Source organism: Bombina bombina, chromosome 5 (assembly GCF_027579735.1).
Source record: "Bombina bombina isolate aBomBom1 chromosome 5, aBomBom1.pri, whole genome shotgun sequence".
Classification (NCBI taxonomy): domain Eukaryota; kingdom Metazoa; phylum Chordata; class Amphibia; order Anura; family Bombinatoridae; genus Bombina; species Bombina bombina.
Genome location: NC_069503.1, coordinates 771,467,603 through 771,611,781, shown reverse-complemented (window position 1 = coordinate 771,611,781; position 144,179 = coordinate 771,467,603).

The window sequence follows — 144,179 nt, the reverse complement described above, 5'->3', positions numbered from 1 at the left end:
GGAGGGGGGAAGAGGGAGGGCAGAGTTCCTAATGTAGCTTCTAATCAGACCCTGAGATATAATATGAATAGGGAGGATACTTTGTTTATTTTTAGGAAAGAGATATGAACCCTAGGGAAGATGAGAGGAGGGTTGCGGTAGGGCCGACTATATGCAGGGAATGGGAGTTTAATAGTGGATATTTGTGAGGGAGCTTGGGGTATTAGTAGGTATGTCTAATAGGATGATGGGAGAGAACACTGTTAAGAGTCGAAATGTGGGCATCAGAGGAGGAGTAAGAGGATATCTCTACCAGTTATGCCGAAGGTCAGTGGGATGACAGGAGGGTGTGTGGGGCTATAAGAACTATATACTAGAGGGTGTAATTGCCTAATCACAGGTGAGGGTTGTTCTCTATAATGAGAGGGCAAATGGGAAAGCAACCTTATATGGTGAATGAGGTGGGAATTGAGGTCTTGGCTTTATTAGCTAAAGAAGTGCATGTGTAATGGGTCCTAGTTCTATGTCTTGAGTGGAATGGCACTGTTGTTGTCGGTGGAAAATAGCTTATGCTTTCCTACCGTTTATGCTGGAGGTTGGCCGTATATTTGAGGGAGCAATGGGTCCATTTGTGATTGAGGGCTATGAAATCTGCATGTAACAAATGGGCAATAGGGTAACAACCATGTGTGAATAGGGAAGTTAGGGCTGGGGTATGTAAAAGGATAAATAAGCTAGAGCCTAGTCAATAAACTGTAGTTCCATGTCTTGCATCAAACGAGGATAATCTGAACTTACTTTGTGGAGTGAATGCCTGCTGTAGGGATCTATGCAGAAGTATAAGAAAATGTTCAGGTATGTGGAGAGCCAACTTGGAATGTCTCTAACTACATAGAATCATAAACATACAGTCCCACATCAGAAGAGCATACTAGGAGGAACTTGCTTTGAAATATGTATGAGAAAGACTTTCAGCGCCAGATACTATAAATAGAGATACACAGTAAAGAAGTCAGCATTAAGGTATGTCAGGTCATTCATTCGTCACAAATAATGGCATACTGGTTCTAAGCATTGTGTCTACATGTTTACAATAGCTCAATTATTTTTATGAGTTGGTGTAAATGTTCCTAAGGACCCGTTCCTCAGCATACATTATGACCAGTACAACACTTAGACCCTGTCATGACGTGGTATTAGCTAGCCCAAGACTCTACTTAACGTCAGGGATGGTATACAGTTAACCTGTGAATAAGAACATATCACTTTTCCAAGAATGTGGTGTTAGATCGTAGAGCAGGCCAAGATTACATTAATAATAGTGGATTAAAGGCAAACTCAGCACTCCTGGTGATTGAGGACACAGTACATGAAATGTAATTTCATAATAAACAGATACTGGTATATTGCCTATATGACTAATTGGGAAAGGGTATTCAATAATTTCTTACTGTAACTCTGTATTACCATGGACATGAGTATAACTGTGATCTATAGATAACTGTGCAGTAAATACATAGCAAAGGCCTAAGTAACAATGAAGGGAGTGTAATAAAGTGTGCAGTAGAATGTGTAAGAGCTCAACCTGCTATTTCATAGAACTGCAATATGTATTCTATCTAACTTCTGATTTTGAACATTGAACTTAGGACAATTTATGGCTTATGACATATAAAGATAAAATTAGACAAAAAACTCCCAACCAGGGTTTAACTGAGAACAGTGGTGGTATAAACTAACAGTCATGATGACCCCATCAAGAAGGTATAATATCACACTGGGGTATCCTAACAGGGGCAAGGATATATTTCAACCGATACCATATCTGTTCTCATGCGGCACCTTGTATTCTAAAGCCCAAAAGTTGTTGTTTACAGAACTGGTCTTTTGATCTGAAGAGGTGAATACACTCCTTGTGAGTGAGAAGAGAAAAGTCACCAAGTCTTTGCCTCTTGCAACCGGCATTGCCGGAACCATAAGGGGAGGGGAATGTAAGAACTCTGGCATTCTGACATGAGGGCCAGCTGCTTTCTCCTGATGAAAGATCGGGGTCTGTCTTGGAATTGTCATCTCTCCAGGATCCAAGATTCCCTGCAGCGACTGGAAGGAGGTGCGATTGTCTGCAGTGTCAGGTAAGATGTCGGCTAAGTCTATTGTCCTGAACAGTCCCTGTAAATCCTGAGGAAGTGAGGCCTCTTTGATTAGGGATTGCTTTGGCTCCAATGCTTCACTCTGCACAAAAGACATATGCCCAGCTGAGCCCAGCGTCACAGTCTTCTGCAAGGAGTAGACCTCATGTTCCGGTATGACCGATTGGAACAGAGCCAAAAGATCCAGATGTGGAGGTAAGGCCTTCAGTATTGTGTCGCTGGGTATATGCAGAGTATAGGTATATGCAGAGTATCAGATTACGGTGGCACTTCAGCTTCCATCTCTGCGGGCATAGTTATCGGAGGACAGTGATCTAAAGTTCGCCCTAGCTTGTCGCCCTCTTGTCTCAGCATGAATCTGTAAGAGGAGATCCCTGGGGTTTCCTGTGTCCTGAGTGCTGATGTAGCGTAGTTCCCGTTGCGCTGTACTAGGCCAGATCTCTCGGCTGCGTGATTCACAGCTTTTTTAGTCTTTTAATAATAATAACACGAGTTGAAAGTAAAATATACCCGACTCGCACAAAAAGCCAAAGTTCTAATTTCGCGATTGCGTTAATGTATTCTCCCATAGACTTCAATAAAGCATGAAAAGAGGAACAAACATCCAACAAGTCGTGCAAACATTTCACCAAGTGCTCTAATCTGACATAAAATATTATAATTCACATTCAAATGTTCTTCACATAGAAGAATAAGTTCTATGTATTCATAAATACATATATATATATATATATATATATATATATATATATGATTTTTTTTGTTAAAATATATATCTATACCTATATATATATTTTTGTTTTATTTTCTGCAGTGTAAGATTCTCTCCTTACCCTCCCACCTCCCTGATCCCCCCTAACAGCTTTCTAACCCTCTACCCTCTAACAAGTATCTGCCATCTTAGGTATTTGCAGCTGTTTGCCAGTACCCAGTTCATGTACCATTGTCCCCTTTATTTATTTATTTTTTTAATAAAAATATTCTGTAGTGTAGCACCTCCACCTTCCTCCTCCAATATAATGTTCCATAGGGCCCCCTGCTCCCAAAACATTTTCTGTAGTTAGTGGAACCCTCCCTCTGTCTAGCTGTGAAAATTATTTTCTGCAGTGTAGTGGTCCTATCCCCCTCCAGCAATGGGCCGCCCCCCCCCCTCTCACCTGACCCTCCCACACCACCAACATATGGCACCATCGCAATCCAATATTCTGCACTGCTTTTTCTGCACTGCCCCACTCGTGAGACATGCAGAAAAAGTATGATCTGGCTGGTGTCAGCGAGATCGCCACAGAAAGAGCCCATTAAAGGGACAGTCAACACTAAAATTTATGTTGTTTAAAAAAATAGATAATACCTTTACTACCCATTCCCCAGCTTTGCACAACCAACATTGTTATATTAATATACTTTATAACATTTAAATGTCTGCCTGTTTCTAATCCACTACAAACAGCCTCTTAATCGCATGCCATTTATTTGCTTTTCACACCAGGAGACTGCTAGTTCATGTGGGCCATAAAGATAACATTGTGTTTACGCCCGTTGAGTTATTTAAGAGTCAGCAAAACATAGCACTAATTGGCTAAAATGCAAATAAATAGATAATAAATAAAAAGCCATGTGATCAGGGGGCTGTCAGAAGATGCTTAGATACAAGGTAATCACAGAGGTAAAAAGTATATTAATATAACTGTGTTGGTTATGCAAAACTGGGGAATGGGTAATAAAGGGATTATCTATATAATAAAACAATACAATTCTATTGTAGACTGTCCCTTTAAGGGGGTAAAGTCCTTTGCAGTCCTTTTTTTCTAACACCTGAACCTCATATCTTTAAGCCTTTATATTTTTTATTGCAGTGTTATTATTAGTGTAATTGTACTTTTAAATGTATTTTTAATGTGTTGTGAGCAACTTTTTATTCGAGTATAACAGTTAACCAGAGCTCTGAAGTCGCACTAACCTGATGCAAGTTAAATTCAATTGCGCTCAGGTGGACGCACAACTTGTAATATGTGCACTATTTGCGATGCGTGCAAACACCGGCAATAAACCTGTTATCGCTCACATGCAACTATTAGCACACCACTCACAATCTAGCCCTTAGCTAGTAAAAAAATATTTATTTTCATTCCTACAATTTTTTTAACTTTTTCCTTTGACGACATATAAAAAATGTTTTTCCTGCACAAGTATATGTAAGCATGTAATTCCCTGTATGTTATGTTGGCCTGTTTGTGCTTAATATGGGTAAATATGATACAGCAAAAGAACTTAAGTACAAACAAAATAACCTTCAGTGCACTCTCATTTAAAAACTCAAAGAAACTGCCAAGCCCTGACATGCACCTCACACCTGCAACATCTTAAAACCAATTTAATATTATTACTACATTGCATGGTCAGCCTTGCACATTTAGCTTTTTATTGTTCTTATTATGGACTAGATTACAAACACCATCAAAAGTAAACTATTACCTAACCCGCACGTATTACAAGTTGAAAGTAAAATGTTTGTGTGCGAGTGAAAGCAGACGCACTCTAACTTAAGTACTTTGGATATTTATGCGCTTACCCGTCACCGCATTAGACCTACAGTGCTTGAACTTTCCATTGGTCCTGGACGACTTAGAAATTGCAGCAGACGACTTAGAAATTTGGCTTTTTCCTATCTTTAACATTGAGTGGACTACTAAGTTTTCCCTCAGGGCTAGTACCTTTAAAACCCCAGACTAGTAAACTACAGTGATATTTCCCCCCTCTGTATATATAGTATCCCACAAAAGTGAGTACACCCCTCACATTTTTGTAAATATTATATCTTTTCATGTGACATCACTGAAGAAATTACACTTTGCTACAATGTAAAGTAGTGAGTGTACAGCCTGTATACCAGTGTAAAGTTGCTGTCCCCTCAAAATAACCTTTCTAAACCGTTGGCAACAAAAGTGAGTACACCCCTAAGTAGAAATATCCAAATTGGGCCCGATTAGCCATTTTCCCTCCCCGGTGTCATGTGACTCGTTAGTATTACAAGGTCTCAGGTGTGAATGGGGAGCAGGTGTGTTAAATTTGGTGTTATCGCTCTCACAATCTCTCATATTGGTCACTGGAAGTTCAACATGGCACCTCATGGCAAAGAACCCTCTGAGGATCTGAAAAAAAGAATTGTTGCTCTACATAAAGATGTCCTAGACTGGGGCGTGTCCAAGTAGCGACTGCAGATAGTCGCATCTTCTTAGAGCTCCTGCCGATCACCTAACAACCCGCCGGTGTAGGGTACTCTTTACAGATTTTTCAGAATTCAAATGATCAGCACTACTGGTATAGTGGATTGGTAGATAAGAACCGGATTATTCACTGTATATTTGATGCTGGGGCATAAGAGCGGACAATAAAGGCCTGGAGCGGCGGCTCAGGACAGGCAGCGCTACCCCCCTCGGATCCCCAAGGGTAATTGTCAGGACTGGACATAATAATAAAGATAACTATCTCACATCTTGTTATCATTTTGGAACAGCAGGGATTTTCCCAATACAAGTAAACCTGTAACTATCAAGAACTTTATCACTGCACAACAAATATGGCCGCCGTGAAGGAAGTTAACTTTCTGACCCATTTTGATGACTTCTTGGAGAAATTGGAACATCGCTTACTGGGTCTTATGCAAAGGGCTCCTTGGGACTTTTTTGATGCAAACGCACAAGACATACTTCAGCTCAGAGAGCAGCATGAAAGGCAGAGAGATGACAACTGGGGAGGACGGAGCCGTGGTTAAGGGCGCTGCCGCGGCTCCCCCTCCTAAAAGCAAAAGAGAATCCAAAGTTGGCTCAGGGTCATCCTTGCGGGTATTAGCTCGGAAAAAGCTTTCCCGGCAAATCAATCAGCCTCAAGTGACTGATAAGCATCAGAGGAGCCTGGTCCGCAATGCACCTTTCAGAGATGAACCACCATTTAAAAACAACTGCGGTGACAGAGTGAGTTGCGATGCAGTCCCTAATCAGATCAAGAAGCAAACTGCCCCGTGGCTAAACAGACAGGATTCAGAAGCACCTCTTGATCGGGGATATAGTGATGGATCCGGGTTTGATATTGACATCAATTACATGTCACCCTTCATGGAAATAACTTTACCTTGGCAGATGGACATACCTTTTCATTCCGGTGGAGAAGACCCTAATAGACAGTATATAATGCAGTATTGGGACAAACTAAAACCAGCCTGAAAAATTATGGGTATTTACAACTACTGTTGCATATTGTTAGTTTAAAACTGTTTTAACCCTGTTTATCTATGTTTAGATTATAGTGTCTGCACTGGCTGTTGCCTTTCTAGGATTTATTTTAGATGGCCATAAGAATATTTTTGCTGGAGCATGGTATAAGTAAGCCTTAGAACTACCTATGATTTTAGGTCATGATAGATGCATAGGGAATACATACACACCCTTTATAATCTCTGTGTGTCCCCTGTGGGGTTTAGGGGGGGCCCTGGGGTGACATAACATACAACTAAAGAAGGGTTTAATGATGTAAGCGCTGCCTCAGTCCAAAGCAAGAAGAAAAAAAATAGAGGATAGCAATATCAATGTCCCTCCCGCGGGCTGCGGCCGGGTCCGCTGTGGGGCGCTTAACTATCAACTATTACTATCAACATGAACTATACCTTAAAAGAAAGCTATATGAGCCATATCATGTATAACTGATATTAGCCTAGGGCTTGACACTCAACAACCTGCTGAAAGCGCATGTATATAAATACCAAGGCTCCATGATGTGAATTATTCAACGTTAGGAAATGGGCTTTGTGAAGGTGTGCCTCTTATTATATTGTTCTGAAGTTCTATATTAAGACCATAAAATTAGTTATTTTTCTTTGTGAGTTATGTGTTAATATTACATACAGTCCTGACCGAAGCACCTGTATAAATACTTATCAGAAATGTGTTGTCTCACAATGTCTTTAAATATGGTGCTTGGTGCTATATGTAAATGTTTTATATTTAATAATCTCCCCGGATGTTATTTAAGCGTAAGAACAGGCCCAAGAGCGGCCTATATCTTAGTTATAGGGGGCTAATGAAAGAGCACTGTGGATACTGATGATTAACCATAGTCAAATTTGCTATAAATGTTTTATGGGTTTGTACATTACATTTAAGATATACGACTGCATAAATGTATGTTTGAGTCATTACAATTTGTAACATTCAACAATCTATTTTATGTACAACAACTATATGATATGTAATCTCTTTTGACTTTAATAAAGCTCTTTTGAAAACTACAAAAAAAAAAAAAAAAAAAAGATGGCCTAGACTATAAGAAGATTACCAAAACTATAAAACTGAGCTGCAACATGGTGGGCAAGACCATAAAGCTGTTTCACAGGACAGGTTCCACTCAGAACAGGCCTCGCCATGATCGACCAAAGAAGTTGAGTGCACATGCTCAGCGTCATATCCAAAGGTTGTTTTTGGAAAATAGACTTATGAGTGCTGCCAGCATTGCTGCAGAGGTTGAAGGGGTGGGGCGTCAGCCTGTCAGTGCTCAGACCATACGCCACACACTGCATCAAATTGGTCTGCATGGCTGTCGTCTCAGAAGGAAGCCTCTTCTAAAGATGATGCACAAGAAAACCCGCAAACAGTTTGCTGAAGACAAGCAGACTAAGGACATGGATTACTGGAACCATGTCCTTTGGTCCGATGAGACCAAGATAAATTTATTTGGTTCAGATGGTGTCAAGCGTGTGTGGCGGCAACCAGGTGAGGAGTACAAAGACAAGTGTGTCTTGCCTACAGTCAAGCATGGTGGTGAGAGTGTCATGGTCTGGGCCTGCATTAGTGCTGCCGGCACTGGGGAGCTACATTTCATTGAGGTAACAATGAATGCCAACATGTACTGTGACATACTGAAGCAGAGCATGATCCCCTCCCTTTGGAGACTGGGCCGCAGGGCAGTATTCCAACATGATAACCACCCCAAACATACCTCCAAGACGACCACTGCCTTGCTAAAGAAGCTGAGGGTAAAGGTGATGAACTGGCCAAGCATGTCTCCAGACCTAAACCCTATTGAGCATCTGTAGGGCATCCTCAAATGGTAGGTGGGGGAGCGCAAGGTCTCTAACATCCAGCAGCTTCTGTGATGTCATCATGGAGGAGTGGAAGAGGCAACCTGTGAAGCTCTGGTGAACTCTATGCCCAAGAGGGTTAAGGCAGTGCTGGAAAATAATGGTGGCCACACAAAATATTGACACTTTGAGCCCAATTTGGACATTTCCAGTTAGGGGTGTACTCACTTTTGTTGCCAATGGTTTAGACATTAATGGCTGTGTGTTATTTTGAGGAGACAACAAATTTACACTGTTATACAGGCTGTACACTCACTACTTTACATTGTAGCAAAGTGTAATTTCTTCAGTGTTGTCACATGAAAAGATATAATAAAATATTTACAGAAATGTGAGGGGGGAACTCACTTTTGTGGGATACTGTATGTATGTGTATATTGTAGCCCTTTCCATTCAAATACCTAGTCATATACCATATACCTTTTAACAAAATGTGTCATTATTGCAATATACATCTATTATTTATTTTGCTGCTATTTGCTGTAAAATACATCTAAAAATTGTGCTTGTTTCACTTTCTCCTAGGGAGGTTTGGGTTAATATGTTTAGGCAATTTATGTAAGCTTTTGTTAACTTCCCTCTCTCCCCTAAGATTCTCAACAGTCACATGTTTGTAAAATGTGGATTAGCAGCTTTGTATCAACAATCATGATAGGAGAAGCATTATTTGCAATAGTAACTAAGTTGAATCAGTGCTAAGCCACCTTAAGGGAAGAGACAAGGGCAGGCTTCCCCAGTCTCTCTCAATTGCACACGTGCAACCAGAATTTGTGCTATATCTGAATATTAGTTAGTGATGTTAATCCCTTTTTCTGTACATACTCATGTGTGTCACTTGCTTTCTGATCCCAAGATAGACCCAAGCCTTCTGATTGGGAGTTTGGTTTTGGTTCGAGTGCAAACCCTCTAGTAAACCATAAATTGTAGCATATTCTCTTATACATGTGCGTAAGACAGCGCTCCCGCGAAGGAAATACTGAGTCCAGAACAGGTTAGTGACTGTGGTTAGTGCGGCCATCACTGCATCAGATGAATCTACTGATGTCAGGGTTAGTGAGACCAATGATTGACTGCTTATCTGCATTAGCATAGCCATGCCAGGCCCCCATACAAGCTATCAACAGTCATAAAATAGCACTGACACTATTAGGCCAGATTTATGTTTAAATCATTTTATTTGAATAGTTTTCACTTTCTTTAAAAAAAAAAAATGACAGAGATAACAGTAACAGTAGCAATTACAATAAGTATACAATTTATAATATTGTGAATATATTATGATCCTTCACTTCTCTCTCCCCAAGTTTCTGACCGAATGACTGTCTCTGGGATATGGGGTAGTATGAGATCATAAATAATTAAACTGTCCAACTCCAAAAAACCTTTGTCTCCCGTTATCCTTAATCCCTCTATTCAAAATCTTGATATAACTTGGAGTGGTAAATACAACTGGCATTGTATATAACAGTAATAAAGCAAAAACAAAAAGACAAATAAGTAAAAGGGAAAATAAAAACCAGTAAAACCTGAACCTATTAACCTCCTTGATGAATGAAGCTAAAAAAACTTGTTCTAAACTTCTAGATACTTTCTATATAAAAGAAGTTACATAATATAAGGGGAGAAATATCTGTAGAAAATATGGTAACATCAATTATTAGGGTTTTTCTCCAATCGATAGTTGTTAATCTGTCATAAAAAGAGTCTAATCCAGTTCACAAAGCTGTTTGAGTTTAATTTTACACTCACCAATCTAGGGTTGTGGAAAGCCATTTTCAGCTTCAATTTAAGTCTAGATAATGTATGCATAGTTCACTCTGAACCCATTAATGGTGTTCAGTTTGTTATATGAAGCTGTTAAAGGGCTTCTTTTTGGCAGCTTTTCCTAGGCACAAAGACTTAAAATGCCCTTTACAACTGGTATTTCTAACTAGTAGTTTTTATTTAAAAGCTGGAACCAGTAATGCAGGAGATATACTGCAGGCCAGTGACAGGAACAGTCAATATTCATAGGTGACACTAGGTAGCTGGAGCTAGTTGACTGGTATAGCAGAGTAGTCTGAGTTCATGCAAAGTCAGGAGCCAGGAAAGCAAGAAGAAACAAGATGTCTGAGTCAGGGGAGCAAACAAAAGGACAGTTCAATAAACAGTTCCAGGAGTTAGTAGCGAGGTAATTAGTCAAAGCAGTCAACAAAATGATGGATAGGCAGGTAGCAAAAGCCAGATCGCAAGCTGAGGTCAAACTGGGACAAGTAGGACAGGAACAAGAACACTAGTACAAAATAGACAAGCACAGAATGGTGCCTTCAAATGCCTTTTAAAACCTCCTATGCAATTTTCTGCGCTAAACCTGCTGAAGAACAACTTTCAATGTCAGCATATCCTTTACTCGGATCACACAGACAGGGCCATAGTTAACATCAAAAAGGGCATCCACTGCTTTAACCTCAGCGCACTTAATATTAACAACCATGCTATATCCAATATGAAACTCCTTCTTTGACACCGGGCAGCACACAATGCACCCCAGGACTCCAGCCACCCTATTCTTAGCTTGGGTTGAACAACTTATGGTAAGTGCATCAGACCTGACAATTTCAAAATGTGAAAAACTTAAAATTTGTAAAACATACACTTATTCATTATATAAATATATATATTTTATTTATAAAAGGTACCTATAACTATTAACTCCTTCACCCAATGCAATGTAAAGTTAGGAAACCCAAACTGTTTGTGGGCTTGAAGCATCTGCCTTCATATTACATTAGAAATACTATTGCAAATAAATCGATTTAACATTTTTGAATTAGAGTATTGTAGAAATCAAATATTACATTTAAAGAAAGCTTTAGAAATACTATTTCATTAAAGTGACATGAAATCCATTTTTTTCTTTCATGAATCAGATAGTGCATGCAATTTTAAACAACTTTCTAATGTACTTCTATTGTCTAATTTGCTTGATTCTCTTGATATGCTTTTTTGAAAAGCATTTTTAAATAGGTCCAAGAGCTACACATAGAAGTATTTTGCTATTGGCTCACTCATGTGCATTGCTATTTCCTCATCAAAAGGATACATAAAGAATGAAGCAAATTAGATAATAAAAGTAAATTGCAATGTTGTTTAAAATTGTTTAAGAGTTCCCTATCTGAAACATGAATGAAATATTTTGGGTTTCATGTCCCTTTAAACAAATTTTAGAATGATGTGTAAACATTCTAAATTTGAAATAAACGAACAAATGTGTTAAAATTCTTTCATTTTTTTGAATGTTGCTAAACATTCGCCCATCCCTGAGCAGTGACATATGTTTTTTCGCAGCCAGTGAGGATTAAAGGGACACTGTACCCAAAAAAATTATTTCGTGATTCAGATAGAGCATGAAATTTTAAGCAACTTTCTAATTTACTCCTATTATCAAATTTTCTTCATTCTCTTGGTATCTTTATTTGAAATGCAAGAATGTAAGTTTAGATGCCGGCCCATTTTTGGTGAACAACCTGGGTTGTCCTTGCTGATTGGTGGATAAATTCATCCACCAATAAAAAAGTGCCGTCCAGAGTACTGAAACCAAAAAAAAGCTTAGATGCATTCTTTTTCAAATAATGATAGCAAGAGAACGAAGAAAAATTGATAATAGGAGTAAATTAGAAAGTTGCTAAAAATTGCATGCTCTTTCTGAATTACAAAAGAAAAAATTTGGGTTCAGTGTCCCTTTAATAGAAAGCACAAACCCATAATTGCATTATTTAATTACATTTAAATAGCTTTAATAAAACATAAAAGCGAAAAATTATTTTAGAAATATTTAAATGCTGCTTTTTTATATGTATGATAGACAGAGTACAATGTTCATTCAAGCCAAGAATGTCCAAATTGTTTTGTGAAGGCCATAACCTTTTGTGGTCTCTATCTGACTCAGTTAATCTGGCCTTGTCACCTTGGACATGTGTCCGTTACCTAGAAAAGAAACCACCAAGAGCCAGGTTAGGATACCTCTGCTATAAACTTACATAGAGACTTTGTGGTTTCTTTAATTACATAGATTTAATGTGTGTTATTTTCTTCCTTTTTGCATTTAATTCCACCAGCTCTGTTTTTGTAATTACTCCGAGCTCTGGTAAATGTACAGTGCAACTGTAGTTAAGTTCTGTATATAGTATCTTAGACATGCAAGAGTCAATTAGAATTCCTATAAAGCATGCCATGTTTTGTTACGGCAGAAAAAAATATTTTTCAAGCAGACAGCAAAATAAAAAATAAGCCTTTCCTTTTCTACAATAACCAAGGTTTTTACTGAACACTTAGGATTTTGAGGAAAAGATTTGACTAGGGGATGGTATTGAAAGGGATCACATAGTATAGCCTTAAGGTGATTCACTTGATTGATATTCTAGTATTTTCAGGGTTAGCTTGAAAGTTTAAATACACTAGAGGCAATACAGATTATACTTTTAATTTACATGAAAGGTTCTGCATTGTGAACATTTAGAATTTTGGACAGATGAAAATAAATACAAAAAAATATATATTTTAATTCAGCCATATTCCTATTCTGTGCAGTAATGAAAACAAGTAGATGTATGATGGGCTATAATCAGGGTCAGTTCAAATAAATAAACAAAACAGCTTTAAAATCATAAGTGCTAATTTATGCTACTGAGATAATTTTTTTCTGTCGGCATTAGGGGGATATATAGACATCCAGCTCTTTGTAGTGTCTCTGAGCATTTCAGAAAGCTGACATAGTCTCTTCAGTTTATAGGAAAATTGACATAATTTTGCAAAAAAAACGAAATCATTTGTAAACTGGATTTTGCATAATGGGATTAATTTGGTTGACTGTCACATTTACTCTGCTGCTGCATGCAAAGTATCATTTTTATCTTATTCATGGAAATAAAGGATTTTTTTTTCGTGTGACTTCATTTATTTGAATATGTGCAATATATCTCAAGCAAGCTCTTGACAGGTGAGTTTACTGTTACATTTTTACTATGAAATTTGTATACACATTTGTGCTTCAATGTAAAAAACAAACCCATAAACATAAGGTGTAATGACCAACAATTTCATATCTCATAACCGCACTGGAATCTAATTTCTCTGTAAGGTGATCAACCATGTTAAATACTATTAAGTGTCAATGTTTTATTGATTGAGAAAAGCAATGTATTTGGTGTACGCAACAAGAAACATTTTTAATAGTGATGAATCTATCCATAACAAATAGGTCAACAAACTAAAAAAAAATAAAAAATACAGAAAGACAAATATGAAAGTTGTGTTTTACTATGTGAAATAACAAATGTGAAAAGTATGTTAAATAAATAAGTGCAATACATTTTCACATTTTTAACCTCTCCTGGTTACCCCCCGAAACATGCTGTTTTTTTTCTTAAATGTTGTGGGAATTGTATGTTGCATGTTTTTTGGGTTACATGTGCTTTTAATAAATTCTCTTGTAATGTAACAATTAGGTCCCTGAGTAAACAAAGTGTCACAAATGTCAGCAGTACTAGGAACACCTTCAAAAACTAGATTATAAATAGAAACACTTCCTTGAGCAAGAAACCCCATAAGTGTTATGTTTCTAATAGTAAGTATTGGGGATAGGTTTTCTAAAGAGGCCATCAGAAACACAAGACCCATTGATTGCTAGTGATGTTTTAAGGTGATGAATCAAAAAACTGCCCTGGATTCTGATTACCCATCTGGTGTGTAGGCTTACAGTATTTTAAAAGCTGCATACGCACAAAACAGTTCCAAGGCTATATTAAACATATTTTTTTGTATAGAACAAATTAATAATATTGTTAGGTTAATGTCATGATTTTGATGTCTGAACTGTAAAATAAATGTTCCTGTTGGCATTCATTTTATCATTTGAATATTTCTATAAAACCAATATAGATAGATTAGATGGTTTTTACAGTATCTGTAATTATTATTATGGATACTGTAATATACCGTATATATATATATATATATATATATATATATATATATATATATATATATATATATATAAATATATTATATATATTACAGTATTTGTAAAAATTATTAATTATAGATACTATAAAATATTTATATTAGATGGATTATTTAGAATAGTTTAGTACATCTATAATAATTGTTTACATTAATTATTAATATTTTTTAAAATGGTATATTTCATAAATACATAATGCACCATAGGATAACTCATGCCGGGTTAGCGAAGATGAAGAATTAGTGTACTCCTGTTGGGTTTATGTGCACTTACCCCCAATCCCCATGTGGCATCAAACTGAATGTCTTGGAACGCAGTCTTGCGTTCTACTGTAGGGTAAAACCGGAAGTGCAACAAATACATCACTTCCGGTTGTATGGTGCATACAAATCATGATAAATATTAGGTGACTTATTTCAAAAGTGTAATCACTGCAACATATAGGTCATCGGTGTCAAAGTTAATTATGTTAGGGTCCACAAAAGATGTGCATTTTACCAACAAAGAACTCATAATGTCGCCAACCTGTGATTAGCCATTCGTTCTCTGAGAGTGCCTTTAGTTTTTCGAGCATAATATTTTGCACATGTGCAAATTAAGACATAAATCACGTGTAGTGTTACACGTAAGGGAAAAGCGTACTTTGTATACTTTGTTGCTGTGAGGGTGATGGAAACTGTTTGTAGCAATAAGGTCATTGCATGTTATGAATCCATCCGTACAGATATAGCTAGTAGCCACATACACACTTACTCAATTCTAGAACAAGGAGTGATTATAATTCTGTCTACTGTGAACTTTTATCTGTTTAAACATATTTAGAGCTGCAGAATCTGTTGGCACTCTACAAATAACCGATAATAATAATAATAATGTATTAATGTATGGCTAAGCACAGTTCTGTATAAACAAAATATACGGATTGCAATATATATATGCAGTACACATTCTGATGCATAGAAGCATACAGGATGGGCGAATGTATAATGCAACATTGTATATAAATATTTAGGACAGAAATATGTTAAAGTGAGACACGTGTGATATGTTTGAAGGTTTCCATGACAATGATGTGCACAAAACACCACGCTGTGAATAGCGGAGTGATGCAGTACACATAGACATCACAAGTTCCGTGTTGGTTAAATGCACATCTTTGATGGACCCTAACACGATTAACTTTGACACTGATAACCTATATGTTGCAGTGATTACACTTTTGAAATAAGTCACGTAATATGTATCATGATTTGTATGCACAATACAACCGGAAGTGATGTATTTGTTGGACTTCCAGTTTTACACTATGGTGGAACGCAAGCCTGCATTTGAAGACATTCAGTTTGGTGCCACTTGGGGATGGGAGGTAATGAATTGTTTAATTGAGCACACTATTTAAATGTGTTGTTTGGCACTTGTTAATTTGTTCTTAAAACGGGGACAGAGTTTCCCTGAAACGTCAGTAAAGATTTGACACCACTTTTGTCCAAAACTCCTGTGAGTGCATCGTTTTCATTGGAATATTCGTTTCACGCTTGCATCCAGGTAGCTGTCTCCAGGAGGGTGGATCTGTTTCTTGGATTATATATATATATATATATATATATATATATATATACATATATATACCTATATGAATATATATAGCTATATAAAAATAAAAATTTCCCTGTATGTGAAAAACATTTGAATGTGAAATATTAATATCTCCTGTCGGGTTAACGCACATGCCCTAATTGTTAGTTTTTTTTCTTCTGTGCTCTCCATTGAAGTCTATGGTGAGAATAAGCTAACACGGTCACAAAAAGATTACTTCTGGCGATGTTAATGCTCATTTGAAAGCAATAAATAGCATTACACTTGTAATCGAGCCCTAATTGTTAACATGCAAATGTTCCATACTTTGTAAGTATATATGATAGTTATTTTTGCTTTAGATAAACAAAGAACATTTTTTTTGTTTTTTTTTACTTAAGACATGGATGTCGGTAAAAATGTATCTATTATTTTTAATTGTAGCTAAAACTTATGACCTTCCATAAAATGGCATCATTATAATTAAAAGGTTTTTAGGTTAATATGTGATAATAAACACAACACAGAGAGAGCCTAAACCATGCAACTTTGTAAACTAATAAAAGAGGAATTTTTTTATTTTATATACTGTAATCTCTGTTTCTCAATATAGTAAAAGCATTTACTACTTATATTAGATAATCGAGGGGAACATGGCAATGCTTTTTGCAAGATTTATATGATCACACTGACCTTACCTACAGGATTCCTGAGTTTGAAGTAGTTTGAAGGGAACGATAACACACCAACAGGGAGAGTTTTGTGAATATTTCTAATGTACTAAATGAAGAAAAAACTGAAGACATTTCAGATAAGAAGTCTTGTACATACACATAGTAGAAACCACTTTACTGGTTGCCTGTCTACATGAAACTGGAATGATATGCTTGACAATAAAGCTATCTTACAGATGTATAAAGCAAAATCATAAACATCTGGCAAGCAGGAAGAGAAAACTAGGCAATCACCCATGAAAACCAGCTTACCTGAAGCTGAAAAAGCTTACGAAGTACAAACTAACTAATTAAAACTGGCTTTACTGAAAGCTTCTCAAAGATTATATAAAAAGAACACTGCAAAAATGGCTCATACATTTAGACCTCTCATGAAACCAATGTCTAAATGTTAATGTCTAGGCAACTAGAAGAAAAGGAAATGGTCACACTCTTGTGTTAGGGTTTTACAGCACTCCAACTAACTGACCCCACATTATCTGATACTCTTATCTGATCTGTCTGTAGAATACCCCAATACAACGTGCGTCCAAAAAATAAGTATTAGTAACAAATGCTATAAAACAGCTCTTAAAATGTATTAAAAAAACAAAACAAAAAGAGCTACACATATCTCACCCACAGAAGTTTTTTTTTCATATGTATTTTCATGGATTGCTAGGACCATATAATACTTAGATAAGGAAGCTTTGTTTACTCATTATAGTGTCCTCTTTTATCACCTTAAGTGGTTATATATATATAATGTATGAATAACTTTGGAAATAATTATTGGAACTGCTATCATAAACTCAAATCTGATAAAACAATTATGAGAATCTTCCTGCTAAGCCCAAATCAAATGGCACATACAAGACTATCCATAGAGGGGTTTATTTAACAGTTTCTTTAACAGAAAAGACAAGGTAAATATTGGTTTAATAGAGGCACAAGACTCCCTGGGGGTTTTCCAATGCAAGAAAATAATAATACTAACAAATAAGTAAGAAATTATTCTTCATGTTCTGAAATAAGTTACAGTTTCAAAACCAAACTAAAAATAGCTCACAAACATCCAAATATATAAACACAAAGGTTTAAAGAAACAGCAAGGGACATTAAAAATGTCTGGAATATGCATACAATTTCCCTAAGAATTAATTTGTCTTATACTTAATATAGAATTATGGGTAGAGTAGACAGGTCATAAGGTTTTTTTCTGCAATCAAAACCCATGTTTCTTAAGAAAATGCTCCTATACATCGCAACTTAATATTATATTTTGAAGCTTTAATAACTTTCATAGAAGTTAAAAAACTCAACCTGTAACAGATTTATTTAGCCCATGTCACTAGGCTTTTTAACTTGTTATGGTTGTTTGCTTTTGGCCAGAAAAGGAGGCTTGGTCCTAAAAAATAAAACCCCATATTGTGGTAGAAGAATATATGGATTTACTCTTGAAGCTTCTAAATAACATGTGTTCGTGAGGAAGGTGTTGCCACAATGAAACACATAAACCCATTATATGAACCTTTGTATTTCATATCTAGCTAGATAGAAGCTACTGTGTATTTTTAATAACATGTGTGGTTCTGATACACGAGTTCTTTATTTTCTACATGGGTGGACGACTTTATACCTGAAAACGCTGATGCTGGAAGATTCATAATACCAGTTGATGATTAAATATAACCTTGGAATCTGTGAGTGCATATATCATTGTGACTTATTGTTGTTATGATATACTATACCAAGCTATATAACTGGAGTTGAAAGTATAAGGGGAGAAAAAGACAGCTGGCAAAAAAGACATGATGGAATTTTTTCAAGAATGGTAGAAAAAAGAATGATGCGTGAGAAACTGTAATAGTATTAAAATAAGAGAATGACAGAAAGTGAGGGAAAAAACATAGGAAGAAACAAGGAAAGAGGCAATGAAGTTATATATGAATGACATGTACAGGAGAGAGAATTTCAAAATATTTATTCAAAATTATTTTTAATAATATATACAGCAAAGTGTTCACAATTGTGAATAGTTGCCAGTAATTGGCAGGTGTTAAAAGATAATAATATTGATTTGCAATATTGCTTTAGCTTTTGTTTTTAAAAAAAAAAGTTACGCACTTTTGAATTATATTTTACCAGCTTGCGAAAACGTCAACTGGTGATAACACAAAATGTGCCTTTCCAACATGTTTGTATCTAGTCATCACTGTTGTATAGTGCTTCGTTATTGGGCGATACAGAAATTTACATATCCATACATATTAATAAGTTATATGTCATACCACAAACTATATCTGACATAGCAGAAATCATGGCTACAATATCTTGAAATGACTTAGCAATCCCGTTCTTAAAATGATTTATTGTATTGCATACTCACAGTTTTGTAATTTACAGAACTTTCATCTTTATAAAGGGATTTTTTTCAGAAATCTTGTAATCATGAACGTGAGTTAACCTATTACCATTCTATCTTGTTTGTTAGTGACAAATATTTAGCAAAAAGGTTATTTAAAAAAAGCTCCAATAATTGTATTTTGAATAAGCACAATTTAAAATATCTAGAAGAAAGTGCCGCTATCAGCAGCCTCGCTCTGTACAGTGATGTTTGAACTTTTGGTGATTTTATAAACCTCATAATTTAGCAGTTTCACAATTTACAGTATACGGACTGTTAAAATCCTATTATAGAAAGTAATATCAGTTGTAGCTACTTTCTTCTTATAAAAAATTATTTCCTCACTGTACTCCATTTCGGATGAAAATTAAGCCAAATCAGAAAAAGGTGATTTTCATTGAATAAAAAAACATAATTTTAAAATATTAACATAGTAAATGAGGTTGAAAGAATACACAAGTCTATTGAGCTCTGGTAAACTGTTACGTTGAAAAAAAGTATCACAAAAAAACATCAAAAATACATTTAAAAGTACATTTACACTCACAATAACAATATCTAATATATATTATTTTAAAAAAATATGCAATCAAAAGTTATTAGGGCTCAAAGATATGAGGCACTCAAAGGGCTTTAACATAGAGATACATACATATAAAAGTCTAATATGTATATGTATGTATGTATATATGCATGTACATATATCTTTATGTATTTTACTGTTAATTTACTGTTCATATTTAACATTCAAATGTTCTTCACATACAGGATAATGTCCTTTTTATTCTTAAATACATATTTTTATATATGTCTGCATTTATCTATACCTGTATATCTATTAATATAGAAGTTATATCGATATAAATATGTATTTTACATGAACAATATAATATATATATATAATTAAATAATTTATATAATTCATAATATAAAGTCCATTATTGTCATTCACCTAGATTACGAGTTTTGCGTTACAGTAACGCAACTATTGCGAGTCGTGTCGGTATAGCTGTAACGCAAGCATTTTAGCCTGTAACGCAACATCCATTCCGCACTCAAAAAAATGACGTTTTTGCGTGGGATTTTCATAGCGCCGGTATTACAAGTTGTGCGGTGAGGCTAAAAAGCTTGCATTACAGACTATACCAAAAAAGAATTAATTACACTGATTGCAGAAAACTGCAACCAGGTAATTGACCACTGCTGCGCTCTCTCAACGGATAGCTAAATGAGTGCAGCAACCAAAAAGTGAAGGGGTTGTCTTTAAAAATATTTAATTGCTTATATTAATCCCTATAGGTAAAAATCACACATAATAATTTAAAATGTAGTACATAAACATATACAATAAAATCACAACAATACAACAAACATTACAATTGGTAAAAGAGGGAGAGCAAATGCACAGTCTCTTTAATAGAAATAGTCCGTTGGTTAAAAGTCTTTTGGTATGCCAGTTGGACTGTGACTGTGACTGTGACTGTGCATTTGCTCTCCCTCTTTTACCAATTGTAATGTTTGTTGTATTGTTGTGATTTTATTGTATATGTTTATGTACTACATTTTAAATTATTATGTGTGATTTTTACCTATAGGGATTAATATAAGCAATTAAATATTTTTAAAGACAACCCCTTCACTTTTTGGTTGCTGCACTCATTTAGCTATCCGTTGAGAGAGCGCAGCAGTGGTCAATTACCTGGTTGCAGTTTTCTGCAATCAGTGTAATTAATTCTTTTATAGCATCTGGTAGTAAGGAATAAGGGAATCCTTAATTTTCACGGCAGCTTTGAGTTGTTTTTTCCAGCGCTAAGGTTACACTCTTATCTTTTATTACAGACTATACCGACACAATCCATACTGCGATCTGAGAGCAGTAGCTATGAGTTTTGTGTAACAAAAATGTTTCACAAAACTCATAACTAAAGTGTTAAAAAGTACACTAACACCCATAAACTACCTATTAAACCCTAAACTGCCGCCCTCCCACATCGCAAACACTATACTAAAACTATAAACCCCTAATCTGCCATACAACTTACCCACCCACCGAAATCGCGACTATTAAATAAATTTATTAACTCCTAATCTGCCACTCCCGACATCGGCGACACTAATACAAATTATTAATCCCTATTCCACCGCTCCCCGACATCACCGCCACTATAATAAAGCTATTAACCCCTATTCCGCCGCTTCCCCACAATCGCCGACACTATAATAAAGCTATTAACCCCTATTCCCCTGCTCCCCAAAATCGCAGACACTATAATAAAGTTATTAACCCCTAAAACTCCGGCTTCCCACATCTCCGGCACTAAATAAACCTATTAACCCCTAAACCTCCGGCCTCCCACATCTCTGCCACTAAATAAACCTATTAACCCCTAAACCGCTGGCCCCCCACAACGCAAAACACTGAATTAAACTATTAACCCCCTAAACCTAACACCCCCCTAACTTTAAATTAAAATTACAATATAACTATATTTAAATAAATAAAAACTTACCTGTGAAATAAAAATAAACCTAACATTAAACTATAAATTACCCGAACCTTACAATTCTAATAAAATTAAAAAAAAAATACCAATTAAAAAATCTAAATTACAAATTTAAAAAACCTAACACTACGAGAAAAATTTAAAAAATCTAAAATTACAAAAAATAATAAACACTAAATTACGAAAAATAAAAAACACTAAGCTTACAAAAAATAAACGAAATTATCAAAAATAAAAACAATTACACCTGATCTAATAGCCCTATAAAAATAAAAAAGCCCCCCAAAATATAAACACCCTCTAGCCTACAATATACTACCAATAGCCCTTTAAAGGGACTTTGTAGGGCACTGCCCTAAGTTAGACAACTCTTTTACCTGTAACAAAATACAAAGTCCCCCAACAGTAAAACCCACCACCCAACAAACCCCCCAAAATAAAAAACCTAACTCTAAAAAAAAACCTAAGCTACCCATTTGTATGGGCATTACCCTTAAAAGAGCATTCAGCCCCTATCCATTGCCCTTAAAAGGGCATTTAGCTCTTTTTCAAAAGCCCAAACCCTAATCTGAAAAAACACCCCAAAAAATTAAAAAATACCTAACACTAACCCCAGAATATCTACTCACGGTTGCTGAAGTCCGGACATCCAGGCGGCAAGAGTCTTTATCCAGGCAGCGACATCTTCATCCATCGCAGGGACGTCTTCTATCTTCATCCTGGTGGAGCGGCGAAGACATCCAGTGTGGAGCGTCCTCTTCATACGGTCCCCTAGCTCTCATCCTATTGGCTGTTTTGAACAGCCTATAGGATTTTAGAAGCTCTCATCCTATTGGCTGATTTGAATTTGAAGAATCAAATCAGCCAATAGGAATGCAAGGTACGCCATTTTGAAACGGCTACCTTGCATTGAAGCTTCAGTGTACGACCGTATGAAGAGGACGCTCCACGCTGGATGTCTTTTCCGCTCTACTCCGCCGGGATGGAGATAGAAGACGCCTCCTTGATGGATAAAGATGTCGCCGCCTGGATGAAGACTTCTCGCCTCCTGGATGTCCGGACTTCAGGAACCGTGAGTAGATATTCTGGAGTTAGTATTTTTAATTTTTGGGGGTGGTTTTTTTCAGATTAGGATTTGGGCTTTCGAAAAAGATCTAAATGTCCTTTTAAGGACAGTAAAAGAGCTGAATGCACTTTTAAGGGCAATGCCCATACAAATGCGCCATTAGGGGCAATGGGTAGCTTGTTTTTTTTTTAGAGTTAGTTTTATTTATTTTGGGGGGTTGGTTGGGTGGAGGGCTTTACTGTTGGGGGGACTTTGTATTTTTTCTACAGGTAAAAGAGTTGATTAACTTAGGGCAATGCCCTACAAAAGGCCGTTTTAAGGGCTATTGGTAGTTTATTGTAGGCTAGGGGGTGTTTTTATTTTGGGGGGCGTTTTTATATTTATAGGGATATTAGATTAGGTGTAATTGTTTTTATTTTTGATAATTTCATTTATTATTTTTTGTAAGCTTAGTGTTTTTTTATTTTTCGTAATTTAGTGTTTACTATTTTTTGTAATTTTAGATTTTTTAATTTTTCTTGTAGTGTTAGTTTTTTTTAAATTTGTAATTTAGATTTTTTAATTGGTAGTATTTTTTATTTTATTAGAATAGTAATGTTAGGCTAATTTATAGTTTAATGTTAGGTATATTTTTATTTCACAGGTAAGTTTTTATTTATTTAAATATAGTTATATTGTAATTTTAATTTATTGAACAATAGTTTTTCAGTTCCATCTCACAGTAGTTTTCAGAATGCAATAGATACATATACATTTACGAGAAAGAACTATTATATTGAAAACAAGAAATACATTTCCAAAGTCTTCAGATTTTGCAACCTCGTACAACCAAAAAAGATAAGACTGAATAAAATTGGAAGAAGAGAGATAAAAAAAGAAGGTAATCTGAAGAAAAAGAAAACAATAAGTAAACAAAATAAATAAGGTTCCACACTGAATCCTTGTATATCTAAGTGACAGACTCTCTCGCATATAAATCTGGGTCTCAAACCCCTCTACTATCCTTGTTTCTCTAAGATAGCTTCTGCTTATCATGCCCTACAAGCTCATCTGAGTTGGCCCATTCCCATCACCTTCCTCCTGCTGATCTAAATCCATAGCAGGCGTGTCTGATATGTTCTAGTCCCACTTCCCACCTTCTGCCTTGCTATTTATGATCCAATATGTCCATACCTTTTCAAATGCTTCTCTAGTGTTCAGAGTCCATGAGGCTCGCCAGAAACACGGGGCATCAAGCTCCATTCGGAGCTTGATAGATAGGCCCCTATATGTAGTCTAACTTATTCCCTATTTCCCTCCATGAAGGGGTCCCTTCTTTCCAGTGGTAAGCTATACACTCCCTGATTACTGTGCAGAAAATTCTAATAAATGTGTTAATATATTTATTGCACTTCACTTTGTGGACATTTAACAGTGCCTGTGCCATTGTGAGGAGTATCTCCTCCTCTAGAACATCACTTAGCAAAGCAGACAGGGAGCCCCATATTTGTTTGATCCCTGCACACTCCCACCACATGTGCTTAAAGGTGCCCTTCTCCCGACATCCTCTGTAACAGAGATTTGAATGTGAACGCGACAGATGGGAAGTCCCCACTGGAGTCAGATACCACCTGTGACTGTCTTTACAGAATTTTTCCTTAGGTCAGCACTAAGCAGTCCTTTAGTGACCCTTCCAAGTATTTCCTCCCATGTTTGTTTCTCAAATGTAACCCCTATGTCTTTTTCCCACTTAAGTAGCTTTGTAGTAATCTAGCAAGTTGGGAATGCCTATTCCCCTAAGGTCCAATGTCGTGCTAGTGTTAATGACGGTATTTTTGTCTTTTTTGTCCCTCTGACATATGCTACTATTTCCTTCTGTAGTGTCATAAGATCTAAGATGGGTATTTTTAGGGGAAGGGTTCGAAAGAGGTATAGTAGTCAGGGGAAAACTTTCCTTTTAATTGCAGAGATGCGTCCATACAAGGAAAAGGTATATTTCTTCAATTTTTGGAGGTCTCGTCTTATAGTATATAGGGGTACATAATTGTATTTATACAATTGCTGAAACTGAGGTGTCAGGTATATACTTAAATATTTAAAAGAATGCTTTGCCCATTTGAATTCAAAGCTGAGTTCAATGGTTATTTGATTTTGGTAAGGTAAGGCTATTGGGAGAGACTCACATTTCTCTAGATTGATCTTATTGTCAGGGTTTTTTCCCTGTTTTGTTTGCCATATGCTGCTGGCAGCCATTTTACTCACCTCTCTTGCTGACTATGGTGCATTGTGGGGGATGCTGCTCATTTCCTGCACTTCCTTTTATGGCCAGACTGGTGTGCATCATCCGTGTGACACAGGATGCAGTCTCAGAATTGTGATGTCATCACTTATTACTTAAAGGGCCTCTGTTCAGTATGCTTTGCCTTTGTGTTGTCTCAGACCTGTTTGTGAGAGTTCCTGTGTATTACCTGGTTGTCTGTTGTCCTTCCTGGTTCCTGATTTCTGTCTTGTTCCTGACTCTACTGTTTTCCTTGTTTCTGATTCCGGCTCGTCTGACTACTCGCTTTGGCTCCTGATTTGGCTCGTCTGACTACCAGCTCTGGTTTTGACTCCTGGCTTGTTATTTGACTTGTGGACTTTTTATTATTTTTTGCTATTAATAAAGGTGTGATTATTTTTGCACTTCTCGTCTCAGTCTGATTCCTGGCACCCTGATATTACACAAAGGCCATGAATCCTGATTGTGCTAATAATCCACCTTTACCTGCCATCATATCCAGGATGGATGAACAGTATCACCGCTTGGATCAATTTGCACTAGCCCTGCAAACACTGCTGACTCGCACTGCACATTTGGATCAAAGTGCCCTGCAAGTTATGGCTGCTCCTGTTTCCACTGCTGCACCTTGTCCTACCAGGAGCATGTCAGGTTCTGCACCTCTACCTCAGCGATATGGAGGCGATCCTATTCAGTGCAGAGGGTTTTTGAACCAGGTGGGCATTTACTTTGAGATGTTACCTCAGGCGTTTCCCTCTGACAGAGAGTAGGATTTCTCATCTCGTTACTCTCGGACACAGCTCTTGCCTGGGCTAATCCCTTGTGGGAAACTAATAAACCTGTGATTTCAAATTACTCTGAATTTGTGGCCTCCTTTCGAAGGGTATTTGATGTTCCGGTTCATTCCTCCTCTGCTGCTAAACGACTCATGTCCATTCAGCAAGGTACAAGATCTGTTGCTCAGTATGCTATTGAGTTCCATATGCTTGCCGCAGAGGTAGGTTGGAACAATGAAGCCCTTGTTGCCGCCTTCTTTCATGGGCTCTCTGATGCGATTAAAGACGAAGTTGCTGCCAGAGATTTACCAGAGGATCTCGAGGCATTGGTGTCTTTTTTTATCCTAATTGACATCAGACTCAGAGAGAGGCCCTCTTTCAAGGAGCGCTTGCGGAAGCCTCCTGTTCCATTGTCTCCTACCTGTTCATTCCCACCCATGCCTCCCTATCCTACCATGCCTCCTGGTTCCGAGTCACCAGGTACTGCTGAGCCAATGAAGTTGGGATTCACGTGTCTCTCGATGACGGAGAGGGCCTTTTGGAGGAGGGAGGGGCTCTGCCTCTATTGTGGGTTACAGGGTCACCTTTTGAAGTCTTGTCCTACACGGCCGGGAAACGCTCACACCTAAGGTCCTGTCAGGGGCAGACCTTGGGTGGCTTATCCTCATCTCCGGAACCGCTTAAGGAGAAACCTTTGGTCACGGTTGTCCTTTCCTGGGTGGACTCCTCCATAGTCACCCAGGCTCTTGTTGACTCTGGTGCTGCGGGCTATTTCATTGACAGTGCTTTTGTATCAAAGCACTCCATTCCTGTTTTGCCTCGGGCCGTTACACTTGCTATTGAGGCCACTGATGGCAGGCCCCTTCATCCTGCACTCGTTACTCACGAAACTGCTCCGTTGTCCATGGCTGTTGGCGCTCTCCATTTTGAAACCCTCCAGTTCCAGGTGATAAACTCTCCGCATTTTCCAGTTGTTCTGGGTTATCCCTCTCTCCAAAAGCACAATCCCAGTCTCGACTGGCACAGGTCTGAAATTTTGTCGTGGTCTCCGCAATGTATTTCCACTTGTCTTCGGAAACCAGTTAAAGTCTTGTGCACTTCTTCGGTATCTCAATTGCCAGAGGAGTACCGAGAGTTCCTAGACGTTTTTGACAAGGTGCATGCCGGTATGTTGCCTCCTCACCGGTCTTACGATTGTCCCATAGACCTGCAACCCGGAGCCATTCCTCCTCTGGGCCGGGTTTGCCCTCTGTCTGTTGCAGAGAATTGTGCTATGCAGAAGTATGTTGCCAATGCTCTTTCGCAGGGGATCATCCGCAAATCCTGCTCTCCTGCAGGGGCTCGATTCTTCTTTATGAAGAAAAAGGGTGGCGAGTTAAGACCATGCATTGATTATAGGGGTCTTAATCGTCTTACCATTAAGAATGCTTACCCTATTCCGCTCATTATGGAACTCTTTGAACACCTCAAGGGAGCTACAGTCTTTACTAAACTTGATTTGAGAGGAGCGTACAATCTCGTTAGGATCAAGGAGGGCCATGAATGGAAAACAGCGTTTAACACCAGGAGCGGGCATTATGAGTATCTTGTAATGCCCTTTGGCCTATGTAATGCTCCTGATGTTTTCCAATGATATCCTACGAGATATGTTGCAACAGTGTGTTGTGGTGTACTTGAACGGCATCCTCATACACTCACCCACACTTGAGGCTCATCGTTCTGATGTTACACGGGTTCTTCAGAGACTAAGTGAGAACGGCCTGTTTTGTAAACTCAAGAAATGTGAGTTCCATCAGACTCAAGTAACCTTGCTAGGTTATGTTATCTCTGTTGCAGGGTTCTCCATGGATCCTGACAAGTTATCTGCAGTTCTGCAGTGGCCTCGCCCAGTTGGTCTTCGGTCTATTAAATGTTTTTTGGGGTTCGCCAATTACTATAGAAAGTTTATTAAAAACATAAAAGCATAAATCGCTTTCACGAATTGATTTACTTTTACTGGATGAACGTTTATGTAAACGGAAAGTTTTTGCTCAAATTTCACCTATAGTCATTTCAGATCATGCTCCTATTTCCCTTGAGTTTCAAATAGACGCCTCCCATTTAAGGAATAATCGATTTTTTTTTCCTACATACCTGGCATCAGATGTTAAGTTCAAAAATTGGTTGGAAATAAAATTCAGGGAATACATAACATTTAACTCGGAAGCTCTAAATCGCCCTGACTTATTTTGGGAAACCGCAAAAGCGGTCTTAAGGGGAGAAATTCTGGCATACACCATCACACGAAGCAAAAAACTTAAAAAAAGGGAGAATGAGCTTTTACGTGCAGTGACAAATGCGTATAATTCTTATTTAATTGAAAGCACACAGCTAAACTGGGCTAAGTATATCGCAGCATTAGGAGAAAGGGACTCAATGCTGTTGTTTAAATCAACACAAAAGGATATCAGATTTTCTGCAAAATTACATAGGCATGGGAATAAATCAGGTAAACTGCTGGCAAAACTTCTTAAACAGGAAAAGGGCTCTCAGATGATAGACGCATTAAATGTTAATGGTCAAAAAGTTAGGTCTTCTGAAGACCTTATCAGAACCTTTTTTAACTATTATACTGATTTATATAACTCTGAACCTCCGAATATCACACAAAGAGATGATTTTTGGAAAAAGATTTTGCATCCCTTAATACCTTCGGATGCACTAGAACAGCTGTATTCTCCTATAACTAACTTAGAAGTGGCCAACACAATTAAAAATTTACCCTCTAATAAATCTCCTGGTCCAGATGCACTCCCTAACGAATTTTACAAAATAACTTCACAAAGTATAACACCCTATGTAACTGCTCTATTTAATTACATATACGTGCAGGGCAATGAGCCTACGGCAAATTTTTCAGCATCCTACACGACGTTGCTTCTAAAAAAAGGGAAAGACCCAGTATTAAAGGAATCTTATAGACCTATTGCTCTCATGAATTCAGATTACAAACTTTTAACTTCTATTTTAGCCCAACGGCTGCAATTAGTTCTACCTCTCATTATTAACTCTGATCAAGCTGGGTTTATAAAGAATAGGAACTCGTCCGCTAAAATCAGAGAACTCATGCTTATTATTGATTATCTCAGAACAAATGATGGCTCAGATTCACTAGGGGAGGGGTCTAACATGGATCAGGCAATTCTAGCCATAGATGCCGAGAAGGCTTTTGACTCGGTTCAGCACGACCACCTTCTATTTTCACTAGGGCAATTTGGGCTGAAAGGGAATTTTCTTAAGTTTGTCACAAATCTGTGCCGTAAAGCATCTACAAGGATGATAGTTAACGGGTCTCTCTCACAGGATATTCTCCTGCGGCGAGGGACTCGGCAAGGCTGCCCCCTGTCCCCCCTCCTTTTTGATATTGCTATCGAACCTCTTGCCATATCAATAAGACGGCAATTAGAGGGAATTAAAATAGGTAGTCATGAATCAAAAATTGCACTTTATGCAGATGACATTCTGATATATATGACTAACACCAAAACAAATATACCCAGACTTCTTCTAATTTTACAACAATTCGGATCTTTTTCCGGATACAAGGTGAATGTCAAAAAATCAGAATTTCTCTGGATTAAACAGACTAAGGAATCATGCATAAATATACCTTTTTCCATAGTCCAGGATTCATTTAGATATCTAGGAATTATGATATCTCCGAACCCTGATAAATGGTACACCCTAAATATTATACCAATTATAAATAAAATTAAAGATACTCTTAAAAACTGGCATAATTTACCGCTGTCCCTTTCGGGACGAATAGCTGCTTACAAGATGATTTTACTTCCAAAAATACTCTACATTCTTCAAAACACTCCTGTAATTCTTAGAAAAAAAGACCTGACATCCTTTGACTCAGCCTTGCGGTCATTTATATGGCAAAACAAGAGGTCTAGAATTTCCCTGCAGAAGCTCTATCTCCCCATTAAATATGGGGGTCTAGCTTTACCTGATCTTAAGGCCTATAATTAAGTCTCTCTGGCCCGCATAGTAACAGATTGGATATTTTCAAAAGATTACATTACTAATAACAATCTTGAAAAAAATATAACAAATCCCGTTTCTCTTGTTGCACTTATTCACGCTAATGTTGGTTTCATACCTCTTGCACTAAAGAAATTGAGATCCATATAAAATCCAATTTTGGCATGGAAAAAGATGTGTAACAGGCTAGTTATAGAATACCGAGTCTCAAGATATCTTCCACTTCTGGGGAATCCTCAATTCCCAGCAGGTCTAAATTCAGTACTCTTTTCAAAATGGAAGCAGGAGGGTCTTGCTAATGTAATACAAATAATAGATTGGAAAGACAATGTATTAAAACATTTGATTCCCTTAGGCATGAATTTAATCTCCCGCAAAGAAATTTCTTTGCTTATCTTCAAGCGAGACATTATGCTCAAAAACTGATAACTGATCATGGCTGGAATTGGTCACTGGGAAATATCGAAAATTGGTTGGTATTAGTTAAAAATGGATGCATGTCAATTACTCCAGGGTATAATGCTCTAGTCTCAGACCGGGGAACATTGAACCTGGCTAAGCTGTGTATTAAGTGGGCTGCACTATTAACAACTCTTTCCTCAACCTGGAGGGAGTCCCATTTGAAAGTAATTCACATGTCATATTTCACTCCAGAAAAAGGGTTTAAATGTGGAAATGTTAATTTTGCTAGTTGTCCTAAATGCTCTTTTCCTTCCGCAAACCTTCTGCACATGACATGGACCTGTCCAAAAGTTAGAAACATCTGGCTGAAAGTCCAATTTTGGCTTCGCAAAATACTGAATAACCCCACTCTGACAATATCTGCAGTAGATATGGTTTTCCTTTTTTCGGAGAGTAAGCAAAGTAACACTAAAATTACTAATTTGACTATACTGGCCGCTAGATATCTCATTTTTAAAAAATGGAAATTACGAACAGTCCCTAGCATACCAGAAATTAAAAATTGCCTAAAGAAGCAATGTCTTCTTGAGCAAATTGATACTAATACAGCTAATAACTATGAAGTTCCCAGGTTTTTTCTTAAATAAAGTCCAGGAAGGGAACAGCACATGGGAGTGAAGAATGTGCACGGTAGACCTAGGGCGCTGCCAAGCCCTAATACATATGAACAAAGATGAGCAGGGTCTCCAGCACTTTATCAAACAAACTTTATTTGAACACAAATAGCGATGTTTCGGTGTCACAGCACCTTATTCATGCTTGGACATGCATGAATAAGGTGCTGTGACACCGAAACGTCGCTATTTGTGTTCAAATAAAGTTTGTTTGATAAAGTGCTGGAGACCCTGCTCATCTTTGTTTTTTCTTAAATGGTCAATGTTTATAAAAGCACTCCCGCCAAATGAAATTGAATATTTAATATACCCTTTTCGGGATTCCGACCTGGTGTTGTTGGGGATATGGTAATTTAACTCCCTTTTCCCTTTATCCCCCTTTTTTTTTTTTTTTTGTGTTGTATAGCCTTGTCTCGCTCTATTTTTTTTTTGTTTTTTGTTTTTTGTCTTCTTTTCTCTTTTTCCTTCTTCCTTCTTTTTTCTTCGATTGTTAAATATAAAATCTCAACAATGTACACCTAAAACTGAACAGAAATCTAATTTTTGTGTTAATAGAATTAGTTTATCACATGTGTTATGTATTTCACTATCATGCCCTTTGTGTGGCTCTAAATTATGTTGGAACATTGTATACATTGTTGATTGTAAATAAAGAAATTTAAAAAAAAAAAACTTTTCTTCCTTGGTCAAACCTATCACAGACATGACTCATAAAGAGAATGATCCACTCCAATTATGAAATTGGCGACAGCGAATTACTGGCCATATTTTGGCACTCAAGGAATGGAGGCATCTTCTCGAGGGTACTAGCGTGCCAGTGCTCATTCTTACTGACCACAAGAATTTAACTTATATATCTGAAGCAAAATGTTTGTCGCCCGACAGGCCAGATGGGCGCTATTTTTGTCTCGGTTTAATTATGTGGTCTCCTACCTGCCTGGTAGTAAGAATGTTAGGGCTGATGCCCTCTCTCGACAATTTTCACCTCTGTCCAAGGAGGAGTCTGTACCTACTCCTGTTTTACATCCTGACCATATTTTGGCTACCTAACATACTAATTTGACTTCTCCCTTGGGGGAGGAGATCCTGGCTGCACAAACCAATGCACCTCCTGAGAAACCTAGTGGTAAGTGTTTTGTTCCTGAGAATCTTCAAACTAAACTTTTGCACACTTACCACTATCCTAAAGCTGCAGGTCACCCAGGCAAGAACCAAATGATTTGGTCTGCCACTCAACAATTCTTGTGGCCAGGTCTTCGTTCTGATGTTGCTGTGTATGTTGTCTCCTGCTCAGTTTGTGCACAGAATAAGACTCCTCGACATCTTCCTGTGGGTCTTCAACCTATTGCTAATGGTGAGCGTCCTTGGACACATCTTTCCATGGACTTCATTGTTGAGCTCCCTGTTTCCAATGGCAATACTGTTATCCTTATGGTGGTTGACCGTTTTTCTAAAATGTCACATTGCATTCCCTTGATGAAGTTGCCTACCGTTTAGGAGCTTGCTCCAAATTTTGCCCGGGAGGCCTTCCATTTACATGGGTTACCCAAGGAGATAGTGTTGGACCGGGGTAGCCAGTTTGTCTCCAGATTTTGGCGTTCCTTTTGTGCTAAAATGGGGATCCAGCTTTCCTTCTCCTCGGCATATCACCCTCAATCCAATGGGGCTGCGGAACGGTCTAATCAAGCTCTGGAACAGTTCCTCCATTGCTATGTCTCCGATCACCACAATAATTGGTCTTAACTGTTACCTTGGGCAGAGTTTGCTCGTAATAGTGCTATTAATGCTTCCTCCAAGTTATGGCGAATTAAAGTTCATGGCGAATTAAAGGTTTCAACCATCCTTGTTGCCCGATTCTTTCCTGTCTCAGGGTATTCCGGCTTTGGAGGAGCATCTTCAGCAATTGCGTTCCATGTGGATGCAGAGTCAGGATTGCCTTCATCGTTCTATGCAGCGCCAAAAGTTCCAGGCTGATCGTAGGCGTCTGTCCGTGCCTTCCTACCAGGTTGGTGAGAGAGTTTGGCTGTCCTCCCGCAACTTGAACCTTCGTGTGCCTTCCAATAAACTGGCTCCCCATAATGTTGGTCCTTTTTGAATACTCCGACGGGTCAATCCTGTGGCCTATGCTCTTGACCTTTCTCCTGCAATGCGCATCTCCAATGTTTTTCATGTCTCCCTCTTGAAACCATTGGTTTGTAATCGGTTTACCACTGTGTTGCCTCATCCCCGTCCTATCTTTGTTGACAACCATGAGGAGTATGAGGTCAGCAGCATTATTGACTCTTGTATGTCCAGGGGCCGTTTACAGTATTTGGTTCACTGGAGGGGCTACTGTCCGGAGGAGCATTCTTGGGTTCACTCCACTGATGTTCATGCTCCTGCCCTCCTCCGTGCCTTCCATGCCCGTTTCTCTAATAAGCCTTTTGTCCTCCCGCGGGGGAGGGGTCGTTGAGAGGAGGGTACTGTCAGGGTTTTTTCCCTGTTTTGTTTTCCATGTGCTGCTGGCAGCCATTATTCTCACCTCTCTTGCTGACTATGGTGCATTGTGGGGGATGCTACTCATTTCCTGCACTTCCTTTTATGGCCAGACTGGTGTGCATCATCCATGTGAGACAGGATGCAGTCTCAGAATTGTGATGTCATCAGTTATTATTTAAAGGGCCTCTGTTCAGTATGCTTTGCCTTTGCGTTGTCTCAGACCAGTTTGTGAGAGTTCCTGTGTATTACCTGGCTGTCTGACGTCCTTCCTGGTTCCTGATCCCTGGCTTGTTCCTGACTCTGCTGTTTAACTTGTTCCTGATTCCGGCTTGTCTGACTACTCGCTTTGGCTCCTGATTTGGCACGTCTGACTACCAGCTCTGGTTTTGACTCCTGGCTTGTTATTTGACTTGTGGACTTTTTATTATGTTTTGCTATTAATAAAGGTGTGATTATTTTTGCACTTCTCATCTCAGTCTGATTCCTGGCACCCTGACACTTATATCCCGAGATTTGTGAGAATTTGTCAAGAATGCTGTATAAGTTTGGGAGATATACCAGTGGTTTTGTAATTGTAAGCAAAATATTGTTTGTAATCCTGGTCTGATATTGTTGCTCCCGTGATATCCGGAGACAGCCAAATTCTAGCCGCTAGCAGCTCAATACATATCGCAAATATTAAAGGGGAAAGAGGGCATCCTTGTCTCGTGCGGTTCAATATTGGGAATGGTTTAATCTATATCCTGCCGATACCCCCTGTGCTGTAGGTGTAGAGTAGACCGCCTGTATTGCTTTAATTAAAGAACCGTCAAAACCCATGTGATGCAATACAGCCAGAATGTACCTCCAATCTATCCTGTCAAATGCCTTCTCTGCATCCAATGACAGGAGCAAAGAAGGCGTCCCCTCCCTACCAAGCTGGTCTATAACACTCAGCATCCTTCTTATGTTATCTGGGGCTTCCCTATTTGCTATGAATCCTACCTGATCTGGGTGAACTAGGGATGGTAAAATCAGTTTTAAGAGATTAGCCAGTACTTTGGTGAAGATCTTAAAGGGACACTGAACCCAAATGTTTTCTTTCGTGATTCAGATAGAGCATGACATTTTAAGGAACTTTCTAATTTACTTCTATTATCAAATTTTCTTCATTCTCTTGGTATTTTTATTTGAAATGCAAGAAAGTAAGTTTAGATGCCGGCCCATTTTTGGTGAACAACTTGGTTGTTCTTGCTGATTGGTGGATCAATTAATCCATCAATAGAAAAGTGCTGTCTAAAGTTCTGAACCCAAAAAAAGCTAAGATGCCTTCTTTTTCAAATAAAGCTGGCAAGAGAATGAAGAAAAATTGATAATAGGAGTAAATTAGAAAGTTGCTTAAAATGGCATGCTCTATCTAAATCATGAAAGAAAAAAAATGGGTTACGTGTCCCTTTAAGATCCTGATTTATTAGTGATATTGGGCGATAACTAGCACATAGCTTGGGGTTTTTCCCAGCTTTAAGAATAACCACTATTTTAGCCCCAGTAATTCTGGTGGTATCTCATGGCCCTCCATTAAGTTGTTACAAAACTTTGTGAGATGTGGTATTAGCGTCATTCTGAACAATTTGTAGTAGTCTCCAGGGAAATCATTGGGTCCCGCCACCTTGCCTATCTTTAGTTCCTTTATGACTTGAGCCACTTCCACAGAGGATATCGGTGAGTTTAATGCCTCTATCTCTGTCAGTTATGGATTGAAGTTGAGCTTCTGTTAGAAACCCATGTGTATCTCTGTCAGTAATTGTGTATGGTTTTCTGCCCGTCATATAGTTTCCCATAATATCCCGCAAACTTGTCAACTATCTCCTGAGGAGATATGGTTACATTGCCATCTGCCTTTTGAAGAGGAGGAATAGCCAGGGTCCTATTCCGTTCCTTTTATGTGCTAGACCAATATTTGGGGATTTGGTGTTAAGGAAAATGTGTCTCCTGAAGAAAAAGAATATTTGCTTTAAGGCCGAAATATTGTTTCACTGGTATTCTCCTTTTGACATCTGAATTCAGACCTCTCACGTTAATAACTATTTACTAACTAGTCTACCTAGTTAAAATAAATACAATCTTACCTGTGAAATAAAAATAAAACCTAAGCTAGCTACAATATAACTATTAGTTATATTGTAGCTAGCTTAGGTTTTATTTTACAGGTAAGTATGTATTTAGTTAATAATTGTAACTTTAATTTAGCTCTATTTAAATTATGTTAAAGGGACATTAAACCCCAAAATTTTCTTTCATTATTCAGATAGAAAATACAATTTTAAACAACATGCCTATTTACTTCTATTATCTAATTTTCTTCATTCTTTAGATATCTTTTGTTAAAGAAATAGCAATACACATGGGTGAGCCAATCACATGAGGCATCTATGTGCAGCCACCAATCAGAAGCTACAGAGCCTATCTAGATATGCTTTTCAGGAAAGAATATCAAGAGAATGAAGCAAATTAGATAATAGAAGTAAATTAGAAAGTTGTTTAAAATGGTATTCTCCATCTGAATCACAAAGATTCGTTATAGGGGGTAACGAAAGCTTTTTAGCCTCACCGCAAAACTCGTAATGGCAGTGCTATGGAAATCACATTAATAAAAAGTAATTTTTTTGAGTGCGCGACTGACGTTGCATTACAGGCTAAAAGGCTTGCGGTACAGTTATACCGACAACATTCGTAATGGCTGAGTTGCTGTTTTAACTGTGAAATTAACATTTTTTCAGTGTTAAAACATAAACGCACAACTCGTAATCTACCTGAAAGAAAATAATGTACATTACATTAATATATATATATATATACATATATATATATATAATACTGTTTCTGTAAAATACATATCCATACCTATCTATTTATAGGAAAAGATATGTAGCTATAGGTATATACACATATATATAGAAATATTTTTTTAAAAATAAAAATAACTTTATTCTCTAAGAAAAAACTTTGGAATGTGAAATATATACAATAAATATACAGTAAAACACTAACGGCTAGATTTAGAGTTTTGTCGGTAACGACCCGCGTATCTAACGCTGGCTTTGTTCTGGCCGCACCTTTAAAATAACTCTGGTATTGAGAGTCCACAGAATGGCTGCGTTAGGCTCCAAAAAAGGAGAGTAGAGCATATTTAACGCAACTTCAACTCTCCATACCAGAGTTGCTTACGGACGCGGCCAGCCTCAAAAACGTGCTCGTGCACGATTCCCCCATAGGAAACAATAGGGCTGTTTGAGCTGAAAAAAAACCTAACACCTGCAAAAAAGCCGCGTTCAGCTCCTAACGCAGCCTCATTGTTTCCTATGGGGAAACACTTCCTGCGTCTGCACCTAACACTCTAACATGTACCCCGAGTCTAAACACCCCTAACCTTACACTTATTAACCCCTAATCTGCCGCCCCCACTATTGCTGACCCCTGTATATTATTTTTAAACCCTAATCTGCTGCTCCGTAAACCGCCGCTACTTACATTATCCCTATGTACCCCTAATCTGCTGCCCCTAACACCGCCGACCCCTATATTATATTTATTAACCCCTAATCTGCCCCCCACAACGTCGCCTCCACCTGCCTACACTTATTAACCCCTAATCTGCCGAGCGGACTGCACCGCTATTATTATAAAGTTATTAACCCCTAATCCGCCTCACTAACCCTATAATAAATAGTATTAACCCCTAATCTGCCCTCCCTAACATCGCCAACACCTAACTTCAATTATTAACCCCTAATCTGCCGACTGGAGCTCACCACTATTCTAATAAATGTATTAACCCCTAAAGCTAAGTCTAACCCTAACACTAACACCCCCCTAAATTAAATATAATTTTAATCTAACAAATTAATTAACTCATTAAATAAATTATTCCTATTTAAAGCTAAATACTTACCTGTAAAATAAATCCTAATATAGCTACAATATAAATTATAATGATATTATAGCTATTTTAGGATTAATATTTATTTTACAGGTAACTTTGTATTTATTTTAACCAGGTACAATAGCTATTAAATAGTTAAGAACTATTTAATAGCTAAAATAGTTAAAATAATTACAAATTTATCTGTAAAATAAATCCTAACCTAAGTTACAATTAAACCTAACACTAACCTATCAATAAATAAAATAAATAAAATACCTATAATTATCTACAATTAAACCTAACACTACACTATCAATAAATAAATTAAATACAATTCCTACAAATAAATACAATGAAATAAACTAACTAAAGTACCAAAAATAAAAAAGAACTAAGTTACAAAAAATAAAAAAATATTTACAAACATTAGAAATATATTACAACAATTTTAAACTAATTACACCTACTCTAAGCCCCCTAATAAAATAACAAAGCCCCCCAAAATAAAAAAATTCCCTACCCTATTCTAAATTACTAAAGTTCAAAGCTCTTTTACCTTACCAGCCCTGAACAGGGCCCTTTGCGGGGCATGCCCCAAGAAGTTCAGCTCTTTTTCCTGTAAAAAAAACCATACAATACCCCCCCCCAACATTACAACCCACCACCCACATACCCCTAATCTAACCCAAACCCCCCTTAAATAAACCTAACACTAAGCCCCTTAAGATCTCCCTACCTTGAGTCGTCTTCACCCAGCCGAGCCAAATTCTTCATCCAAGCGGAGCAAGAAGAGGTCCTCCATCCGGTAGAAGTCTTCATCCAAGCGGGGCAGAAGAGGTCTTCCATCCGATTGAAGTCTTCATCCAAGCGGAATCTTCTATCGTCATCCATCCGGAGCGGCAGCATCTTGAAGACCTCCGACGCGGAACATCCATCCTGGCCGACGACTGAACGACGAATGACAGTTCCTTTAAATGACGTCATCCAAGATGGCGTCCCTCGAATTCCGATTGGCTGATAGGATTCTATCAGCCATTCGGAATTAAGGTAGGAATATTCTGATTGGCTGATGGAGTCAGCCAATCAGAATCAAGTTCAATCCGATTGGCTGATCCAATCAGCCAATCAGATTGAGCTCGCATTCTATTGGCTGATCGGAACAGCCAATAGAATGCGAGCTCAATCTGATTGGCTGATTGGATCAGCCAATTGGATTGAACTTGATTCTGATTGGCTGATTCCATCAGCCAATCAGAATATTCCTACCTTAATTCCGATTGGCTGATAGAATCCTATCAGCCAATCGGAATTCGAGGGACGCCATCTTTGATGACGTCATTTAAAGGAACCGTCATTCGTCGTTCAGTCGTCGGCCAGGATGGATGTTCCACGTCGAACGTCTTCAGGATGCTGCCGCTCCCCTCCGGATGGATGACGATAGAAGATTCCGCTTGGATGAAGACTTCAATCGGATGGAAGACCTCTTCTGCCCCGCTTGGATGAAGACTTCTACCGGATGGAGGACCTCTTCTTGCTCCACTTGGATGAAGAATTTGGCTCGGCTGGGTGAAGACGACTCAAGGTAGGGAGATCTTCAGGGGCTTAGTGTTAGGTTTATTAAAGGGGGGTTTGGGTTAGATTAGGGGTATGTGGGTGGTGGGTTGTAATGTTGGGGGGGGGTATTGTATGGTTTTTTTTACAGGCAAAAGAGCTGAACTTCTTGGGGCATGCCCCGCAAAGGGCCCTGTTCAGGGCTGGTAAGGTAAAAGAGCTTTGAACTTTAGTAATTTAGAATAGGGTAGGGCATTTTTTTATTTTGGGGGGCTTTGTTATTTTATTAGGGGGCTTAGAGTAGGTGTAATTAGTTTAAAATTGTTGTAATATATTTCTAATGCTTGTAAATATTTTTTTATTTTTTGTAACTTAGTTCTTTTTTATTTTTTGTACTTTAGTTAGTTTATTTCATTGTATTTATTTGTAGATATTGTATTTAATTAATTTATTGATAGTGTAGTGTTAGGTTTAATTGTAGGTATTTTATTTAATTAATTTATTGATAGTGTAGTGTTAGGTTTAATTGTAACTTAGGTTAGGATTTATTTTACAGGTAAATTTGTAATTATTTTAACTATTTTAGCTATTAAATATTTCTTAACTATTTAATAGCTATTGTACCTGGTTAAAATAAATACAAAGTTACCTGTAAAATAAATATTAATCCTAAAATAGCTATAATATCATTATAATTTATATTGTAGCTATATTAGGATTTATTTTACAGGTAAGTATTTAGCTTTAAATAGGAATAATTTATTTAATAAGAGTTAATTAATTTTGTTAGATTAAAATTATTTTTAATTTAGGGGGAAGTTAGTGTTAGGGTTAGACTTAGCTTTAGGGGTTAATACATTTATTAGAATAGCGGTGAGCTCCAGTCGGCAGATTAGGGGTTAATAATTGAAGTTAGGTGTCGGCGATGTTAGGGAGGGCAGATTAGGGGTTAATACTATTTATTATAGGGTTAGTGAGGCGGATTAGGGGTTAATAACTTTATTATAGTAGCGGTGCGGTCCGCTCGGCAGATTAGGGGTTAATAAGTGTAGGCAGGTGGAGGCGACGTTGAGAGGGGCAGATTAGGGGTTAATAAATATAATATTGGGGTCGGCGGTGTTAGGGGCAGCAGATTAGGAGTACATTGCTATAATGTAGGTGGCGGCTCTTTGCGGTCGGCAGATTAGGGGTTAATTATTGTAGGTAGCTGGCTGCGACGTTGTGGGGGCAGGTTAGGGGTTAATAAATATAATATAGGGGTCGGCGGTGTTAGGGGCAGCAGATTAGGGGTACATAAGTATAATGTAGGTGGCGGTCGGCAGATTAGGGGTTAAAAAAATTTATTCGAGTGTCGGCGATGTGGGGGGGCCTCGGTTTAGGGGTACATAGGTAGTTTATGGGTGTTAGTGTACTTTAGAGTACAGTAGTTAAGAGCTTTATGAACCGGTGTTAGCCCAGAAAGCTCTTAACTACTGACTTTTTTCTGCGACTGGAGTTTTGTCGTTAGATTTCTAACGCTCACTTCAGACACGACTCTAAATACCGGAGTTAGAAAGATCCCATTGAAAAGATAGGATACGCAATTGACGTAAGGGGATCTGCGGTATGGAAAAGTCACGGCTGAAAAGTGAGCGTTAGACCCTTTTTTGAATGACTCCAAATACCGGTGGTAGCCTAAAACCAGCGTTAGGAGCCTCTAACGCTGGTTTTCACGGCTACCGCCAAACTCCAAATCTAGGCCTTAAAAAGCATAAATACACATGTATACATATATAGACATACTGTATATATAAAAATGTTATATGGAGCCTTTTGCAGTCAAGTAACTGAGAACATGAAAAATCATATTTATGCAATATTCATATTTAATAAAGTGTTTAACTGTGTTTGTACTGTATATATTTTACATTCCAATGTTCTTGAGATAGGGGCATATGTTCTAAGTATTTTCTGTATATATTTATGCCTTTATATAATTTTATATATATATATATATATATATATATATATATATATATATATATATATATATATATATATAAAACATATTCTGGTATGTGAAGAATATTGGAATGTGAAATATTAATATTTTCTTGTTGGGTTAGCGAACTTGAGATAATACCATCGGGTTTCGCACAAGTAGGGTGTTAGTTCCCCCCCACACACACACTTTTTGCACTCTATTGAAGTCTATGGGAGAATACGTTAACTCGGTTGCAATATTGTAACTTTGGCTTTTTTCTCAAAAACTTTTAACTTGTAATACTCTAATCAAGCCCTTTCCTTTAGCCTTAAAATTTGACTTACTGTCACAATTAATTGCCTTGGAATAAACAAAGCTTCTACCAACTCTGTATATGGACCTTGAATATATTTGTATAAATTAATCATTTTACCTATCAAGCACCTCTTTTCTAGCGTTAACAGACCCAATTTGGCTAACCTGACCTCATAGTTTAAATCATCCATTCCTCTTATTAGTTTTTGTGGCCCTTCTATGAACTTTTTCTCATTCTGAAATGTCCTTTTTTAAATTGGACCCCAGAACAGGACTCCTTACTCAAGATGAGGTCTTGTTATCTAAAAGTATATGTAAATCATTTTCCACCTCTGTTTTGTTAAGTCAAGTCCAGTTAAGATAATAGGTAGCCTGCATATTTTTCTTCTGAAATGTTGAACCTTACATTTACCAGTATTAAATCTCATGAGTAATTTACCAGCCCATTCTTCACATTATTGTAAATCGTTGTGCAAAGCAATCACATCCTGCACTGACTTAATCACGTTACACAATTTTGTATCATCTGCAAAAATAGAAAGGTAGCTATTTAATCCTTCCTCCAAGTATTTATATATCTAGATTTAAAAAAAATATTAAAAAGAACAGGGCCCAGAACTGATCATTAGAGACACCACTTACTTTTGTCCAATACAAGTATGATCCATTTACTATAACTCGTTGTTCTCTGTGTTTTATCCAATTATTTATCCACTAGTCCTAAAGCCCATGTACACGGCCAAAATCCCCATCCACTTGCATCCCCTCTTCTTCTCTCCCTCCTTCCCCTTCCCTGCCACTCAACAATTATTTTATTCTGCAGTGCAGCGGTCCCACAATTTGTTTCTTTTTGGGGTTTTTTAAACAAAGGAGCACTGTTTCATATCCCTTTAAGAGGAGAAGTTTGGCTATGATAGTTCCCTTAGAACCCTTGGTTTATTCCATCTGGACTTGTATTATTTACCTTAATATTACCTTAATATTATCCATTTTTTGTGGATATCATCTATAGATAACCCAGTTATTGGTATGGGCTTGTATGTTCAAGTTTGTTCCAATATCTCTCCCATTGGTTTCTCTCTTGTGTATACTGAAGAAATGAATGCGCACCTCCGTCTTCCCTTGGTCACTGTTAATCGTGCTACCCTGCTCACATTTTTATACATCAGCACCCATATGTGCTTGTTTCACACTCCCTAGGGGCCAAAAGTGATCAGCTCTTAGCTCCTTCTGCCTTACTAGGTTAGCACAAGGCATTTGTAATAGCTTAGAAAATTGCTTTTTAACTCTCTGAAGTATTTTTTTCAGATGCTCCATCTCCTTCTAACTCTTATTAGTAACAAAATGCACTATAACTGCTGGATCACACCCAGTTCCCTCTAACCATTTATCAATATGCTCCACAAGATGCCTAACATGAGCTCCTGTAAGACAACAAACTGTTTTATTTAAGGTATGGAGTTAAAAAAAACTAATTGAGTACAAAAGTTAAACACACAATAGAAGTACCGCTCGTGACCCGCAGAGCGCTTCCAGTACTGAGCAGAAACTGCTACTTATCCAATCAGCAATGCTAGTTACACATCTTAGTTGTGTGATTAGTGCTGCTGATTGGATCAGCAGCATTTTCTGCTCTGCGTGTCTCGAGTGGTACTTCTACAGTGTGTTTAAGCATCTTGTATAGGGTTGATAGATTAAAGGGACACTTAACCCAATTTTTTTTCTTTTATGATTCAGATAGAGCATGCAATTTTAAGCAACTTTCTAATTTACTCCTATTATCAATTTTTCTTCATTCTCTTGCTATCTTTATTTAAAAAGCAGGAATGTGAAGCTTAGAAGCCAGCCCATTTTAGGATCAGAACCCTGGATAGCACTTGCTTATTGGTGGCTACATTTAGCAAACTAATAAGCAAGTGTAACACAGGTTCTTAACCAAAAATGGGCCGGCTCCTAAGCTTTCCATTCTTGCTTTTTTTTAAAAATAAATATAGCAAAGAACGAAGAAAATGTGATAATAGGAGTAAATTAGGAAGTTGCTTAAATTGCATGCTCTATCTGAATCATAAAAGAAAAAAGTGTGGGTTTAGTGACCCTTTAGCAAACAAATTAGAGTATGTAATTTTTCCGGGTTTAATAACAACTAAATGGCAAACACTACTAATATGTACATTTTTAATATGTGGTCTGTAATACCAGGTTTGAAAGCTACATTAATATTGGGTTAATCAAATTAAAAAATTTGGAAGTACAATTTACATTTATGCAATTCTTTTCCATATGAAACAGCAGCAATCAAGCAATTTACATTTTATTTGAAACTCATACAGCAATATTAATTGTCTACTTCATACAAATGCTCAATGACAAATAAAGATAATATACCTCCATTGGTGGAGAAGGATTTACCTCAGTGAGCCTTGCAAGTAAATCTTTATCTATTCATGAAAAACAAATTGTAATAAATGCTGAAATAGCCTCTTTTAAATAAAACAGCAAAATATGACTTTAAGCTTAAATGGAATAATACTGTTTTACTTCTTGAACAAGTGCTGAAATCACCATAGTCCTCCTCACTCCCCTGAGCATGACTCTCATATGTTCTTTTGATTGACTGTGTGCTGTGTGCTGTGTGCATATCCGTGGCTGATTAAGGGCTGATCTGGGGGATATTCAGAGGCAAATGCATTTTATGTTTCTTTGTGTGTGTTTGTGTCTGTGTGTATATCTATCTATCTATGTATATAAATACACGCACATATAAAATAAGTAAAGAATTATGAATTTAATTGACACTTTATTTTAATGATTTTCAAAAGCTTTCAAAACGCTGGTAAATATGTTTATCTTATCCCATTTAGGGCTAGATTATTAATGGAGCGCTAATTTTGTGCTCCACTCGTAATCTGGCCCTTAAAGGGCCAGCAAACCCACCAAATGTTATATAATGCTGCACAAAGTGCATAATTATATAACATTTGCCTAGTGCCAGCTTTCTAAAGCAAAGGAAAGAAGAGATATTTTCCTTCGAAAATTATTTTTACAGACCACCGCTTCTGGCTCTACTGAACGGGTCTGTTTTTTTCCTAAGCGCATCGGGCACACTGTCTAGTCACAGCCGGACCGATCACGCCATTTAACTAAATGTAGCTTGCTCCCGCTACCAGACCAGAGTGAGAGAGAGCTACATTTTGTTTAATGGCGCAATTGGGCTGGCTGTGACTAGACAGTGTGCCCGATACGCTTAGGAAAAAAACAGACCCGCTCAGTAGAGCCAGGAGCGGCGGTCTGTAAAAATAATTTTCGTAGGCAAATATCTCTTCTTTCCTTTGTTTTAGAAAGCTGGCATTAGGCAAATGTTACATATCTCAGCACTATGTAGAGCACTATGTACAGAACATTATTTGGTGGGTTTACTGGCCCTTTAATTATAACTAATTAGTACTTGCTGTAATTAAGGGGTAAATTTATTAAGCTGTGTTTGCAGCTTTTCCGGCTCTGTGGAGCACGTTCACATAAACAAGCCAGCTGCCATATATTTAAGAAGCCGAAACTGCTTCTTTTTCCTCACCCCAACACTCGCTCATTCAGGGTGATTTACATGTCCTGCTCTAGTGCAATTGTTGGCGCCAGTGCTGGAGTCGGCATTGCACAAGAAACATAGCTAGTGGCTATTGCAGACGGCAGGTCACTGCTTGCAAACCTGTCTACCTGCAGGGATGGTGACTTTACCACTAAGTATGCCCAGTGTTCTAAGCATAGTTAGTTTAGTCAATTTGCAGAATTTTTAAGAAAACCTAGATTGCAGAGTTTTTTTTTCAATGTTTATATAGCGTCTATAAGGGTATTTATTGTCCCTTTAAAGCTGAAATTTATTTCTCATTATAAAAGAAACCCAATAAAAAGGAGCTACAAAATATACCTACTAGAAAACAAATCAGCAGTTTACAAATAATCATATTGGGTATTAGCAAATTATCTGCAAACCCTATTGATGTTTATGTATGATACTTTGAATAATCAAGCTTAGTGCGCATTTACCCTTTTGTCTATATTTCTTATAGAATGTGTTCAGTGTAGTTAATTCCTAGGTTAACAATTACACTGCACTAATTGGCCTGTGTCAGTCCTGATGAGAAGTTAAACTAATATATTACAAGAGAACAGCTCAGACAAAATATGCCTAATTAAATCGATTAAAAAATGTGACAAGAAATAATGAAAAAAATATGCATTTTTCATTCTCATAACAGTTGCTCCTGTGGACACCTCTAATTAAAGATTTCATCTCACCTCAGTAACTATCCCACCAGGTGGAAAAATCAGGTGATAAGTGACACCGTTTTCATTTATTGGCAACTCACCTGCTGCTCTGTTACAGCTTAAACAAACTCAAATATGATAACTGTTCCTGTATGATTACTTGAGAGTAGCATTTCAAACAAATGACATCTACAATACAGGCATCAGCGCAGAGGCCCTAGTCCTTTTAGTCACACCAGTATTTTACAATCATTCAATGTCTTTCATGAGCTTGCTTGAATTCACCCAGCTTTGCATTTGAATTTGATCCTCAGTGGCCTATTCAACCATTGTAGGAAAAGGCATGTGGATTCATCACAGTTATTGTCAGTATCTGAGGATTATAAATATTGATGTGACAACACAGGATAGAATCCAACAACAAATAATTAGCTGCACATGACGGTAGGATAAATCAGAATAAATCTTGTAGTAGTTACAATAAATTCATTACATAAAACATGAAAAACACCAAATGCAACAGGGAAACAATTTATGCTTTATTTTGTCTTGCATGGAAGACACTACTACGTTAAAGGAACATTAAAGGGACACAAAAGAGCTAAAAGAATGTGTTCTTATCTATTACAGCATTTTATCACTGCCCTATTGCTTGCATATAACATTTAGCCACCAATCAGCAAGCGCTACCCAGGGTGTTGAACTACAAATGGGCTGGCTCCCAAGCTTACATTCCTGCTTTTTCAAATAAAGATACAAAGAGAACCAAGAAAATTTGAAAATAGAAGTAAATTAGAAAGTTACTTAAAATCTGAATCGTGAAAGAAACAAATTGCGTTTTATATCCCTTTAATCCCTGTAAAGGGGTTAATACATAAAGGCATGTGCAGAGCAGTAATACACATCTGGGTGCTAGCTAGACACATCTAGTAAGCCAATGACAAAAGGCACACTCATACAACCACCAATCAATAGCTAGCTCCCAGAGGTGCACTGCTGCTCCTGAGTCTACTTTAAAACAAAGGACTCCAAGATTACATTAGAGCTTTATCTGACTTAAACATATAAAAAGAAATACATCTAGTTTTTTAAAGCTTTCACATGAACTTCAGTATTTGCAGTACATTCCTGTCATCCCAGACACACAATAAGGGCTATACCTAAAGGCCAATTTGTGAGGGCGAGGTTACAGACCAACAGAATTTTCAAAAAAGAATATGTGTAGAGAAGGGTTATTCACACCAAAATATACTTGTGTATAATTTGTGAGGGTCGTTAGGTTGCATCACAAAGGACAAAAACCTTAGGGGAAATACTTCATCCTTAAAGGGACAGTATACACTCATTTTCATATAACTGCATGCAATAGACACTACTATAAAGAATAAGATGCACAGATACTGATATAAAAATCCAGTATAAAATGGTTTAAAAACGTACTTAGAAGCTTTCAGTTTAGCTCTGTTGAAAAGGTAGCTGGAAAGCTCACTGCAAGTGGTAAATAAGACACTCCCCCCTCCCCCTTCTTTAACATATGAAAAGACCCTTTACACAAACAGGAGCAAGCTGGAGAAGGTAGCTGACGGTATTCAAATTAAACTTTGGGGCTTGGTTAGGAGTCTGAAAATCAGAGCAATGTTATTTAAAAATAAGCAAAATTATACATTTTTTAAAAAAAAAAAAACTTTATGGGCTTTATAAATAGATCATCTACAAAACATGTACGCAAAGAAAAAATGAGTGTATAATGGACCTTTAAATACTTCCATCCATTACCTCATAAAAGAAGTGGTTGCAGTGTAAAAATGTTTTATTTTTTATATACCTGTATATGTGGGAGTAATCGGTATAACACATGTACTTTTGCTATACTTGGTAATTATTTTGCATATCAGCAAACTGATAATGAGTATAGCATTATTTTAAATCTAAAAGGCTGTTCCGGGTTTATCTTATCACATGAACTATTTGTAAAATTCAATATGCAGGAAAACTACAAGAAATATGAAAACACCCATATTAGAACAAATAGTAATATTTATTCTCCGTTATCTTAAAAAGTCATTGCTTTGCATATCCATAATTCCAACGCTTCTGATACCAGTTCTTTCAAATCTCACCATTGCACGTTATATTTAGAATTATTAAAGAGACAGTAAACACCTGATAATTGCAAAAAAATCTGCAGCTTTTTGCTGAAAATGTTTTTAAATGGTCAAACTCGCCCTACGGTTTTCCTTATTTGGAGGAGCCATCCAGACTTGAGTCTGGAGAAGACCGGGCTTTGGCTACAACAGAAATTAATACAAATCCACAAAGGTTGGTTCACCACACCTTCCAAAAAGAGTATAAATACAACTTTGGAGTGCAGCCAATGAAACAAAATATTTACATAAAACAGAGAATATTAGTGCACATCCACTTGAAAAAAATTATTTAAATTTTTTTGAAATGCTACAAAAATCACCTACATTTTATATTAAAATTGGGATCTTAGTCAAACAATATGTCCATATTCTACTTAAAGGGACAGGAACCCCCAACATTTTCTTTCATGATTCAGATAGAACGTACAATTTCAAACAACTTTCCAATTTACTTCTATTATTTTCTTCATTCTCTTGTTATCCTTTGCTGAAGGAACAGCATTGCACTACTAGCAGATAACTGAATACGCCTAGTTAGCCAGTCACATGAGACAAATGTGTGCAGGCACCAATCAGCAGCTAGCTCCCACTAGTGTAGGATATGTGCGTATTCTTTTTCAACAAGGAATAACAAAAAAACAAAGCACATTTGAAAATAGAAGTGAATATAAAAGTATCTTAAAATGACATGCTCTATCTTAATCATGCAAGTCTATTTTTGACTTTCCTATCCCTTTAAGCAAGTCAGCAACTTACAAGGTGTCCCAATCTTGACTGGTTCTAATACTAAAATACTTTGATTTTATGGGCTGGATTTTAATATAAAAGCATAGGTGATTTTTGCAGAATTTAAAAAATGTTTTGTTTTGTTGCAAGTAGATGTGCACCAATACTCCCTGTATAGTACAACAGAAATTAGACATTGTTAGATTGTTACTTAAACAATCCTATATTCAACAGTCATATTTGCACATGCTCTTGCATTGCCTGTTTCATATATGTCTCTAATTGTCCTCAGCAGAAGAGATAGATAAGGGGAAAGCATAGGTTCCAACAAGGTGGTTCCCATTAGTAAAAACTAAAGTACTTTATAGAAATTATATCTTTACACTTGTGTCTTCAATATTTAAATAACTAATATAATTTTAGAAATATATCTATATATTATTTTCAGACTAATCTTTGCTTTGAATATATCATTATATATTACCTTTATTTACTGTTTAATATCATTCTAAGGCTTAAAGGGACATCATACTAAAATGTTCTTCCCTTCAATGTGCTCCCAATAGTCAATGTTACCTGCTGGAGTGTATTTAATTGTTTGCAAACAGCTACTTTACCTTAATTTGTTATTTGAAGTAGCTACTTTTGCCTGTTGTATCCTCACCTACCCTGAGAATATAAGTAACATTTATTTTCTCTGTAGAAAGCTATGTAAATAGGAGACAATAGCTCTGATTAATCTCTCAGTGGGGGTATAAGGGAGAGAGAGATATTTTGTATGTAAAATAGCTGCTTGTGTTTATTCAACCCACATCAATAATTAGCACTTCAAAACCTAACATTATTTCTTGCAGGGTCAGTCCATTGGTATGGGCATGCCCTAGGTCATTGTTTTAATAAAAAATAAACAACTGATATTTCAAATAGAGAAATAAACATGAAGGAACAAATGACCACACATGTAATAGGTATAACACATCATTTGGAACACATTAAGGGGAAATGTTATAGTATAGTGTCTCTTTAAATTATCCCATGACAAAAAAATAAGACTGCAGTGTCTGAAAGGTGGCCCCTTTAACTTTTGACTACCCCGTGCATACATTAACTGTTTTACCTGTGCAATGTCACATAAAGAAAGTACAATTTTGTGTGTGCCATGATGTGAAGTATATATATCATCATTAGAAGCTAGCTAGTATTTTTTATTTAAATAAAACCTTTACAAAATGGTTATATGCAGTGATATTATGTAGTCCATCAGTATATATGGTTGGTAAGGTAATATAAGGAAACTAGGTAGACAAACTCTCTCAGTAAATTACTGTGCTATTAACCAACACAACAACAGCAGGGATAAAGTTAGATATGCTTAATTATTGGTCCTCAGTATTCAAACTCTTAATAAAAAAAACACTCAGATGAGCCCAATATTTTAAGAAAAAAATCTTGGAAAAGATAAACTTGTATAAAGTTCTTTCTATTTTGGGTTGTCCCATCTATAACTAAAAAAAAAAAATGTCCTTAACATTAATAATATAAAAAAACTTAAAGAAAGAAAAAATAAATCACATGCAAAAAAACAATAAAATGTATATTTCAGCCATTTTGACCAGACCAGGAAATTGTATCTATCTATCTATCTATCTATCTATCTATCTATCTATCTATGCGTATATATATTTATATATTCCAAATAAAGTAGGCACTCTCCGTTTATGTTCACAAACTTTTATTGTGCAATAAGTAAAAGTTTGTGAACATAAACGGAGAGTGCCTACTTTATTTGGAATATTAGTTTGTTGTTGAAGCACCCCGGACAGGAGTTGTGAGTGCTAAACCGGAAGGAATTATATATATATATATATATATATATATATATACGTTAGCAAAGATGTGCACTCTCACTCAATTGCAACTGCCAGGGTGCTAGTAGAATTGGGTATACAATAACAAAAAGAACTTGCACTCACTGGACTTTTCAACAAAACTTTTCTTGGCAAAGAAATAGTGACGTTTCGGGGACAGTGTGGTCTGAGGAAGGGGATACACTGTCCCCGAAACGTCACTATTTCTTTGCCAAGTAAAGTTTTGTTGAAAAGTCCAGTGGGTGCAAGTTCTTTTTGTTATATATATATATATATATATATATATATATATATATATATATATATATATATATATATAAATATATATATATATAGGACCCGGTGTAGATCCGTATCCGTATCCGCATATGCCTGATTTTCTTTTTGTGAATTACTGTATGTGACCAAGGCTCCAGTGGGAGCTGAAACGTTATGCTACTTTGGCATTAAAGATGGTGATATTCTAATCTCTTGTGCTGGCTTTCTTTGTTGTGGGACATCATGGATCTACACCGGGTCCTGTCTCTCTGCAGTGTATACTCTTTTACATATTAACTGGCCGTGCACTGAGTGGTTGTAACAGTTGGTGAGTGCTGATCTTTTCTTCATTATTATATATATATATGTTCCGGGTAAAGTAAGAAATTGGGTAATCCTAGCATTACCTGGGTAAACCTGACATTACCCAAGTGGCTGTGGGTAAAGCAGCTCGATGTAACATGATAAATCTTCTCAGAGTGCATCGAGTCACTGCATCAAACATATATACGATGCTCTGTAATTCACACATCTTCACTATCTTTTTTGCCTCTGTCTGGGAGGTGCAAGGGGGGGCGAGAGGATCGGAGGTGGGGGCCTTCCTTGAATCCCCCAGGCAGAGGCAAAAAAAATAGTGTAGATGGGGGAATTACATTACATCGGGTTTTACCCAGAGTCACTTGGGTAATGTCAAGTTTACCTGGGTAATCCTAGGATTACTCGGATTTCTGACTTTACCCGTAACATATATATATTAAATCACAGGAAAGCACTCTCACTTAGAAACACAGCTGCCAGGGTGCTATTATAAAATAGATAGAGGTAACAAAAAACTTGCACTCGCTGGTCTTTTAAAACACACTCTTTTACTGTGAAAAGTAGTAACGTTTCGGGGATAAAGTGGGTGTGTATGAGGAAGGGGATACCTTGTCCCCGAAACGTTACTACTTTTCACAGTACAAGAGTGTGTTTAAAAAGACCAGTGAGTGCAAGTTTTTTTGTTACCTCTATATCTATATCTATATCTATATCTATATATATATATATATATATATATATATATATATAAAGTCTCAAAATAGAATACACCACAGTTCATGTCAAACATGCAATTCATCTTTAATTATATCTGGAAGTGCATAGTAAACGTTTTGTGTCAGAAAAAAAGAAAAAGGGTGGAATTAAAGGATTACTTTCTGTTATAATTTTTAAGCTAAACAACTAACATATTAAAGTTAATAAACATTAATTAAAACCTACTGACCTATATTTTCTCTAAAACGAAGTTTCATAACGTTCTAAAAGTTATATCTTTTATTCGCTGATGATGTCACGTTATCCTACCCACTATTTTCAGCACTGCATGTTCAAAATACTTAAACCAATAACTTTGTGTTTCAAGCGCCATTTTGAAACCTAGGTATTGTAAACGGATTGGTACAGAGCAAAGGATACCCACGGAGTGGGTTTGGAAAACAATTAAATTTGCAGACAAGATTTCTGATATACAGTAGAGATATGTTAATGAAATGCTATGGATAAAAAGCGTATTTGGGGTAGTTAGTTAGTAACAGGCATAGAAAATATTTACTTACAGTGGCCCTTTAAGCAAAAGTAATTGAAAAAGAGAGAAAAAAAGAATCCATCCAGTTTGTCCAGATAGTAAAAAAGGATAGGAACAGTGGAGGAAATAAGCTTTTACACCATATTGAAATCCATATTGAAAAATAAGTGTGTGAATTATAACCCAACATTTTTTTTTTGACTATTGACTTTTTTTTCTAAATGATATACGTACTTTCTATCATAGTGTTATGCAGTTCAAACAGTTTTATTCACAGACAACACTGGTTGTTAACCTTCAACTGTAACTGACAACCACCCAAGAGTATCACCATTTCTACCATTGTCTATTAAACATAACTAGTCATGCCTTGTGACTTTAAAGCAGAATTACTTCTTAACAACTTCCAGATTTGTACAGATCCCTTTATCTATATGGTTAGTAGAGGGATCTTAAAAGTGTATGATCAGTAATGAATAGGGTTGCCAGCTGTGCTCCATAAAAATACTGGACGACCTATAGGTGACTGTACATAGCTGGGTTCACACGATGTCCCTCCAAACCTTTTTTAGCTTGATCCCTTTGCTGAGAAGCAGAGCTAAACAGATCTCTTTAAATACCCTCAGAAAGATAGGGTGGAATACAGAATACAAAAGAATGTAAATTAACTCAAACCTTTAACTATTCAATTTCTGTAGTGAAATTAATTCACAGTTCAGGTCTACCACCTATAAAAAAACAAAATATAAAGTTAATAGAAATACAAAATAGATTATCTGAAAGTACAAACTATTCAAGTAACAACAATTTAAAAGAGAAATGTTATATACCTTTCTGAAATAACTCAAATATCCTTATTTATTTGATCCTTTTTTAGCTTGATCCCTTTGCTAAGAAGCAGAGCTAAATGTTTGGTGATATGATAGCAACTTTCAAGTACATTAAAGGGTTTAGTAAAACTGAGGCTGTGGGTATTTTACATAAAATGGAAAATTCAAGAACAAGGGGTCATGAGCTCAAGCTAAAGGGTAGTAGATTCAGGAGTAATTTTAGGAAGCACTTCTTTACAGAAAGAGTGATTGATTTATGGAATAAACTTCCTCAAGAGGTAGTAGCAACAAACACTGTGGGGGACTTTAAAAATGCATGGGACAAGCATAAGGCTATCCTACGAACTAGATAAGTTTATACCGTTAGGTAAGGTCGGGCAGACTTGCTGGGCCTATGGCTCTTATCTGCCGTCAATATCTATGTTTAAAAGCTCAACCTAAGGCCCCACACTTGATCCCACCACATATATTTTTCACAACTAAACAGTCATTTTATCCCATTGGTTTCCATGTACATAATAGTTGTGACCCCCTTGGCTGCCAGAAGTAAACACCCAGCAATGATTGAACAATGGTTGCCTGTAACACATATAATAGAAAATACACAATGTAACTTCTTTTTGAACCATATTTATAATGCATAAAGGCTTAGAAGGTGCTTTATATTTAGCTGACAGAGGGTATTTTATTACAGATTGTACTGGACAGCATGCTAAAATACTGGACACCCTATTTGTATGGTTCAGACCACAGACAACTATAATTAATATAAAATTGATACAGATATAAAAGGCTTCTACATGTGGGGAATCTACTATTAAATAATGATAGACCTAGCACCTGTAGTTTCCTAGCTACACTGCACAATTGCATATGCTAATTAGTATGCTTTGTAACCCCAGAGATAATCACATGACATGATCCTGAGGCTCAGCCATAGTTCTGTACATATTACCAGACCAAAGCAGTTCATGTAATTTTAATAATCTATTCCCAACGTATAAGCACTGGGAACTCAGGATTTATAATGGGAGTTTTGTTAGAACTTAAAGTGACAGTAAACACCTTGTAATTACAAGACATTTCTGTTACTGTAAACCCAACACACGCCCTTTTTGGAGGAGCCAAATAAGTTTGAGTAGGCAGACAAGGCTAATCATTGCCATTAACCCCTTAAGGACCGGGCATTTTAGACAAAAACTTCCCCAAAAGACCAGGGCATTTTTGCCAACACTACACTTTAACAGAAATAGAGCCTTTTTTATATATATATTTACCTATCAAAACTATATATTTTTTTTACTTGACAACCCAAAGTATTGATCTAGGCCCAGTTTGGTATATTTCATGCCACGATTTCACCCCCAAATGCGATCAAATTAAAAAAATTGTTAACTTTTTCCCAATTTTAGGTTTCTTACTGAAATTATTTACAAACAGCTTGTGCAATCATGGCACAAATGGTTGTAAATGCTTCTCTGGGATCCCCTTTGTTCAGAAATAGCAGACATATATGGCTTTGGCATTTCTTTTTTGTAATTAGAAGGCTGCTAAATGCCGCTGCGCACCACACTTATATTATGCCCAGCAGTGAAGGGCTTAATTAGGTAGCTTATAGGGTTAATTTTAGCTTTAGTGTATAGGTTACCCTCCCACCTGACACATCCCACTCCCTGATCCCTCCCTGACCCCTCTCAAACAGCTCTCTTCGCTCCCCCACCTCACAATTGTCACCACCAGTACTAAAGTCTGCCAGTACTAAAATAAAAGGCCTTATTTTTTTTTTATTTATTTTTTTTAAATAAATATTCTGCAGTGTTGGATCCCCCTTAGCCCCCAACCTCTCTAATCCCCCCACAAACAGCTCTCTAACCTTCCCCCCTCTACCTATTTGCAGCCACCTTAGGTACTGGCAGCTGTCTGCCAGTACCCAGTTTGCTGCAAATTAGGCAATTTTTAAAAAAAAAAATAAAAAAAACTTTTTTCTGTAGTGTAGCTGTCCCCCTCAATACCCTACCCCTCCCAGATCCCTTTATGGCAACAGATTCCACATAGGATCCCCCTCTTTGCCCCTACCTCCCTCCTTCCCCCTCAATGACGCAGGTGTATTTTTAATTTTGGGCTTCCCTCTAGCGTGACGTGGAGGACCCACCCGCTCCCGCCCTTCTCCCACCTCCTACAGCGATAGGCCGCCCACCCGCCTCCCTCCTTAGCCTCTCACCAACGATCGGCACCACCGCTGTCCGATGCAGAGAAGGCCATAGAGTGGCCCTCTCTGCATCGGTAACTCTGCAAATCTATTTATGCAGTACTCTACTCGTGGGGCATGCAGAAATAGTGCAATCTCGCAATTTTGAGCGAGATCGCGGCAGAGAGAAGCCCAAGACTGCAGCGACGTACAGGGTCCTTAAGGGCATAACAACGTTAAGGGGTTAAGTTAGTATAAAGTGAGTTGTTTTGCAGTTGTTATCTATTAAAGCCAGTTAGGAAAAGATTTGATGCAGAGGTCGTTTTGAAAAGTCAGCAGGATTCAGTTCCAACTCAATGTACAATTATCAGAGCTAAATGACATGAAAAGGGGCAAAATAAATAATGAGTATATTACAAAGTTGTTTTATGATGCATAATTAAACACCTTGGGAACGATTACAAATGCGGCGTCGCCGGTTTTTAGTCGGGTATTGCTATCACATATATATGCGGCGCATATATTTCACCCGTCGCCAGCTAATTTTACTCCCATAAGCTAACATAAAACCGCATCGCAAATCGGTATCACATATTCAGCACAAGGACTTACACAGCGAAAATGGAGAAATTATACTCTATTTTCACCTCGCCACACATAGGCAGGAGCAGCAAGCCTTGCGCTGAAAATGTGAGCACCGTAACTCCCGTAAGTCCCTGAAAATATTAACTAACACCTAACGCATGCGCAATATCTACCTGTCAACCACCACGCCCCCACCACAATAACTATTAAAATATATTAACCCCTAATCCGCCATCCCCCACAATGCAAATATACCTAATTAAGCTATTAACTCCTAATCCGCCATTCACCCACATCGCAATATACCTAATAAAAGTATTAAGCCATAAATCCGCCAACCTCAACAGCGCAAATATACCTAATAAATCTATTAATCCATAATCCGCCATCCCCCCACAACACATTAAACCCAATTACACTATTAACCTCTAAACCGCCAACCCTGAACATCACAATTAACCTAATTAAGCTATTAACTCCTAAACCGGCAACTAGTGATGTCGCGAACATAAAAATTTGGGTTCGCGAACGGCGAACGCGAACTTCCTCAAAAGTTTGCGAACCGGCGAACCAGGCAAACCGCCATTGACTTCAATGGGCAGACGAATTTTAAAACCCACAGGGACTCTTTCTGGCCACAATAGTGATGGGAAAGTTGTTTCAAGGGGACTAACACCTGGACTGTGGCGTGCCGGAGGGGGATCCATGGCAAAACTCCCATGGAAAATTACATAGTTGATGCAGAGTCTGGTTTTAATCCATAAAGGGCATAAATCACCTAACATTCCTAAATTGTTTGGAATAACGTGCTTTAAAACATCAGGTATGATGTTGTATTGATCAGGTAGTGTAAGGGTTACGCCCGCTTCACAGTGACAGACCAAACTCCGGCAAAGGGTACAACATCATCACCATCACACCGTACGTCCATGTGTGTAATGCTGCCTGACTGAGACATATCCCTGTTATCTACATCCTCTTACAATAATGGTTGCACAGCACTCATTTCTTCCAACTGATGTGTAAATAACTCCTCTGACAGATCAAGTGAAGCGGCTGTGGTGCTAGTGTTGGTGGTGGCGGCCGGCGGGCGAGTGGTAACTTGAGAGGTGCCCGAAGCTAAGCTGGAGGAGGATGGTGCGTCAAGGTTCCGAGTGGAAGCTGTAGAAGATTGGGTGTCCTGTGTTAGCCAGTCAACTATGTCCTCAGAACTTTTCGAGTTCAGGGTACGTGGCCTCTGAACACTGGGCATTATTCTAGGGCCAAAGGGAATCACAGCACCACGACCACAACAGCCCCTGCGGGGTGACCTGCCTCTGCCTGTCATGTTTTTTTAGATTAGTGGTACTATGCGTGCAAGTTACTGTGACAACAGATATGAGTGGCACTGTGCACTGGCAGAAGTTGGCAGAGTAGACACTGTAGGCCTGACACACACGCTTGCAGACAACTAACTGCTATTCAATCTATTACAGTCAAAATTGTATTTTTATTTTAATGTACACTACTGTTACACCAGATATGAGTTGCACTGGTGTGACACTGTGCCCTGGCATGCCCTGAAAAATCTGTTACACATCTACAACCACCAAAAAACAACCATGCTAAATAGTTTCTAAATTTTGTCCTGAGTTTAGAAATACCCAATGTTAACATGTTCTTTGCTTTTTTTGCAAGTTATAGGGAAATAAATACAAGAAGCACTTTGCTATTTCAAAACCACTTTTTTTCAAAATGAGCGCTAGTTACATTGGAACCCTGATATCTGTCAGGAATACCTGAATATCCCTTGACATGTATATATATATGTTTTTAGAAGACATCCCAAAGTATTGATCTAGGCCCATTTTGGTATATTTCATGCCACCATTTCACCGCCAAATGCGATCAAATAAAAAAAAATTGTTCACTTTTTCACAAAATTTAGGTTTCTCACAGAAATTATTTACAAACAACTTATGCAATTATGGCATAAATGGTTGTAAATGCTTCTCTGGGATCCCCTTTGTTCAGAAATAGCAGACTTATATGGCTTTGGCGTTGCTTTTTGGTAATTAGAAGGTTGCTAAATGCCAGTGCCAGTACTAAAATAAAAGGTTTTTATTTTTTTTATTTTTTTTATATAGCATATTTACATATGCTGTGGTGTAGCATCCCCCCCCCTTAGCCCCCAACCTCCCTGATCCCCCCAAAACAGCTCTCTAACCCTCCCCATCTGCCTTATTGGCGGCCACCTTGGGTACTGGCAGCTGTCTGCTATTATTTCACAGTCAAAAAAGTGTTGTTTTTTTAAATCTACACTACTGTTACACCAGATATGAGTGGTGGCACTGGGCAAATGGGCACAGTATACGCTGTGAGCCCGACACACACGCTGGCAGGCAGGCAGGCAACTGCAATTAGATTAGGAAAAAAAAAAAAGCAGACTGATGTTCTAGCCCTAAAAAGGGCTTTTTGGGGTGCTGTCCTTACAGCAGAGATCAGATGAGTCTTTCAGGACTGTAGTGGACACTGAATACACTAGCCTAGCTATCAATGTCCCTATTAAATCAGCAGCAGCTACACTGTCCCTCCTCTCACTAAGAATGCAGCTTCCAAATGAATCTAAAATGGATGCTGTGGAGGAGGTGGGAGTGTCTGCCGCTGATTGGCTGTAATGTGTCTGCTGACTGTGAGGTAAAGGGTCAAAGTTTACTCATTGATGATGAATAGGGGCGGATCGAACATCGCATATGTTCGCCCGCCGCGGTGAACGCGAACATGCTATGTTCGCCGGGAACTATTCGCCGGCGAACTATTCACGACATCACTACCGCCAACCTCCCACAACGTAAATAACTAATTTAATTACTAAGCCCCCTAACCTAACACCCCCTAAATTAACCCCAATTACATACATTTAAATACTGTTATAATTAAAATAAAAAAACCTAACGCTACTTTAAAAATAAAAAAATAAAATAAAATTAATCTAAAATTAAAAAAATAAAAAGTCTAACATTACAGAAAATAATAAACCAAATTATCAAAAATAAAAAAATTAAACCTAATCCCTATAAAAATTTAAAAAGCCCCCCAAAATAATAACACCCCCTAATCTAAACTAAACTACCAATAGCCCTAAAAAGGGCCTTTTGTAGGGCATTGCCCTAGTTTAAACAGCTCTTTTTCATTTAAAAAAAACTAAGTGCCCCCTAACAGTAAAAACCCCCCACCCACCAAACCCCCCAAAATAAAAAAACCTAACACAAAAAACTACCCATTGCCCCTAAAGGGGCATTTGTATATGCATTGCCCTTCTTTCAGCGCGGTGACCTCTTCCATCTTTATCCAGGACCAAGCCGGCACGGAGCGGAGGTGACAGCAGAACCAGACCGGCGACCGCTGAGCCATTGAGCGTGGAGATCCTCTTTGTACGATCACCGCCGCACACTGAGGATTGAATTCAAGGTACCCGTTTAAATATGGGGTACCTTGCATTCCTATTGGCTGACATTTTCAAATCAGCCAATAGGATAAGAGCTACTGAAATCCTATTGGCTGATTAAACCAGCTTTAAAGGATGGTAAGAATTACTGAAATTTACTTCTAGTAAAGGTAAAGGCCTACAATATAAACCCCACTGCATGGGTCTGCAATTTATACACTGCAAACTCACTGGTGCTGGGACCCTCATTAAACACTGTACTACAGGGAGTGCAGAATTATTAGGCAAATGAGTATTTTAACCACATCATCCTCTTTATGCATGTTGTCTTACTCCAAGCTGTATAGGCTCGAAAGCCTACTACCAATTAAGCATATTAGGTGATGTGCACCTCTGTAATGAGAAGGGGTGTGGTCTAATGACATCAACACCCTATATCAGGTGTGCATAATTATTAGGCAACTTCCTTTCCTTTGGCAAAATGGGTCAAAAGAAGGACTTGACAGGCTCAGAAAAGTCAAAAATAGTGAGATATCTTGCAGAGGGATGCAGCACTCTTAAAATTGCAAAGCTTCTGAAGCGTGATCATCGAACAATCAAGCGTTTCATTCAAAATAGTCAACAGGGTCGAAAGAAGCGTGTGGAAAAACCAAGGCACAAAATAACTGCCCATGAACTGAGAAAAGTCAAGCGTGCAGCTGCCAAGATGCCACTTGCCACCAGTTTGGCCATATTTCAGAGCTGCAACATCACTGGAGTGCCCAAAAGCACAAGGTGTGCAATACTCAGAGACATGGCCAAGGTAAGAAAGGCTGAAAGACGACCACCACTGAACAAGACACACAAGCTGAAACGTCAAGACTGGGCCAAGAAATATCTCAAGACTGATTTTTCTAAGGTTTTATGGACTGATGAAATGAGAGTGAGTCTTGATGGGCCAGATGGATGGGCCCATGGCTGGATTGGTAAAGGGCAGAGAGCTCCAGTCCGACTCAGACGCCAGCAAGGTAGAGGTGGAGTACTGGTTTGGGCTGGTATCATCAAAGATGAGCTTGTGGGGCCTTTTCGGGTTGAGGATGGAGTCAAGCTCAACTCCCAGTCCTACTGCCAGTTTCTGGAAGACACCTTCTTCAAGCAGTGGTACAGGAAGAAGTCTGCATCCTTCAAGAAAAACATGATTTTCATGCAGGACAATGCTCCATCACACGCGTCCAAGTACTCCACAGCGTTGCTGGCAAGAAAGGGTATAAAAAAAGAAAATCTAATGACATGGCCTCCTTGTTCACCTGATCTGAACCCCATTGAGAACCTGTGGTCCATCATCAAATGTGAGATTTACAAGGAGGGAAAACAGTACACCTCTCTGAACAGTGTCTGGGAGGCTGTGGTTGCTGCTGCACGCAATGTTGATGGTGAACAGATCAAAACACTGACAGAATCCATGGATGGCAGGCTTTTGAGTGTCCTTGCAAAGAAAGGTGGCTATATTGGTCACTGATTTGTTTTTGTTTTGTTTTTGAATGTCAGAAATGTATATTTGTGAATGTTGAGATGTTATATTGGTTTCACTGGTAAAAATAAATAATTGAAATGGGTATATATTTGTTTTTTGTTAAGTTGCCTAATAATTATGCACAGTAATAGTCACCTGCACACACAGATATCCCCCTAAAATAGCTAAAACTAAAAACAAACTAAAAACTACTTCCAAAAATATTCAGCTTTGATATTAATTAGTTTTTTGGGTTCATTGAGAACATGGTTGTTGTTCAATAATGAAATTAATCCTCAAAAATACAACTTGCCTAATAATTCTGCACTCCCTGTATAAAGTGCAGCATCTGATGCAGCTGTTTTTTCTGCTTGACCCGGGTGAAGAAAAGGCAACTGACATTCTGAAATAAATTCAGATAAGAATGATGCGCATCTGGCCAGCAGTATACGCGCTGATGGCAGATTTCCTCACGCTGCAAACTCAGTGGTGCTGGGAGCCTCATTAAACACTGTACTGTAAGGTGCAGCATCTGATGCAGCTGTTTATTTTGCTTGACCCGGATGAAGAAAAGGTAACTGGCGATCTGATATAAATTCAGATTAGACTGATGCGCATTTGGCCAGCAGTATACGCGCTGATGGTAGATGTCCTCACGCTGCAAACTCACTGGTGCTGGGATCCTCATTAAACACTGTACTGTAAGGTGCAGCATCTGATGCAGCTGTTTGTTCTGTTTGACCCGGATGAAGACCCGGATGAAAAAAAGAAAACTGGCGATCTGAAATAAATTCAGATCAGACTGATGCGCATCTGGCCAGCAGTATACACGCTGATGGCAAATGTTCTCATGCTGCAAACTCACTGGTCCTGGGACCCTCATTAAACACTGTACAGTAAGGTGCAGCATCTGATGCAGCTGTTTGTTCTACTTGACCCGGATGAAGAAAAGGCAACTGCCGATCTGAAATAAATTCAGATCAGACTGATGCGCATCTGGCCAGCAGTATATGCACTGATGGCAGATGTCCTCACGCTGCAAACTCACTGGTGCTGGGACCCTCATTAAACACTGTACTGTAAGGTGCAGCATCTGATGCAGCTGTTTGTTCTGCTTGACCTGGATGAAGAAAAGAACACTGGTGATCTGAACTAAATTCAGATCAGACTGATGCGCATCTGGCCAGCAGTATACGCGCTGATGGCAGATGTCCTCACGCTGCAAACTTACTGTTGCTGGGACCCTCAATAAACACAGTACTTTAAGGTGCAGCATCTGATGCAGCTGTTTATTCTGCTTGACCTGGATGAAGAAAAGACAACTAGTGATCTGAACTAAATTCAGATCAGACTGATGCGCATCTGGCCAGCAGTATATGCGCTGATGGCAGATGTCCTCATGCTGCAAACTCACTGGTGCTGGGACCCTCAATAAACACAGTACTGTAAGGTGCAGCATCTGATGCAGCTGTTTGTTCTGCTTGACCCAGATGAAGAAAAGAACACTGGTGATCTGAAATAAATTCAGATCAGACTAATGCACATCTGGCCAGCAGTATACACGCTGATGGCAGATGTCCTCACGTTGCAAACTCACTGGTACTGGGACCCTGATTAAACAATGTACTGTAAGGTGCAGCATTTGATGCAGCTGATTTTTTCTGTTTTGCCCAGATGAAGAAAAGACAACTGGCAATCTGAATTAAAATTAGATCAGACTAATGTGCATCTAGCCTGCAGTATATGCGCTGATGGCAGATGTCCTTCAAGGATTTTTATATTACTAAACTGTAAGTATCTAAGGTAAGATTTTCTGATATTAACAATTTGTAAGTTCTTGGAGCAAGACATCTCATTACCACACTAGACATGTGCAGTGAGGTCAGATCAAATCTCACATTTCTGTTGCCATTTTCCTTTACTTTCCCATTTTATAAAAAAACTTTAGCTTTAATTTGGTTCTGTATGTTTAAAGCTTTCTGCTCTTTTCAAGGCTCATTGATATAATATATACAAATCATCTCTGTGACACTAGAACTTGAATCATAAGACCAACAATAAAGCATAATTACACTTACACTGCTATAACTTTAATAAACTGATATTAAATCAAATTGAATGGCTTAAATCCACTCTCACTGCACATATCTGTATAATGTAATAATGTTAAGGATCTTGGCAAAGAGAATACCATGATATGATTAATATGTTTGCACTTATATCCTCAATGCAATGCCTTGACATAGGGACACCAATAATACTACTAGGTAATAAGCACCTTGCAGCTGGTTTAAAATTTTATCTAAGAACCACAGCACCCTGGAACAAGGACTACCATGTCTGTGACACTAAATTTGAATGTCTACAGTCACCTTCGGACAAGTACTACTGTTAGATTTTTTAAGCCGAGAGTCCTAGTGAAGCACAAGATTATGGGATGGTCCTATATTTTATACCTCAGATTAGAAACTAAAATACTGCAGTATAAGGTACAGTGTTTCATGCACCTATCTTCTTGCATTGGATGAAAAATGTGCATAAACTGATTCATATCTGGCGAGCAGTATAACAAAGATTGGAATACTCTATGGCAGTGACAGAAAGATTGAAGATTTTAGAGGGACTAGTGTTATGTCACATGCTGAGTGCAGTCTTACATTAGGGATTTTTTTTTCTCTACACTGTAAGTGCCCAGAGGTAAGTTCTCCTTAAATACAAGATTGTAAGCTCTTTGAGCCAAAGCACAGAAAGACTAGATTGTAAGCTCATTGGAACAGGGTCTGCACTTACACCCATCTAAGTCCTTTAGAGCAGAGACTCCCATTGTACCAAATAAATGTACTGTTGTTAATAGAGTGAGATAAACCCTCCATTTTATTAGTTCAGCAATGAATAAATATACAATGGATAGAATATACAAATTATCCCAAAGAGTGTAATACTAATTCAAAATAAATTTTTAATATGGAACCCCTTGTGTTCCTGTCAGTTTAAACCAGTAGTGTAGCAAACTGTGAAATACATGAGGCTTAAATAACACAGCATCAACCATAGGCAGCCTGTTTCGCTACATTGGGACTCTTTCTCACTCAAGTCATTATGGTTGAAGCTGATGTCCTCTAGCATTCCAACCTTTGCTATAGGGCTGCCCATTATATTGAAATGGATTTTGAACTATAAGTGTTGCAATTTTGCCCAGTATATTTGTTTTTTGCTAAGATTAATACAATGGAGGGATGAGCCCCAAACGGGCCAAACAGACTGTCTATGGTTGGTGATGCTGTTCTGCTCAAGCATTCATTTCACGCTTTGTAAGTGTGGTTACAAAAATTAATGTAATCATCAGCAAAGCTGATATATACAGCATATAGCCGTAAACCTAAAATCAATGTTTGAGTCCAATAACATACTACCTACATCATACTGAAGAGCCCCAATTAAGGCGAAACAACCTGTCTATAGTGAAAAAACACTTAACATTTGTAGTATTACAATATATTATTCCCCTGCAAGGCACCACTCTTTTTGTACTGGGTTTGTATGTAAGCAGAACTACTATAGAACAATGAGGCTTAGATAGTTCATAAGATTTAAGATTTTGCCTGATTTCCAAGTGCCCTTGACATATTAAAAGGGTTCCTACCTAAAACTATTAAATGGTCAGATGATCTGCAAATATCTGCAATAAATATGTTTGTATATTTGTATATGAGGACACAAAGAATATCTGTTAATGATAGCAGCAACTGGATCACCCAAACATCCCTGGCAGTTATGACCATGCCTATTTTAGTGCTGGCCTCCATTTCCCAAGTTGCCTACTTGCCTCATTTGTCAGTGCCATAATGGTCTAGTTATCTATAATAGGACCACTACTCTGATAAACAGACAAGCCTCAGAAAATGTAACCCACACTGTATAAATGTAAACTTCAAAATCCTCACATTTTCATATATGACATAAAAAACAAGCTCATCATACTGTAACACACCTAGTAAAGAAGGCTTAATTATAGTATACTGAGAACTTGAAAAACAGCCCTATAAATACTTAGAAATCAGCTATTTAGATATTTTAAATTGCACTTTTAATATCAGATATCTGGTGTCAGATCAAAGTAATTTTCAAAGAAAGAGGATAACTACATTATTTGTTTACAAACTGAATAATAAAGTATGAATTTTTGCATGTCTAGTAAATTCTTTATGCATTAATAAAAAATGTAATGTTCTAATTCTTGAGATCATTTATTGTTAAATGTTTGCAGTACACTACAGGTTACATCCTATGGGACCTACTAAAGGGATATGAAACCCATTTTTGTTCTTTCAGGATTCAGATAGAACATTGCAGGCTATTTCAAATGATTTTCCAAAGTACTCCTATTATCAAATGTGCTTAATTCCCTTGATATACTTTGCTGAATTCACAAAACATATCAACATTTAAAAGTACAGTTACACTCATAATAACACTATCTAATAATAATAAAAAAAATAATAATATTGCATTAAAAAGTTATAAGGGCTCAAAGATATGAGGTCTCAGGTGTTATAAAAAAAGACTGCAAAGGGCTTTAATATAGAGATACATACAGTACATACTTGTGTGCATTGCAGTTAAGTAGATGAAAACATGAAAATCATATTTATGCAATATTCAATAGTGTTTAACTGTGCATTTACTATACATATATATCTCACATTCCAATGTTCTACACAAAGGGGAATATGTTCTATGTATTTTTAAATAGATATTCCTATATGTATCTGTATATATCTAGACCTACAGTATATATAATCAACTATATATACTGTATGTATATGTGTATATAAACTGTGTATATATATATATATACTGTATATATTTGTATATATATATATTTATTTATATAATTGTGCAAATATCTATCAGATATAATTTTAAATATCTCTTTAAGAATAAATAGAACATTCTGCTATGCGCAGAACAGTAGATTATGAAAGATGCAATATTATCTTCTTATGTTACAATTTTAAATAACCGTGATCATGTTTGTGCGTCTTGTGGGTGCTAGGCATTTTTTCAACTTTTTAAGCTCCATTGAAGTCTATGGGGGAATGCGATTTTGCATTCGCAACTTCTCAATGTCTATTTTTTTTAACTGTGACGTTACGAACATGAGAGAGCAAACTTTTTACTTTCAACTTGAAATACGAGCGTGAATCTTCGAGAACAAAAAATTACTTATAGCAGTTTTAATGCTTGAATGTAAACTACTACTCCACTCGTAATCTTGCACAAAGCTGGTATTTGTTAATTAAGGAAATATAACTCAGCTGAAAAAACATTAACCCCTTAACCCCTAAAACTTCCCCAAAAGACCAGAGCATTTTTGCCATCACTCCATTTAAACAGAAATAGAGCCTTGTTTTTTTTTCTATCAAAAAAATATGTATATATTTTTAGTAGAGAAACCAAAGTATTGATCTAGGTCCATTTTGTTATATTTCATGCCACCATTTCACCTCAAATGCGATCAAATAAAAAAAAATCATTAACTAAAGGTTTCTCACTGAAATTATTAACATACCGCTTGTGCAAACATGGCACAACTGGTAATAAAAGCTTTTCTGGGATCCCCTTTGTGCAGAATAGCAGACATATATGGTTTTGCTTTTTGGTAACAAGAAAGGCCGCTAATTGCAGCTGCGCACCACTCTACTTTTATTCCCGGCAGTGAATGGGATTAATCAGGTAGCTTGTAAGGTTTATTTTAGCTTTAGTGTAGAGATTACCCTCCTGCCTGACACTTCCCTCCCCCTGATCTCTCCCTGATCCCTCTCAAACAGCTCTCATTGTGTGTATGTGTGTACATATGTATTACATATGTGTTTTTATGTGTACATATATATTTACAGACATATTTGCACATATACACATATATATATATATAAATATATATATATATATATATATATATATATATGTGTGTGTGTGTGTGTGTGTGTGTGTGTATGTGTGTGTGCATTGGAGCCCTTTGCAGGCAAGTATCTGAAAACATGTAAAATTATATTTATGCAATATTCATATTTAATAAATTGTTTAACTATGTTTTTACTGTAAATATTTTACATTCCAATGTTCTTCACATAGGAGAATATATATTTTTTAAAGAGCTTTATTGAGGCATATAAAGAACACAGAGTATAAAACAAGCGTACATTGTTACCCAGAAAGGTACAACAATACACTTTTTTTTTCACTGGTTAGAGTATGAGGTTGTGGAGGTTTTCCATAAATGCAGGTGAAATAACTGGAGGTAGAGTTCTAGAGTTAAGACCCTGGTAATACAGTGTTGTCTCTGTGAGTCCAAGTTCAACAAGTGAAACAAAAGATGTTTGCTAAACATATTAAGAAGTGATATAACTTTATGCATCAAACATAATTAAATATGATAAGACATGAATAATTTAAAAGGGTAAAAACCAACATTATAAAGAGATATAGTAGGTACTATATAGTGTTAAAATATGACATTGTGACCTGAGTAGCAGTAGGTAACCTCATGTTCAAGATTGATATCAAGAGGGAAACGGGAAGAAAAAAAATTAAACAAAGTAAAAAAGGGAGAGAAAGAAGAGGGAGGGTATGGTTAAGGTCGACCGAATATGAATTAGTCATATACTGTGTGGGATAGTACACTGTAATAGTTTGTATGGCAATTTCGGGATGTGGGTCAAAGGAGAGCTCACTGCTCGCAAGAGCTCCAGCATTTGTTCATGAATGTCTGTTCTGCCTGTGTGTAAGAAATGGTATCAATCAAGTTAGAGAAGATGTGTGACCTGTTGCTCCCAAAGCTCCAATACGGGTACCTCTCTGGATATCCACTTTCATGAAATGAGAGATTTGACAGCATTTAACAATATGAAGAGAAAATATTTTTTAGCTTGATTTTTGATTCTCGTAATGAGTGGAAAATCAAGAGAGCAGGTGTCTCCGACAGCTGAATGGATAGGATGTCATTTAGGTGGGAGATGACGTCTAACCAGAAAGATCTTAAGCAATCACAGGACCACCAGATATTTAATAGGGTGGCTTCTTCCCCACATCCTCTCCAACACTTCCCGGTCTGTGTTCTGAGTTTCAATCTAGTTGGTGTCAGATACTAGCAGGAGAGCAGTTTGAAATCAATTTTTATAACCCCTGTACATATAGAAGCTGATTTGTGATTTTTACATATTCATTTCCACTCCTGTACAGTCAGTTGTAAGTCTAAGTCAGAGTTCCACTTATGTGCATATGATGGTAAAGTGGAGTCACCCGTAGACATAAGTAGTTGATAGATGAGTGAGATAGTATGTCTAGGGCGGGTGCGTGAGGTGCAAAGGCAGTCAATGGTCTGGTTAGGTCGTCTTTCTGTTTGTGGGTTTGAGCAACATGTGTTAATTGGGTGTGAGAGAACCAAGAACAAAAGATGTCGCTGTCTATAGATTTAAAATCTTTTAGCGGTAATACCAATAGTAATAATGTTCATGAAGGCAAGGTCCCTAATGTGGCATCTATTTATTAATGTAGGAAGTTTATAGGTAATCGGTATCTCAGGGTTATTTCTATAGGGCCTTAGAGGAGCTAGTCATGTAGAGATATGAGAAGATGTTTTGAAAAGTCTATCCCAGGTGTCAAAGAATTCTGTTAAGATTGGATAATTTTTTAGGGTTGTGGGTCTTTTGCCTGGTTGAACCCATGCCAAAGTTTTTCTACAGTGTTAGAACTCCAGTCGACTAGGCGTTGCAGCATTATTGCTAGTCTATATTGTGCAAGGTTAGTGACCCCCTTTTTCCCTTGCAAGAAACAATCTGCTAGATTACAAGTCTTGCGTTAGCCATAAAAAGCAGCGTTGAGAGGTCCCAACGCTGCTTTTTAACGCCCGCTGGTATTACGAGTCTTGAAATGACAGGCACACCGCTCACTTTTTTGGCCAGACTCGAAAATACCGCACTTATGTCAATTGCGTATCCTATATTTTCAATGGGATTTTCCTAACGCCGGTATTACGAGTCTTCAAAAAAGTGAGCGGTACACCCTCTCCTGTCAAGACTGGTACCGCATTTTAAAGTCAGTAGTTAAGAGTTTTATGGGCTAACGCCGTAGTATAAAACTCTTAACTAAAGTGCTAAAAAGTACACTAACACCCATAAACTACCTATTAACCCCTAAACCGAGGCCCCCCCACATCGCAGACACTAAAAAATATTTTTGAACGAACCGGACATACAAAGTTGCATCAGCCAATAGGATTTTTTCTACCTTAATAGAATACCTTGATAGAATTCTATCAGCCAATCGGAATTGAAAGGACGCCATATTGGATGACGTCATTTAAAGGAACCTTCATTCAGTCGTCGGATGACCGGCTTCGTTGAGGACTTCGGCCCGGTTGGGTGAAGACTTCTCAAGGAAGGGTGATCTTCAAGGGGTTAGTGTTAGGTTTTATTAAGGGGGGATTGGGTGGGTTTTAGAGTAGGGTTGGGTGTGTGGGTGGTGGGTTTTAATGTTGGGGGGGTATTGTACTTTTTTTTATAGGTAAAAGAGCTGATTACTTTGGGGCAATGCCCCGCAAAAGGCCCTTTTAAGGGCTAGTTGTAATTTAGTATAGGGTAGGGCATTTTATTATTTTGGGGGGCTTTTTTATTTTATTAGTGGGATTATATTAGGTGTAATTAGTTTAAAAAACTTGTAATTATTTTATTATTTTCTGTAATTTAGGCCTAGATTTGGAGTTCGGTGGTAAAAGGGCTGTTAACGCTCCGCAGGCTTTTTTCTGGCCGCACCATAAAATTAACTCTGGTATCGAGAGTTCAAACAAATGCTGCGTTAGGCTCCAAAAACTGAGCGTAGAGCATTTTTACCGCAAATGCAACTCTCGATACCAGAGTTGCTTACGGACGCGGCCGGCCTCAAAAACGTGCTCGTGCACGATTCTCCCATAGGAAACAATGGGGCAGTTTGAGCTGAAAAAAAACCTAACACCTGCAAAAAAGCAGCGTTCAGCTCCTAACGCAGCCCCATTGTTTGCTATGGGGAAACACTTCCTACGTCTGCACCTAACACTCTAACATGTACCCCGAGTCTAAACACCCCTAGCCTTACACTTATTAACCCCTAATCTGCCGCCCCCGCTATCGCTGACCCCTGCATATTTTTTTAAACCCCTAATCTGCCGCTCCGTAAACCGCCGCCACCTACGTTATCCCTATGTACCCCTAATCTGCTACCTCTAACACCGCCGACCCCTATATTATATTTATTAACCCCTAATCTGCCCCCCTCAACGTCGCCGACACCTGCCTACACTTATTAACCCCTAATCTGCCGAGCGGACCTGAGCGCTACTATAATAAATGTATTAACCCCTAATCCGCCTCACTAACCCTATCATAAATAGTATTAACCCCTAATCTGCCCTCCCTAACATCGCCGACACCTAACTTCAATTATTAACCCCTAATCTGCCGACCGGAGCTCACCGCTATTCTAATAAATGTATTAACCCCTAAAGCTAAGTCTAACCCTAACACTAACACCCCCCTAAGTTAAATATAATTTTTATCTAACGAAATAAATTAACTCTTATTAAATAAATTATTCCTATTTAAAGCTAAATACTTACCTGTAAAATAAATCATAATATAGCTACAATATAAATTATAATTATATTATAGCTATTTTAGGATTAATATTTATTTTACAGGCAACTTTGTTATTATTTTAACCAGGTAAAATAGCTATTAAATAGTTAAGAACTATTTAATAGTTACCTAGTTAAAATAATAACAAATTTACCTGTAAAATAAATCCTAACCTAAGTTATAATTAAACCTAACACTACCCTATCAATAAAATAATTAAATAAACTACCTACAATTACCTACAATTAACCTAACACTACACTATCAATAAATTAATTAAACACAATTCCTACAAATAAATACAATTAAATAAACTAGCTAAAGTACAAAAAATAAAAAAGAACTAAGTTACAGAAAATAAAAAAATATTTACAAACATAAGAAAAATATTACAACAATTTTAAACTAATTACACCTACTCTAAGCCCCCTAATAAAATAACAAAGCCCCCCAAAATAAAAAATTCCCTACCCTATTCTAAATTAAAAAAGTTACAAGCTCTTTTACCTTACCAGCCCTGAACAGGGCCCTTTGCGGGGCATGCCCCAAGAAGTTCAGCTCTTTTGCCTGTAAAAAAAAACATACAATGCCCCCCCCCCAACATTACAACCCACCACCCACATACCCCTAATCTAACCCAAACCCCCCTTAAATAAACCTAACACTAATCCCCTGAAGATCTTCCTACCTTGTCTTCACCATCCAGGTATCACCGATCCGTCCTGGCTCCAAGATCTTCATCCAACCCAAGCGGGGGTTGGCGATCCATAATCCGGTCCAGAAGAGGCTCCAAAGTCTTCCTCCTATCCGGCAAGAAGAGGACATCCGGACCGGCAAACATCTTCTCCAAGCGGCATCTTCGATCTTCTTCCATCCGGAGCGAAGCGGCAGGATCCTGAAGACCTCCAGCGCGGAACATCCATCTGGACCGACGACTGAACGACGAATGACTGTTCCTTTAAGGGACGTCATCCAAGATGGCGTCCCTCGAATTCCGATTGGCTGATAGGATTCTATCAGCCAATCGGAATTAAGGTAGGAATTTTCTGATTGGCTGATGGAATCAGCCAATCAGAATCAAGTTCAATCCGATTGGCTGATCCAATCAGCCAATCAGATTGAGCTCGCATTCTATTGGCTGTTCCGATCAGCCAATAGAATGCGAGCTCAATCTGATTGGCTGATTGGATCGGCCAATCGGATTGAACTAGATTCTGATTGGCTGATTCCATCAGCCAATCAGAAAATTCCTACCTTAATTCCGATTGGCTGATAGAATCCTATCAGCCAATCAGAATTCGAGGGACGCCATCTTGGATGACGTCCCTTAAAGGAACAGTCATTCGTCGTTCAGTCGTCGGTCCGGATGGATGTTCCGCGCTGGAGGTCTTCAGGATCCTGCCGCTTCGCTCCGGATGGAAGAAGATCGAAGATGCCGCTTGGAGAAGATGTTTGCCGGTCTGGATGTCCTCTTCTTGCCGGATAGGAGGAAGACTTTGGAGCCTCTTCTGGACCGGATTATGGATCGCCAACCCCCGCTTGGGTTGGATGAAGATCTTGGAGCCAGGACGGATCGGTGATACCTGGATGGTGAAGACAAGGTAGGAAGATCTTCAGGGGATTAGTGTTAGGTTTATTTAAGGGGGGTTTGGGTTAGATTAGGGGTATGTGGGTGGTGGGTTGTAATGTTGGGGGGGGGGGGTATTGTATGTTTTTTTTTACAGGCAAAAGAGCTGAACTTCTTGGGGCATGCCCCGCAAAGGGCCCTGTTCAGGGCTGGTAAGGTAAAAGAGCTTGTAACTTTTTTAATTTAGAATAGGGTAGGGAATTTTTTATTTTGGGGGGCTTTGTTATTTTATTAGGGGGCTTACAGTAGGTGTAATTAGTTTAAAATTGTTGTAATATTTTTCTTATGTTTGTAAATATTTTTTTATTTTCTGTAACTTAGTTCTTTTTTATTTTTTGTACTTTAGCTAGTTTATTTAATTGTATTTATTTGTAGGAATTGTGTTTAATTAATTTATTGATAGTGTAGTGTTAGGTTAATTGTAGGTAATTGTAGGTAGTTTATTTAATTATTTTATTGATAGGGTAGTGTTAGGTTTAATTATAACTTAGGTTAGGATTTATTTTACAGGTAAATTTGTTATTATTTTAACTAGGTAACTATTAAATAGTTCTTAACTATTTAATAGCTATTTTACCTGGTTAAAATAATAACAAAGTTGCCTGTAAAATAAATATTAATCCTAAAATAGCTATAATATAATTATAATTTATATTGTAGCTATATTATGATTTATTTTACAGGTAAGTATTTAGCTTTAAATAGGAATCATTTATTTAATAAGAGTTAATTTATTTCGTTAGATAAAAATTATATTTAACTTAGGGGGGTGTTAGTGTTAGGGTTAGACTTAGCTTTAGGGGTTAATACATTTATTAGAATAGCGGTGAGCTCCGGTCGGCAGATTAGGGGTTAATAATTGAAGTTAGGTGTCGGCGATGTTAGGGAGGGCAGATTAGGGGTTAATACTATTTATGATAGGGTTAGTGAGGCGGATTAGGGGTTAATAACTTTATTATAGTAGCGTTCAGGTCCGCTCGGCAGATTAGGGGTTAATAAGTGTAGGCAGGTGTCGGCGACGTTGAGGGGGGCAGATTAGGGGTTAATAAATATAATATAGGGGTCGGCGATGTTAGGGCAGCAGATTAGGGGTACATAGGGATAACGTAGGTGGCGGCGATTTGCGGTCGGAAGATTAGGGGTTAATTATTTTAAGTAGCTGGCGGCGACGTTGTGGGGGGCAAGTTAGGGGTTAATAAATGTAATACAGGGGTCGGCGGGGTTAGGGGCAGCAGATTAGGGGTACATAAGTATAACGTAGGTGGCGGTCGGCAGATTAGGGGTTAAAAATTTTAATCGAGTGGCGGCGGTGTGGGGGGACCTCGGTTTAGGGGTACATAGGTAGTTTATAGGTGTTAGTGTACTTTAGGGTACAGTAGTTAAGAGCTTTATAAACCGGCGTTAGCCAGAAAGGTCTTAACTCCTGCTATTTTCAGGCGGCTGGAATCTTGTCGTTAGAGCTCTAACGCTCACTTCAGAAACGACTCTAAATACCAGCGTTAGAAAGATCCCATTGAAAATATAGGCTACGCAAATGGCGTAGGGGGATCTGCGGTATGGAAAAGTCGCGGCTGAAAAGTGAGCGTTAGACCCTTTAATCACTGACTCCAAATACCAGCGGGCGGCCAAAACCAGCGTTAGGAGCCTCTAACGCTGGTTTTGACGGCTACCGCCGAACTCCAAATCTAGGCCTTAGTGTTTTTTTTTCTTTACAATTAATTTAATTGTAGTGTAGTGTTAGGTGTGATTGTAAGCTAGGTTAGGTTTAATTTTAAAGGTAAATTTGTCTTTATTTTAACTAGGTAGCTATTAAATAGTTAATAACTATTTAATAACTATTCTACCTAGTTAAAATAAATACAAAGTTGCCTGTAAAATAAAAATAAATCCTAAGCTAGCTACAATGTAACTATTAATTATATTGTAGCTAGCTTAGGGTTTATTTTATAGGTAAGTATTTAGTTTTAAATAGGAATTATTTAGTTAATTGTAGTTATTTTATTTAGATTTATTTAAATTACATTTAAGTTAGGGGGTGTTAGAGTTAGGGTTAGACTTAGATTTAGGGGTTAATAACTTTAATATAGTGGCGGCGACGTTGGGGGCGGCAGATTAGGGGTTAATAAATGTAGGTAGGTTGTGGCGACATTGAGGGTGGCAGATTAGGGGTGAATAAATATAATGTAGGTGTCGGTGATGTTGGGGGCAGCAGATTAGGGGTTCATAAATATAATGTAGGTGGCGGCGGTGTCCGGAGCGGAAGATTAGGGGTTAATAATATAATGAAGGTGTTGGCGATATCGGGGGCGGCTGATTAGGGGTTAATAAGTGTAAGATTAGGGGTGTTCAGACTCGGGGTTCATGTTAGGGTGTTAGGTGTAGACATAAAATGTGTTTCCCCATAGGAATCAATGGGGCTGCGTTAGGAGCTGAACGCTGCTTTTTTGCAGGTGTAAGGTTTTTTTTTCAGCCGGCTCTGCCCCATTGATTCCTATGGGGAAATTTTGCACAAGCACGTTTAGCCAGCTCACCACTACCATAAGGAGCACTGGTATTGAGGTGAGATGTGGAGAAAAATTTTGCTCTCCGCTCACTTTTCTACGGCTAACGCCGGGTTTGTAAAAACCCATAATACCAGCGTTGTCTGTATATGAGCGGTGAGCATAAACTGCTCGTTAGCACCGCACAGCCTTACCGACAAAACTCATAATCTAGCTGAATGTTTTCCTCTGTACCTTTAGTTTGGATTTTTACCAAATAAATTGATTAATGACATTCTGAAAGTCTGATATGTCATTTAAAGGGAGGGGAATGGGTAGTGTTTGGAGTAGATACAGCACATGAGTAAGAAAGTTAATCTTAATTACTTGAGTTCTTCCCACCCAGCCATGAGGTGATGGTATCCTTTAGACTTTTAAAATTAGCCTCAAATAAGGTTTGCTGATCTGTTGTGAGAAAAGTTCCTAGGTATTTTAATTTAGCTGGTTGTATGGCAAGAGGGCAGTCTGTCATAACTGTGCTCATAACATTGTGGGGTACCGAAACATTTAGTAGTTCCGATTTGGAGCAGTTAAGGAGGAAGATTGAATATTGTCCTTTTCTGCAAAGTCTGCTAATAAGGTCGGTATGGACCTTTCAGGGTCTATAAGGATGATTAGAATATTGTCTGCCTATAGTGCCAATTTATACTCTCTATCCAGTATTTTTAGGCCTGGAATTAAAGGGTTCTGCCTGATCTTATGACCTAGGGTTCTATTGTAAGGGCGAATGTGATGACCAAAGTTAACCAACCCTGTGCCAGTCACTTGTTTGGCACAGAAAGGGTTAACAGACCCTTCCTACTTTCACTAATCTGTCACAGTCTAGCCATTCAAGGCAAGCCTGTGACTTAGTACAGTGGGTGCAAGGGTTAACAACACTCTCTAGTCTGTCCTAGACTTAGACAAAAATGCCCAAAACTCCCCTTTACTGCCACCCAAACTAAATAAGCTGCCACCACTTACGATTTATTTATGGAAAATCATAAGGAAAACCCCAGACTAACAAATTAAATCCCAGAATACAATTTAACAAAAAAATTTTTACCTAAAATCACAGTACTATTACTACCAGTCTCTTTCAGTAAGGAGGTTCAAATATTAGACAAAGGCAAAAACGTAATAATTGAATGTTTATTATGCGAAAGATTATGCACAGTGCATTATTAATAAAAAAAGATGTTAACAAATAGAATTATACACAAGCAAACAGTTTTATAACAGAAAAACTTTATACTTTACTAGTTTTTAGTTGTCAGGAAGATGGCAGGAAAAGTTGGTCACTCGCTCTGTAGTATACAGCCTCCCATGAAGAATGAACAACTTGAATTGTTATACACAAAATGTTATACTTGTTTCCATGATGTCAAATTGATTGACCCACCCTCTTTCCAGAGAGCTATCAAATCCCTCTCTTTTATGACAGGTAATAAAGTTCTGAGTCTTTGCCTGAAATTATAGAACACCTTATAACTTCTGATAGGCATATTCAGTGCATACACCTATATAAGCAATTTCCTAGTGACATCATGAGAATTAGTTTGGTACTAAATATGACATAGTTGTCATATTTTCTTCATATAGTGTCATAACATGTTTAAAAGTCTGTGTCAAATTGTACTAGTGCCCTCTTATTGATCTTCTCTGCTCTGGGGAGAGTGCACTGCTTATTGTCTTTTGAGCTGACACTTTTATTTTTCTTGATGCATCAATGCATACGCAATAACATTTGGTGAATTGGAACTTAGAAACTATTGATTAGGGGTGCTGGCTTATCAAAGGGAAACACAGACAGCACATTTCTTCTGAACAAAAAAACAAACAAATGTGTTCAGCACACAGGCTAAAGAAAATTAACCCCTTAGCATCTCAATCATGAGGTATTCATGACAGCGAATAAGATGGGCGATAGGGGGACATCCCTGTCTGGTTCCATTCTGTATTTCAAAGGGGTCTTTACTCTAGCTGTTGGGTGGGTGTACAGTGCAAATGTTTTGTTTATAAAGGAGTCACCTATATTCATTTGAGACATGACAGATCTGAGAAAACTCTAATCCACCCTGTCGAAATCTTTCCAAGCATTCGTCGAGACCAATGCTAGTATGTATGCTATGTAGTATGTGTCATGCGTGCAAAGGAGATGATAGGCAGAGTTTTGAGTGTATTATCCTTAGCTTCCCTGCCGGAAATAAAGCCCACTTGGTCTGGTGATATTAGTTGAGGTAGAAAGAGATTGAGACGGTCGGCTAATACTTTAGCATACATTTTTATATCAGAGTTCAATAAGGAGATTGGTCTGAAGTTCTCAGGTTTATTGGGAGGTTTACCTGGTTTAGGTGAGAAAAGGTTTTGTAGTATTTGTTGCCAAAACCGTCAGGTCCGGGGCTCTTCCTGGCAGGCAAGTTTTTTTATAGCCGCAACTACCTTATCCAAAGATGTAGGTGAGTCCAGCAGATTCGAGTCAGATGTGTTAAGACGGGGTACTTGTAAACTAAGTATTTTTAAATAGACATTCATATATATATATATATATATATATATATATTCAGTGAATATATATATATATATATATTAAAATATTTAAAAGAAAAAGTAGACTCCCCTATCCAGCACTCAGTTATTACTCCATTAATTAAACTTAAATCCTAGAGATATAGACAGAGATAAATGTGTTTTTATGACAAAAATGCGGTGTGAGGAGCGTTAAAATAGCTAAAAAGCTGACGGCTAGATTACGAGTTTTTGTCGGTAAGGCTTGCGGTGCTAATGCTCAGTTTCAGCTCACCGCTCACCTACAAACCAGCGCTGGTATTACAGGTTTTTCCAACATTTTTTTTTCCAGCATTAGCCTCTAAAAAGTGAGCGGAGAGCAAAATTTAGCTCCACATCTCACCTCAATACCAGCGCTGCTTACGGTAGAGGTGAGCTGGCTAAACGTGCTCGTGCACGATTTCCCCATAGAAATCAATGGGGCAGAATAGGCTGAAAAAAAACAAACACCTGCAAAAAAACAGCGTTCAGCTCCTAACGCAGTCCCATTGATTCCTATGGGGAAATACAGTTTATGTTAACACCCTAACATGAACCCCGAGTCTAAACACCCCTAATATTACACTTATTAACCCCTAATCTGCTGCCCCTGACATCGTCGCCACCTGCATTATATTATTAACCCCTAATCTGCTGCTCCGGACACCACTGACACCTACATTATACTTATGAACCCCTAATCTGCTGCCCCCAACATCGCGACACCTACATTATAGTTATTAACCCCTAATCTGCTCCCCAACGTCGCCGCAACTATATTCAATTTATTAACCCCTAATCTGCCGCCGCCAATGTCGCCGCAACTATAATAAAGTTAATAACCCCTAAATCTAAGTCTAACCCTAAACCTAACACCCCTCTAACATAAATAAATCTAAATAAAATAACTACAATTAAATAAATTATTCCTATTTAAAACTAAATACTTACCTATAAAATAAACCCTAAGATAGCTACATTATAACTAATAGTTACATTGTAGCTATCTCAGGGTTTATTTTTATTTTACAGGCAAGTTTGTATTTATTTTAACTAGGTAGAATAGTTATTAAATAGTTATTAACTATTTAATAACTACCTAGTTAAAATAAAGACAAATTTACCTGTAAAATAAAACCAAACCTAAATTACAATTACACTTAACACTAAACTATAATTGAAATAATTTCCTAAATTTCCTAAATTAACTACAATTAAATTAAATAAACTAAAGTACAGAAAAAAACACTAAATTACAGAAAAAAATAAAATAATTACAAGAATTTTAAACTAATTACACCTAATCTAATCCCCCTAATAAAATAAAAAAGCCGCCCAAAATAATAAAAATCCCTACTCTATACTAAATTACAAGTAGCCCTTCAAAAAGGACTTTTTACGGGGCATTGCCCCAAAGTAATCAACTCATTTACGTGTAAAAAAAAAAAATACAATACCCCCCAACATTAAAACCAACCACCCACACACCCAACCCTACTCTAAAACCCATCCAATTCTCCCTTAATAAAACCTAACACTAACCCCTTGAAGATCACCCTACCTTGAGATGTCTTCACCCAGCCAGGCACAAGTGGTCTCCAGAGGGGCAGAAGTCTTCATCCAATCCGGGCAGAAGAGGACCTCCAGACGGGCAGAAGTCTTCATCCAGGTGGCATCTTCTATCTTCATCCATCTGGAGCGGGTCCATCTTGAAGCCAGGCGACATTGAGCATCCTCTTCTTCCGATGACTCTCGATGAATGAAGGTTCCTTTAAATGACGTCATCCAAGATGGCGTCCCTTGAATTCTGATTGGCTGATAGGATACTATCAGCCAATCGGAATAAAGGTAGGAAAAATCCTATTGGCTGATCCAATCAGTCAATAGAATTGAAGTTCAATTCTATTGGCTGATCCAATCAGCCAATAGGATTGAGCTCGCAGTCTATTGACTGTTCCAATCAGCCAATAGAATGCGAGCTCAATTCTATTGGCTGATTGCATCAGCCAATTGGATTTTTCCTACCTTAATTCCGATTGACTGATTGGATCAGCCAATAGGATTTTTCCTACCTTAATTCCGATTGGCTGATAGTATCCTATCAGCCAATCAGAATTCAAGGGACGCCATCTTGGATGACGCCATTTAAAGGAACCTTCATTCATCGGGAGTCGTCGGAAGAAGAGGATGCTCTGCGTCGGCTGGCTTGAAGATGGACCCGCTCCGCTCCGGATGGATGAAGATAGAAGATGTCGTCTGGATGAAGACTTCTGCCCGTCTGGAGGTCTTCTTCTGCCCGGATCGGATGAAGACTTTTGCCCCTCTGGAGGACCACTTGTGCCCGACTGGGTGAAGACGTCTCAAGGTAGGGTGATCTTCAAAGGGTTAGTGTTAGGTTTTATTAAGAGGGGATTGGGTGGGTGTGTGAGGCGTAGGTTTTAATGTTGGGTATTGTATTTTTTTTTACAGGTAAAAGAGTTGATTACTTTGGGGCAATGCCCGGCAAAAAGCACTTTTAAGGGCTATTTGTAATTTAGTATAGGGTAGGGATTTTTATTATTTTGGGGGGCTTTTTTATTTTATTAGGGGGATTAGATTAGGTGTAATTAGTTTAAAATTCTTGTAATTATTTTATTTTTTTCTGTAATTTAGTGGGTTTTTTCCGTACTTTAGTTTATTTAATTTAATTGTAGTTAATTGTAGTTAATTTTGGAAATTATTTTAATTATAGTGTAGTGTTAGGTGTAATTGTAATTTAGGTTAGGTTTTATTTTACAGGTAAATTTGTCTTTATTTTAACTAGGTAGTTATTAAATAGTTAATAACTATTTAATAACTATTGTACCTAGTTAAAATAAATACAAACTTGCCTGTAAAATAAAAATAAACACTAAGCTAGCTACAATGTAACTATTAGTTATATTGTAGCTAGCTTAGCGTTTATTTTATAGGTAAGTATTTAGTTTTAAATAGGAATAATTTATTTAATTGTAGTAATTTTATTTTGTTTTATTTAAATTATATTTACGTTAGGGGGTTGTTAGGGTTAGGGTTAGACAGGTTTAGGGGTTAATACATTTAATATAGTGGCGGCGACATTGGGGGAGGCAGATTAGGGGTTAATAAATGTAGGTAGGTGTCGGTGATGTTAGGGACGGCAGATTAGGGGTTAATAAAATGTAACTAGTGTTTGTGAGGCGGGAGTGCGGCGGTTTAGGGGTTAGAATATTTATTGAAGTGGCAGCGATGTTCGGTCGGCAGATTAGGGGTTATAAACTTTAGTTAACTGTTTGTGATGTGGGGGGGGCCTCGGTTTAGGGGTTAATAGGTAGTGTATGGGTGTTAGTGTACTTTTTAGCACTTTAGTTAAGAGTTTTATGTTATGGCGTTAGCCCATAAAACTCTTAACTATTGACTTTTAAATGCGGTAGGAGTCTTGACAGGAAAGACTGTACCACTCCCTTTCTCCAAGACTCATAATACCAGCATTAGGAAAATCCCATTAAAAAGATAGGATACGCAATTGACGTAAGGGGATTTGATTGTGATAAAAAGTATAATTTAAAAAATGCTGTCCAAAATCAAAGAGTGAAAACATTTATAAAATATATGTCCAAAGGAAAATAAAAAAGTATAAAGTAAACAATGCAAAAAGGTATAGGGTGTACACCAAAAATGCAAAACTGTGTAAAATGTAAAAAATGTGAAAAAATTATGTGTAAAAGTATATCCAAATTCCTTTGATGTGATGTGCAGAATCTTCAAAATAATATATATTGAAAATCCTCAATGAAGTGTAGGTCGTTCTTCCCATAAAAATTAAAGGTACATAGTGCAATATTGCTAAAAGTCCTGTGCAAATAGAATTACTATTGGTCTTACCAATTTGCTGGATGAGACCTGGGGATCAAATAGAACCTGAGCTGTTAGAAGGTTTGAAGCGTATACGCGTTTTGGCATTTAACAAGGCCTTTTTCAAGACTTATAACGGGTTAGAGTGAAGCGCTCTTAAAAAGAGGAGGCTGTCCAATCATTATGCGGTAATTTGGTGCCAGAAATATTATATTTCAAAGGCGTAACGTCATATACGGTAATGACCATTTCCAGTCCCGATGACTTCCGCTTATGACAACTTCTGGTCTGGGTTACTTTCGGTTTCTAATTTGTAATGGTAAATGTTGTATCCAAACTCTAAACGTTGTATCGGTTCTCATTATGGTTAGCTCACAGTAAAGGTGATGTTGGAGGATTTATACCTGATAGTGAATGTGCCGGGTAAAAAATGTCCAAATGGAGATTACGGATCGTGAGTTTATAGTTACCACTAAAACATATTCCATGAGGAATTTAAGAAAAATTTAAAAATTGGAAAGATTGGGATAGTGTATTATATATAAAATTTATATTAGAATATATATATCACCAGGCTCAGGTTCTAATGTGATAAAAAATAGTGTCAGAAATATATACAAGCATGTTTTCCCTCTAACTAAGAGATTATTATATAAAAAAACTAATCTGACAAAATTAGGATAAAAATAGAATAAAAACATTATTGATGGTCATAACAATAGTAGTATCAACAACAAATATACCAAGCCAAAAATGGCAAATGTATGGGTTACCATAATGTCGATAGTGATAACAACCATTAAGATATATACTGTAAGCAGATCCAGAGAGAATAGATTGGATATTGATTTCAATCCATATAAGGATCCCTATAGGATATATACATATATCAGTGTGTATCTTTAAACCATAAAACATACATATCAAGAATCTGAGTATAGATTTTTCAACCATACATCTGAATATAGATTTTTAAAATCCTTATAGTCTCTATTGTACTCCCTGTTGGAGTCTCTGTTATAATTAAATCCATTATTTTTTAACTCTCCACTAGAGAGTACAATATAGACTATAAAGAATTTAGGAACAGTAGGAATTTGAATTAGGCGGAATATTCCCATACAGACACCCCCTTTTAGATATAACAACTATCAGAGATTGGACCACAACCAATATTATGAACACCACCCCCAACATATGACATTTAGGAGTAGGTCACTGGTATATATGGAAAGGAGGAATGATGTCAGGGGTAGATCACCAATATATATGGGCAGGAGGAATAATGCCAGATTTCCACAATCAACAACATAACATAATGGATACACAAATGGCAACCCTAGGTTCCCTCAGAGAAACCACGAAGATTACACAGAAATATTCCTACAGAGAAACATGGAAATACATATCACAGACAAACCAATTATAACAATTGGAGGAATAATTATGAAAACACACCAAATAGGTTTAAAAGTCCTAAAGAATCATTGAACTCAGACAAGCACATAGTAATAGGCACCCCAAACATGAGGGACCATCATAATAATTTTTTAGGGGAAGGTAGCATGACACTCACAGACAGAAACAAACAGCCAAAGAGAAAAAAAAACAGAACAAACGACACAGAAGAGTCCCCAATTGTAAAAAGAAGACCAACAGAGGAAATAGAGCAGGAGTCAAATTAAGACAGACTAAGCTCAAAAACAAAAATAAAAATGAACCCGCTCATACCTCATCATCAAGTAGTATACAACACAAAGGGATATATAATCTAAGTATAACTACTCTAAACACTAAGGATATACAGGTTTTAAACCTAGGCCTATCATATGCTCCATCTAGGGGTCTGGATAAATTCCAGACCTATATACACGTGAAAGAATTAGTAAGGAAACTTACTCTCAAAAGATATTTTTGTAAAACTGCCCTTGAAAACCTAAACAATCTAAATTTTAATAGGCACAGTCCTACCACTAAAAATATGAACAAAAGAATCAATGGACATAAGATCTTTGCCCATACAAATTTGAAACCAAAATCTACATTTTTCCCTGTCACACATAAAGGTTCACATATTGACACCTTTGAAAATGAAGTATGCAATGAGATCAAGAAATTAAATAATAACAACCTTAAGAAATGTAACCACAATCTTACTAAATCACAATTAGAAACCATTAGAAACTTAGGCCTAGATTTAGAGTTGGGCGGTAGCCGTCAAAACCAGCGTTAGAGGCTCCTAACGCTGGTTTTAGGCTACCGCCAGTATTTGGAGTCAGTCAGGAAAGGGTCTAACGCTCACTTTGCAGCCACGACTTTTCCATACCGCAGATCCCCTTATGTCAATTGCGTATCCTATCTTTTCAATGGGATCTTTCTAACGCATGTATTTAGAGTCATGGCTGAAGTGAGCGTTAGAAATCTAACGACAAAACTCCAGCCGCAGAAAAAAGTCAGTAGTTAAGAGCTTTCTGGGCTAACGCCGGTTTATAAAGCTCTTAACTACTGTGCTCTAAAGTACACTAACACCCATAAACTACCTATGTACCCCTAAACCGAGGTCCCCCCACATCCCCGCCACTCTATTAATTTTTTTTAACCCCTAATCTGCCGACCGCCACCTACGTTATACTTATGTACCCCTAATCTGCTGCCCCTAACACCGCCGACCCCTATATTATATTTATTAACCCCTAACCTGCCCCCCACAACGTCGCCGCCAGCTACCTACAATAATTAACCCCTAATCTGCCGACCGCAAAGCGCCGCTACCTACGTTATCCTTATGTACCCCTAATCTGCTGCCCCTAACACCGCCGACCCCTATATTATATTTATTAACCCCTAATCTGCCCCCCTCAACGTCGCCTCCACCTGCCTACACTTATTAACCCCTAATCTGCCGAGCGGACCGCACCGCTACTATAATAAAGTTATTAACCCCTAATCCGCCTCACTCCCGCCTCAATAACCCTATAATAAATAGTATTAACCCCTTATCTGCCCTCCCTAACATCGCCGACACCTAACTTCAATTATTAACCCCTAATCTGCCAACCGAATCTCGCCGCTACTGTAATAAATGGATTAACCCCTAAAGCTAAGTCTAACCCTAACACTAACACCCCCCTAAGTTAAATATAATTTAAATCTAACGAAATAAATTAACTCTTATTAAATAAATTATTCCTATTTAAAGCTAAATACTTACCTGTAAAATAAACCCTAATATAGCTACAATATAAATTATAATTATATTATAGCTATTTTAAGATTTATATTTATTTTACAGGTAACTTTGTATTTATTTTAACCAGGTACAATAGCTATTAAATAGTTAAGAACTATTTAATAGCTAAAATAGTTAAAATAATTACAAAATTACCTGTAAAATAAATCCTAACCTAAGTTACAATTAAACCTAACACTACACTATCAATACATTAATTAAATACAATACCTACAAATAACTACAATTAAATAAACTAACTAAAGTACAAAAAATAAAAAAGAACTAAGTTACAAAAAATAAAAAAATATTTACAAACATTAGAAAAATATTACAACAATTTTAAACTAATTACACCTACTCTAAGCCCCCTAATGAAATTACAAAGCCCCCCAAAATAAAAAAAATGCCCTACCCTATTCTAAATTAAAAAAGTTCAAAGCTCTTTTACCTTACCAGCCCTGAACAGGGCCCTTTGAGGGGCATGCCCCAAGAAATTCAGCTCTTTTGCCTGTAAAAAAAACACATACAATACCCCCCCAACATTACAACCCACCACCCACATATCCCTAATCTAACCCAAACCCCCCTTAAATAAACCTAACACTAAGCCCCTGAAGATCTTCCTACCTTATCTTCACCTCACCGGGTATCACTGATCGGTCCTGGCTCCAAAATCTTCATCCAACCCAAGCGGGGGCTGGCGATCCATAATCCTGCGGCTGAAGAGGTCCAGAAGAGGCTCCAAAGTCTTCATCCTATCCGGGAAGAAGAGGCAATCCAGACCGGCAACCATCTTGATCCAAGCGGCATCTTCTATCTTCATCCGATGAGGAACGGCTCCATCGTGAAGACCTCCAGCGCGGATCAATCTTCTTCCGACGACGTCCAACTGAAGAATGACGGTTCCTTTAAGGGACGTCATCCAAGATGGCGTCCCTCGAATTCCAATTGGCTGATAGGATTCTATCAGCCAATCGGAATTAAGGTAGGAAAATTCTGATTGGCTGATGGAATCAGCCAATCAGAATCAAGTTCAATCCGATTGGCTGATCCGATCAGCCAATCAGATTGAGCTTGCATTCTATTGGCTGTTCCGATCAGCCAATAGAATGCAAGCTCAATCTGATTGGCTGATCGGATCAGCCAATCGGATTGAACTTGATTCTGATTGGCTGATTCCATCAGCCAATCAGAATTTTCCTACCTTAATTCCGATTGGCTGATAGAATCCTATCAGCCAATCGGAATTCGAGGGACGCCATCTTGGATGACGTCCCTTAAAGGAATCGTCATTCTTCAGTTGGACGTCATCGGAAGAAGATTGATCCGCGCTGGATGTCTTCACGATGGAGCCGTTCCTCATCGGATGAAGATAGAAGATGCCGCTTGGATCAAGATGGTTGCCGGTCTGGATTGCCTCTTCTTCCCGGATAGGATGAAGACTTTGGAGCCTCTTCTGGACCTCTTCAGCCGCAGGATTATGGATTGCCAGCCCCCGCTTGGGTTGGATGAAGATTTTGGAGCCAGGACCGATCGGTGATACCCGGTGAGGTGAAGATAAGGTAGGAAGATCTTCAGGGGCTTAGTGTTAGGTTTATTTAAGGGGGGTTTGGGTTAGATTAAGGGTATGTGGGTGGTGGGTTGTAATGTTGGGGGGTATTGTATGTGTTTTTTTACAGGCAAAAGAGCTGAATTTCTTGGGGCATGCCCCGCAAAGGGCCCTGTTCAGGGCTGGTAAGGTAAAAGAGCTTTGAACTTTTTAAATTTAGAATAGGGTAGGGCATTTTTTTATTTTGGGGGGCTTTGTAATTTCATTAGGGGGCTTAGAGTAGGTGTAATTAGTTTAAAATTGTTGTAATATTTTTCTAATGTTTGTAAATATTTTTTTATTTTTTGTAACTTAGTTCTTTTTTATTTTTTGTACTTTAGTTAGTTTATTAACTGTAGTTATTTGTAGGTATTGTATTTAATTAATGTATTGAGAGTGTAGTGTTAGGTTTAATTGTAACTTAGGTTAGGATTTATTTTACAGGTAATTTTGTAATTATTTTAACTATTTTAGCTATTAAATAGTTCTTAACTATTTAATAGCTATTGTACCTGGTTAAAATAAATACAAAGTTACCTGTAAAATAAATATAAATCCTAAAATAGCTATAATATAATTATAATTTATATTGTAGCTATATTAGGGTTTATTTTACAGGTAAGTATTTAGCTTTAAATAGGAATAATTTATTTAATAAGAGTTAATTTATTTTGTTATATTTAAATTATATTTAATTTAGGGGGGTGTTAGTGTTAGGGTTAGACTTAGCTTTAGGGGTTAATACATTTATTAGAATAGCGGTGAGATTCGGTTGGCAGATTAGGGGTTAATGTTTGAAGTTAGGTGTCGGCGATGTTAGGGAGGGCAGATTAGGGGTTAATACTATTTATTATAGGGTTATTGAGGCGGGAGTGAGGTGGATTAGGGGTTAATAACTTTATTATAATAGCGGTGCGGTCCACTCGGCAGATTAGGGGTTAATAAGTGTAGGCAGGTGGAGGCGACATTGTGGGGGGCAGATTAGGGGTTAATAAATATAATATAGGGGTCGGCGGTGTTAGGGGCAGCAGATTAGGGGTACATAGGGATAATGTAAGTAGTGGCGGTTTACAGAGCGGCAGATTAGGGGTTAAAAAAATATGCAGGTGTCAGCGATAGCGGGGGCGGCAGAATAGGGGTTAATAAGTGTAAAGTTAGGGGTGTTTAGACTCGGGGTACATGTTAGAGTGTTAGGTGCAGACGTAGGAAGTGTTTCCCCATTGAAAACAATGGGGCTGCGTTAGGAGCTGAACGCGGCTTTTTTGCAGGTGTTAGGTTTTTTTCAGCTCAAACAGCCCCATTGTTTTCTATGGGGATATCGTGCACGAGCACGTTTTTGAAGCTGGCCGCTTCCGTAAGCACCGCTGGTATCTAGAGTTGCAGTGGCGTTGAATTATGCTATACGCTCCCTTTTTGGAGCCTAACGCACTGAAAACCCAGCCATTCTGTTAACTCTAAATACCAGCAGCATTTAAAAGGTGCGTGGGAAAAAAAGCACGCGTAGCTAACGCACCCCTTTGGCCGCAGAACTCTAAACCTAGGCGTTAGAAAGAAGTAAAGATATCATAATAAAACAAGCCGACAAAGGTGGTTCTAAATAAATATGACTATACTAATGAGTTGAATCGAGTTTTGGGAGATTCCGAAACATATAAAATTTTGGACAAAGATCCGACTGATAATTTTAAAAGGGACAATCAAACAGAGAGGGGGCGCCCTAATATAGTAATAAAGAGAGAGTCCTAGAAGGGCCAAGATTATATAGGGAAATCTATAACCTAGTGGGATCTATTTAGATATTAATATGGGAACAATGTATGCGGTACTACTAAGTAGTTGGTACTATTAGGTGATCTCATAAGTAGTTACCAGCGGCAAAATAGAGCTATATACACCAAAATGATGGAGATGGCAATAGAAAAATATATTAATTAAATAATATTGTAGGTCTATCAAAGATATAGTATACGTGATGTACACATATATGCCTTTGCAGAGAGTGATGAAACTATTAATACAAATGTCAATATAAGTCCATTAACATCATAATACACTATAAGAGATGATATATGTAATAAAGTCTCTGATAGAGGGATGAGGCAGCAATCTGTGAAGATCCAGGCCGGGATCCAAAAGCAGCAATCTACAAAGACAAGAGGAGACAGATGCGCCACATGGCCCAATATTGTTTGATCCGAAACAGATTAATGTGCATATAAGGAATAAACTCACATTTGAGAAAGCACCTCAATCAGTGCTGTAGAGACAGTCTGGGATCTATTACAGTCACCCAGCAGACCAAACTCCCGCAAAGGTGTAGTATCTGTATTTAGAACGATAAGAGAGACACAGGTGCCAATATGGCCTAGTATAGCAGGAACAGTGGTGATTTAGTGCCAATGGTAGGAGAGGTACTCACAATAGTTGTAGCATCTCCATTGATGCTATAGGAGCAGGATGGGGTCAATTCAGTCACCCACCAGACTTAATATGAGGCACTCAGGACAGTGTGTAGATCCAGAAGTCAGCAGTGATCAGGAAAAACCCAGATAGAATCCCTTAGCAAAAGGGACAACTCACAAAAATGATGGTAGCAAGTGTTCCAAATTAAAAATTGGTTTATTAAAAGATTAAAAACAAAGGCAACGCGTTTCTCAGCTCAAGGCTGTTTCATCAGGCTTCATACAATATTATTAGAATACTTGCTATATATATACCATATATCTAATTATAAATAATTGGTATCACATGGGGATAGGAGGGGCCAAAATGAACAGATGGTAACCTATTGGCCAATCGGAATGTTAATAACAAAGTTGGTCATCAAACATATGTTAAAATAAATAAACATACATCTCATTTGTATCTGCATTTGATAGTGGGTAGAATCAATCTATAGAAAATTCGCAATTAATAAAAATAAATATACATATAAATAAACAACATAAACCACCATTTCACATTTGTGCAATCGGCATCTCAGGTTGTGGCATTAAAACCATACAACGCACATAGTATACCATAAGATTGAGCTAAAAAATATATATAAAACATACCCAGAAAGCTTTTAGCAGATCAGATGATTCCTAAATGCTCTCACTGTGTATTGCAACTGAACTCTGTATACACACAAGTGGCGGAGAAAAATGTATCAAAATGATGGTCACATCGTAGTTGGCGTGTAGCTGAACCCATTGCGCATGACTAACTGAAGTTTGTCAATCACACCTAAGTCTGTTCTATGATTGGTCTATAGGGAAGGCGTTACGCATATTGATTCATACAATTAGTGAGACTTGTAATGAAAAGGGGGGAGTGGTTATATGACGTGTCGAGAGACAGTGTACACAGCGGCATTTGAGCCTATCGATGGACAGTGTTGTTAGCGAAAATTGTATCTTGTCCATTTGCCATCTAAAACAGCAGCAGCTCTCTCAATCCACATTCTTATAAAAGATGTACTATAAATCGTAAATCTAATCCGCCCCAGTGCAAACAAGTACTCGTGGATAATGACAGCTGTCAAATCGTAACATACATGAGGATTCTCCCATCATACTTGAAAGACTCAACTGAAGTTTTGAAAATATTGAATAGTCTAGAAAGGGAAGATAATTACATCTTAGCTACATGCGATGTAGCCGCATTATACACCAGTATTCCCCACGATCTAGGCCTTGACTCAATTAAATATTTTTTAGAAAAAGATCAAGACATGTGTCCAGAAGAGAGAGAATTTAATTTTGGACAGTATACTATATATCTTGACACACAATTATTCTACAACTAAATATGTGGAACAGCTATGGGGACCAGGTTTGCGCCTTGCTACGTCAACCTTTATATGTACAAAAGGGAACAGACCTTTTGGGACTCATGCACAGCTAGCGCAGACCTGGTCCTCTACAAGAGATATATAGACAACATTTTGATAGTATGGAAAGGATCCATCAAAGATCTATAGCACACCATTAACGTAATGAATAATAACGTAATTAACCTCACTTTCACATATGAATTTAATTACACCAGTATCCACTTTTTGGACCTAGCAATAAATATACTCAAAGGAAAAGTTACCACCCCCACATATTTTAAAGAAGTAGACTGCAGCAATTACATACACCAGACAAGCTGCCACCATACAAAATTGAAGTCTATAATTCAGAAGGGCCAATTTATGAGAATCTGGAAGAATTGCTCAAACTCAGATAAATGGAGAGAGCAATCCTTGATTCTCATAGAAAGGTTCATAGAAAGGAGATACGAGGAAAATTCCATGAACAATGTGATACAGGAAGTTGAAGGTATGAATAGAGAGTCATTACTAACATACAAAGAGAAACACATTAATGATAACACAACCAAAGAAATACCATTCATAACCGAATATAGTGAGAACAGATTCATAAAAGAAAGAATAAGTACAAAAACACTGGCATTTCCTAAAAGAAGACAATATTATTGGTGACAAATTAAATACAAACCCTAAATTCATCTATTGAAAGACAAGAAACTTTAAAATGATTATGCCCCCAGTGTACCAATGAAACACCAAATGACACAAAAAGATCCATTTGGTAACCAACTCAAAGGTTTCTTCCAATGTCACTCATGTAAAGCCTGTAAACACGGCAAAAAAACACACAGATTTCAATTATGGGTAACCAAAGAATCATTCCATATGAAAGAACTAATACTTTGCCATGACAAAGGGGTGCTATACCTAGTTGAGTGTGTATGCGGGCTCCAATACATAGGGCAAACATCAAGGAAACTCAAGTACAGAATCCGTGAACACTTACTCCAAATTAAATGGAAAAAAGAGGATGCTCATCTATATAGACACTTTAAGGAAAGCCACAAAAGTAAAAGTTTAAAATATTTGGGGCTGTGTAAACCTTTAAAAAATTGGAGAGGGGGAGACTTTGAGAAACAGCTTCTGAGAACTGAATCCAAATAGATTTTCCATTTGGACTGTACATTTCCTAAAGGTCTCAATAGCAATATGGATATATTCCATCTATTATAATAGACATCTCTTTAGACTGATTCCTAAGACATTAATCTCCCGGGTTATCCAATAAGACTCTGGGATAACCCCAAGACACAGGTCTCATACCTCACTCTAGAAGGAGATTAAAAATCTATACTCAGATTCTCAATATGTATGGTTTAAAAATCTATACTCAGATTCTCAATATGTATGTTTTATGGTTTAATGATACACACTGATATATGTATGCATCCTATAGGGATCCTTATATGGATCGAAATCAATATCCAATCTATTCTCTCTGGATCTAGTCACAGTATATATCTTAATGGTTGTTATCACTATCAACATTATTGTAACCCATACATTTGCCATTTTTGGCTTGGTATATTTGTTGTTGATACTACTATTTTTATAACCATAAATAATGTTTTTATTCTATTTTTATTCTATTTTTATCCTAATTTTGTCAGATTAGTTTTTTTTTTTTTAAATAATCTCTTAGTTAGAGGGAAACCCTGCTTGTATATATGTCTGCCACTATTTTTGATCACATTAGAACCTGAGCCTGGTGATATATATTCTAATATAAATGTTATATATTATACACTATCCCATTTTTTCCAATATTTTACATTTTTCTCAAATTCCTCATGGAATATGTTTTAGCGGTACCTATAAACTCACGATCCTTAATCTCCATTAGGACATTTTTATTAGGCACATTATCTATCCGGTATAGATCCTCCAAAATCACCTTTACTGTGAGCTAAACATAATAAGGACAGATACAACATTTAGAGTTTGGATACCACATTTACCAATACAAATTAGAAACTGAAAGTAACCCAGCCCGGAAGTTATCATAAGCGGAAGTCATCAGGACCGGAAACGGTAATTACCGGTTACGCCTTTGAGAATATCTGATTTCTGGTGCCAAATTACCGCATACTGATTGGAGAGCCTCCTCTTTTTAAGAGCGCTTCACTCTAAGCCGTTATTAGTCTTGAAAAAGGCGTAGACGCTTCAAACCTTCTAACAGCTCAGGTTCTTTTTGATCCCCAGGTCTCAACCAGCAAATTGGTAAGCCCAATACTTCTATTTGCACAGGACTTTTAGCAATATTGCACTATGTACCTTTATTTTTTATAGGAAGAACGACCTACACTTCATTGAGGATTTCCAATATATATTATTTTGAAGATTCTGCACATCACATCAAAGGAATTTGGATATACTTTTACACATATTTTTTTCACATTTTTTACATTTTACACAGTTTTGCATTTTTGGTGTACACCATATACCTTTTTGCATTTTTTACTTTATACTTTTTTTATTTTCCTTTGGACATATATTTTATTATTTTTTTAACTCTTTGATTTTGGACACCATTTTTGAAATTATACTTTTTATCACAAGATAGGATAATCATTTTAGGACACGCACATATATATATTTTTTATTGAAATGTGTAATATTAATAATTAATGTCTGGTTAGCACAGATGAGAAAATGAGATTGGATTTACGCGACTTGTTGGGTGGTATTTTTTTCCAGTTTTCATGCTCCATTGAAGTCTATCTGGAAATATGGTAATGTGATTGCAATATTCGAAGTTCAGTTTTTGCACGCATTGGGTTAGTGTGCAAGTGAAAACCTTTTACTTTCAACTAATATGCACACTACCCGAAGCGCACAAAAATCCGTCAATGTAGGTTAACGTGTGAGGGGGAGCTTAAACTACCACTCCTCTTATAATCCAGCTATAGTAAAATAGTATAACACATTCACTTAATAGAGTTAAAATTAGAATGCCATACATGACAAACACCATTACTTTATATAACTTTTTTTTATATACTGTATACTTGTTCTTGATCTTCCCGAATTATGGACAACTGTTTAGGAATGTTTTTAGCATTTCTGGTTGGTCAGCTTATGAATTGTTGCAATATACACCACTTTACACTTTATATTCTTAGCACTTAAGTACCTAGAACAACCAAGTGTAACTTGCAATGAGGAAAATAGAAGTGCTTTAAAGGGACAGTCTAGGCCAAAATAAACTTTCATGATTCAGATAGAGCATGTAATTTTAAACAATTTTCCAATTTACTTTTATCACCAATTTTGCTTTGTTCTCTTGGTATTCTTAGTTGAAAGCTTAACCTAGGAGGTTCATATGTTAAATTCTTAGACCTTGAAGCCCACCTCTTTCAGATTGCATTTTAATAGTTTTTCACCACTAGAGAGTGTTAGTTCACATATTTCATATAGATAACACTGTGCTCGTGCACGTGAAGTAATCTGGGAGCAGGCACTGATTGGCTAGACTGCAAGTCTGTCAAAAGAACTGAAAAAAGGGGCAGTTTGCAGAGGCTTAGATACAAGATAATCACAGAGGTTAAAAGTATATCATTATAACTGTGTTGGTTATGCAAAACTGGGAAATGGGTAATAAAGGGATTATCTATCTTTTAAAACAATAAAAATTCTGGTGTAGACTGTCCCTTTAAATCAAATACCATTTGTGAATTGACAATAGTAATTAAATATATTCCTGTGTTATCAGTGAGCACAAAATCTTTTTTATGCATAAAATATCCTGGAAATATTTTTAGTTTATGAACATTCTTTGTTTGCTCAATGTTTAACCTATTTTGGATACTATTGAGCTCTTCTGGCCTAAGACCTTGATCTTAACATTAAAATCTGGCAGATTAATTCACTTAGAAAAAAGTTCCCTTCTGCCTTTGAGCAAGCATGTGCCAAAGAGGTGATCATCTTAGTAATAGCAACTTACTTACACTGCCAGAAAAAAGAGTAAGGTTGGGGTACATGTGTGAACACTTTGGGTACAACTGCTGTGGTTGTACCCTCAATGGATCATAATTACACCTTAAGGAGCTAATATGTACCTATAACTCTATAAAATAAACAATAGCTGTTTAAGAACCTGTTTTTTAAAAAAAAAATTGTAACCAGTCACATACATGGACATTGTGTAACACGCCATAGCGCCATCTATTGGTTGAAAGTTCCTTGACATGTGTAACACAGCTCCATCTATTGGTAGAAGGTTCATCACCAAAATGTGTACTGGGGAAATAGACTAATTTGCATATATTTTGCATAGAGTGACAATTCAATGTATGGTTGTAAGTGTTATCGTTTATACCTACTCTGAATCCCCCTTCCTTTCATTAGAGTTACATTTTTATTATTATGTTGTTTTCTATATATTTATTTTTATGTGGCATGTCATCCTAATTTAAATGGGGTGTTGTTAGAGTCTAGTACAGAGTGAAATAATACATGTTGAGTAGCTCCTTTTGGAGCTGGTTGTTTATTCTAGTTCTTTCAGAAATTCCTGTAGCAGTCTTAGGACCTGCTGTTTGTAACACTAACCAAACTTATAAAACTGCAGTGTGGCTATTGTAATACTGTCTGAAAAAGTACACATTAAATGAATGCATATTCATATGCTGTGTTGAGTACAAATTTGCCATCATGAGGTACAAAGGGCTTGTCACTGGGGCAGTACCCTTAAAAGGCCAATTTTGCACCATTTTTTAAGGGTACATTATGGTACCATAGCATTGAGGTCCAATCTAGTCACCAAAGGTAAATATTTGCCTTGGTACAATCTGCAAAGGGAACCAATTTATACCCATAAAGGGTACAGCAGGTGTACCTTTGAGGGTACTGCCCCAGTGACAAACTGTTGTACCCCTAAAGGTACAATTTTTGCTAATTTTTTCTGACAGTGTATAGAAACACAACTACATGACACAAAATTATTGGAAGAAACCACTTTTCTGTCCTTGACAATAAATACAGTATAAGTGTCTCTTTTTTTAAATGAGTGGGTTTGTATTTTATCCTTTGCCAGGTGTTGCAGTAGTAAATATCTTATATCATGAGGTGTGATGCAATTAAAAGCAGCGAATAGTGAAGAACACAGGCACTTTATGCTGAATACAATAGCTTTCAGAAAGCATTTTCTAAACAACAGTCTCAAAACCTATAGCAAAATAAGATTGAATTATCAAATGATGTAATTTTAGGTCATGCACTTTATATATCTTCAAAAGCCCAGTCCGACCTAGCTAAAAAACATACGCCTTTCCAGGAATACATTCTTACTAGTGTCCCTTACCTGGTAAATCATAGATTGAGTGTCAATTAGATGGTAAGGAAAAATGAGTAGAGATCTTTCTACACTTTGTACCTAATGAAGCAAGCAGGTAAGCATAATTTATTTCCTAGTAGAAACACAACAATAAAAATCACAATAAAACCTACACTACAAAATCTAATGTTGCATTATACATGAAATATAAAAGAAACTATACATGTAACATTTTATAAAACAAAATATTGAAATTCTTCCTTTCAAAGAGACCCTGAGTGTAATATTACTAAACACTTCTACATTACATTATTTTTTTAGAACTTTTAAAAAATAAACAGAACTCTGAAATGCATTAGGGGACGCCATTTCAAAGTCATGGCTATACCATATTAATGTTATATTTCTGAAATCCAACTAAAAATTTATTTTGAAACAAGCAAAGCTTTCAAAAAAGCCCAACACGGAAGGGGAGAATAAAATTATTATGTTGTTGAAATGTACAGGGTAGGGTTCAGACAAAAATAAGTATATGTGAGCTTTCAAGGGGGTTTTCTTGCTGTCCTTTTGTTAAAGCATATTTAGGTAGGCTCAGGAGCTGGGAGCTAGCTGTTGATTGATGGCTGCACTGCAGGTTAATAATATTGTTTGTTTGTTTTTCTGTAGTGGGCCGCTGCAATATTGAGCATTTAATTGGTTAAGAGTTTGGTATATTGTAAGTTATCCTTTTGCTCCTTTCCATGACTGTGATTTGTCACTAGGAAAATATATTAATCTTCAGAAATGCTCTTCTAAATTTGACCAAGGCTTTATTGGCATTTTTAAATCATTTAGAAAATTCAATATAGTCCCATTGGATCTCATATTACATTTGTCTCTATAAATGTATTTTGTTTGTCACATGTATAATCTAGAGTCAAAATTGCTTGTCATACCACCTATCTACTTATTTTGGTAACAAAGAATTCAGTGTGAAATGTAATAGATTTGTTTTCTCTCCACCAATCTCCATGAAAAAAATTAAAAAATACTATATATATATATATATATATATATATATATATATATATATATATATATATATATATATATATATATATATATATATATATAGTTTAGATTTACTATATTCAATAAGTTTAGATTTACTATATCCAGTAATTTTATCCAGAGAAACAATTGTCATGTAAAAGAAAGAAAATCATTTCTTATCTAAAATAAGGGTGGTATGATGGTGCACTATGTAACAGAGGTTATAGAACAGTAGAAGAGAAAGAGGAAACTATTGTATTTACATATAAAACACACCAGAAATAGAACTGAATATAAACAAAATCCAATAATTTAACACCCACAAAAAAATCTGAATATAGAAAAATCCTCTGATGTGATATTTTCTTCATGAATCATATAGGGGGAAAATGTCATAATAGGATAGCCAAGTGATTTTATTATACAGATAATCTTACATTTTGTGAAGAAAAAAAATAATAATCCCAATTTCCTGAAGAAAAATCTAAAAGTCATGCAAGATCCTTCACAAATCTAGTGATAAATTTGTTGCATATTTTGGCTATATACTTAAACATTTATTATGACTATTTAGCACATTTAAAATCCTGACAGATAGATATTTTGCACCCTGGAGATAGATGTTTCAGTGGTTCTAATTATACATTTGCAATAAATAGTATTGGGAGCACAAATAATCTACTTCTTAGCCAGAGCAGCTGCAGATCAACAGAAAGACCTCTTTTTTTTATTCAGCTATCACAATGATGGATTGTGAAACTCAAGAATGACTCCCTTAAGTATTTGTTTAATATTTTATTTTTAGCCCTAGGGGGAGGGTCAATTCAAAAATGTACATACAATCCAATGTAAGATACAGTGACAGGGAACTAGAAGTGGACAGTTATTTTAGTCTATTTTGGGCATCTCTTACTAACTGTAAAACATAATAATAAACTGAATATTTTAATTTTACAACTATATAAAAAAGAAAACTCCAGTGTTGGAGTACACCTTGAAAACACAGTAAATAGCTCATTTAGCCCTAATTACATTTTCTGAGCTTGCATTTGTGTAAAAGTTGAGCTTGTAGCATGCCCCTAGAAGGCCAACAAACAAAATCTCTATTCTCTACCCCACAAATAAAATAGCACGCTTAGACAAAATGGACACTTATGAGTTACACATGCTGCAGGGTATGCTGGGAGGACCATGCATTGTGCTGTTCATCAGCACTATTCATTTGATATCCAAAGAAACAATACATGTTCCACCCTGCTTACCCTGCAGCAAGTGTAACTTATAGGTGTCCAGGAAAACATGGCTGAGGTGGCAACCCTAGCCATAAAGATGGCCTCTATAGGGAGTGTAGGGGAAAGCACAATTTTTACACAAAAGAAAGGGATGCTTAAAGACATAGTGCACTCAAAAACAAAAGTGTACTAGTTAAATTAAATATTAATTGTTAGAAAACTTTGCAATATACCTTAATTACATATTTTGCAGCTGAAGCTCCTAAAACTGAGAAAGATCTTGTGTGTTTTCAATCCTTATGTATAAAATAGTACTCACAGATCTAGAAGTTTTCCCACACTCCCTAACTAGCTGAAAAGAGCCAGGGAGTCACAGGCCAACATAACTGTCTGATGTGTGCTCTGAGCAATGTAATGGGAACAAATGAGCTGAGATATTGAAGTTCTATTTGTTAATATCATAAAAGCAGCACAGGGTAAAAGTTAGCAGCTATAATCAGACAGCCCTGCCTGCTTCTGTTCTGCTAATACTGCTGTGCTGCTAATTTCACTGTGCACCTGGTTACCACAGCAGTAATGAAGCGAGTTACTACACACACCATGTTGTTTTCAGTTTTTAGGAGCTTTAGCTGCAAAATATGTAATTAATGCATATTGCAAAGTTTACTAATATGTAATGCTTTATTTAACTAGTACACTTTTGTTTTTTTAGTACACCGTCCCTTTAATGTTCATTTAACTTCTGTAACAAACTTGAAACATGTTTGTTGATTTTGAAGGATAACAATAATCATTTCTAAGAAATACAGAATTGCACACTGTGAAACCTATGTAGATAGGTTTATTTATTAAACAGTGAATAAAGATTAATAAAGATAATACTAGATTTGGAATGAACTAAACTGCTTCATATGAAATCTGACAGATTCTTTGTTAAAGATTACTTGGCAAAAACAAAGTAATAGCTCCCTGGAGGAGAGCATCGACGTAGGGGATGGTGACCCCTATCTGAGGCAGTGGAGCAGTCCTGGGGGATATTAGGTGGAGTGCGGAAGTCACTCACCCTCTTCTGTTCCTGCAACCACAAGGTGAAGTTCGGCTAAGGCTTGCGGTTGCAGTAACGGAGAAGATGAGTGACATTGCAGAGCAGGTGCAGCAGCTGGCAGAAGCGAAGGGCCTGGACTGGCTAAGGGCTTACCTGACGGCGGCGCATCCCTCCGGACCCGTATCTTCGGCAGCTGCAAGCGGGACGGATCACGGCAGGCCGCATCGGCGGTCGAGGCCTCCGGAGCGGCTATCTCCCGACGGCGGCAGGACAAGGAGGAGCGGGAGCGGCGCTGGGCCTGAGAGAGGTGGCATCGAGCCCAGGCGCCGGTCGTCGACCAGAGGAGGCGGATCGAAGGAGCCAACGCGTGTGCTGATTGAAGAGGCCACGAGGAGGACATCTCACAGGAGCTGTGACGCGGCAGGTAAGGCCAGGCGGGGAGAGGGGCTGGGCCTCAGTGGCGGCAAGAACGGGCGGGAGCCTACGGCCCAGGAGAATAGGCCTGCTAACCAGGGAGCCGGTGAGACGGCGGGGGAGGGTTCTCCTCAGGCCTCCAATACTCTACGGGAGCAGGGAGAGGAGACAGAAATGCAGCAGCGGAAGGGGGCTAGCAAAGGAAAGGGGAAGGCTATGACGGGCAAGAAAGGGGTGGTAGTAGGTGAGGAGCAGGAGGTAACGGCGACCAGGAGTACGGGGAATGAGACTCCTGGGGGGGCTAAAAGAAAGGAAAAGAGCTGTCAGTTAGCTAGAGCAGTAACGATAAGGAGTGCTGAAGGGGGGGTTTCCAGACAGGGCGCAGCGGAGGCCCAAAGGGAAATAAGGGAGCAAGAGTTGGGTGCCCAGAGGGGGGTTGGGGTTAGAGGGGTCAGTAGTGGAGAGGGGCTATTAGCAGCGAGGGGGGAGTCAAATGGGGGGGAGCCTGCTAGGGGGAGAGAGGTTGTGGGCCCCGCGAATAGAGATGAAGGGGGGTAGGGGTGGAGATGCACACGCAAAGGGGGGGGGTTAGGTTAGGGCAAGGGAATCACAGGGGTGGGAGGGGCCGGGGGGTTAAGAGGGCAGCTAGTGGAAGGGGACAAGGAAAGAGGGGGCAAAGGGGGCTTGGGGGATTAGGGGGACGGGCAGGCTTGGGCAGGGCTAACGTGTCTTCTTTAATTCCAGCAGGTGTGGAGGAGGAGTTGGAGGGACAGTGGGGTGGTGGGGCAGAACTTTCTGCTGAGACGGCGGGACCGGACCTGGAAGGAGATGCACTGTGGATAGACTACGCTTACAGTGATCTGGAATCGGATGATCCTGGAGAGGGCACTTCTTCGGGACCGGTGGCAGCACGGCAGGTAGGGGACCTGGCCGCTTTGGAGCAGTTAATCAGGTCCTTGGGGTCAGGGGGTCGTGGGCGGGAGGGTAGTGGGGAAAACGTGGAGGATAGGCATGGGCTGGGATCTAGAGAAGGAAGTATTAGGAGTGTAGGTCAGGTTAGGGATTTCACTGTCTCCTCTTTACAGATACGGCCGCGGGGGGAGGACCCCCTGGTGCGCCACAGCCCGAGAAGGTCGGAAGAGGAACGGCGTCGGGATAAATCCCGTTCGCCCAGAGAGAGGATGCAGCAGCGGAGAAGGGGGCGATCCCCTACGTGGGGGAGGATAGACAGATCCCGGGAGAGGAGCAGTCGGAGGAGGAGATCTCGGTCTCCATCACAGAGGAGGAGGTCGACCAGACCCAGAGGGAGGGAGCCTAGGCAACAGCCGGACACCGGGACAGGGGTAGCGGCAGTGCCGATGGAAGTGGCCGGAGCTGGGACGGCGCCCAGGAGTGGAGGTGAGGGTGCTAACACTGACACGGGTGTGGCTGGAAGAGAGCATGACGTAGGTGTGCAGAGTATGATGAGTGGTTTAAGGGATCTGCTGACGCAGTTTGAAAGGCGGCTGGTGGGGCAGCAAGGGAACGTTGCAGCAGCTTGGGGAGTAGGGTCCGGGACAGCAGTGGCGGGCGCAAGCCAGGGGGCTGGTAACTCAGGGCAGGGATCAGGTGGGGCGGTACCCGTGACTGGGGGGGTAAGTAGTGTTAGTGAAGGGCTGAAGGTGCCAGAGAGCGCTATGAGAAGACCTTGCCTGTGCTCAATTGGGCCGCTAGGGATCCATCTTACTCAGGAGCTTAAGGAGAAAATATGGAAGAGAGAGTTCTTGGAAATATTTTCTCTGCTGCCGATGGAACAGGTGATGGAGATTAAAGAGGACACGAAAGGTGACAAGGAGAAGAAAGAAGAGGACGAAAGGAAGAAGAGGTATCGTAAGTTGCCAAATACGTTATCTAACTGGTCGAGGGCATTCAGTATTCTAGCGGCGGTCGTAGGCGAAAAATTCCCGGAGCAATGTTCTGCGTTGTTCTGTTATTACGACGAGATCTCGGGGGCATATAGGACCTACGGGGGACTAGCGTGGTGGCGGTATGATGAACAGTTCCGCCAGAGGATGGCAGTGAGGCCGGAGATGAGGTGGGACGACAGGGATATGGGGATTTGGCTAGAGTTAATGACTCCGCTGCGTGGGTCCTTTCGGGGCATCGGGGGAACGGGGGGAGGAGGACCGTCCTCTAATAGCGGGGGGAGTGGATCAGCCGTTGCTATCAGAAAGGGGCTCTGCTTCCAGTATAATGAAGGGCAATGTAAATTTGGAACGGGGTGCAAGTACAAACATGCTTGCTCAGGATGCGATGGTGCCCATTCGTGGGCAAAGTGTTTCAAGAGAAGCGGGGGAGGGGGGAAATCGGGTGAGGCTGCTGCTAAGAGCCAGGACACCGGTGAGGGTAGGAAGGATGGTTCCTTGGTTAGAACGATTCGCTAGGGTCCGGGGTAAGGCGGGTGATGCGGAACTCTTGCTGACGGGTTTTAGCTCTGGGTTCCGGATCCCGTTTGAGGAAAAAGGGGGGGTACAAATTTCGGGGAATCTGAAATCGGCAAAGGAATTGCCGGAGGTGGTTCAAGGTAAACTCGACAAGGAAGTGGCTTTGGGGAGGATGGCGGGCCCCTTTTCTCACCCGCCTTTTCGGAATTTGAGGGTATCTCCGTTGGGGGTGGTTCCAAAAAAGGCAGCAGGGCAGTACCGCATGATCCACCATTTATCCTACCCAAAAGGGGCATCAGTTAATGATGGGATCGACCCTGCAGTAGCGGCTGTTAGGTATGCTTCATTTGACAAGGCGGTGGGGTTGGTAAGGGATGCTGGCGTGGGGGCATTAATGGGTAAGGTCGATGTGGAGGCTGCCTTTCGGCTCTTGCCGGTTCACCCGGTGTGTCATCATTTACTGGGTTGTTTTTTCCGGGGTTCTTTTTACGTGGACCTTTGCCTTCCGATGGGTTGCTCCATATCGTGTGCTTACTTTGAGAAGTTCAGCACCTTTGTGGAATGGGTCGTGCGGCAGCAAGCGGGGCTGGGATCGGTCGTCCATTATTTGGACGACTTCCTATTTGTGGGGGCCGCCGAATCTTTGGATTGTGTTAGGCTAATGGACCAATTTTTTATGGTAGCTGAAGACTTTGGAATCCCTGTCGCCCATGAGAAAACCGAAGGTCCATCCACAACGTTGAGTTTCTTGGGGATCGAAATTGATTCCATTCATATGGAGTGCCGATTGCCATTGGACAAGCTGAACGACCTCAAAGGGGTCATTTCGGGGGCGCTAAGGAAGCGCAGGCTTCGCCTTTGCGAGATCCAGTCATTAGTGGGCAAGCTAAACTTTGCGTGTAGAATTATTCCGGTGGGGAGGGTTTTCTGCAGGAGGCTCTCCCTGGCCACGGCGGGAGTCGCGGCCCCAAAAAGGTGGATTTCCTTGGGGGAGGACCTTAAAGAAGACTTACGAATATGGTTGTCCTTTTTGGCAGAGTTCAATGGTCGGGCGTTGGTGCACGGAAAGGCGGTGTCGAATGATGAGCTGCACCTGTTCACGGATGCAGCGGGGTCTCTGGGCTTTGGAGCATATTGCCAAGGGAGCTGGGTGGCTGGGAAATGGCTGGCACAATGGGTTTGCCAAGGTCTAACGAAGAATCTGGTCTTTTTGGAACTCTTTCCGTTACTGGTAGCTGTGCGGGTGTGGAGGGACAGGATTAAGGATAGAAAGGTGGTATTCCATTCGGACAACTTGGGGGTGGTCTTTGCTGTTAATAGGTTGACATCTTGCTCCCTGCCGGTGGTTCGCCTGTTGAGGCTGTTTGTGCTGGACTGCATGCGGATGAATGTGCTGTTTCGCGCTGTGCATGTGCCGGGTTACCAGAATGTTGTAGCTGACGCTCTTTCTCGCTTTCAGTGGTCGAGATTCCGAGAGGTGGCACCAGAAGCGGATTTGGTAGGAGTCGATTGCCCGCCAGAGTTGTTGGAGTTGGAAGTATGGAATTAATCAAGGTGGCGAGGGGAGCGGTAGCTCCAGGTACGTGGAATGCTTATGTTCGGACATGGAGGCAATGGTGGGAGGTGATCGAGTCAGAGGGCATAGGGGCTTCTAGGGAAGGGTGGATTCAGGGGTTGTTATCTTGGATTGATGAGTGGAACCATAGGAGGATTTCTAGATCACTGGTGAGGAGAAATATGGCAGCTTTAAAATTCCTGTTTAAACTCTTGGGGTGGGAAGATCTGACGGAATTGTTCCTTGTCCGTCTGGCAGTCAAAGGGTTGTGTAAGAAAAAGGTGGAAAAGGACAGGCGGAGGCCAATTGGCTTCCAACTTCTGCTGCGGATCTTGGCCGTCTTGCAGACGGTGTGCACCTCAAGGTATGAGGTATTGTTGTTTAGAGCAGTTTTTTCGACAGCATTCTTTGGGGCTTTTTGGGTATCAGAACTGGTGGGGGCAAATAGGTGGGATGGGGGAGGCATACAAGCCAAGGATGTGTCTATCAAGGATGAGGTGGTCTGGTTGTGGCTCCGGGGGTCCAAGACGGACCAGGAGGGGCGGGGTAGGTTGATAAAGCTGGGGGAAGCACGGGGGGCGGGGTGCCCGGTTGCACACATGAGGGCCTTTTTGGTGTCCCGGCCTCAGATTTCCTTACCGTTGTTTATACACAAAGATGGCTCAGGATTATCACGTTTTCAATTCTTGGCGGTGCTTCGGCGGGCGTTAAAGGAGCTAGGGTACACGGCGGAAGAATTTGGAACACATTCGTTCCGAATTGGGGCTGCCACTGAAGCCGCTAGTTTGGGTTTGGGGGAGAGTGTGATAAAAAGGATTGGTGGTTGGAAGTCTGGATGTTTTCGTTCATATGTTAGACCTGATCTGGTTGTTTAGGATGCTTTTCTTGTTTTTTAGGTCAAGTTCAGTGTTGGATTGTGGGCCACTCCTATATATATTGGGCCCGTAAGGCGGCAGCGGTCATGGAGGAAGGTGCACAATTGAAATTTAAAGAGGAGGCAGTGTTATTGCGGTGGCTTGGGGTCAGGGGCTTGAGGTGGGACCAGGTGCTGAGGAAGGTAGTCGACCATGCCAGGTTATTCAAGCCTCCGGACATTCTGGTCATCCATGCGGGAGGCAATGATTTGGGGTTTCTGTCCCAAAAAGAGTTGGTGGATAAGATCCGGCGGGATTTGGGTAGACTGAGGGATTTATTCCCTTGGGTGATAATAGTTTGGTCCGATATTGAACCGCGTTCATCGTGGAGGGCAGCATGGGATTTTAGGAAGTTGGAGGCCTCTAGAAAAAAGATTAACAGGACAGTGACCAGTTTTGTGGGCAGACTTGGAGGGTTTGGCATTCGCCATGTAGAATTTGAAGGGGAGACAGGTCGTTGTTTCTTCTTAAAGGATGGGGTACATCTCAATGAGGTTGGATTGCACCTCTTTAATTTTAACATCAAGGAAGGGGTGCAGAAGGCCTTAGCCCGGGTGGGGGTGGCTCGTCAGTGACGCGCTGTGGCGGGGGGTGCTTGTCTTTTATGTGTGGTTAGGTGAATGGGTACCTCCCTAAAGAGGCGGGAGAGAGTTGGGGGGGATGTACCTGGTGGTATGCCAGTGGAAGGTACATCTCTTAGCAAGCATCACAGGTTATGAGGTTAATGTGTTAACGGTTTTAAGTATTTGTTGAATGTATAGTTATATATTATAAAAGATTTAATAAATGCGGGCTACGGCCTTTACACCCACTTTTGTGTCTTGTATTCATTATTAGCGGAACGTATGCCTAGTATGGGGTCATCCCCCTCTCTTTCTTTGTAGTAAAGTGGGTGAGATTAGTGACCTCTACTGCTCAGTAGTTTGTGTGTAAAACAATGTTTGTATATGTTGTTCTGTGCTTTTCTGATAACACAAATCATTTTTAGACTAATGGGACTTGAGAAAGTGCAGCAAAGGAAATGTAGACTGTATAAACATTTGGCTACTAACATGGTTTGCCACGTGTATAATCTAAATTGCTTGTTATACCACCTATTTACTGTAGTAGAATTCTTTATTATCGCACTATTGCATGTATATAACTATGGGGTTGATCACAATCCTTTAGAAAAATTATTTGTTTACAAACCCCCCATAGACTTTAATGGATTGTGATCTACCCAATTTGTTTAACCCCTGCAAGTGGGTTAAATGTATAAGGTCAGCTCCAGAGCAGAAATGTACTACTGGGACCTAGCTAAACTCATTGGGTGAGCCAATGACAATAGGCATATGTGTGTAGCTACCAATCACCAGATAGCAGTGGGTATGCTTTTTAACAAAGGATACAAGGGAACAATGTACATTTGGTAATGTAAGTAAACTGAAATTGTCATTTAAATTCTCACATTCTATCTGAACCATGAAAGTTTAATTTTGACTTTCAAGTCCCTTTAAATGAGGCATTGAAACCCTATATCCTCTAAAAATGTTTAATTAGGCACAGTAAAGCAACATTTCAGTGACAATTCAATATTTATATTGCTGCTTCTGTAATATTATATATTTAAATTTGACTTCAATCAATCCCCACTGGACACTGAACCACAGAAAAGTGTTAAAAGAAGTAATATACCCTTAGAAAGTTTCAAGTTTACAATCCTTTTAAAGGGACAGTAAAAAACTTGAGCTTTTGATATAACATTTTTAGTGATGCAAATTTGCAATACATTTTTCATTAAATAGTCCCCTTTTTCATGTAATTGAGCACTTAAAGGGATATGAAACCCAAGTAAATTAGAAAGTTGCTTCAAATTGATTGCATGCTCTATCTTAATCATGAATGAAAACATTTTGGATTTCATATCATATCCCTTTAAAAGTGAGCAATTTCTAATTTTCAGAATATGAAATGCATGTCCCTTTAATAACTTATTCTAATTAATTTGGAATAAAAAAAAAGTTTAATTCAAATGTAATTAAAATACTGCATGCAGAAAAATGTGTTAACTGCTTAATAAAAAAAATACTAAATAATACAGCTACTCCATTATAATATAACGTGTTCAAACATATAGTAGACTGTCAGTAACTTCTCTTCTGCCATGTTTCTTACTAAATGAGATTATACTAGTTATTGCAGTGGTTACACCTTGAGCTTACAGTAACAGTCTCACAATTAGGGTTGCCACCCAGCCGGTATTTTACCGACACGACCGGTATTTTTAAGGTTCATGTCAATGTAGAAAATACAGAATAAATATTGAAAGAAAGCCCCTGTCAAAGTGAAATTTCTTCTGAGTGTGATGAATACTAGTTATACACAAATATTCACATACATATGCACAGAGATACACAAACACACATCCGCACACAAAAACGTATACACATATGCACGGCACGCAGGCACTCATGTACAAGCAAACAAAGACACATACATATGCATACACACATATATACAAAAACATGCAAACTCGTATGCCTGAACACACACACACATATTTGCTAGAGTGTGTAGTAGCAATTACATTTTGTCCTGCTTAGTGTCACTCTCTTCTCTATTTTTAAGCATGCTGTGCGTTAGCTGTGTTCCATTAATCTTACAGTTGTGATCAAATATGAAGCATAAAGAATTTAATGCACTATTTAAAACCAAATCTTACAAGTGTTATACAAATCATAATAAATTGATAGGTCATTTGCTAAACTGCAAACAACATGGCTTCCATTATTAAACAGCACTTTCATCTGATTAGGAAAATCCTTAAATGTAAACACTTAACATTCCACTTCTCAGATGAAAGGAAAACTAATCTCTTATTAGTTGTTATCTTGGGTTTAGATATTTTAAACAAAATTAAAGTGCCAATCTCAGCTTTGTAATAAACCTTGCATCAATCATTAAAACATGAAACCCACAGTTAGAACAATTAAAGGGATAGTCTAGTTAAAATTAAACTTTCATGATTCAGATAGAGCATGCAGTTTTAAGCAATTTTCTAATTTACTACTATCATCAAAATTTCTTCATTCTCTTGGTATCTTTATTTGAATGTAAGCTAAGGAGCCAACCCATTTATGGTTCAGAAGCTGGGTAGCGCTTGCTTATTGGTGTCTAAATGTAGCCACCAATCAGCAAGCGCTACCCAGGTTCTAAACCAAAAATGGGCTGGCTCCTAAGCTTATATTCTTGCTTTTTCAAATAAAGATACCAAGAGAATGAAGACAAACTGATAATAGGAGTAAATACGAAAGTTGCTTAAAATTGCATGATCTTTCTGAATAATGAAAGTTTAATTTTGACTAGACTATCCCTTAAAGCACATTGAATTATAGATAGATAGATAGATAGATAGACAGACAGACAATGCCAATTAGGCACATAAGTTTGTTTATACCAACAATATTATAAGGACTGTGAAACAGTAGTTATTTTCCATGACTATTAACTTATTGTCATATTAAAATTTAAATATATATATATATAGGTATCTTTATCTAATTATCTATAAATCTATCTAGCTATCTATATTTTATGGAAGTACTTAATATACATTGCAGAATAAAAGTGTAGGGCGAGACTCGCGCCTCCCATAATTTCACCTCGCACATCGGGGTATCAGATAAACCCCGCCGACAGTTTAAAAAGTGCTGCAAGTCGGCTAAACTAGCGATATCCCGAAATGTGAGTAAATACAAATTTCTGGAGTCGCCAGTGATTTACGGCACTTTAGAAACTGCCGGCACCTAAGAAAATAAAAAAAAAAATATTAAATCTCCCGTAAAAGTCTAACCCGCCTCCCAAAAATAAACTTGACACGTAAAAACCCTATATCCGCCATCAAACCCACATCAGAACTAATAATAAAAGTATTAACCCCTAAACCGACAACCCCCCACAACGCAATATGCCTAATTAAATTATTAACCCCTAATCTGCCATTCACACACATCGCAATCTACCTAGTAAAAGTATTAACCCCTAAATCCGCCAACCCCAACATCGCAAAGTACCTAATAAATGTATTAACCCCTAATCCGCCATTAACCCACATTGCAACAAACCTAAAAAATGTATTAACTCCTAATCCGCCATTAACCTACACCGCAAAGTACCTATTAAAACTATTAACCCCTAATCTGCCAATAACACACATTGCAACAAACCTAATAATTGTATAAACCCCTAATCTGCCAAACCCCCACAACACAAATAACGAATTAAATTACTAAACCCCCTAACCTAACACTCCCTAAATTAACCCCAATTACCTAAATTAAAATAAAAAAAGATAACATTACAGAAAATAATAAACAAAATTATCCAAAATAAAAAAATTAAACCTAATCCCTATGAAAATAAAAAAGCCCCCCAAAATAAAAATCTAATGCTAAACTACCAATAGCTCTTAAAAGGGCCTTTTGTAGGGCATTGCCCTAAGTTAAACAGCTCTTTTACCTTAAAAAATACTAAGTCCCCCCTCAAACAGTACAACCCACCACCCAACAAACCCCTCAAAAAAAAAAAACTAGCATTGCCCTTAAAGGGGCCTTTGTATGGGCATTGCCCTTAAAAGGGCATTTAGCTCTTTTTATGCCCTTAAAAGGGCATTCAGCTCGTTTAAGAGTGCTCAATAAATCCCTAATTTAAAAAAAAAAAAAAAAAATCCTAACTCTAACCCCCAAATAGGTACTCACCGTTCCTGAAGTCTGGCTGAGAAGGTCCTGTTCCAGGCAGTGAAGTCTTCTTCCAAGCGGGGACCACTTCCTTCTTCATCCAGGACCAAGCTGGAGCGGAGCGGAGATGAGCCCTGAGCAGGATGGGTGACCACAGAGCCATGGAGCATGGGGGATCCTGTTCGTACAATCGCTGCCGTACACTGAATAGTGAATTCAAGGTATGCGTTTAAATATGGCGTCCCTTGCATTCCTATTGGCTGATTTGATCGTCGGCCATGCCCATACAAAGCCCCTTTAGGGGCAATGGGTAGTTTAGGATTTTTTTGTGATAGGGTTTTTTTATTTTGGGGGTTTGTTTGGTGGTGGGTTTTACTGTTAGAGGATGTGTTAGGGTGTGTTTTTATTTTGGGGGGCTTTTTTATTTTAATAGGGATTAGGTTTAATTTTTTTTATTTTTGATAATTTTGTTATTATTTTCTGTAATGTTAGACTTATATTTTTGGTAATTTTAAAATAATTTAATTTTAGGGTTTTTTATTTTTAAGTAACGTTAGCTTTTTTATTTTAATTGTAACTTAGTATTTTTTAATTTAGGTAATTGGGGTTAATTTAGGGGATGTTAGGTTAGGGGGTTTAGTAATTTAATTAATTATTTGCGTTGTAAGTGTTTGGCGGATTAGGGGTTAATATACTTTATTAGGATTATTGCGTTGTGTGGGTTTGGCGGATTAGGGGTTAATAGTTTTATTAGGTTTATTGCGTTGTGGGTTAATGGCGGATTAGGGGTTAATACATTTATTAGGTTTATTGCGATGTGGGTTAATGGCGGATTAGGGGTTAATACATTTATTAGGTTTATTGCGATGTGGGTTAATGGCGGATTAGGGGTTAATACATTTATTAGGTTTATTGTGATGTGGGATAATGGCGGATTAGGAGTTAATATATTTATTACATTTATTGCGATGTGGGGGTTGGCGGATTAGGGGTTAAAATACTTTATTAGTTATTGCGGTGGGGGATTGTGGTTGACAGGTAGATAGATATTGCGCATGCGTTAGGTGTTAGTTATTTTCAGGAGGTAGATAGATATTGCGCATGCGTTAGGTATTAGTTACTATTTTCAGGGAGTTACGGTGCTCACATACTCAGCGCAAGGCTTGCTGCGCCTGCCTATGTGTTGCGAGGTGAAAATGGAGTAAAATGTCTCAATTTTCGCCGCGTTCTTGTGCTGAATATGTGATACCGATTTGCAACGCGGTTCTATGTTAGCTTATGGGAGTAAAAATAGCGGCCGACATGTGAAATATACGCACAGCATTTATATGTAATCTTACTCCCAGTGTTTAAAACGATGATGTGACTTTGGTCTAATTAAGCCAGACCTAGGTCCTTTGAGACAGTGAATACTCAGTTGTTAAGTTGTTTTTGTGGGTGTTTGCTGCTGTTGCACATGCTCATTAGTGTACCCCTAAGATCCTAATTTGGATACATTCAAATGTATTCGTTTCGGCTTCATTCGGATTAGAATAAATTTCGATGTATTCATTACGAATCGGATTCGATTCATAAATTCGAAAGTTTGTTATGTGTTATGTTGATTCAGATGGTTCCAAGTTACACAAATGGAATTATTTCACTGTTCTATCTCTGTAAATCTCACTAAATTTATTTTTTATACTGAATTGTGATTATAAATTTAATTTTTATACTGAATTGTGATTAGTCCTTGGCCATTCGAATGTAACGAATAAATCAGAACTAATTCGGATTTATTCATTACAAATGCATTCGGATTAGTTTAGTTAAGTTGCTAGGGTAATTTGGAAATTCAGTAGAAAATCAGAAAATGGGATAATGACAGTTAAAGTATTTCTTATATTATACCCCGTATCAATAATAGATTACTATCAATACTCAACAATGGAAATATGATCTCTAGCATATGTGGAGGGAATCAGTCAGATAAGTAGTATTATAAAATATATAATTTATTTATATTGGGGGGGGGGTGCTCGCTGTTCATTGAACATAGAAAAAAAAAATAAAGGAAAAAAGCAAACAGAAAATGGAGCACTCACAAAAAATGGCATGGGTGGCTACTCAGTGTAGGTAAATGTAATTAAAACTTAACATTTATTGATGATTTAAGAATAAAAACTACTATAATAATAGTAAATAATACTTAGATTAAAAGAAATACACACATAAAGGGTGGCTGTCTAATCCACATAATACCCCATAAATACAATAATTACAAAACCAAGTAAATAAGTATTGAGAGCTTGGGCAGAGACATACCAAACAGGGTTTGCGGATTGCACAAAATCTATCTGCAAAAAGAGGATTGACCTCCAAAAATTATTATACTCTCTAGTGCAATGCTGGACAGGTATGAGTCTGTCCAACTCAAATACCCATAATACAATACAATGATGAAAAGGGTGTAAACCGCATAAATACACAATACATACATTGTGTATTCATGCTGTTTACACCCTTTTCATCATTGTATTGTATTATGGGTATTTGAGTTGGACAGACTCATACCGGTCCAGCATTGCACTAGAGAGTATAATAATTGTTGGAGGTCAATCCTCTCTTTGCAGATAGATTTTGTGCAATCTGCGAACCCTGTTTGGTATGTCTCTGCCCAAGCTCTCAATACTTATTTACTTGGTTTTGTAATTATTGTATTTATGGGGTATTATGTGGATTAGACAGCCACCCTTTATGTGTGTACAGGTGGCCCTCGTTTTACAACGGTTCAATTTACATCGTTTCAGAATAACAACATTTTTTCCCAGTCATGTGACTGCTATTGAAAAGCATTGAGAAGCAGTGCATTTATTAAAATAGCCAGTAGGTGGAGCTCTCCGCTTGTGCTGCAGCTGAAATTAATCAGTTTAACCAGACCTGAGCTATCGAGCAGATTTCAAAGGAACAAGATCTTCCTGTCTATAAATCAGTCCAGTTTGGAATGCATAGAAAGAACTGTTTGCAGAAAAATGCAAGTGAAGTCTGTGTTGTGTGATTATTTTATTAGGTTTATAATACTGTTTAGCATTTAAAGTCTTCATTTCAAAGCTTTAAAAATAATGTATTAGGTGTTACTTATGACAATTTTGAGAGGGCCTGGAACCTAACTCCCTCACTTCCCATTGACTTACATTATAAACTGGGTTTCAATTTACAACGGTTTTGATTTACAACCATTCCTTCTCGAACATAACCCTGGCGTAAACTGAGGGCTACCTGTATTTCTTTTAATCTAAGTATTATTTACTACTATTATAGTAGTTTTTATTCTTAAATCATCAATAAATGTTAAGTTTTAATTACATTTACCTACACTGAGTAGCCACCCATGCCATTTTTTGTGAGTGCTCCATTTTCTGTTCACTTTTTTTCTTTATTTTTTTTTTTCTTCTAATTTGGAAATTCAAATCGATTCGAGTCTCCGAATTTGGCGAATTTGGACGAATTTCGATTTTGAACGAAAGAAAACGCACATGTCTACCAACAAATGCTGACAGCTCTGTAATAACGGCTACATAGAGAAAAAGTTAGTGCTTGCTCAGTCAGTAAAGACTAAGAAATAAAGTTTGGAGATACCTAAAGATTTCTGCATTCGGTTCATTAAGTTTGACTTTGGAGCTTAGAGTAGATCAGCATATATATATAGACATGAGTAATTTTTGGGTGCTGGATTGTAACGCAGTGTAATAAAAAATAAAATGAAATTAAAAACACTTAAAGGGACAGTAAAAGCAAAATTAAATTTAGATGGATTATCAATTTTGCTTAGTTCTCTTGAAATCCTTTGCTAAAGGTTAATCCCAAATTAGCATAGAATTTGCAACAATGTTGATACATAATTGCAAACACTGCTGCTATATAATGCTAAAAACACATGCACATTCCTAAATGTACCTAGTTTTAATCTTCAATAAAGGATACCAAAAAGAACAAAGCAAATTTGATAAAAGAAGCACATTGGAAAGTTGTTTAAAATTGCATGTTTTCTATCCGCACTGATCCACTTAAACCTAAAAGAAATCCCAACAGAAATCAAGAAGCTAAAAACAATTTACAATCCGTTGAAAGCATGGCAAAAAATAGCAAAGCTTCTGTCAATCAATAGCAAAGCCTCCCCATATCTTCCGATACTAGGAAATCCTAAATTCCAGGCAGGTATTCACTCTGAGGTCTTTAAGAGATGGCACCTCGCTGGTTTAAATAAGGTCTATCAAATAATAGATAAAGAGAGACAATGTATCAAATCATTTCAGGAATTAAATATAGAATTCAGGCTACCAAACAAAGATTTTTTCGCTTATTTACAACTTAGGCATCTTGCGTTAGAACTAGTTAAAGAAAAAGGCTGGAATTGGAGTATGGGTAAACTTGAAGATTGGTTGGTGTTAACTAGGAATGGTCGTATGTCCATTGCGCCATGTTATCATTTCTTGGGTTTAGATAAAGGAGCTCCTGTTTTAACACAATTGACCTCACATTGGAGTGTACTAATCGCTCAAAGTAATATAGAATTAAAAACTCTCCAACTTTCAATTAAAAAGGTTACTCAGAATACATTGTCGGCTACATGGCGAGAGGCTCATGTTAAATTCCTGCATAGGGCATATCTCACTCCCTAGAAAGGCTATCTGTGCGCTAATTTAGGATTCAATAAGTGTCCAAAATGTTCATATCTGGCAGCCGACTTTTTACATATGGTGTGGTATTGTCCCAAAGTTAGGACTCTTTGGTTCAAAGTGGAATATTGGTTAAAAAATGTTTTAAAAATAGCCCCTCTTTCTCTAACACTATATCAGGTAGCACTCTGTCTAAGGGAAGAATCGGGTAAACAAAACAGTGAAAGATTTGTAATATCTGCTCTTCTAGCCACTAGATATTTAATTTTCAAGAAATGGAAGAGTAGGTCAATCCCAAGTCTCCTTGAAGTAAAAAACTGTATTAAAAAACAATGCATATTAGAACAAAGGGACACAAATCTAGATAACGAACAGGACATTAAAAGGTTCTTCGATACCTGGGCAATATTCTTAAAAATATTCTCTCCCACAGAAATAAATCATATAATTTTCCCTTTCCAACATTCAGAAATAGTTTTATTAGGAAATTGGTAAGTAGCAGGAAGGTGCTTAGGTTTTTTTTTTTTTTTCTTCCAGACGAGGGGAGGGGGAGAAACACGGTAGGGCTGAACAAGTAAATAAAACCCCAAGACATTTTTCCTTAGATAAATGTACAAGATGTAACAATACTATGAATGGTAATTAAGATAATATTAAATATATATGTTAAGCAGAATTAACATAATATTGTTTAAAGCAAGCAAGGCCATTGGGCCACATTGAGTCTTAATGGTTTTTGTAATCTTTAATTCTTCTTTTGTTTTTTATTCTCTTTTTTTCTGTACAAGATAACAAATGTATTCTGTTTTTTTGGAATTGTGTTTTGATTCAAAAATAATAAAAAAAATTGCATGTTTTATTTGAATCATGTAGTTTAATTTTGACTTTACTGTTACTTTAAAACTTCCATGTTGTTAGTTTTTCAAATCGAGCACATAACAGGGACACATATTTAAAACTCTCGAACATGCTTACTTATTTCCTCTGTTTAGTCAATTAGGACCAGATGTGACTAAAGTTGTGCATTGATCTACATATAGGAAGGAGGTAGCTGGTTTAGACACTATTTTTTATTTTTTTCAATGTCGCTGAAACATTTTAAGTTCGATGTCTCCTTAAGAATTCAGTATGCACTCACCTTTAGTGGGGTGCAAGTGTAACAAAAACAATTTTGAGAGGCTTCTATTGACTCCCATCTCTTAGAATCACCATTTGTGGGGCCCCTTATGCTGGGTTAAACAAGCAGTAAGAGACCCAATATCTAAAACCTCCTCTTTATATTCTCATATCTTTCATATTTGTGATAAAATTGAAGATAACCAAAAATGTAGATATAGATATATGTAAATATAGAGGTAAATTAAAACAACATTACAGGAAATAGGTGGAGGTTCATTCAACTGATGGTTAAAATACGCATCGGATGGTTTAAATGCTGTATCACCCTCATGCAGTATATATATATATATATATATATATATATATATTGCTACATGCATAATTTATGTCAATAATGTTGTCCTTCAAGACCTCAAGGGTAAAGTAAGTACCATAAACCAGGTCTTGCAGCCCACAGGCCCATATCAGACCTCAGATCAGACCCCTTGGTACCTCTATAAGCCACATGCCCTCACCAGATCTCAGACCAGACCACTTCAGTCCCTTTATATACCAGATGCCAATATTAGACCTCAGATAATAATCCTGTAGTCCTCTATAATCCATATGACCATATCAGATCCTTGCAATAACTTTATAATCACCATGACAATATCAAGACTTGCATTCCCTCTATAAACCTTATGTCCATATTAGACCTCATCCAACCACTGCATTAACTCTATAAGCCACATGCTCATATCAAATCTCAGGTAACACTCCTTCAGTCACTTTATATGGCATATGCCCATATTAGACTTCAAACCAATCACTTGCAGTCCCTTTATAAACCCCATGCCTATTTCAGAATTTAGTTAACACTCCTGCAGTTCCTCTTTAAATCATATTCCTATATCAGACCTATGATCAGAGCCCTGCAGTGACTCTTTAAGCATTATTGCCACATCAGAACTCAGATCTGACCCTTACAATCCTTCTACAAGCTTCATGCCACATCAGAACTCAGATTGGACTTCTGGTCCTTTAGCACTGCCAACAAGATTACCACATCAGACTTCAAAGCAGCACATTTAAATTCACACTGAGATCCTTACAAAGATTGCATTTCCTTTATAAGTTGTAATCAAAAAGTAACATTCTACCTTTATCTGACAGGGTTGTAAGTCTTTTATTTGTCTAGCACTAAATAGTAAACTATATCAGCAGGTCCAAATGGTTGAATGTGTTTGTAACCTGGATATAGCTAAGCATTCTGAGACCCTGAGATAATAGCTAAAGCCCTGTGTTTTAGAGGTCAAATCCTGAAAGTTCCCAGATCTGCCTCTAGATTACAATGACAGGAAATAATAAAAGCTGTTACAGGTCAATTTAGCTGGATTTTTACTTGTGGATCCAGTTCAAAGTAATTTGAGGCAGCAAATTCTAAGAGCAAATGCAAAATATTGTCAAGGTGACACCAGCTACAGTCTCATCAGATTATCAGAAGCAAAATGAGACAGTTTACAGCACAAGTCTAACATTTGCTCCAGGGGGAGTTTGTCAGTGTCAATATAAAATGCAAAATGTATGATAAGGAAAACATTTGTTTCACTATATAAAACATAAATTATAAATACAATGTATTAAACAGAGGTTTCAGATCCAATGTTTTAAAATCCAATTGCACCATTACTTATGTTATCCATTAATAGTTATTAATAGTTATTATATTATCACATGTTCTCTAAATGTCATACATACATAAGATGGTAGCATTTCTCCAGTGGAAAGAATATATATATAGTTATGTATAACAAATTATGCACAGATTTTTGTGACAGTAAACTGTATCATGCAGGTATATTATTACTTTACATTCTATTTTACAGTTATTTACATGTATTTAAGAAAACAAACTGTTTATGCAGTTACATTTTTTCCCTTGATGTTTTAATAGCATTGCCTACTACTTCCACATTGCTTGGTAACCATAAAGATTATAGTAGCTGCTAGTCACATCTTTGCCAATATCTCAAATTGTTGACAGCAGGAGGGAACACCTCATTATAACCCTGCTAATAAAAAGTAATTGATTTAAGGGACCTGTGACTTCTAGTACACACCTGCTGTGTAAACAAATGCTTTAACCTCTTAGTTGCCAGAGGGAATGAAAATGAGTGGCAATGCCAAAGATTATGAACAATTTAGTAAACACAAAAAAAGTACCACAATGCTCCATGTTCCATGTTGTTTATAAATTCTCTGTTGGAAGAATATCATGGCTTGCATAATATGCAAATGAACAGTAATGGGCGATATTGTGTTTGTACTATAGCTCTGCTGTAGCTGTAGTTTATGTTTAAAATACTTTGAGATATTTATACAAAATGCCCAATTATACATAGCAAGAAAACTGTGTAATATGCTTTAATTACTTATTTTGCCCCTTGAAAATCTCTAAGTATTGTGCATTTTTCAATCCTGAAAACTGAAAGAGCACAGCTGTTTTTCATTTAATTGTAACCAGGTGATTTTTTTTTTTTAGTTGATGTAAATTTGTTGTATATTTGTTGAAATTTACTGTTGAAAATATGTTGTTTTTCGGTGTTAAGAAACAGTCTAACCTACAGATACATTTTATTCGCTAACAAGTGTTTTAAAAAAAAAAAAAAAAAAAAAAGCAGTGGTTGTTGTCATACGACACTTTAAAGAATAGGTTATGAAATTTGGATGCACACATGTTTATACCTTTTATAAAGAGGGCATCTGAAATTATGGTTCACATCTCACTTGCCCTTATCAGTAGGATCCGTTGGAGGAGGTGGAATGGAAACAGCCGAAACATATTTTCCTGTGCAACTTCAGGATCTGCAGCACCAGACAGTTTCAGCCTTGTAGACTGGACAAAGCAGGGAGAAGATTTGAGAAACTAGGGAAATTTCAGGGGAATATAGAGGGCATCTGAAATTATGGTTCACATCTCACTTGCCCTTATCAGTAGGATCCGTTGGAGGAGGTGGAATGGAAACAGCCGAAACATATTTTCCTGTGCAACTTCAGGATCTGCAGCACCAGACAGTTTCAGCCTTGTAGACTGGACAAAGCAGGGAGAAGATTTGAGAAACTAGGGAAATTTCAGGGGAATATTGCCTGGTTACTTAGTAACCTGCAAGGAAAATGGGAGACCCGAGGAACAGGGCATATAACATGGAAATATTGCCTTGGTTAATTTTGAAATATGTATTATTTATAAGTATGCCCATAAAAATGTTGCACTTTCAAATACAAGTTTTAATTATAGTAAAACAACAAGGTTTATAAATCACATTCGGCTAGATTACGAGTTGTGCGTTAGGCTAAAAAAGCAGCGTTAAGAGGTCCTAACGCTGCTTTTTTACGCCCGCTGGTATTACGAGTCTTGAAGGTTTAGGGTCACCGCCCACTTTTTTGGCCTTACCGCAAAATGACACCTAAACTTCGTAAAGTCTTTTTTCTATGGGACTTCCATAGCGCTGGTATTACGAGTCTGTTCTGCGAGGCCAAAAAGTGAGCGGTACACCCTACCACGTCAAGAGTCCTAATGCATTTAAAAGTCAGTAGGTTATGAGTTTTATGGTACAACGCCGTAACATAAAACTCATAACTAAAGTGCTAAAAAGTACACTAACACCCATAAACTACCTATTAACCCCTAAACCGAGGCCCTCCCGCATCGTAAAAACACTATAATACAATTATTAACCCCTAATCTGCCACTCTGGACATCGCCGCAACTATAATAAACCTATTGACCCCTAAACCGCCGCACTCCTGCCTCACAAACATTAGTTAAATATTATTAACCCCTAATCTGCCGTCCTTAACATCGCCGCCACCTATCTACATTTATTAACCCCTAATCTGCCGCCCCCAATGTCGCCGCCACTATACTAAATGTATTAACCCCTAAACCTAAGTCTAACCCTAACCCTAACATCCCCTAACTTAAATATAATTTAAATAAATCTAAAAAAAAATTAATATTATTACCTAAATAATTCCTATTTAAAACTAAATACTTATCTTTAAAATAAACCCTAAGCTAGCTACAATATAACTAATATTTACACTGTAGCTATCTTAGGGTTTATTTTTATTTTACAGGCAAGTTTGTATTTATTTTAACTAGGTACAATAGTTACTAAATAGTTATTAACTATTTACTAACTACCTAGCTAAAATAAATACAAAAGTACCTGTAAAATAAAACCTAACCTAAGTTACAATAACACCTAACCTAACCCTACAATTAAATAAATTAACTAAATTAAAAACAATTAAATAAATTAAATTAAATTAGCTAAAGTACAACCCCCCCCCACTAAATTACAGAAAATAATAAACAAATTACAAGATATTTAAACCAATTACACCTAATCTAATAGCCCTATCAAAATAAAAAAGCCCCCAAAATAAAAAAACCCTATCCTAAACTAAACTATCAATAGCCCTTAAAAGGGCCTTTTGCGGGGCATTGCCCCAAAGAAATCAGCTCTTTTACCTGTAAAAAAAATACAAACAACCCCCCCAACAGTAAAACCCACCACCTACACAACCAACCCCCCAAATAAAATACTATCTAAAAAAGAGCTGATTTCTTTGGGGCAATGCCCCGCAAAAGGCCCTTTTAAGGGCTATTGATAGTTTAGTTTAGGCTAGGTTTTTTTTTTTATTTTGCAGGGGCTTTTCTATTTTGATAGGGCTATTAGATTAGGAGTAATTAGTTTAAATATCTTGTAATTTGTTTATTATTTTCTGTAATTTAGTGTTTGTTTGTTTTTTGTACTTAATTTAATTTAATTGATTTAATTGTTTTTAATTTAGTTAATTTATTTAATTGTAGGGTTAGGTTAGGTGTTATTGTAACTTAGGTTAGGTTTTATTTTACAGGTACTTTTGTATTTATTTTAGCTAGGTAGTTATTAAATAGTTAATAACTATTTAATAACTATTGTACCTAGTTAAAATAAATACAGACTTGCCTGTAAAATAAAAATAAACCCTACGTATTTAGTTTTAAATTGGAATTATTTAGGTAATAATATTAATTTTTATTTAGATTTATTTAAATTATATTTAAGTTAGGGGGTGTTAGGGTTAGACTTAGGTTTAGGGGTTAATACATTTATTATAGTGGAGGGGACGTTGGGGGTGGCAGATTATGGGTTAATAAATGTAGGTAGGTGGCGGCAATGTTAGGGGCTGCAGATTAGGGGTTAATAATATTTAACTAATGTTTGCGAGGCGGGAGTGAAGTGGTTTGGGGTTAATATGTTTATTATAGCGGCGGGAACGTTGGGGGCGGCAGATTAGGGGTTCATAAGTATAATGTAGGTGGCGGTGGTGTCCGGAGCGGCAGATTACGGGTTAATAAGTGTAAGATTAGGGGTGTTTAGACTCGGGGTTCATGTTTGGATGTTAGGTGTAAACATAAAATGTGTTTCCCAATAGGAATCATTAGGGCTGCGTTAACGAGTTTTACGCTGCTTTTTGGCAGGTGTTAGGCTTTTTCTCAGCCGGCTCTCCCCGTTAATTCCTATGGGGAAATCGTGCACGAGTATGTACGACCAGCTCACCACTGACTTAAGCAGCGCTGGTATTGCAGTGTGGTAAGGAACACAATTTTGCTCACTGCTCACTTCTTGTCTTTTAACGCTGGGTTTGTAAAAACCCGTAATACCAGCGCTGCAGGTAAGTGAGCGGTGAGACAAAACTGCTCGTTAGCACAGCACAACTCAAAACGAAAAACTCTTAATCTAGCCGATAGCATGCTGTTTTCACCCATGTGATGCGTTTGCAGCTGTATCAAACTGTTTTAGTAGGACTGCATTTTTATTACACATTCTAACACCCTACTCGCACACAAACCCAAACAATAATTTCCCTATTAATGTTGTGTGAGGTAACAACTTTTGGAAGAAATTTAAAATATGTCCACAAAAGCTTTAGCTTGATGAAAAAGGTTAAGACTCCAAGGGGGAGAAATAGGCCTAATAACAGATTAAGTCCGGATTAAAGCCTGAAGAAAACAATGAACATCAGGAAGGTTAGCAATCTTCCAATGAAATAATACAGAAAGAGCAGAAATGTGTCCTTTCAAAGAACTGTCAATTAAAACCTTTGTCTAAAACGTTCTGTAAAAACTGAAGAATCCTAGGAATTCCAAAAGAATGCCAGGAATAAACATGGGTAGTACACCATGAAATATAAATTTTCCAAATTTTATGGTAGATCTTCCTAGAAACAGGCTTATGGGCCTGAATTATAGTGTTAATCACAGAGTCAGCGTGTGTTCAATTTCCATGCCATTAAGTTTAGAGACTTTAGATCTGGATGGAAGAAGGGACATTGAGACAGAAGGAAGAGGCCACTGTGGGCAACTGGACATTCGTACCAGGTCCGCATACCAAATCCTTTGAGGACATGCTGGGGCTATTAGGATCACAAATGACTGTTCCAATTTTATTTTGGAAATCACTCTGGAGAGCAGGGTCAGAGGGGGGATTATATAAGCAGGCTGGAAAGACCAGGGTACTGCTAAAACATCCAATACCTCTGCCTGAGGATCACTGGACCTCGCAAGGTACCTGGGAAGTTTGTTGTTCAAACGAGAGGCCATTAGATCTATTTCTGATAAGCCCCAGTGTTTTACAATCAGAGAGCACACATCTTGGTGGAGAGACCACTCTCCTGGATGTAAGGACTGACGACTGAGGTAGTCTGCCTCCCAGTTGTCTACACCTGGGATGTGAATGGCAGTGATGAGGCAGGAATAGGTTTCTGCCCAAGAAAGGATTAGAGATACTTATATTGTGGCGAGGGAACTTCAAGTTACCCCTTGATGATTGACATAAGCTACTGCCATAATATTGTCTGTCTGAAAACAGAGATAATGCTTAATTTTCAATAGAGGCCAAGCCTTAATGGCCCTAAAGAGTGCATGGAGTTCCAAAACATTGTTAACCTTGCCTCCCGAGGATTCCAAGCCCCTTGTGCTGTCAGGGACCCCAGACTGCTCCCCAACCTGAAAGACCTGCATCTGGGGTGATCACAGACCAGGTAGGATGAGCAAAAGAAGCCTTCTGAGTAATAGACTGGTGATTCAGCCACCAAGTAATAGATAGGTGTGTGTTGGGATCTATGAATATCTCCTGAGATATCTGAGTATAATCCTTGCACCACTGGGGCAGCATACAAAGCTGAAGAGGTCTTATGTGAAATCGAGCAAATGGAATAGAGTCTGAAGCTGCAATCATGAGGCCTATTACTTCCATACACAGAGTCACTGAAGGAAACGAGAGAGACTGAAGGTTCAGACAAGCTTATATCAATTTTATAAATCTCTTTTCAGTCAGAGGTAGAGTCATGGACACTGAATCTTTATGGAAACCTAAAAATGTGACCTTTGTCTAAGGAATCAAGAAACTTTTAGTTGAATTTATCCTCCAACCATTTCTTTGAAGAAAAAACAACAGTTGTTTTGTGTGAGATTCTGCTACTACCAAGATATTGTCCAGGTATGGAAATACCACAATACCCTGAGCTCTGATTACATATAAAAGTGCACTGAGAACCTTGTAAATATTCTTGGAGCTGTAGCTAGACCAATGGAAGAGCCACAAACTGATAATGCTTTCCTAGAAAAGAAAATCTCAGAAACTGGTAATGTTCTGGGTGAATTGAGATGTAACGGTAAACATCCTGTAAATGTATTGTGGACATAAAGTGACCTTGTTGAACAAAAGGCAGAATAGTCCTGATTGTTTCCATTTTGAAAGTTGGTATTCTTACAAATTTGTTTAGAGTTTTCAGATCCAGAATTGGTCTGAAAGAATCTTTCTTCTTTGGTATGAAGAGATTTGAATAACATCCAATCTCCTGTTCTATCAAAGGAACTGGAACAATTACCCCCATATTTTCCAGATCTGAGACAGATTGTAGAAAAGCCTGAGCTTTCATTGGATGTTTTGGAATATGGGTGAGAAAGAACCTTCCTGTGGGAGGTCTAAGTGAGAATCCAATTCGATATCCCTGAGAAACAATGTTTTGAATGAAGGGGTTTTGGACAGATTGTAACCAAGCATTTTGAAAAGTTTTAATCTGCCCCCTACCAGTAATACTGGGTTTGGTGCTATACCTTTAGAGGCTGGATTAGATTTATTTTTCTGTTGGGATTTGTTACAATTTGAAGTGGGTCTCCAGACTGAGCAAGAGGGTTTAAGGGAGAAGTCATTTTTCTTTTCTCTATTCTGACAAAGGAACGAACATTATGGGAACTTTCAATTTCCCTTTGGACTTTTTGTCTTGAGAAAGAAAAGCTTGTTTACCTCCAGTAATAGTAGAAATTAAAGAATCCAGTTGAGACCCAAACAATTTCTTTCCTTGGAAAGAAAGGTACAATAATCTAGTTTTAGACCACGTGCCAGGATTTAATATTTAAAAACATGCTTTTGATGTTAATTATCATAATATCAAATACTACATAATACTGCTGTGCAAGACTGGTTAACCAGAAAGTAGAAGCAGCAGCTATGTCAGCAATAGATATAGCTGGCCTTAGTAAATAGCCAGTATGTAGAAATGCCCTTCTTAAATAAGATTTATGTTTTCTATCTAAAGGGTCTTTAAAAGAAGTACTGTCTTCTAGAGGAATAATAGTGCATTTAGCTAGAGTGGAAATGGCCCCATCAACTTTGAGAACCATTTCCCATAACTCCAATTTAGCAGCAGGTAATGGAATCCCTTGAAGAGGGATTAAAAGAGAAACCTGGCTTAGACCATTCCTTAGCAATCATATCAGAGACAGCATCAGGTATAGGGAACATCTCAGGGAGATTGACAACAGTTTTATATACTGAATTTAAATGATTACAGGGTTTATCATCAGAAGGTCTAGCTTCTTCAATCCCTAAAGTGACAAAACTTCCTTCAAAAGAGAAGGAATATGTTCAATTTTAAATAAAAATAAAATATTATCAGGTTCTATGTCCGATGAGGAAGCCTCATCATTTGAAGATACTTCAGTATTTTATAGGTCAGTACTTATATTACTAGTAGAAGGTAATATCTGAACTGACCTTTCTTGCTTATTTGAAGGTGGTAATGCAGCCAGGGCCTTCATAATGGCAGTAGCAATAAACTTTTTCATTGCTGGAGGTTCGCCATCTGCATCCATCTGTAAGGATGAGACAGTAGGTGCATTAGTAGGTGAATTTAGAAACATCATTAGCGTGATTGGTATGCAATAAAAAGTCTAAGCATGAGTCACATAAATGAGCTGAAGAAGCTACTTCAGCTGTTTTACAATAAGAACACTTAGATTTGGTAGAAAAGTATTCAGTAGACTCAGTTCCTATGGTAATTATAGGGACAGATTGGTGCTGCTCCATTATAGCAAAAGTAAAAAAGATGCAATAATTACTATTATTACCCCATTAAGGCAAGCTTTTTGAGAGCAAAAAAAGTCTCCTTTATATATTGTTGCAAGGACGTTAAAGCGCTAAGCAAAGTGTAGTCTAGGTAAGCAGTTAATGTCAGTTTGTGCAATTCTCAAAGCTGAATTTATAGAAAAAAAGCACGCTAAAGTGCGCATCAGCTGAGGCGTCCTGAAGTGTGCCTAATAGGGACGCATGATTCCAATTGTAACAGCGTTATTTTGGCGCTAAAAAATATTTCTATAGAAGCACGCTCTAAACGTGAAAAGAGGCTCATGAATACAACAAACGTAAGTGCACTGGTTTCAACGCGCACCTGTGATTCTAACAGCGTAAGATGCTGCACGAACCCGACGAATACAACCCGCACTGCTTTTAAGGCCTTAAAAAATTTTGCCACAAAAATAACAACTTGCAAGGGGAATAGTAAGAATTTGTCCCAGGGCCATACATACACATAGATATACATAGTTAAACTTTCCAACAAATTTAAAAGTACCCATAAACAAAGCTATGAGTGTATATTAAAAAATATAAAATATACTTACCCATAGACACTCATCCACTTAGTAGCAGATAGCCAAACCAGTACTGAAACATATCAGCAGAGGTAATGGAATAGGAGTATAACGTCAATCTGTAAAGGGAGGAAGAAGATGAGTCTCTGTGACCGAATTTACAGAATGTTCATAGGGATTTCCTGTGAGGCCAAAGCATAGCATCTTGAGGCAGTACTCCCTTCACATCACATCCCTCTGACAAGCACTGTACTCTTAGGGGAACAGGGCTTCAATATGTTCTGAAGCGCCTTTCACTGAAGAAATCAAGCACATCGTTATGTTTCAACCACCTCCAACAGAGGCAAAGTTTAAAACTAAGGTATGAGTGAGGCGGGGGTGGTTTATAGGCTTTTGAGGTTTGGGAAACTTTGCCTCCTCCTGGTAGGTATGTATATCCCATACGCAACAGCTTGTGGACTCTCACCACTTATATGAAAGAAATATAAATATTTCACATTCCAATGTTCTGCACATAGCAGAATATGTTCTATTTATGAATAAATAAATATTTCTATATGTATATATATATATCCCCATAGTGACCAGAGCACTTTTCCATTTTCTGTCCGTTTGGGACCAAGGCTATTTTTACATTTTTGCGGTGTTTGTGTTTAGCTGTAATTTTCTTCTTACTCATTTACTGTACCCACACATATTATATACCGTTTTTCTCGCCATTAAATGGACTTTCTAAAGATACCATTATTTTCATCATATCTTATAATTTACTATAAAAAAAATTATAAAATATGAGGAAAAAATGGAAAAAAAACACACTTTTTCTAACTTTGACCCCCAAAATCTGTTACATATCTAAAACCACCAAAAAACACCCATGCTAAATAGTTTCTAAATTTTGTCCTGAGTTTAGAAATACCCAATGTTTACATGTTCTTTGCTTTTTTTGCAAGTTATAGGGCCATAAATACAAGTAGCACTTTGCTATTTCCAAACCATTTTTTTCCAAAATTAGCGCTAGTTACATTAGAACACTGATATCTTTCAGGAATCCCTGAATATCCCTTGACAAGTATATATTTTTTTTTAGTAGACATCCCAAAGTATTGATCTAGGCCAATTTTGGTATATTTCATACCACCATTTCACCGCCAAATGCGATCAAATACAAAAAATTGTTCACTTTTTCACAAATTTTTTCACAAACTTTAGGTTTCTCACTGAAATCATTTACAAACAGCTTGTGCAATTATGGCATAAATTGTTGTAAATTCCTCTCTGGGATCCCCTTTGTTCAGAAATAGCACACATATATGGCTTTGGCGTTGCTTTTTGGTAATTAGAAGGCCGCTAAATGCCACTGCGCACCACAAGTGTATCATGCCCAGCAGTTAAGGGGTTAATTAGGGAGCTTTTAGGGAGCTTGTAGGGTTAATTTTAGCTTTAGTGTAGTGTAGTAGACAACCCCAAGTATTGATCTAGGCACATTTTGGTATATTTCATGCCACCATTTCACCGCCAAATGCGATCAAATTAAAAAAAAACGTAAAATTTTTCACAATTTTAGGTTTCTCACTGAAATCATTTACAAACAGCTTGTGCAATTATGGCACAAATGGTTGTAAATGCTTGTCTGGGATCCCCTTTGTTCAGAAATAGCAGACATATATGACTTTGGCGTTGCTTTCTGGTAATTAGAAGGCCACTAAATCCTGTTGCGCCTCACACGTGTATTATGGCTAGCAGTGAAAGGGTTAATTAGGGAGTTTGTAGTGAGCTTGCAGGGTTAATTTTAGCTTTAGTGTAGAGATCAGCCTCCCATCTGACACATCCCACCCCCTGATCCCTCCCAAACAGCTCCCTTCCCTCCCCCACCCCACAATTGTCCCCGCCATCTTAAGTACTGGCAGAAAGTCTGCCAGTACTAAAATAAAAGGGTTTTTAAAAAAAAAATGAATTTTTTTTTAGCATATTTACATATGCTACTGTGTAGGATCCCCCCCTTAGCCCCCAACCTCCCTGATCCCCCCCAAAACCGCTCTCTAACCCTCCCCTCTGCCTTATTGGGGGCCATCTTGGGTACTGGCAGCTGTCTGCCAGTACCCCGTTTACAATAAAAAGTGCTTTTTTGGGGTTTTTTTTTGTTTTTTTCTGTAGTGTAGCTTCCCCCAACCCCCCACCCCCCACAAACAAACCCCCACCACCTTGCTGATTGTTTGGATTTTATTTTGTATTATATTTTTTATATCCCCATTTTCTGCAGTGTAGCGGTTCCCACCCGCTCCCTCCCCGTGCACGCGCCCGCCCCCACCCTCCCGTGCACGCGCGCGCGCCCGTGCGCGCCCCCAGCCACCCCCGCCCACGATCCCGCCCCCCTTCAGATCCACATGGCCATCGATGGCCGCCACCCGCCTCCCGGTCCGGCTCCCACCCACCAACGCAGGTAGCCACCGATCTCCGGTGCAGAGAGGGCCACAGAGTGGCTCTCTCTGCACCGGATGACTTAAAAAGGTTATTGCAGGATGCCTCCATATCGAGGCATCACTGCAATAACCGGAAAGCAGCTGGAAGCGAGCAGGATCGCTTCCAGCTGCTTTCCACACTGAGGACGTGCAGGGTACGTTCTCAGGCATTAACTGCCTTTTTTCTGAGGACGTACCCTGCACGTCCTCAGTCGTTAAGGGGTTAAATATATATATATATATATATATATATATATATATATATATAGGTATAGAAATATACAGATACATATACATATATAAATATATATTTATAAATACTTAGAAAATATTCTCCTATGTGCAGAACATTGGAATGTGACATATTTACAGTAAATACACAGTATCACACTTTATTAAATATGAATATTGCATAAATATTTTTCTACATGTTTTCATCTACTGCAAAGGGCTCCTATGCACTTATATATATATGTTTTTATGTGTATATATATGTTTGTAAATACATATATACACATAAAAATACATAAATACATATGTACACACACACACACACACATATATATATATATATATATATATATATATATATATGCGCATACAATTACATATTTAGAGATGTATATGTATTTATCTTTATGTTAAAGCCCTTTGCTTGCCATTTTTTTCTAACACCTGAGATCTCATATCTTTGAGACCTTATAACTTTTTTATGAATTTTTTTTTAAATAATTTTTATTAGATGGTGTTATTATGAGTGTAACTATATTTTGTAATATATTTTTGATGTGTTTTGTGCATATATTTTGTTTCCCAAAACAGTTAACCAGAGCTCTGAGGTTGTGCTAACCCAACTATCATTAAAGAGATAGTAAACACCAAAAATGTTATTGCTTAAAAAGATAAATAATCCCTTTATTTACCATTGTCCAGTTTTGCAAATCAACACTGTTATATTAATATACTTTTCACCTATGTAATAACCTTGTACCTAAGCCTCTTCAATTAGCCTCCTTATCTCAGATCTTTTGACAGACTTGCATTTCAGGCAATTAGTGCTGACTCTTAAATAACTCCACATACGTGAGCACAATGTTATCTATATAAAACACATGAACTAATGCCCTCTAGCTGTGAAAAACTGTCAAATGCATTCAGATAAGAGGCGGCCTTCAAGGACTTAGAAATTAGCATATTATTAACTAAGAATACCAAGAGAACAAATTTGATGATAAAAGTAAGTTAGAAAGTTGGAAAGTTGTTTAAAATTGCATGCCCTATCTGAATCATGAAAGTTTAATTTGGACTTTATTATCCCTTTAACTTCAATTATGCTCAAGCAATCGCATTTACTTTCAATTTGTAATTAGAGCGGAAAACCCAACACCCGCAAACACCTGCAATAAACCCCTTTTTGAGCTGATTGCAGCTAGTTCTTGGGGACCCAGAATCAATGAGGTTGTTGTGAATGCTGGATGATGATTTCACGTTTTCTATCCTTGTGGAGGGAAATGTTCTCACATCTATACCACAAAGAATGTATCAAATTTATTTTCACGTTACTGGGATGAAAACTAAATTTATACTTACCTGATAAATTACTTTCTTTTACGATATGTCGAGTCCACAGATTTCATCCTTACTTGTGGGATATTAACCTCCTGCTAACAGGAAGTGGCAAAGAGCACCACAGCAGAGCTGTATATATAGCCCCTCCCCTTCCCCTCCACCCTCAGTCATTCGGCCGAAGGTATAGGAAGAGAAAAAGGAAAGGCTAAAAGGTGCAGAGGTGACTGAAGTTTACAAAATATATAAAGAAAAACTGTCTTAAAAAGAAGTTTACAAAATATATAAAGAAAAACTGTCTTAAAAAGAACAGGGTGGGCCGTGGACTTGTCATATCGTAAAAGAAAGTAATTTATCAGGTAAGCATAAATTTAGTTTTCTTTTACAAAGATATGACGAGTCCACGGATTTCATCCTTACTTGTGGGAAACCAATACCAAAGCAATAGGACACGGATGAAAGGGAGGGACAAGACAGGAACCTAAACAGAAGGCACCACTGCTTGAAGAACCTTTCTCCCAAAAATAGCCTCAGAAGAAGCAAAAGTATCAAATTTGTAAAATATGGAAAAAGTTTGAAGGGACGACCAAGTCGCAGCCTTACAAATCTGTTCAACAGATGCATCGCTTTGTGGAAGCCACAGCCCTAGTAGAATGAGCCGTAATTCTTTCAGGAGGCTGCTGTCCAGCAGTCTCATATGCCAGGCGGATGATACTTCTCAGCCAAAAAGAAAGAGAGGTAGCCGTAGCTTTCTGACCCTTACGCTTTCCAGAATAAACAATGAATAAAGAAGAAGATTGACGGAAATCCTTAGTTGCCTGTAAGTAAAACTTTAAGGAACGGACCACATCCAAATTGTGCAACATACGCTCCTTCTTAGAAGAAGGGTTAGGACATAGGAAAGGAACAACAATTTCCTGATTCATATTCTTATTTGAAACAACCTTAGGAAGGAAACCAGGTTTGGTACGTAATACCACCTTATCAGGATGAAAAATGAGATAAGGGTAGTCACACTGTAGCACTGAAAGTTCAGAAACTCTTTGAGCAGAAGAAAAAGCAACTAAAAACAGAACTTTCCAGGATAACAATTTGATATCCATGGAATGCAAGGTACATTTGCCAAACGTTTGTGAAACAGAATTGACAAAGCTGAAATTTGTCCCCTTAAGGAACTTGCTGATAACCCTTTCTCCAATCCTTCTTGGAGAAAAGACAGAATCCTAGGAATCCTAACTTTACTCCATGAGTAACTCTTGGATTCACACCAATAAAGATATTTACACCATATCTTATGATAGATTTTTCTAGTGACAGGCTTTCTAGCCTGTATCAAAGTATTGATGACCGAATCAGAGAATCCTCGCTTCGAAAAAATCAAGCGTTCAATCTCCACGCAGTCAGCTGCAGAGAAATTAGATTTGGATGTTGGAAAGGACCTTGAATGAGAATGTCCTGTCTCAATGGAAGTTTCCACGGTGGCAGAGAGGACATGTCCACTAGATCCGCATACCAAATCCTGCATGGCCATGCAGGCGCTATCAGGATCACTGAAGCTCTCTTCTGTTAGATTCGAGCAATCACGCGTGGAAGAAGAGGAAACAGTGGAAACACATAAGCTATCCTGAACAACCAAGGCACTGCCAAGGCATCTATCAGTTCAGCCTGAGGATCCCTTGACCGGGATCCGTATCTTGGAAGCTTGGCATTCTGTAGAGATGCCATCAAATCCAATTCTGGTCTGCCCCATCTGAGAATCAATGAGGCAAATACCTTCGGGTGAAGTCTGCCGACTTAGAAAATCTGCTTCCCAGTTCTCTACTCCTGGGATGTAGATCACTGACAGATGACAAGAGGGGGTCTCCGCCCAACTTATTATCTTGGATACCTCTATCATCGCTAAGGAACTCCTTGTTCCCCCCTGATGATTGATATATGCCACAGTCGTGATGTTGTCCGACTGGAATCTGATGAATTTGGCTGAAGCCAACTGAGGCCATGCCTGAAGACTCCACTTGAGTCCAAACACCCTGAGCCTTCAGGGAGTTCCAAACTGCACCCCAGCCCAGAAGGCTGGCATCTGTTGTCACTATCACCCACGAGGGTCTGCGGAAACAAGTCCCTTGGGACAGATGATGCGGCGACAACCATCAAAGAAGAGAGTTTCTGGTCTCTTGATCCAGATTTATCTGAGGAGATAAATCTGCATAATCCCCATTCCACTGTCCGAGCATGCACAGTTGCATTGATCTGAGATGAAAGCGAGCAAATGGAACGATGTCCATTGCCGCTATCTTTAATCCAATTACCTCCATACACTGAGCCACTGATGGCCGAGGAATGGACTGAAGTGCTCGGCAAGTATTTAGAATCTTTGATTTTCTGACCTCGGTCAGAACATTTTTCATGGCTACCGAGTCTATCAGAGTTCCCAAGAAAGGAACCCTTGTCTGTGGGACAAGTGAACTCTTCTCTATGTTCACCTTCCAGCTGTGGGTTCTCAGAAAAGACAACACTGTGTCCGTTTGAGAGTTTGTCAGATGATATGTTGATGCCTGAATCAGAATATCGTCCAGATAAGGCACCACCGCTATTCCTCGCGGTCTGAGAACCGCCAAAAGAGACCCTAGAACCTTTGTGAAGATTCTGGATGCTGTGGCCAACCCGAAAGGAAGAGCCACAAACTAAAAATGTTTGTCCAAGAAGGCAAACCTTAGAAACCGATGATGATCCTTGTGGATTGGAATATGAAGGTAAGCATCCTTTAAATCCATGGTAGTCATATATTGACCCTCCTGGATCATTAGTAAGATTGTTCGTATAGTCTCCATCTTAAACGATGGGACTCTGAGAAACTTGTTTAGACACTTTTGATCTAAAATGGGTCTGAAAGTTCCCTCTTTTTTGGGAACCACAAATAGGTTTGAGTAAAACCCCTGTCCCTGTTCCAATTTTGGAACTGGACAAATTACTCCCATAGTAGAAAGGTCTTTTACACAGTGTAAGAACGCCTCTTTTTATCTGGTTTGCAGATAACTTTGAAAGATGAAATCTCCCTCTTGGGAGAAAGTCCTTGAATTCCAATTGATAACTGTGGGTCACTATCTCTAGTGCCCAGGGATCCTGAACATCTCTTGCCCAAGCCTGAGCAAAGAAAGAGAGTCTGCCCCTACTAGATCCAGTCCCGGATTGGGGGCCGCCCCTTCATGCTGTTTTAGGAGCAGCAGGGGGCTTTTTGGATTGTTTACCCTTATTCCAGTTCTGATTAGGTCTCCAGACTGACTTAGATTGGGTAAAATTCCCTTCCTGCTTTGAGGAAGAAGAAGAAGCGGGGGGTCCTCCTTTAAAGTTCCAAAAGGATCGAAAATTATTCTGTTTACCCCTCATTTTAACCGATTTATCCTGAGGTAGGGCATGGTCTTTACCTCCTGTAATATCAGAAATGATTTCCTTCAATTCTGGCCCGAAAATTGTCTTACCTTTAAAGGGAATAGCTAAAAGCTTATGTTTTGATGACACATCAGCAGACCAAGATTTGAGCCACAATGCCCTACGTGCTAAAATAGCAAATCCTGCATTTTTTGCCGCTAATTTAGCAATTTGAAAAGCAGCATCAGTAATAAAAGAATTAGCTAGCTTGAGAGCCTTAATTCTATCTAAGATGTCATCTAATGGAGTCTCAACCTTAAGAGACTCTTCTAGAGCCTCAAACCAAAAAGCTGCTGCAGTAGTTACTGGAACAATGCAAGCCGTAGGTTGTAAAAGAAACCCCTGATTAACAAATAATCTCTTTAGAAGACCCTCTAATTTCTTATCCATAGGGTCTTTGAAAGCACAACTATCCTCATTGGGTATAGTAGTACGCTTAGCTAGGGTAGATTTGCCATATCAGATACCATTTGCCATGAGTCCCGAATGGTATCTGATATGGAAAACATTTTCTTAAAATTAGGAGGGGGAGAAAACGGTATACCTGATCTATCCCATTCCTTTCTAATGATTTCCGAAATTCTCTTAGGAACTGGAAAAACATCAGTGTAAGTAGGTACTTCCAAATATTTATCCATTTTACACAATTTCTCTGGAGGAATCACAATAGGGTCACAATCATCCAGAATCGCTAAAACCTCCCTAAGTAACAGGTGGAGGTGTTCAAGCTTAAATTTAAATGATATAGCATCTGAATCTGTCTGAGGCAAAACATTCCCTGAATCAGAAATTTCACCCTCAGACAGTAATTCCCTGATCCCCAACTCAGAGCACTGTGAGGGAACATCGGAAATAGCTAATAAAGCATCCGAGGATTCAGTATTTACATTAATACTTGACCTACTGCGTTTACCCTGCAACACTGGTAATTTAGACAATACCTCTGTAAGGGTAGTTGACATAACTGCAGCCATCTCCTGCAGAGTAAAGGAATTTGACGCACTAGAAGTACTAGGCGTCGCCTGTGTGGGCGTTAAAGGTTGTGACACTTGGGGAGAATTGGATGGCATATCCTGATTCTCTTCAGACTGAGAATCATCCATAGGCACACTTACTTTATTTAAAATATGCTTTTTACATTGTAAAGCCCTTTCAGTACAAAAGTTACACAATGTTAGAGGGGGTTGCACAATAGCTTCTAAACACATAGAACAATGAGAAACCTCAATGTCAGACATGTTGAACAGACTAGTAATACCACAAAAGTCATTTAAACACTTATTTTCAGCATAAAATAAACATTAGAAAAAACGTGTACTGTGCCTTTAAGAAAAGAAAAAATGCACAAAAAACGTTAATTTAACTTAATATCGTTGGTTAATCCAAATTTTACTGCACCCAGAAGCAAGGGCAGAAATAAGGTTTTAGAAGTACTTATATCAACATCTAGTCAAAAGATAGATAAAAAATACCCTCTGCGCCTACCTGCCCCCAGAGTACTTCGAATCAAGTTTCCAACCCTTCAGACCAGCTACACAGTCCAGGAGCCACCAAGGGGTCGATCCGATAAAAATCGTCGCCCGCAAAAGCTGGCGACGCCAATATTTGCGTGGGTTTGGTATCCTATATACGGCGTAACCTAGAAGTTACGCGCGTATATTTCTGCCGTCGCCCGTAGTTTTTTGGGCCATAGGCAGGTATACCAAACCCGCGCAGTTTGGTATCCAATATACAGCGTAAGGACTTATGTGGCGAAAATGGAGAAATCTTACTCCATTTTAAACTCGCCACAAAAAGCAGCCGTAAGAAGCCTTACGCTGACTATTGGAGCCCCGTAACTCTCTAAACTAGCTGCTAAATAAACCTAACACCTAACACATGCGCAATGTCTATCTACCTGTCAACCGCGATCTGCTAAATAAAACCTAACACCTAACGCATGCGCAATGTCTATCTACCTGTCAACCGCGATCTGCTAAATAAAACCTAACACCTAACGCATGCGCAATGTCTATCTACCTGTCAACCGCGATCCCCCGCCGCAATCCCTAATAAAATATTTAACCCCTAAACCGCCGCCATCTACATAATCTAACCCCTACTGTGAGCCCCTAAAACCGCCGCCATCTACCTTATATATCCCCTAATCTGACCCCTTACACCGCCGCCACCTATATAAAAATTATTAACCCCTAATCGAATCCCCCTATACCGCCGCCAGCTATATTAATATTATTAACCCCTAATCTAATCCCCCTAAAATAATTATCTCTATTACCAGCCCTTAAAAGGGCCTTTTGCGTGGCATTGCCCCAAAGTAACAGCTCTTTTGCCAGCCCTTAAAAGGGCTTTTTGCGGGGAATGCCCCAAAGTAACAGCTCTTTTGCCAGCCCTTAAAAGGGATTTTGGCGGGGCTTTGTCACAAAGTAAACTGCTCTTTTGCCTACAATCTACATCCCCCTACACCGCGGCCACCTATAATAAATGTATTAACCCCTAATCTAATCCCCCTACACCGCCGCCAGCTATATTAACTATATTAACCCTAATTATATTAGGGTTAATATAGTTAATATAGTTATTATATTATATATATTAACTATATTAACCCTAATTATATTAGGGTTAATATAGTTAATATCGTTATTATATTATATATATATTAAGTATATTAACCCTATCTAACTCTAACATCCAAACTAAACTCTTATTAAAATAAATCTAATATTAATATTATTAATTAAAATATTCATATTTAAATCTAAATACTTACCTATAAAATAAACCCTAAGATAGCTACAATATAATTAATAATTACACTGTAGCTATGTTAGGGTTTATATTTATTTTACAGGTAAATTGTTAATTATTTTTACTAGGTATAATAGCTATTAAATAGTTATGAACTATTTAATAGCTACCTAGTTAAAATAATTACCCAATTACCTGTAAAATAAATCCTAACCTAAGTTACAAATACACATACACTATCAATAAATTAAATAAACTACAAATATCTATCTAAAAATACAATTAAATAAACTAAACTAAATTACAAAAAATAAAAAACACTAAATTACAAAAAATAAAAAAAAATTACAAGATTTTTAAGCTAATTACACCTATTCTAAGCCCCCTAATAAAATAATAAACCCCCAAAATAAAAAAAATCCCTACCCTATTCTAAATTAAAAATAGTTCAAAGCTCTTTTACCTTACCAGCCCTTAAAAGGGCCTTTTGTGGGGGCATGCCCCAAAGAAAACTGCTATTTTGCCTGAAAAAAAAACACAATACCACCCCCCAACATTACAACCCACCACCCACATACCCCTAATCTAACCCAAACCCCCCTTAAATAAACCTAACACTACCCCCCTGAAGATCTCCCTACCTTGTATTCACCCCGCCGGGCAGAACTCTTCATCCGATCCGGGCGATGTCCAATCAAGCGGCAAAGAAGAATTCTTCATCCCGGCGATGTTTTTCTCCAAGCGGCAGCAAAGTCTTCATCCATCCGCCAGCATCTTCTATCAAGCGGCATCTTGAATCTTCTCTCCACCGACGCGGAGCATCCATCCCGACCGACGACTGAACGATGAATGAGGTACCTTTAAATGACGTCATCCAAGATGGCGTCCGTCGAATTCTGATTGGCTGATAGGATTCTATCAGCCAATCGGAATTAAGGTAGAAAAATCTGATTGGCTGATTGAATCAGCCAATCAGATTCAAGTTCAATCCGATTGGTTGAACCAATCATATAATAAATGTATTAACCCCTAATCTAATCCCCCTACACCACCGCCAGCTATATTAACTATATTAACCCTAATAGGAATATTTTAATTAATGATATTAATATTAGATTTATTTTAATAAGAGTTTAGTTAGGATGTTAGAGTTAGATAGGGTTATTATACTTACTATATATATAATATAATAACGATATTAAATATATTAACCCTAATATAATTAGGGTTAATATAGTTAATATATATAATATAATAACTATATTAACTATATTAACCCTAATATAATTAGGGTTAATATAGTTAATATAGCTGGCGGTGGTATAGGGGGATTAGATTAGGGGTTAATACATTTATTATAGGTGGCCGCGGTGTAGGGGGATGTAGATTGTAGGCAAAAGAGCAGTTTACTTTGTGACAAAGCCCCGCCAAAAGCCCTTTTAAGGGCTGGCAAAAGAGCTGAATTCTTTGGGGCATGCCCCGCAAAAAGCCCTTTTAAGGGCTGGCAAAAGAGCTGTTACTTTGGGGCAATGCCACGCAAAAAGCCCTTTTCAGGGCTATTTGTAGGGTTAGACTTAGGTTTAGTGGTAGGGATAGTTTAGTATTTTAGGGGTTAAATAATTTAATATAGATGGCGGCGGGGTAGGGGGATTAGATTAGGGGTTAAATAATTTAATATAGATAGCGGCGGGGTAGGGGCTCACTTTAGGGGGTAGGTAAGGTAGATGGCGGCGGTGTTAGGGGCTCACTTTAGGGGGTAGGTAAGGTAGATGGCGGCGGTGTTAGGGGCTCACTTTAGGGGGTTATAGATTTAATATAGCTGGCGGCGGTTTAGGGGTTAATAACTTTATTAGGTAGCGGCGGGCTCCGGGAGCGGCGGTTTAGGGGTTAATACATATTTTATTGTTAGGATAGTGAGGGGGGATAGCGGATAGAGGGTTAGACGTGTCGGGCTATGTTAGGGAGGCGTGTTAGACAGTGCGGGTGATTTAGACTTTAGTCAGGTTTTGTAGGCGCCGGCAGTTTCTAACGTGCCGTAAGTCACTGGCGACGGCAGAAATTTGTACTTGCGCAGATTTCTGGACATCGCTGGTTTATCCGACTTACGGCACGTTAGCATCTGACTGCGCCGTATATGGGATAGCTCGAGTTGCGAGCTGAAACTGCGGGTGATGCGGGTTCCCTAGCTTGCGCCGCAAACTACGATCTATATCGGATCGCGCCCCAAGTTACTGTTTGCTGCTACTAAGCCTGAAGAAAGTACGCCAAAATAGGCTCCGACCCCTTAAGGTCAAAAGTCGGAGTAGGCCCAAACAACACCACATGGGAATGTGGTTTTGCACTAAAGTAGAAATACACACACAATACAACCCTCAAGCATAAAACCAATAAGTTTTAAGTGCCAAAAATAAAAAACATTAAACATCGTTTTTTACATTGTCTCCCATGTCACATAATGCCCAAATATCAACTAATGATAAATATAATATAGGAACTCCAGTAGCACCACTCTTATTAAAATAGGTTTTACTGCTTACCCCATCCCCATACAGGGAAATAATGCCAGCCAGTTCTGATACACCAAGTCTCCTCAGAACAAAAAGGCTGCACATACCTTAATGCTGCTTGTAGCATGAAACCGGTCTCCACACTGAAGATGTCTCATGGTTACCTTCAGAAGTCTTGTGGGAACCAGCGTGGATCTTAGTTACAAATGCTAAGATCATCAAACCTCAGGGCAGAAATCTTCTTCCATATCCCCCTGAGGAAAATAGTACGACCGGTACCATTTAAAATAAAAAACTTCTTGATTGAAGAAACTAAAACTAACACCTCACTTTACCATGTCTTCCTAGTATAACACAGGCAAAGAGAATGACTGGGGGTGGAGGGGAAGGGGAGGCGCTATATATACAGCTCTGCTGTGGTGCTCTTTGCCACTTCCTGTTAGCAGGAGGTTAATATCCCACAAGTAAGGATGAAATCCGTGGACTCGTCATATCTTTGTAAATGAAATACTCCATATGTCCTTCTCTGAATTCCTCTTAAAAGAGAACATTTAAAGGGACAGTAAACACCTTGTAATTACAAGGCATTTCTGTTGTGTTGCTATAGAATAACATATCAGCCAAGTCTTAAAGGGACACTGAACCCACATTTTTTTCTTTTGTGATTCAAATAGAGCATGCAATTTTAAGCAACTTTCTAATTTACTCCTATTAGCAAATGTTCTTCATTTTCTTGGTATCTATATTTGAAAAGCAAGAATGTAAGTTTAGATGCCGGCCCATTTTGGTGACCAACCTGGGTTGTTCTTGCTGATTGGTGGAAATATTTATCCACCAATAAACAAGTGCTGTCCAAGGTTCTGGACTTCTACAATTCGTTTTATCTGGAGGAGTTAATCTGGGCTTTGGCCTGCAGACCACAAGCCTAATCATGGTCATAATATAAGTATAAAATGCTTTGTTTTGCAGTTATTATCAGCTATAGCCAAATAGGGAAATAAATATAGTAGATGTAGTCTTGAGAAATTATCAGGTTGCATTTCAAGTTCTAAAAATTAGAAAATCCTCAGTTTTCAGAGCTAACATATAAGAAAGAGGTACAAAATAAATAACAGTATATTGCAAAGTTGTTTCATTATGCATAACTAAACATTTCATACACAAATTTCAAGGCATTTACTGTCCCTTTAAGGAGGTTTATTTGTAGTGTTACAAAGGTGAACTCATCCTCTGCCTCTCTTTGCAATTTGTAGGAAACTAGTCTCTAGTAATTTAATTTGCACAGTAAGCTTTAAGGCTATGGAAAGAAAATATCTACTCTAAATTTACAGAACTAAAACCTGCTTTAAGGAACCAACAGGTGCTGTACTCATTTACTACTTTTGTGTACTCTAAATTTACCCCATCGATATGGAGTACAATTTGTTTATCAGCCCTACTGGACATGATGCTAACTGAAATAGTGATGTAGTATTTACAGTACGGTAGAGCCCATGATGCTTCTATGCTTTTGTATAATGTTTTGACTTATTTAGTTTAGGTGGTAAATAGATTAGTGATGCCATAGGTGATGTCATCAAAAATGTCTTGTGTGATATAATACGGAAATCTGGTGAGATGAAGCAAACCTGCCAAGATGGAGGGTTTTAATTTCATTATTTTTAAAGTGAATGTAAATTTTGATGCTAAAGTGCCCGATTTTTAAAAATTTGATTAAAATCAGGGGCACTTTAATTCATCAAAATTTACATTTCACTGTCGTTGCAAGCCATTTCTGATGTCAGAAATGATGGACAGGCCATCCTCCAATCACGGCTTCCCCCCCGGGGGAATCAGTGTCTGATTCAATGCTGTGATTGGAGGAAGACGGATTCCTCATTTTAGACCCAGGAAGAGGCTTTGCGACGGGTGGAGGAAGCTGGAGTGGCTGTCAAGATTAAAAGGTAAGTTTTTTTTCACAACAGGAGTGAAATGTAAATTTTGATGAATTAAAGTGCCTCTGTTTTTAATCGAATTTTTAAAAACCGGGCACATTAGCATCAAAATTTACATTCACTTTAATGTTTGAAAGGGAACTTAACCCCTTGCATTAATGTATGTTTTTTGCTATTAAATGAATATTAATATATCTAGTCTTAGATTAAATGTAGCACAAAAATATTAGCGCTATTGAGTGCTAACACCACACAAGTTAAAGGACCACTAAACATAGTAGAATATCATTGTCAATAAATGTATAATAAAAAGACAATGCAAAAGCACTTAGTTTGAATTTAAAATGAGCAGTGGATTTTTTTCTGAAAATGTCAAAGTTAGTTACATTTTCCTTCCTAATGCATCATGTGACAGGTATCAGCCAATCACAAAATGCATATACATATATCCTGTGAATCATGCACAGTTGGAGCCTCAGAAAGTGTGCATATAAAAATATTCTGCACATTTAGATAATGGAAGTGAATCGGAAAGTTGTTTAAAATTGTGTGTTCTATCTGAATCATGAAGGTATAATTTTGACTTGACTGTCCCTTTAAATAAATAGCTCTCCTATTCTTGTGCTTGTATTACAAGATGAAAGTAAAACGTTTTTTAGCAAAAGACTCACGCATGCTAACATCTGGAGGTCAGATTTCGCATTCGCACCAACTCCCTTTCCCCATAGACTTCTATAGGGCACGCTACAAAAACCTCTTTTGGTTTTGCTTGCACACTAAACCAAAGGTGCGCTATGCCAAGTGTACTTAAGCCGAACATGTGTTAAAAAATACTTTAAATACCTTTGTTTTTCACTTAAAAGAAAATGTTAGTTTTATTTTTAAATTTACAGTATATATATATATATATATATATATATATATATATATATATATATACATACACTTAACTACAGGCCTGTTGTGCTAACATTTTAGAGCCGTTATGTGCTGCTCTTGTGACAATATAGCTTATTCTTTCTTTCTTTCTTATCCTCTTTTACCATAGACTTGTAATACCAGATTGCGTGCTAATATAAGCGTGATACAGCGATATTGATAGTACACCCTGCACTATCAATATTGCTCCATACTTTTTTTAACTTTTTTTAAATGATATCTTTTGCATTTTCAAATCTCCAACAAAGCTACGAAAAAAGCAAATAAACAACAATCAATTGTTTCAATCATCAAATAAGTATTATATTTTACAATCACTGTTATGCACTATCATTTAATTCTTAAGTTCACTCCATCTTCCCCTGATGAATGAGTTTGAAGGAGAAGAGAGAGGGAGAAAGAGAAAGAAAAAAATCTTGCAGCATGATACCTAAATGCAAACAGGTTAAAATCCACGCAATCTATAAGTCCACATACACCTATACTTTACATGTTTAATAAATAAAAATGTTACTTTATTAGTAGAAACGGGCCAAAGTACTGAAAGTACTGGTAGTGTCTGGTAGATCGAATAGTCCTGTGGACATTCATTGTGGACAATCAAATGTTGATAAGAAGGAATATTCGGTAATCAAATGTTATTTCTGGTCTTCGAATGTTACTTTAGTTTTCAAAAGTTTGATCCTTGAAAAAGGCACGAAAGGCAAAACATGTGTCGGAACATTTATCAATCCTGGACCTAAGTGAATGGACATTTGGATATTACGACATATTGGTTTTGTCCTCAAAATATTTTTGAGGATTGTGATACAATATATGTAACATTTGTTACCTTATGTGTCTGTAAGTGAATCGGTGTTATTTTAACAAATTTTAACTATACCTATATATACAGTATATGTATATATATATATATTTATTTATAGATATAGCTATTTACATATATATATATATATTTATAGGAATATCTGTTTATAAATACATAGAACATATTCCCTCATGTGCAGAACATGTGAAATAGTTACACTAAATACACAGTTAAACAATTAAATATGAATATTGCGTAAATATGATTTTTATTTTTTTCAGCTACTTGACTGCAAAGGGCTCCAATGCACTTATATATAACATAATTTATATCTTACCTGATAAATTCCTTTCTTTCATGGTGATAAGAGTCCATGATCCATTACTCCTGGGAATTACCTTTCCTGCCACTAGAAGGAGGTAAAGATTTCCAAACCTCAGAGCTCTATATAAACCCTTTCACCTCTATAGTAATCAGTCTGACGTATAGCCAAGCGGACAGAGATGAGAATAAAATAGAGCAAACTAAATAGAGGAAATGGGAAAAAAGGATGTGCCAAATTAAATGAAATAATAATATCTTAAAATAAGGGTGGGTTCTTGTGGACTTATCTCCATGAAAGAAAGGAATTTTATCAGGTAAGATATAAATTCTATTTTCTTTCATATAAGTGGTAAGAGTCCACAATCCATTACTCCTGGGAACTAATATCCAAGCTGTGGTAGAAGTCACGAGTAATGGATGAAAAAAAATTATATTGTCTGAATTAAACAACTTTAGGCAGAAAATCAAAAGAAGTTATCAAAACCTGTAGCGGAGGGCAATATTAAAATCTACGATCTCTGCGAGTATAACCGGTAAATCCACAGTCAGCGCTGAAAAGTAAGGCAATATCCCAATACTCCCAATAACCGGACAAAACACAGTTTGGGAGTCAACAACTCACAACCCAGCCAGTTTTCAGGTTTAAAGCAGAATGACTTTATTAAGGGCCATATGCCCAGTATATATGCAGGTCTAACCCCAGATGGGGGGTTGAAAGAATGTTGTACATTAGATAGAGAGACAACGCCCTTTGACAGGCCCCAATAGGATTGCATTACTTAAGCAGATAACAATTTAAACACAAGACACTTGGCTTTTCTTATCACTAGGCGTCTGCTCTCTGGATGTGATTAAACAATGGTAATGTTTATCACTTAAACGTAATTATAGCACACAATAGCTGAGTCCAGCAAACCTGTCTTTTAGAAAACAGCTTCTCAAAGCTGCACAAGGTCAATTCTTTTAGTTCTGACCGAAGGGTCTGTCACATAGCTCCCCCCTTGTGGAACACTCCGGCAGACCTGGCTTGACCCTTTGGCGGGTCAACTTGGGGATGACCGGACTAGGAGGTGGTAGGCATGTCAGTTTGCCGGGACAATCCATCTGTATTCCCGTTATGAGAGAGAATTCCTGTCCATACAAACAAGGGTTCAACTTCCTCAGTGCCCAGACTAGGGCTAAACAGTCCTTCAAAATCCCATCAGCTTCTTTACGAGTTTTCTGTACCTGCTCTTTATAGGTATCCACAATCCCTTCATACTGACATAGGGTGCCCTTGAGTTGCTGCACCTCACTATGAGCCAGCGTCAGCTTCTCCTCAAGTGTCGCTAAGTTTGTCTTTAATGTTTCATGTCCCACTCTCAAGCTGGTGTTTTCTGCAGTCTGTCGGTGCAGCTTGTCTAGCAGAGATTCACGTTCTAAACGTGCTTTTTCCTCTGCGCTCCTCTTCTCCTTCATCAGCGCATTGTAACGGGACTTCCACGTATCAATAGTGGATAGAGATTTACTGAGCTCAGCGTCCTGGGGCTTAGCAGCAGGTGGGTCAGTCTCTGCTGCACGGATCTGGGCACGGGTCGTCACAGGGTTAACATCAGCGGGACCCATGGGAGCATAGGCAGAAACAAGGGGGGCCAAGTTATTTACAAGGAGAACATCAGCAGGTAAGTCCTTCTTGACCCCCACATTCACAGGTCTAGTGCCCACTCCCCAATCCAAATGTACCCTGGCAACAGGTAGGCGGAAAACAGTGCCCCCTGCTACCCTCACAGCCACAGTGTCTCCAGTGTGCTGTTTCTCAGACACCAAGTTCTTTTGAAGCAAGGTCATGGTAGCACCAGTATCCCGTAGACCACTGACTTCCTTCCCATTCACTTTAACTAGTTGCCGGTTATTCCGGTGGGCAGCTTGCACGGGGTCTGCTTCATGTAGGATGCCCCAGCATTCTTGCGCCCCTACGTAGCGGCCGCAGGCTGAGGATTACGTGGGATTCCGCCGGCGGGTCTTCTCCAGGACTGTGCTTGGTTCGCTGCGTTTAGGGGACACTCTGGTCTTTTGTGCCCTAGTTGCTTACATCCAAAGCACCGAATAGGTTGTGAGTAGCCCCGCGAATTGAACCGGGCTCTCTGAGGGTAGTTCGTGGCCAGAGGCCGTGTGGTATAGCGGTGCGCCGGGGTTTGGTAACTGGCAGCTGCTGGGGTGTTAGGCTGTAGAGGACTGGGTTGTCCCGTGGGTCGAGCGTACGTCTTAGGCAGTAGTCCATGGTGCCTCCTGGCATCAAAATGCTGGTCTGCTAATCTGGCTGCTTCGGTTAAGGTGAGGGGTTTTCGATCTCTCACCCATTCTTGGGCTTCTGGGGACAAGCCGTTAAAGAATTGCTCCAACAGCATCAGTTGTCGCAATTCTTCCATGGTGGTAGCTTGGCTGGCCTGTATCCACCCCTGAGATGCTTGATCCAGCTTGTGGGCCCACTCTGCATGGGAATCTCTTTCTGGCTTGTGCAGGCCTCTAAAATTGCGCCGGTATGCCTCTGGGGTAATGGCATATCTTTCCAAGATCTTCACTTTGGCGTAATCCTTGCTGTCCTCCCTGGGTACAGCACGATACGCTTCCGCTGCCCTACCGGCTAGCTTGCCTGCTAGCACCGGCACCCATACGGACTGCTCCAAATCATGTAACTCGCACAGTCTCTCAAAATCCTGTAAATACCCATCGATCTCATCATTCTCCTCACAAAACATTTTAAAGGTATGGTATACGATTTTGGGTCTTACTGGGTTGCTGAGTGCTTCCGAAATGGACTCTGCTCGGGAGGATGCAATCCGCGGACTGTGTGCCATCACGTACTCCTGCACATCTGCCATTACTACGGATAGCATGTCCCGTGGTACAGGTTGGGGTAAAAATTCCAGCCTGGTCCTCATTTCCCTCTGGTATAGGGTCTCCTCCATGGCTGCTGGAGGCGTAGCGCTGCGAGCTCTGTCTCCCTCCATCAGTTCCGCATTAATATAGCCTTGGGTTTGCTGCTGGCTATCTTTCCCCTGGCTTCTAGCAGTTCCTTTAACGTTTGTCTCTTTAGCTTAGAATAATCCGTCTCCATTCACTTCGGTAGTCGGTTCTTTCGCTGTATTCTGCTTGCCATTCCCTTTTCTTATTCGGCAGTTACAATTGCACGAATTGCACTTTTCGGCTGTAAGGTCGGATCCCCCCGCTTGCCACCAATTGTAGTGGAGGGCAATATTAAAATCTACGATCTCCACGAGTATAACCGGTAAATCCACAGTCAGCGCTGAAAAGTAAGGCAATATCCCAATACTCCCAATAATCGGACAAAACACAGTTTGGGAGTCAACAACTCACAACCCAGCCAGTTTTCAGGTTTAAAGCAGAATGACTTTATTAAGGGCCATATGCCCAGTATATATGCAGGTCTAACCCCAGATGGGGGGTTGAAAGAATGTTGTACATTAGATAGAGAGACAACGCCCTTTGACAGGCCACAATAGGATTGCATTACTTAAGCAGATAACAATTTAAACACAAGACACTTAGCTTTTCTTATCACTAGGCGTCTGCTCTCTGGATGTGATTAAACAATGGGAATGTTTATCACTTAAACGTAATTATAGCACACAATAGCTGAGGCCAGCAAACCTGTCTTTTAGAAAACAGCTTCTCAAAGCTGCACAAGGTCAATTCTTTTAGTTCTGACCGAAGGGTCTGTCACAAAACCGCTTTATCCTTCTGAAAAAACAGATAAGGAGGATCGCAAGAAAGTGCAGACAACTCAGCACTCTTCTAGCAGATGAAATAGCCAAAAGAAATAAAGCTTTCCAGGAAATAACCTTAATATCTACCTTAGCATAGGTACAAAAGGAGGAAACTGCAAAACCCTCAGAACCAAATTAAGAATCCAAGAAGGAGAGAAAGGTTTGGTTACAGGCTTTATTCTAGATAATGCCTAAACAAAACTATGCACATCAAGAAGAT